Genomic DNA, 136,603 nt, shown 5'->3' on the forward strand with positions numbered 1-136,603 from the left:
ATCTCAGCTCACTGCAACCTCCACCTTCCAGGTTCAAGCAATTCTCCCACCTCAGCCTCGCCAGTAGCTGGGATTACAGGCACCAGTGCCTATATTTTATGGTTTGACTTTATACATTTAGATCTGTAATGCCACCAGAAGTTTTTTTTTTTTTTTTTTTTTTTTTAGTTTTGGTCTGTCGCCCAGGCTGGATTACAGGCGTGCACCACCATGCTCAGCTAATTTTTGTATTTTTAGGAGAGACAGGGTTTCTCCATGTTGGTCAGGCTGGTCTCAAACTGCTGACCTCAAGTGATCTGCCCTCCTCGGCCTCCAGACGTACTGGGATTACAGGCGTGAGTAACCAAGCCCGGCCCAGAATTTATTTTTGTAATTGATGTGCCAGAGGATCAAATCTTATTTTTCCTTTTGGGGATGGCCAACTGTTCCAGCCCTATTTCTGGCCATTTTTGTCCCTTCATTGACCAGCAATTCCCCTTCTCCCCCACATGTTCTTGGATCTGTTTCTAATCTCTCTATTCTGTTCTTTAGTCACTGTGTCTATTCTTGCATGTTGCCACACTGTTTTCATTCCCATATTACCAGATTGGCCAGATTGGTATCTGTAGGGCTAGTGCCCTCTTATTTTTGTTATCTTTCTTTCATTATTTATTTTAGAGACAGGATCTCACTCCAGTCGCCCAGGCTGGAGTACAGTGGTGCTATCATGGTTCACTGTAGTCTAGACTTCCCAGGCTCAGGTGATCCTCCCACCTCAGCCTCCCGAGTAGCTGGGACTACAGGTGTGTGCCACTGTGCCGCCTAATTTTCTTTTGTATTTTTAGTAGAGACAGTTTCATCATGTTGCCCAGGCTGATCTCGAACTCCTCGGCTCAAGTGAACTGCCTGCCTCGGCCTCCCAAAGTGCTGGGATTACAGGCGTGAGCCCCCACGCCTGGCCCCCCTCTTCTTTTTCTTCTTCAGCATTAACTTGGTTATTCTTGGTCTTTTTTTCCAATATAAATTTTATTTTATTCTTTTTTGGGACTCTCATATAAATTTTATAATCAGCTTCCAGAAAGACAAAAAACACAGATTGGTGGATTCTTGGTCAGAGTTGCATTGAATTTCTAGATTAATTTGGGGGAGAACTAATTTTTTTTTTTTTTTTTTGAGACAGTCTCTCTCTGCCACCCAGGCTGGAGTCTAGTGGCATGATCACTGTTCACTGCAGCCTCAATCTCCCGGGCTCAAGCCATCCTCCCACCTCAGCCTCCCAAGTAGCTGAGACTATAGGAGTGCGCCATCATGTCTGGCTAATTTTTGTATTTTTTGGTAGAGACTGGGTTTTGCCATGTTACCCAGGCTGGTCTCAAACTTCTGGGCTCAAGCAATCCAAGCTCCTTGGCCTCCTAAAGTGTTGGGATTACAGGCATGAGCCACCGTGCCTGGTCAGAACTAACATCTTTATAACAATTATAGCCAGGCACAGTGGCTCATGGTAGCCTGTTCCTGTAGTCCCAGCTACTCAGGAGATTGAGTGGAAGGATTGCTTGAACTTAGGAGGTCAAGGCTACAGTGAGCTATGATCGTGCCACTGCACTCCAGGCCTGGGAGACAGAGGAAGAACCTACCTCTTAAAAAAAAAACATTATAACGTGATACTTTACTGACAATTACCTTGCCTCATTCATTCAAATATTCGAATATTTAGGTCTTCTTTTTTGGTTTCTCCGTAAAAAATTTGTTTCTCCACTGGGGTCTTGTGTAGTTTTTTTCTTTTTTTAGACAGAGTCTCACTCCGTCGCCTAGGTTGGAGTGTAGTGGCATGATCTGGGCTCACTGCAACCTCTGCCTCCCGGGTTCAAGCAATTCTCCTGCCTCAGCCTCCCAGGTAGCTGGGACTACAGGTGCCTGCCACCACACCTGCCTAATTTTTGTATTTTTAGTAGAGATGGTGTTTCACCTTGTTGGTCAGGCTGGTCTCGAATTCCTGACCTCAGGTGATCCACCTGCCTCGGCCTCCCAAAGTGCTGGGATTGCAGGCGTGAGCCATCCTGCCTGGCCGCCAGGTCTTTATTAGATTTTTTTCCCTGGGGCTTTGTGGTTTTTGCTGCTCTCCCTCCCCACATCAGATATGCTAGGCATGTCCTTCCTTACCTTCTCCTCAAGCTTCTCTGTCCACCCTCATCCCTCTCACTGTCCAGGAAACAGCTGTCTCCTGCCCCAACAGCTGACTGTTCCCTCTGAGGCATTGCCAGAGAGGGTAGGGCCCCCACCTCCCACCCTCAGGGTCCTGTCAGCTGAGTGGGGGGTGGGGGGCAGTGGGCAACAGCTGTTGCAGTGGGGACAATGGCTGTATTCTATACAAGCTCCTTTCCTGGGCCACCTCCTCCTCCCTGGCCAGAACAACTGTTCTTGTGGATTGGGGAGCCCCATCTGTCTGTGCTGGCTACTCTTTCAGGCAACCTCCAACTCCCTGTCTCATTTTGCTCATGTCTTACAGGCATATCCAGTGTGTGTCCCACTGCCCGGTCGCCTGTGCCTGGGTCTATCATTGCCTGGAATTGGTGGGCAGAGGAATGATGGTCATGGATAAGAGACCATCTCTCCAAAGCCATCACCTCTTCTTTCAGTGGTCACATTCAGGCCCTAGCTCCTCACTCAGGTAGATGGTTTCTGGTCTGTTGTCCCAGGCAGAAAGGCACTGTGATAATGACAGGGCTGAGCTCCCAGTTCCTGGGCTAGAACTCTGCCTATTCCCCACCCACACTGCCTATACCTGGCTGGCTCTGGTTCCTGGCCCCAAGGTCTCCCCACCTGCTCCTTGGCAACGTCACCCCTTGACACTCCCTGCCCTTGATGAGGCCTCCCTGGCTCCTTGTCAGAACTCCTTGTTTAGGGGTCAGAGCTGTCCTCAACCTCCCACAAACAGGAAGGGCCCCACACCAGTGCTGATTTCCCAGAGGACAACAGGCCAGTGAAACATGACAGAGCGAGGGGCCACAGCCTCCGCAGGCCTCCCTTGATTCTTCAAGCATTAACAGAGCCCCAGCCTCTGATCTAAGTGCTGCCCATGAGCAGCAGGGTGCCTTGCATCAGGCCTCCAAGGAGCAGCAAGTTCTCCGCTGGCCTCTGACATAAGGGTGGAAGGAAGGAAACTAATATTTATGAGACACCTACCTAGTAGCCAAACTCTGAGCCTCACATTCTCCTCATCTCCTTATCTGGTCAGCTGTAGGTATTATTATAATTCCCATTTTAAGGAGAAGGACCACCCCATAGCACAGCTCCAGAAGGTGCCACTCTCCACCCCCGCTGTGCAATATACAGCCTGCCCTGGTATCCAGAGGGGCCCTGAGAGAGGGTCCCAGAGCCAGCATGTGGTTCCAGAGTGACCAACTCAGAAGCACCTCCAGCCAACTTCACAAGCTTCGGACCCAGACACATGTTTTTAATGCAAGTCATGCGGAGGCAGTGGCCTGTCGCAGCATGCTCTTGAGCGCCTGGGTGGAGACATGCAGAAAGGGGTGGGAGGAGCAGGACTCTCGGTGCCCGCGGGTCTGGCAAGACCCCATTAGCTCTGGTGCAACTCTTACTACCATTCCTGCTTTCTCCATCTGCCGTTTGTCACTCTGGTGGCTCTTGGTGTGTCTGTCCTCTTCACCACTGTCCCAGAGCCTTTCACGGGCCTTCCCACAGTCGGCACGCAATGTATGTTGTCATGTCTGGCCCGATTAACTGATGCCTGTGTATGGGCATCATCCAGAATGTTTCTGGATGGCCCTGGGCATCTGGGGAGTGGACCACAAAGGCAGACCCCAGGGGCCACTTAGTGCCAGCCCACAGTCCTCACCTTCACAGGTTAGTATCCAGATACTCTTTTTTTTTTTTTTTAATTGACCTTAAGGAAACAGGAGATTTGGTCAGTTTCCTCAAAGTTGCCTGCAGAACGTGGGAGGCAGAGGTCAGGGAAGTACAGGAAGGATCCATGACACAAGGCTAAACTGGGAACTGGAAGAAACCGCTCCCTGGCAGCTTTGTTGCTGACGAGGATGGTTATTTTTCCAGGAATGCTGAGGAAATCCACAGCAGCTTTAGTGTTCCTGCCTTGGAGAAAATGTGTGGGGCAGGCAGAGGGAGGTGGGGTGGAGCTAATGGAGGTGAGGATGGGAAGGTGGTGGAGAGGGCAGTTAATCCCAGGAAGGGCCAGGGGTTAGAGAGTAAACTAAGACTAGATCCATTCCTTGGAGCCAGCCACTGCCCCCGCCCCCCACCTCCTGCCCAAACCCCTCTGGAGTTCCCCATTGTTCCCACAGACAATAGCTAGTTTCCTTTACCTGCCTCATCATCCCAGGCCCCAGGAACCTCTCACTCTGTTTCCAAGAGGCAGCAGTGGGGTAGGAGTATCTGGGCCTCACCCCGGGGTCCAAGGATCTCACCGCTGGAAGATCCCACAGCTGTGGAAACTGAGGCTGGGAGGAGTGAGATGTGACTTAGCCAAGGTCACAGCAACCACAGATGTGGGCCAGTGCTTGGTGGGGCCTCCTCGGTTCCCCGTGGAGTACGCACTTTGGTAGTTCTCAGAGGGAGCATCAGGGCCTGCCGTTCGTCCCCTCGAGACTCTCTCCAGCTGTCTGTGCAGCCCAGGGGTTCTCACACACATCCTGGGAGTGTGTTTAGATCAGTGGAGCCCTGTAACCCAGCTGCACAGACTCTGGGGCAAGCAAACCTGGGTTTGGATCCTGCCACAGAACCTTCATTTATTTGTTCCGTAAACCAAAAAAAAGTGTGTGAGACAGATCTCCGTCAACTTAGTGGTTTATTTTGCCAAGGTTGAGTATGAGGCTGGGAAAAAGAGACAAAAGTTACAGAAGGCTCTGTGGCCTGTCCTTTCTCCAAAGAGAGTTTCAGGATTTCCATACTTAAAGGGGAAAGAACGGCAAGAGGGAAAAGAGGAACAGTCCATTACTGGTGAGATTCAACAGAACTTGGCCTTAGGGCGAGGACTTTGGAGCCCACAAGGAATTCCTCCTGAGTAATTTGTGAGAAAGGTCACCTGGGGAAATATGCGGCCTTCCATTGCTGCAGCTGTCTGTTTAGGAACCAAAATAAGGCAGTTTTTGTGTGACTCAGTTCCCAAGCTTAACTTTTCCCTTTGTGAGTTTGGGGTCTCTTTTCCTTTCACATTTCTTACAACATTTTTTACTAGTATTTATTGCCAAGCACTGGGCCACAACAAAATAATTCCTACGCTCAAGTCCCTTCTCTCACGGAACTTATGTTTTATTTCTTTATTTTTATTTATTTATTTATTTTTGAGACAGAGTCTCGCTCTGTCGCCCAGGCTGGAGTGCAGTGGCATGATCTCGGCACACTGCAACCTCTGCCTCCCAGGTTCAAGAGATTCTTCTGCCTCAGCCTCCTGAGTAGCTGGGATTACAAGCTCGCACCGCCACGCTCGGCTAATTTTTTGTATTTTTAGTAGAGACTGGGTTTCCATGTTGGCCCAGCTGGTGTCTCAAACTCCTGACCTCAGGTGATCCACCCGCCTGGGTCTCCAAAGTGCTGGGATTACAGGAGTCAGTCACTGCTCCTGGTGGAACTTACGTTTTAGTAAGGGAGGCAGATAAACAACAAGATAAGGAAGTAAAATATATAGCATGTCTGACAATGATTTAGCAGAGAGATAAAGAAAGTAGAGGAAAGGATGGCAGGGCAGCTGGAGGTGGGGTGGAAGGACTGTACATTTAAATAGGATGGTTGGTTAATATTTGAGCAAAGATTTGAAGGAGGTCACAGATGAAGCCACGTAGATTTCTGGATAAAGACCGTTTTAGTAGGTGCTTGAGCCTGAGTAGGGGCTCAGGACACACCCCTCCAAAACAGAACTGCCAGTGACTAGCCTATGCCACCCCAAAATATACCTCTTTGGGATATTGATTATTTCAAGCTGGTTATTTTGAGAAACTGCAGACATGGGAGTTGCTCCGAAAAGCTGTTCTTTTATAAAGGAAATCTACACTTAACAAGGAGATTTTCATTAGAGAGGGTGTCTATATCAGGAAGAGATTTACTCCAGACAATTTTTATCACCTGAGAGACTTGTGTCTGCCCAACAAGGCACCCTTTATTCACCACCCATTTCCTCCCCTCACCCTCCTATGTCTCCATCACCCCTAGAGGCTCCAAACCCCTATTATGTAGCTCAGGATAGTACATAAGCCTTAATTTTCGGGCTGTTTCTGGGGGTCTTATATTTTTGTGGGACTCCTGTGCATACATATGAAATTAAAAATGTTTTTCTCCTGTAAATCTGTCTATGTCAATTTAATTCATAGACCTGCCAAAGAACTTAGAAAGGTACCAAGAAGCAATATTTTTTTCTCTCCTATAGTTGTAGAACCCCAAACCTCAGTTTGAGTACCTGATGTGCAGGAAGCCAAACAGTGACACACAGTGCTTGGGAAGAGAGAATGGTTTATTTGATTTGGCCAACGTGGGAGCATGGGAGAGACAAACTTTCAAATCTGACCTGCCTTTGAACATAACTGGGGGCTTTTATGAGTAAGGTAGGTTGTGGGAGGTGATATTCCCCGGTGATCAAAGCTGCTAACAGCCCCAGGTTGATCAAACTTTCTGGATGCCTTCAAGGAGGTCTGCATGACCTAGAGATCATCGTTCTTTGAGAAAAAAAAAAAAAAAAAAAAAAAAGTTCATTAGTCTTGCGGGCAACCCCCCAGGGTCAGGGTATGAAGTTAATCAATTATTAGTGACTAATCTCTACCAAAATGACTATGTATAAGCAATTATCCATTGAAAGACGAAAAGGACAAAGAAAAAGGAAAATAGCAGTGGTTCACATCTATAATCCCAGCACTTTGGGAGGCTGAGGGTGGTGGATCGCTTGAACCTGAGTTTGAGACCAGCCCAGGCAACATGGAAAAACCCTATCTCTACCAAATAAATAAATAAATACAAAAATTAGCGGCTGGGGGCAGTGGCTCATGCCTGTAATCCCAGCACTTTGAGAGGCCGAGGTGAGTGGATCACAAGGTCAGGAGTTCAAGACCAGCCTGACCAACATGGTGAAACCCTATCTCTACTAAAAATACAGAAATTAGCCGGGCATGGTGGCGGGCGCCTGTAATCCCAGCTACTCAGGAGGCTGAGGCAGGAGAATTGCTTAAACCCAGGAGGTGGAGGTTGCAGTGAGCCAAGATCACTCCACTTCACTCCAGCCAGGGCAACAGAGCAAGACTTCTTCTCAAAAAAAGAAAAGAAAAAATTTAGCCAGGCGTACTGGTGCATGCCTGTAGTCTTAGCTACTTGGAAGGCTGAGGTGGGAGGATCACTTGAGCCTGGGAGGCAGAGGTTGCAATGAGCTAAGATCACACCACTGCACTCCAGCCTGAGAGACAAAGCCAGACCCTTTCTCAAAAAAATAAATAAATAAATAAAAGAATACCTCATTTTTGTTGTTGTTTCTTTTTTAGTAACATAGGCTCTGTTACAAAGGGACCTTACTGTCTGGGACCTCCTAGCTCCAGTACTGCCACAATGCAGGATTCCAGGTAAGATTCTTACCATATTAGGCTCCTAGATCTCTGCCTGCAGGGTATGGTCAAAGTGAGATTGGTAAATGTCTCTTTGGTTTTGTTTCTTCTCTTTATTTACTTATTTTTTATTTTATTTTATTTTTTGAGGTACAGTCTCACTCTGTCGCCCAGGCTAGAGTGCAGTGGCGCAATCTTGGCTCACTGCAACCGCCGCCTCCTGGGTTCAGGTGATTCTTGTGTCTCAGCCTCGGGTAGCTGGGATTACAGGTGCCCACCACAACGTCCAGCTAATTTTTGTATTTTTTTTAGTAGAGACGGGGTTTTGCCATGTTGGCCAGGCTGGTCTAAAACTCCTGGCCTCAAATGATCCACCTGCCTCGGCCTCCCAAAGTGTTGGGGTTTACAGGCGTGAGCCACTGTGCCTGGCCTGTTTTTCCCCTTTCTGAATTTAGATTAGCAAGATAAAACATTTGTGTGTTCTTGTGTAGCACATTAGGGTTTGGGGTTTTTTCTTTTGTTTTTTGGTCTAGTACTTGTTTCTGATCCCTTGCCTCCCGGGGATAGTCATTTTTGTTTGTTTGTTTTTTGCCTCTATCTTTTGTGTCCTTTGTCATAAGGAGGAGAATCATGGAATGAGGGTCTCCTTTTGTCTTGTTTTATGTCCTGATGGCTTGGCTTTGTGACCAGTGAGGGTATTCTCTCTGGTCTCTGCCAGCCAGGGGTGCAAGTGTTGGCCTGCATCAGGCAGCCAGTGTAACAGGCTGGGAGCCCGAGACATGAAGTGACAAGAGCATTCTCTCTGTGTGGCCTTGCCAGCTCTCGAGGTGTTTGTCTTAATAAGAGGTCCCAGTCTGTAAGGGGCCTATGACCGCTCAACCTCCATTGCTTGGTTAGTGCTGGGAAAGTCCCCTCCAATTAATGCCTGCCCAGAGAGAGGACAACTGCTGTCACAGATGAGCAGATTAGCAGGTTTATGACTACAGTCGTCCCACATTCCTTGGCAAACCAAGATTTCATTTTCACAAACACTATCCTTAACTGCCTGTGACAGGGAAGGTCTTTACTTTCTTTTTTTTTTTTTTTTTTTGAGACGGAGTCTCGCTGTCTCCCAGGCTGGAGTGCAGTGGCGCGATCTTGGCTCACTGCAAGCTCCGCCTCCCAGGTTCACACCATTCTCCCACCTCAGCCTGCCGAGTAGCTGGTACTACAGGCGCCCGCCACCACGCCCGGCTGATTTTTTTTATTTTTAGTAGAGACGGGGTTTCACCGTGTTAGCCAGGATGGTCTCGATCTCCTGACCTTGTGATCCGCCCGCCGCGGCCTCCCAAAGTGCTGGGATTACAGGTGTGAGCCACTGTGCCTGGTGGTCTTTGCTTTCTTCGGCTGTCTCTGGGAATGAACTTTTTGGATCATAGGGCTGCAACTTCTGCATCCACGTCAGTATAAAGGCTAACCTTGGGAAGTCCCTTAATGAGATCAAAAAACAAAAACGTAGAAATCAGTTAGAACAAAGTTGAAATCCAAATCCACCATAAATCCCCTTCTCCACCTTCTTATACTCCTGTTTACCCCCACCTCCCTGGCCCTGGCTCTCCAGAAGATCTCTCAGATCTCTAGACCCCCTAAACTGCCCTCCTCAAAATCTGGCCTCACTTCCTCAGCAAATTACTTAAACTCCCCAAACTCCTCCAGCTTCCCCAGAAAATCCCTTAAACACTAGATGCCTGTTTTAACTTCCCTTTCCCTGAAAGAATTACAGAGAGCACTGGTCTCCAGGCCTGGGACATATAGGTTGAAGTTACTTTGGCAGAAGCACCTAGGATGGGTGGCAAGGATCACTTTGCTGTTCCTTAAGGCTCCCATTGCCAGAACTCTGCAGTCAAGCTCTGCCCACTTTAGGGGGCTCCCCACTCACCTTTATGCTCCCCATGCTGTGTCTGCCCTTTCACAAGTTCAGAAGACACAGCACCTCTCTACACAGTGGCAGATCACCGAGGAATAGGCCCTATGAACTAATCCCTCTTCCCACTCAGTCACTAAACTTTAGGCTCTCCTGCTCTCTCTCTCTCTTTTTTTTGAGACAGGGTCTTGCTCTGTCGCCCAGGCAGGAGTGCAGTGGCATGATCTCAGCTCACTGCAACCTCCGCCTCCAGGGCTCAGGTGATCCTCATGCCTCAGCCTCCTGAGTAGCTGGGACTACAGGTGCGCACTGCCACACCCAGCTAATTTTTGTATTTTTGGTAGAGAGAGGGTTTGGTTATGTTGCCCAGGCTGGTCTTGAACTCCGAGCTCAAGCCATCTTCCTGCCTCAGCCTCCCAAAGTGCTGGGATTACAGGTGTGAGCCACCGTGCCCAGCTTCCTGCTCTTAAGGGACTCAGGGACCCCCAAAAGATTGATCCCTAATAACAGGCAAATAGTCCCCAAATTCATTCTTGGAGCCATGGATAGCTATTGATCCACAGGCCTCAGCCTCCCAAAGTGCTGAGATTACAGGCACCATGGCCGGCCAAAATCCCATGTATTTAACTTGTAGGTTTTTGCTTTCCTGATATTTGCTCAACATTCATGTGCTGTAAAACAGTTATCAGAAATAACTTGATAATGGCTAGCTTTGTCTAATGTTTCATATGATTTTCATGCATAATTGTTGCCCAAGCATAATTGTTAAGACCAAGTGACTTAAATATATGTAAGTAGGATAAAAGTTTTAAAATATACCTTTTGGCAGGCCGCGGTGGCTTATGCCTGTAATCCCAGCACTTTGGGAGGCTGAGGCGGGCGGATCACAAGGTCAAGAGATTGAGACCATCCTGGCCAATATGGTGAAACCCCGTCTCTACTAAAAATACAAAAATTAGCTGAGCGTGGTGGCAGGTGCCTGTAATCCCAGCTACTCGGGAGGCTGAGGCAGGAGAATCGCTTGAACCTGGGAGGTAGAGGTTGCAGTGAGCCGAGATCGCGCCATTGCACTCCAGCCTGGGCAACAGAGCAAGACTCCGTGTCAAAAAAAAAAGTATATATATATATTTGTATTATTATTTATTTATTTATTTATTTGAGAAGGAGTGTCGCTCTGTCGCCCACGCTGGAGTGCAGTGGCACGATCTTGGCTCACTGGAACCTCCGCCTCCTGGTTCACACCATTCTCCTGCCTCGGCCTCCCGAGTAGCTGGGACTACAGGCACCTGCCACCACGCCCAGCTAATTTTTTGTATTTTTAGTAGAGACGGGGTTTCACCATGTTAGCCAGGATGGTCTCGATCTCCTGACCTCGTGATCTGCCCGCCTTGGCCTCCCAAAGTGCTGTGATTACAGGCGTGAGCCACCGCGCCTGGCCAATATATATACCTTTTAACAGTAATCATGTTTTGTTTTGTTTTGTTTTTGTCATTTTGGAGACAGGATTTCCTCTATCACCCAGGCTGGAGTGCTGCGGCTTGATCATAGCTCACTGCAGTCTCGAACTTCCAGGCTGAAGTGATCCTCCTGTCTCAGCCTCCTGAGCAACAGATGTGCACCACCACTCCTGGCTGATGGGTTTTATTTTTATTTTTGTAGAGACAGGGTCTCCCTATGTTGCCCAGGGTGGTCTCCAAGGCCTGGGGGCCTCAAGCAATCTTCCTACCTTGGCCTCCCAAAATGCTGGAATTACAGGTGAGCCACCATGCCTGGCCAATAATTATGTTTTATAATATGTCTGTTTAAAAATAGTGTCCCAAATCTCTTTGGTAACTTACTCTCTTAAAGTTATACTAGGTTAGATTAAGTGATGGCTATTCATTGTATATCTAGATCATTTCCCAACAAGATAAAATACTGAAACATTAATTGCTGAACATAAGTTTATCTACTTTTGTCTTCTTATTATAAAGGAACTAGAGATAGTTGGGTCTGTTAGTAAATACATCCTTTGCCACTTCAAAATTGTACTATGGGGCAGGGTACAGTGGCTCACGCCTGTAATCCCAGCACTTTGGGAGGCTGAAGCAGGACAATCACTTGAGGCCAGGAGTTTGAGGCTCCAGTAAGCTATAATCATGTCACTGCATTCCAGCCTGGGCATCAGAGCAAGACCCCGTAGTAGTACTAGTTACTCATGAGGTCAAGGTGGGAGGATCACTTGGGCCCAGGAGTTTGAGGTTGCAGTGAGCTATGATGGCTCCACTGGGCAATACAGCAAGACCCTGTCTAAATAAATAAACAAACAAATAAACAAAATTATACTATGAGAAAGCACATACTTCTAGAAATTATAAAATGATGTATTTATAGATTTGTCATTCTACAGAATGCTGCTGTAACAGTTTGTAACTGCTTACTTCCTAGTTTTCACTAGAAATTAAGGTTACTACGGGTTAAGAATTTTAATTAATATGTGTAGTTAAAACTAGAAATAATAAGGGAAACAACTTTGTATGCAAAATATACAAGAAAACTAATGCATACTTTTGGTTAGGAAACTTATAAGGTATAAGAATTTTTGGGGGGTAAAGGAAAATATTAATTTTTTCTGGTTTGGAGGCTATTTAAGGTTGTTTCAGAATGAAAGAAGGAAATGGGGGGGTGCATGGGGAAAGGGAAGGCATTGCTCAATGAAAGCAAAGCTATAGCTAGATAGGAGAAATAAGTTCTGGTGTTCTACTGCACAGCAAGGTGACTATAGTTAATATAATATATTATATATTTCAACATAACTAAAATACATTATTTCTTTTCTTTTTTTTGACCTGAAGTCTCACTCTGTCGCCCAGGCTAGAGTGCAGTGGTGTGATCTCTGCTTACTGCAACTTCTGCCTCCCAGGTTCAAGCGATTTTTGTGTCTGAGCCTCCTGCGTAGCTGGGATTACAGGCACACGCCACCATGTCCAGCTAGGGGTGGTGTGTGTGTGTGTGTGTGTGTGTGTGTGTGTGTGTGTGTGTGTGTGTGTGTATGTTTAGTAGAGAAAGGGTTTCGCCATGTTGGCCAGGCTGGCCTCGAACTCCTGACCTCAAGTGATCTGCCGCCTCCTCCTCCCAAAGTACTGGGATTACCCGTGCGAGCCATCGTGCCTAGTCTAGAATTTCTTTTTAGAGACAGGATTTTGCTATGTTGGCTGGGCTAGATTTGAACACCTGGGTTTAGGCAATCCTCCTGCCTCGATTTCCCAAGTAGCTGAGACTATAGGCATGTAGCACTATGCCTGGCTAAAAGAGAGGATTTAAAATGTTGTCTACTGGGTATGGTGGGTCATGCCTGTAATTCCAGCACTTTGAGAGGCTGAGGCGGGAGGGTCACTTAAGCTCAGGAGTTCAAGACCAGCCTGGGCAACATGGCCAAACATGTCTCTACTAAAAATACAAAAATGAGCTGGGCGTGGTAGCATGTGCCTGTAGGCCCGGCTACTGGGAAGGCTGAGGTGGAAGGATCAGCTGAACCCAGGAGGCTGAGGCTGTAGTGAGCCATGATCATGCCACTGCGCTCCAGCCTGGGTGACAGAGTGAGACCCTGTCTCAAAAAATAAATAAATAAATAAATAAAAATTTTAAAAAATAAATAAAATACTGTCACCACGAAGAAATAATAAATATTTGAGGTGATATATAAGCCGATTATCCTGATCTGATTATTCCATAATGTATACATGTATTGAAATATCACTTTGTATCCCATAAATATAAACAATTTTTTATCAATTAAAATAAAATGAAACAAAAAAACCTGAATGGATAAAGAACATTGGGAGAAAGAGAATTTTGTATAGTCAAACTGACTAAAATTTAATGAATTTATTTAAAAGGTTTTACAAATTAGCCTTAATATAAAAAAATACACTTACGCAAAACTAGAATTTGGGCTTGGTGGCTCATGCCCATAATCTCATCCTTTTGGGAAGCTGAGGCAGGAGGATCACCTGAGGCCAGGAGTTCAAGACCAGCCTGGGCAACGTAGTGAGAACTTGTCTCTCCAAAAAAAAAAAAAAAAAAAGCTTGACTGGGCACACATGCACTTGTAGTTCCAGCTACTGCAGAGACTGAGGTGGGAGGATGGCTTGGGCCCAGAAGGTCGAGGCTGCAGTGAGCTGTGATTGTACTCCAGCCTAGGAGACAGGGTAAGACCCTGTTTCTAAATAAAAATAAAAATAAATGAATAAATCAATAAATGACAAGGTTTTCTAGGAGCTTTTGTCAGCTCTTGAAAAGAGATTGCTGGCTGGGCGCCGTGGCTCATACCCGTAATCCCAGCATTTTGGGAGGTGGAGGTGGGTGTATCACGATGTCAACAGATTAAGAGCATTCTGGCCAACATGATGAAACCCCCTCTACTAAAAAACAATACGAAAATTAGCCGGGCGTGGTGGCGCACACCTGTAGTCCCAGCTACTTGGGGGGCTGAGGCAGGAGAATCGCTTGAACCTGGGAAGCAGAGGTTGTAGTGAGCTGAGATCACGCCATTGCACTCCAGCATGGGCAACAAAAAAAGAAAAGAAAAGAATAGAATAAAATAAAATAAAAAGAGATTGCAAAAGGTTTTTCTTTACCTTTTTTTTTTTAGACGGAGTCTCGCTCTGTCACCCAGGCTAGAGTGCAATGGCGTGATCTCCACTCACTGCAACCTCCACCTCCCGGGCTCAAGCGATTCTCCTGTCTCAGCTTCCCGAGTAGCTGGGATTACAGGCACGTGCCACCATGCCCAGCTAATTTTTGTATTTTTATTAGAGACGGGGTTTCATCATACTGGTCAGGCTGCTCAAACTTCTGACCTCAGGTGATCTGCCCGCCTTGGCCTCCCAAAGTGCTGGGATTACAGGCGTAAGCCACTGCGCCCGGTCTCTAGTATTGTTGCATAATGACAAGTGATCCTATTTAATCAAGAGTTTTAAAGATTTTGACATTTTTTACAACTTCCCAAAATTAAATTCTAAATAAATTTTTATTTCTTTTTTGAGACAGGGTCTTACTCTGTCACCCAGGCTGCTGTGCAGTGGCATGATCACAGCTCACTGCAACCTTGAACTCCTGGGCTCAAGCGATCTTCCCACCCTAGCCTCCTGAGTATCTGGGACTACGGGTGTGCATTGCCATGCTCAGCTAATTTTTTAAATTTTTATTTTTTTGTAGAGACAGAGTCTCACTATGTTGTCCTGGCTTATCTCGAAATCCTGGGCTGAAAAGTCAGAACCTTTGGCTTTAACTCTGAGTGAGATGTGAGCTATTGGATAATTTGAGCAGGGAAAGGATCAGATTCAGTTCATGTTTTATAAGCATCATTCAGGCCACTGTGTAGAAAAGAGAAACAGGAACATCAGTTAGGTGGATACTTCAATGATTCTGGCAAGAGATGATGAATGTTCAGATGAGGGAAATCACAGTAGTATCAGTGACAAGTGGTGAGATTCTGAAGATTTTGAAAGTAGAGCCACCAGGATTGGCTAATGTGGGTAGTGATCTATAATAGGAAGAGAGGAGTCAAGAATAACTTCTAAGATTTTGGCCAGAGTAACTAGAAAGATATAAATTGCCACTTAGAGATGGGAAAGCCTAGGGAAGGAGAAAGAGCAGGTGTAGAGGAAGATCAGGCTGTTTATCCGCTGTGAGGCTTTAGGTGAGTTGCTTAACCATCCTTGATCCCCAGTTTCTTCGTTTGTACAATGGTTATAATAATTGCTCCCCTGCAGGGTGGTGGTGAGAATTTTGTTTGTTTTTTGAGATGGAATCTCACTCTGTTGCCCAGACTAGAGTGCAGTGGCATGATCTCGGCTCACGGCCACCTCTGTCTCCCGGGTTCAAGCAATTCTTCTGCCTCAGTCTCCTGAGTAGCTGGGACTATAGGCGCGTGCCAGCACCCCTGGTTAATTTTTGTATTTTTAGTAGAGATGGGGTTTCACCGTGTTGGCCAGGCTGGTCTTGAACTCCTGACCTGAAATGATCTGCTCATCTTAGCCTTCCAAAATGCTGGGATTACAGGTGTGAGCCACTATGTCTGGCTAGTGGTGAAAACTGAGCAAGATCCTGAACTCAGAAGCTTGGCATATGTGTGTACCCAATGCACCTGTCACCCACAACCCTACGATAGCACATGGTCATCATACCTCCTCAGGAAGCAACTGGAAGGAGAGGAAGACTCTGCCTATGAGTCTATACTCTCTAGCTCCTCTCTTCTGCTTCCTTTAGGTAGAAGTGGGACAGGTCTTTTTGACCTTGTAAGTTTTCTTTCTTTAGGGTCTTACATGTTGATGGAGATGATGATGCTAGTGGCAGCTGGTGGGGATGATGACAAATGCTCATATTCCCAAGGCCTTGAGGTTTACAAAACACTTCATGGACAGTATCTCATCTGATCCAGCAAGGCAGGAATTATACTTATTTTATGAAGTAGAAGAATGAAGTATTTATAAAACCAAATAAGTTGAGTGCAGTGGCTCACGCCTGTAATCCCAACACTTTGGGAGGTGAAGGTGGGAGGATCTCTTGAGCCCAGGAATTAGAGACCAGCCTGGGCAACACAGTGAGACCCCTGTCTCTACAGAATAAATTTTAAAAAGTAACCGGGTGTGGTGGCGCCTGCCTGTGGTCCCAGCAACTCAGGAGACTAAGGTGGATCACTTGATCCTGTGAGGTTGAGGCTGCAGTGAGACATGATCACGCCGTGGCACTCCAGCCTGGGTGACAGAGTGAGACCTTGCCTCAAAAAAATAATATAAATAAAATAAAATAAATAAAAATAAAAAACAGACTGGGCGTGGTGGCTCACGCCTGTAATCCCAACACTTTGGGAGGCCAAGACGGGTGGAGCACCTGAGGTCAGGAGTTTGAGAACAGCCTGGCCAACATGGTGAAACCCCGTCTCTACTAAAAATACAAAAATTAGCCGGGCATGGTGGCGGGTACCTGTAATCCCAGCTACTCAGGAGGCTGAGGCAGGAGAATTGCTTGAACCTGGGAGACAGAGGTTGCAGTGAGCCAAGATCATGCCACTGCACTCCAGCCTGGGTGACAGAGCGAGACTCCGTCTCAAATAATAATAATAATAAATAAATAAAAATAAAAAAGAACATAAAACCCAGGCTATAAACCCAAAGAGATATACCCAACTATCTCATAGAATCTCATTTAATCCGAGGGAGGAAAGCAGGTGGAGGAGAGGGTCTTGAAGTAAGCATCGAAGGGGGAATGCCACCCGGCTGTGTCCAGCTGTGCCCAGCTAGGAGATAGACTGTGCCTCTACTTTTCTTCCCCCAGGAGAGGGCCCACAGGGGCCTGCTTGGGTCCTAGTCTCCCTGTCCCAGCCACTCTGAGCATGCCTGGTGTTCAGGTGTGTGTGCGGTCTGCAGACTCACTGCTTCTGAGGTTTAGGCAAGCAGGTCTCATATATTGTCCTGTTCCAGTTACTCCTTCCAGTTACTCCCAGTTACTGAGGCTAGAGCGGAGAGGACTGGAGCCCAGAAGAGTCAACATTCTTAAGGAAACACAATTAGAAAGTGCAGTCTGGGCCGGGCACGGTGGCTCAGGCCTATAATCTCAGCACTTTGAGAGGTCGAGGCGGGTGGATCACTTGAGCTCAGGAGTTTGAGACCAGCCTGACCAACATGGTGAAACCCCATCTCTACTAAAAATACAAAAAAATTAGCCTGGCATGATGACACACTACTATAATCCCAGCTACTTGGGAGGCTGAGGTAGGAGAATCGCTTGAACCCAGGAGGCAGAGGTTGCAGTGAGCCGAGATCCTGCCATTAATTGCACTCTAGGCTGGGCAAAAAGCAAAACTCGGTCTCAAAGAAAAAAAAAAAGAAGAAGAAGAGAAAGAAAAAAGAAAGTGCAGTCTGGATTCCAACTCAGAGGGAAATCCTGCATATGTTCCCTTCCCTCTCCTCCCCCTAGACTGGGAAGTGGGGGCCAGCCCAGCTGCCCGCTCCCCTCAATACACCAGGTGTGAGAACACAGCTGTTTCTTCATTGTTCCCCCACCCAGGCGGGCTGTAATTGGTGGGGCAGAGCAGGGCGGGGCTGCCCCCATGTTGAATCCAGTGGGGCTATCTCCACTCCAGGCAAATCCAGCCAGACACTGATTCTGAGCAGCAGTTCTGCCTGGTGAGAGCTGCCGCGGATTGGTGGAGGTAGGGGACTGAGAGGTCAGGGAGTGTCAGGTCAGGGTGGATCAGGAGCCCCAAATGAAAAATTAGAATTGCCTGGAGAAGAACTCCTGCTAGACTGAGGGAGAAGGGTTAGGGAACTCCAGGGGCACGGAGGCTGTGCAAGAGGAGGGGGTGACTAGAGGAAGGGAGGGGCCAGGGAGCAGTAGGAATGCCTGGAGCTGGGAATGGCAAGCTGTAGGTCTTGGTTTACTCTTGCCTTGGTTCAATCTCCCCATCTATGCTATGGTGAGAACCTTCCTGCCTCAGCTGCCTTGCCAAGAGAAAGGGCTTCATGAAAGCAAAAATGACCTACAAATTGAGGTCAGGAGCAGGAAGGTGTAAACTGAAGGGAGGGGGAACTCCTGCCCACCTCACGTCCTTGCCAGGCGAGGCAGAAGCAGGACAGGCAAGCCTAAAGTCTGTGTTGTCTTCCCAGGCACTGACTCACTGGCCCTGCCATGCCCACGCCACTGCTCCCGCTGCTGCTTCGATTGCTGCTGTCCCGCCTGCTGCTGCCTGCTGCCCGCCTGGCCCGCCAATACCTCCTGCCCCTGCTGCGCCGATTGGCCCGCTGCCTGGGCTCCCAGGACATGCGAGAGGCTTTGCTAGGCTGTCTGCTGTTCATTCTCAGCCAGCGACACTCGCCAGACGCTGGGGAGGCCTCAAGAGTGGACCGCCTGGAGAGGAGGGAGAGGTTAGGCCCCCAAAAGTGAGGCCACAAGTCCTGGCAGCAGCTGTATCCACAAAATGCTTTCTTTTGGAGTAGGATAATCCTGGCACCAGCACTGACCGAAGCCTGCCCGGTGGACAGAAGATATAGTGAGGGTTGTGCATGAGAGGGATCTGCCACAGACATGCCTCTCCACTCCCAACAGAAATGTCTTTCTGGAAGAATGCCTTGCATCTAGCACAAAACTGATTATTGCCCCTCTGTCCTCCAGCAGTTCCTCCCGAAGACCGCTTCTAGTCACCTCTGGCCTCAGGTGGGAGAGGAACTAACACCCACCCACCCCTGCCCTCCCTGCAAATGGGAACATCAAGGTTCCCAATGCTTAACTGAGGGACAAGTGACAATTTAGCAGAGAGGCAAGATTTGAATCCAGACTGTCTTCCAGACTCAGGACCTACCTTAAAATAATATCTGAGTTGCCTATGGAGGCAGACCTGCCTGCAAAGCCCAGCACTCAGCAAGTGCTCAATAAATATTTTATTTGAATTCTTTCCGTGGCTTTGAAAGTTTAATCACTCAGACTGTTGCTCTGCAAAACAGTTTAACCTGGCCTGGCAGTTGGTGGGGGTGGGGGAGAGGAGAGACGGACAATTGTACAAGGGTTTATTTTGCTACCTATTCCACTGTGGTTTCAGTCCTCACAGCCTGGAAGTTGTTTCCCCCTGCTTAGTTTCGGTCAGTATGTCACACTGTGACCCAGAAATGGCTTGAGTCTGTCTAGGAGGAAGTTTGCCTGGCTAGCTCACAGTAGGGAGGAAAATATCCTCCAGCGAGTTTGAGGACTTCTCAGCTAGTCGTGGTGGGAAGACAGGTGATACGTTTGCTAAGAGACTGGGTGGGAGGCCACCCAGGGAGGCCGTGCAGAAATGCATCCCCTTGAGGGTCATCCCACCCTAGAAGAGACTAGGGGTGGGTGAGTGGCCTTAAGAACTGACTTTATCATTTCCTCCTCCCTAGTGGGAGGCCCCTCAGGGGTCATATAAGAGCCCCAGAAGAGTCAACATGCTTAAGGAAACACAGAAAGTACAGTCTGGGCTGGGCGCGGTGGCCCACGCCTGTAATCTCAGCACTTTGGGAGGCCGAGGCAGGCGGATCGCCTGAGGTCGGGAGTTCGCGACCAGCCTGACCAACATGGTATTTTTAGTCTCTACTAAAAATACAAAATTAGCCGGGCTTGGTGGCGTATGCCCGTAATCCCAGCTCCTCCGGAGGCTGAGGCAGGAGAATCGCTTGAATCCGGGAGGCGGAGGTTGCAGTGAGCCGAGATCGCGCCATTCCTCTCCAGCCTGGACAACAAGAGCGAAACTCCGTCTTAAAAAAAAAGAGACACATTTTGCATCCCAGCCTCCGGATAATTTGCTTATTGTTCCTAGGCAATAATCCTGTCTCTCTGGGTGAATGTTGGGCTGTGTCTAGGTTCAGAGGAGGACAGTGAGGAGTACAGGACCCAGTTGGGATTCCCGGCCCCTCCCCACACCCGTCAGAAGGCTTGGTTGGGGAAGAAGTGAGCCCCGAGCTATGCGCCCCACCCCCAGCCCTGCGGGGCTTTCTGCCAGCCGCACGCCGTCCCTCCGCACTACCCCGTCGGCTTCCTTCCCGAGTCTTCAAAGCCAATGCACGTGCTCCCAGGTCTCAGGGAGGCGACCTAGGGGGAGGGGCAGAGAGAAGGGGGTCCGAGTCCCTGGGCCCCTAACCCCGTCCCTTTCCGAAGCCTCGGGTGCCCAAAGGCGCCGGCCGCCAGTCCCGGGCCCGACGGGCCCCTCCCACTGAGTCGGCTCTGGTCTCCCCGCCCCTGAGCCGCAAGGACTGGACGCAGCCGGCTGCGGAGCTCTGGGCGGGTGCTGGGGTTGCCTGTTGCAGCCTCTCTTCCGCCCGGCGGCCCACACCGGTCAGGCCCGGCGCGGGCTGCGCTCTCCAGCCGTGGCTATGGCCCCAGCCCCGAGATGAGGAGGGAGAGAACTAGGGGCCCGCGGGCCGGGGAATTTCCGTCCCCCCGCCAAGTCCGGATGCTCACTCCAAAGTCTCAGCAGGTGCGCGGGGCGGGGCCGGGGGGCCTGGCGGGGGGGGGGGGGGGCGAGGTCTGCGCCGTTCTCACGCTGCCGGGCGGGACAGGGGGCCAGTAGGGGGACCTGCTGGGCTACAGTGTCTCAGGGGAGTCAGAATCTTTGGTTTCTGGATGCGGGGCCACTTTTCTGGGCCTTCGAAGGCCATTATTAGATGACTGCCTCCCCAAACTCCCCAGCCACTTACAGATGCCCCAGGAACATAGGGTAGGGGGAAGAGGTCTGGAAAATTAGACTAGAAGACCAGCCCAGACCTAGCTGAACAAAGAATTTAGTCTTCTCGAACCCTGAGCCAGTACCCACCCTGTGAACACACCTGTCTTTACTTAAAAAATCTTGATGTTTTATTCATCATGGAGTCTTTAAAAAAAAACAAAAACCGAGTCTCACTCTGTTGCTCAGGCTGGAGGGCAGTGGTGCGATCACAGCTTACTGCAGTCTCGACCTCATGGACTCAAGCCATCCTCCAGCCATCCTTCCACCTCAGCCTCCCAAAATGCCAGGACCACAGGCATGCGTCAACATGCTTGGCTAATTTATTTATTTATTTTTTTTAAAGAGATAGAGTCTCCCTGTGTTGCCCAGGCTGGTCTTGAACTCCTAAGCTCAAGTGATTCTTCTACCTTGGCCTCCCAAAGTGCTGGGATGACAGATGTGAGCCACTGCACTTGGCATCATGGAGTCTTGATTTGTAGACATTGCATTAAAACTTATTTTGGTAAGGGCTGGGCGCGGTGGCTCACGCCTGTCATCCCAGTACTTTGGGAGGCCAAGGCGGGCGGAACACAAGGTCAGGAGTTCGAGACCAGCCTGACCAACTTGGCGAAACCCCGTCTCTACTAAAAAAAAAAAAAATACAAAAATTAGCTGGGCGTGGTGGCACGCGCCTGTAATCCCAGCTACTCAGGAGGCTAAGGCAGGAGAATCGCTTGAACCCAGGAGGTGGAGGTCGCAGTGAGCCAAGATCACGCCACTGCACTCCAGCCTGGGTGACAGAGTGAGACTCCATCTCAAAGAAAAAAAAAACAAAACTTACTTTGATTACATTAAAATGTATCTTTTTTTTTTCTTTCAGACAAGGTCTTGCTCTGTTGCCCAGGCTGGAGTGCAATGGCAGGATGATGGCTCACTGCAGCCTCGACCTCCCGGGCTCTAGTGAACCTCCTGCCTCAGTCTCTGGAGTAGCTGGAACCACAGGCTCGAGCCACCATGCCTAGCTAATTTATTTTAATTTTTTTTGTACAGATGGGGTCTCACTATGTTGCCCAGGCTAGTCTTGAACTCCTGGGCTCAAGTGATCCTCCCACCTCGGCCTCCAAAAGTGCTGAGATTTCGGGCATGAGCCAACACTCCTGACCTAAAATTTATCTTGATTCGTAAGTTTTTTGGCTCCCCCTTACATTTTACACCCCTGGCAAGTGCCTCACTGGCCTCTCCCTAGTCCCAGCCCTGTCACAATGCCATGGAGATACAGTCACAAACACAACTGAGAACACAGACAGTCATGAGACATGTGCTGGTTACCAACCCCCAGGTCAAGCAAACACACTTCCAGCAAACACACATGACTTGTTGGTGACAGCTGAGAGGACACACGCCTGGGGAGAGAGAGGACTGTGTGTGAGGTGGTGAGGCATGCTTGGGGCCTGCCAAGTTGGGGAGGGAGTCTGGGGCAAGCCACGGTCCCATATAGAGTGGTGAATAAGGTGTAGAGTAGAGGTGCAGCAGGACCAACCCTTCCCACCCCACCCCTTCGACAGGGACCTGAGGGAGCTCAAGGTGGGAGAGAGGCCAGAAGACCAGGCAGAGACTGAAGAGAGCTGGCAAGGCCTGGCTAGAAAAACTCCAGGTAAGGCCTGTGTAAGTTGGGGCTCCCCAGGCTGTCCAGCAGGGGGCCCTGGCACCCAGCAACCTCCTCTGCTTGGGAGGTGGCTACAGAGGGGTGTGGGTGTTGGCTAGGGGCCCAGCAGGATGGATGCCAGATGGACTTCTTTCCAACAATAACAGCCCTGGCTGTTGCCATCCGCCGAGCTGGCAGGGCCCCAGTGCGGGTGGGGAGAGGAACCAGCCTTTCCCAGTCTGGCCTGAGACCCTCACCACTTCCCTCCAGTTTTCTTCCACCTCCAGCCCCCTTTGTACACAACTGCAGCCACTGGCCACCAGCCTTGCCATGCCTGGCAGATCTTCTGAACCACTAGCCCTGCCACCCCCACAGACCCAGAGACCAGGAAAGGAGGGTGGGGAGCAAGGAAGGGGGCCAAGGCAGAGGGGAGAGGAGGTCTAGGAGAGGAAGAGAGAGAGACTGGACAAACATGAGGGCAGGAATTAGGGGGTTGTGGACAGACATGAAGCCACTCTCAAGTCATGGGGCTGTGCCTAGAAAAATACCACCCAAACCCATCTTCCTGCCCTCTGGTTAGGGCTGGCGGGGATGGAGGGGATGGGGGTGGGGTGGGGGAGGGTTGGGAAGGAATATGTGTGTCATCTCTGTGGGGCATGGAAACAGAAGGCTGGGGACACCCATTCTGGAGTAGCTTGGGGAGAGCCACTGACCCTAGTTAGAAAAGCCACCTCTCTCCTTAGGGCCCTGTTTCTCTGGGGACAGGGTGGGACTACCTTATCCCTATGGTGTGAGGTACTGCCAATTGTTAATCAGTGTCTGTGGCTTCTCTAGGGGACAAGCCCTTCGGGTCAGTGGGCATGGGGTGGGCAGTGTGGGTTGGATTTTCTCCTCAGGACCTTTCCAGCCTTAGGATCATCCTCTAGCACTGAGTGCTGCTGGAAGGGCAGGGAGTGCCCCCCCACCCCACCCCATTTATTGCCCGACCAAAGAGAGGGCCTCCCTCCCCCTCCCTTGGAGGGACTTGCTGGACCACCCCTCAGCACGCCCACACCTTCCTCCTTAGCTAGTGGAGGAGGTGCTCAGCAAGGCTTCCGCCTCTCAGGACGGCTGGGACAATAGGATTCACTCAGGATGTAAGGCTGTTGCTGGCTTTTTCTCTTCCCATTCCCACCTGTGCCTCAGTTTTCCAAAGTGCTGGATTTAGAAAGGGTGAATTATGAGGGAGCTGGAGGGCTTTGCCCCTGTCCCCCTCCGCGCGCACACACAAGCACAGGCAGAGGCACATAACCCCTCCAAGTCAAAGTTGTGGGTGGTGTGGTGTTTGCGCGTCTGTGGCTGGGACTGGATGTGTCAGGGATGGGAAAACCCATCATGCTGGTCACAGAAAATGGGAGGTGGGGACAGAAGCAGTTTTGAAGGAAAAGAAGAGGAGGGGGACTGAAAGAAAGAAGGGGGCGTTGAAAGGGAAGGCGCTGGGAGGAAAAAGGTGCAGTGTGGAGGAAGCGCGGCGTGGGCAGGGCTTGGGAAGGGATAACGGAACATCTGAGGTGGAGTGGGCCGTGGGGCGTCGGGGCCGGTCTGACTAGCGGGTGTGTAAATGGAACAGTCCCGAGATGGATTTTATGGGAGTCTGCGCAGGTCCTTAATGTGTGGCTGTACCCTCCAGCCCCATGTGCCCCACACGATGGACAGCCTTGGTGTGGCAGGGCCCAAAGAGGTCCTAACTACCGAAATAACACGACCAGGCGGCCCTGGGGGCGCAGGGGCTCGGGGTTGGGGCGGCGGAGCGCGCGGAGTCGCCGCGGGGTGGCAGGGGCGGGCCGGGGGCGGGGCCGCGGGCGTCGGTCGGGGGGGGGTGGGAGCGGGCTCAGGGCAGGGCGGGGCGGGCCCAGCGGAGGGCGGGTTTGAATGTGCCCCGGCGGGAGCGGGAAGCTGCAGGGAGAGAGCGCGGATCTCAGCGCGGGAGCAGTGTTTCTGCGGCAGGTGCTGCCCGGGGCCGGGGACTGGGGACTGCCGGGGCGGAAGACGCCGCTGCCCTCCTGCCACGGAGGGCAGGGAGGCCGGGCCTGACGGCTCCACAGCCCGGAGAAGGGACGCCGGGTGGGGCCCCAGTGCGGAGCGTGCGGAGCCGCGCAGCACGTGGCGCGCACGGGCCAGGGAGCCTGAGGACACTGCGGGGACCGGGACCCGAGCTGGGCTAGGCGGCCTGGCTCCCGGGCCTAAAACAGGCTGCGGTCACGTTGACCTCCGCAAGGGGCAGGCGAGTGGACGGGTGATCCCGATCGATCTGGTCGGTATCAGGGAGGGGCCGTGCCGCTGACTGCGCTGGCGGAGGGGTATGGGGATGGGGATGGAGGCTCGCGAGCGGAGGTGCGGGGCTGTCTCTTTAACCCCGGTCTTTTACTGGCTAAACTCGTATCCCTGGCGTCTCCTTCCTGCGCACGTCCTCATTTACTGATTTACTGTGAGGGTATATGAGAGGGCGAAGACACACACTCCTCGGCTTTGCTTACCAGGAGAGAGCAGTCGTAGGTCAAGGCTGGCTCCAACCCTGCCCTCACACCTTTAGGGGTCTCTCTCCAGCCCTGTGGTAGTCCCTTTGCCTACTCTTCGCGGTGGCCTCCAGACCCTCCAACTTTCCTCCTGCTTGTGTAAGCTCCTCATGCCAGGATGTGTGTGATGGGGCGGGACTGAGGTGCCTGACACTCAAGTCAGGCTGGGATTGATCTTGGTCTCCACCTCATTTTTCCCTTTAGTTCAATCAGCGTTCCCCCCACCTCCCAGTCTACAGGGCTAGCTGAGAAGCAGCTTTTATACCTCTCTCCATTCTAAAAGGAGCTTGAACATTTAATACGGATTCTAGCTCCTGCACTCACCAGCTCTGTGACTTCAGGCAAGTGACTCAACCCCTCTGAACCTCAGCTGGCCCCATCTATTCAGTGCTAGTACTAGCTTATGGGTGGTTGTGAAGAAAAGACAAGAGATCTGCAGGTAGTGGCTGGCCCCATATGAGATCCTGGGAGTGGACAATTGCAGGAGAGGTGTTGGGAGTCTGGAGGCAGGGAGGTACTCAATTTGGTGGCTGCTTTCAGGGGCCCACCTCAGCAGGCCAAGGCATAGTTGGAGGGACACCAGATGCTCTGAGCTGGTATCAGATCCCTGTTTGGCGCTGGGCAAAGGCAGACAAGAGCAAAACACGAAGGCTGGCCAGCTGAATGTTAGGATATGGGCAGGAGGAGAGGGCTGGAGTTGAATTGTGCCCAGGACTGGTATGGGGACTCCTAAGAACAGAGAGAGCAAGGGGTGTAGCAGGGAGACAGGGAAGAAATAAATACTTCTTCTCTAAGCCTAAGCCAGTTTTACCCAGGAGAACAGGAACTATTCTCCCCACCCCAGGCCCCCATCTGCTTTGAAGCTGCACCTGCTCTTAACTGCCAGGAATCTTGCCTGTGGAGTGGAGTACAGGGTATGCGGGTGTGAAGTAAGAACCTAGAGGAAGAGTCCCTACTACCTAATAGAAAACCTGAGACCTAGGCAGGGCTCAGTGGCTCATGCCTGTAATCCCAGCACTTTGGGAAGCCAAGGTGGGTGGATCACCTGAGGTTGGGAGTTCGAAACCAGCCTGGTCAACATGGTGAAACCCCGAGTCTACTAAAAATACAGAAATCAGCTGGGCGTGGTGGCAGGAGCCTGTATTCCCAGCTATTTGGGAGGCCGAGGCAGGAGAATCACTTGAACCTGGGAGGCAGAATTTGCAGTGAGCTGAGATCATGCCATTGCACTCCAGCCTGGGCAACAGGAGCAAAAACTCCGTCTCAAAAAAAAAAGAAAAGAGAAAACCTGATACCTGAGGCTTTCCCCCACCCCCACCCCAGTAATGCCCTCTTGCCTTCCTCTCTCTAGAAAATGTAAGTATGATTATTCACCCCTCTGGTGCCTAGGACAGTGCCTGGCTAGCATGCAGAGGTCCTCAGTAAATATTTGTCGAAGGCGTGATTGGAGGAATCCTTCTGCCTCCATCTGGAGGTGTGGGGCTGAGGAGCTGAGGAGGACCTCTGAGAGCTTGGAGTTTCCCTGGGGAGGGTTGAGAGGCACTACAGGGAGGTGGGAGAGCCCATGGAAGGTCTCATGGTGCCCAGCTGCTTCTGTTTGTCTGAGTGGAGCCAGAAGCAATGCTGCACCTGCGAGAGTTCCCCTGCTGAGACTCCCTGTTCTCTTATCTCCCGAGCGACAGGGGTGGCTTTTTATCTCCTGGGTGTGCTTCTGCTTCTTTGCTTGCAAGGCTTCTCAGAATGGGGCCCCATGAAGCCTGAGGGACTCTCTCCTGATATGCCCTGTGCCACCTTTTTCATTCTGGATCCGCACCCAGGAGCCCGTGGACAAGGCCCGCTGCCTGAGCCTGAACTAGGAGCACCTCCTAGGGACTGCCCAGGCTTGCTCTGCTCTGACCCTTCTGCTGGCCAGTCTGGGCACCTGGTGAGTGCCCAGAAGGGAGGGAGGGGAAGCTGTCCTTTCACCCCAAACAGCAAGGCCTGGGCCCAGCTAGGCCTGAGTGTGGGGGATGTGTCAGTGCACATCTGCCTGGCTTCCCATGCCATTCAATGGGAAAAGCTGTTTAATCTGCCGGTGCCAGGGGGTCTCCCCCTACACAAATGGGGAGCAGGAGAGGGCGCTGAGGGAGAAGGAGAGGAGCTTTGGGATCCACCCCTCCAGTCTTCTTTTCAAGGTCACTCTTAGAAAGGGGAAGAGGACAGGAGCCTGTGACTGAGAGAGGAACTAAGGGAGGACTAGGTGACCCTGGGGTCGGGAGGGGGGAAGGGGGAGGGCTGTGCCCCCACATCCATTATGAAATATTTTCCTGGAAAACCGGCCAGCAACTAGGAAGCCCCTGGGCAGTGGCTGGAAAGAAAGGTTAAGGTGCCAACAGCAGAGAGGCTGGAATCTGGGATGCCTCCAGGAGAGGACAGCCCCACTCTAGCCATGAATCCAGGGGCTCCCCAGGGAGGGTGGAGAGACCAGACTTGCCGAGAGGGGCCTGGGGAGCCTCTGGTTTGGCCTCAGTCATCATCGCTGTTGTCGCAGCTGCTGCAGATCTGCCTGTTCTGTGTCCTTCCTCCTCCTCCCCCGACCTCTTTGCTGTGTCTCCTCCATTTGTCTCCCTCCTTCCCTTGTCATCACTGTCCCTGACCCCTCTCGTCCTCTTGCCTGTCTTCTTTGACTGTCTTTCCCTCCCTCCCATCATCTTTCCTCCTCCTTCCCTCCTGCTCTCCACCCTCCGGTTTCCCAGCTTATAAACTGCTTCGGCTGCTGGATAAAAATAGCGGTGGCAGCGGCCAGGCAGGGAGCCAGGTAGAGTCTGAGCAGGCAGGGGGGCCGCGCAGGACTGGCCTGCTGGGCCAGGGGGCTGGGTGGGGGTCAAGTTGAGTGGTCCTGAAGGGCAGGGTACAGAGGGGGTCTCACTGGACTCCTCGACTGGCCTGTTCTGTCAGCCCTGCCCCCTCTCCCCCTAAGAGCCTGAGGAGGCCTGTGGCAGGGCCAAGACGGGGCCTTACACTGTTCCTGCCCCCAGCAGGCCCCTGAGGGAGGGAGCTGTCAGCCAGGGAAAACTGAGAACACCATCGCCATGACAACCAGTCACCAGCCTCAGGACAGGTAAGGGGTAAGGGGCTGGGCTGTGGATCCAGGGAATGGGTTTTTAGGGAGCCGGAGCCGGGTGTGGTGTCCTTTGGAATTGGGGATTGCCACTGCTGACTGGCCTTCCAGCCAGGTAGCTATGAGTCAGGTCTGCATCAGGGGCGGGACCCGCTGTGCCTTGGCTGGGTGCTGGCTGGGGTGTCTGTGGGAAGGGCAGGGTACGTGGGCAGCAGTCCTTCCCTGGCCTGTCTGTGTTTCCACTGTTGCTCTCCAGCCAGTTAGCGGCTTCCGGCTCCTCCCGCCACCACTGTGGGGAGATACTTGGCTGCACCCCTCCTTCCAATGCACATCTGGCAGAACTGCCCTGGGGCCTCTGCCTTAGATGACCTGGCCCACCCTGGTTCTTGATCTGATCTTCCTCTCAATTCTCCGCCTCTGGAGCCTGTGAACTCCCAATCAAGTTAGACTTGCAGTTATGACTGTGAATATGTATTTTGGAAGAAGAGGCTGTAGCTTAATTCAGTTTCTCAAAGGGATCTGGGACCCAAGAAGGCTGAGGAAGTGATGCCTGAGATCCAAAGCTCCTTCAAAGCATCAAGCTCTGTCCTTCCCTCCAACTCAGGCCCCAGAAACCCATCATGTCTGCCCTACCCACCCCACCTCCCTCCTGTGCCAAAGGCTATGAAACTAGGCCACTTATGCCTGTGGGGGCTTTGAGCATGTAGCTTAATCTCTCTGGGACTGTTTTTCCACCTGTAAAATAGAGCTAAAAGTATCCACTTCCCAGGAAGTGGATCTAGAAGTAAGGGAATTTAAGGAGGCATGGCAGTAAGTCCAGGGTGCTTCCCTGCCTCCTGTGCTCCATTCCCAGGCTGCCTGCCCATTCTGTCCCCACCTCCGCTCTCCTGTGGGCAGTTCCCTGAAGCCCTCGCCGTCTCCATTTGCCTTATTGCACAGCTCAGTCATTTCCCAGCGCCCCCCCCCCAACCCCGATCCTCTGTCCTATGTGACTTTGGGAGTTTTTCCTTCTGCTCTGGGCCTCCGAACCAAGCCTGTAGCTTCTCCAAGGGAAGCGTGTATGTGAGAGGGTTGGGGGGCTGCAGTTGCATTAACTCAGACCTGCTCACGTGGTGCGCTCACCACGCCATCCCTGTGTGAGGCCTGCCAGCGGTCCAGGCTCCTGCACTCTGGCCAGGCCTGTCTTCTCACTGCCTTGGGCTGTATCCCTGCCATCTCTGAAGAGAGCTGGTGTTGGCTCTGGGGAGGGTGTGCAAACCCAACTGGAGATCTACATGGGCCGGGCTGGGGTTACTCAGCTTTCAGGCAAGGCCTATCTGGGAGAAGCTGGCCTGACCTGGAAGGGCCTTGAGGTATAGGGCTTGGGGCATTGCCCTGGCCAAAGGTGGGCAGCCCTTATTTATACCCTGAGGCCCAGATGACTTCCAGTGGCCCCATACCTCCTGGCCTGCCCTGGGTGGTATGAACTACAAAGTTCTGTTTGGCCAGGAAGGAAACAGCTCTAAGGCCCTCTCTTCACAGCGGCCCTGAGGCACCCTGCCCGCCTGCCCCTGTAGGTCCAGAATAGTGTGGGAGTTTCTCAACTTCAGAATCCTCTCTGGGGAGCAACACAGTCCCTGACCAGACAGCATAATTACTTCCAGCCTGCCTGGTGGGGGTGGAAGAGACTTGCTCTTTGCTTTCTCACTCATCCACCCGCCCCCCTGCCCTTCGGCAGGATTTCCAAAACCATCTCCAGATGTGCGGGTCACACTGGTTCCCAGCCTGCAGAGTCCCCCAAGCCTTCCAGGGCTGATAACCATAGTCCTGTCAGCCATGCCATTCAGTCCTATGACTCTGACCCCATCCCCACCCCGAATTCCAACGAGCCATGTACCCTTTTCTCCCCCCACTCCCATAAGAGGACACATGCAGATGGACACAAACACAGATGCCCTGTGCCCTGGGACCTAGAGACGCTGACGACGGACAGGGGCTTCCCTGGGGCTCATCGTGGAGTGGGGCAGGATGGTGCGTCACTTGGCTCCTCTTTCCTCCTCCATCGCAGATACAAAGCTGTCTGGCTTATCTTCTTCATGCTGGGTCTGGGAACGCTGCTCCCGTGGAATTTTTTCATGACGGCCACTCAGGTGAGGCTGGAGGGACTGGGCTCCACGGGGCATTGCCCACTGTGCCTGCAGGATCTGACTCTGTGCTGGTAGGCACAGGGAGAGAGATTTCAACACTCCTCTCTGCAACCCCTGCAGTATTTCACAAACCGCCTGGACATGTCCCAGAATGTGTCTTTGGTCACTGCTGAACTGAGCAAGGACACCCAGGCGTCAGCCGCCCCTGCAGCACCCTTGCCTGAGCGGAACTCTCTCAGTGCCATCTTCAACAATGTCATGACCCTATGTGCCATGCTGCCCCTGCTGTTATTCACCTACCTCAACTCCTTCCTGCATCAGAGGTGAGTGCCCACCCCCTCCCCAGCCCCCAGCCTGACGGTCACTGTGTCCTGCACCCCCTTGGCTGAGCCCCAGCTTTGCTCACTTGTCTCTGCCACCCTTGGCCTTTCCCGGCAGGATCCCCCAGTCCGTACGGATCCTGGGCAGCCTGGTGGCCATTCTGCTGGTGTTTCTGATCACTGCCATCCTGGTGAAGGTGCAGCTGGATGCTCTGCCCTTCTTTGTCGTCACCATGATCAAGATCGTGCTCATTAATTGTAAGCTGGGCCGGGAGTAGGCCTGTGGGAGGAGGCGTGCCCAACTACCCCCACTCTTTTTTCAGACCCACTGTTAGCCAGAGGGAAGCCCAGCCTCCGCCTGGAGGGAGTGGATGCTGTGAGCAGTTGGGATTCAGAGGCCTGAGTGGGCCTGGACCAGGGCTGGGAGGGGGCAGAGGGAAGGGCAGCTCAGCCTCAAGGCTCACGGAGACTAAAGTAGGAATGACAGGGACCTGTCTTCTTGGGCACCCCCAACTGCCAGCCCCAGCTCCCCTGCTCATGCCCACCCTGTTTCCCCAGCGTTTGGTGCCATCCTGCAGGGCAGCCTGTTTGGTCTGGCTGGACTTCTGCCTGCCAGCTACACAGCCCCCATCATGAGTGGCCAGGGCCTAGCAGGCTTCTTTGCCTCTGTGGCCATGGTCTGCGCTATTGCCAGTAAGTCCGGCTGTCTACCTGCCCAGTGCCCTGGTGTGGTGGGGAGAGGGAATTGGGCCTGTCTCTGATCACTGACACCACCCCAGGTGGCTCGGAGCTATCAGAAAGTGCCTTCGGCTACTTTATCACAGCCTGTGCTGTTATCATTTTGACCATCATCTGTTACCTGGGCCTGCCCCGCCTGGTGAGTAAATGGGGGGAGCTGGGGTTTGGGGTATAGGGATCTGGGGTTCCAGACCACGGGTGTTCTGAGGACAAAACCTGGAGGAGGCCGGGATTCTGGAGATTCTGCCTCTGAATCCACCTCCCCCGTCTCCCTTACTTGATAGGAATTCTACCGCTACTACCAGCAGCTCAAGCTTGAAGGACCCGGGGAGCAGGAGACCAAGTTGGACCTCATTAGCAAAGGTCCGAAGAGCCTGAGGAAGCTGGGGTGGAGGATGGTATACCAGGCGGGGGATAGCATGAGCAAAGAGAACAAAGATGAGTGCACCGTGTTAGCTAGCAGCCCTGAGCCAGAGGAGGACCGAAGGACTAGGGTGGGGAGAAGGGGACAATAGGAAATAAGGGCCGGCAATGATAAAATGGGGGCAGATCCTGGATGACCTTGAATGTCTGAGGTGTTTGGACTAAAGGCAGTGGGAAGCAATTTCAGATTCCTGAGTGAGGAATAATATGACCTGAGGCTCCTGGGAGCGGCCAGGCCCCCGGAACTTGAGCTGTAGGGATTTGGAGGCGAGGTCTGGGTTAGGGTTAGGGTTAGGGTACGGCTGGGACTGGTTAAGGAGGTGTCTACTTTCAAGTAATCCCAGCCCTTTTGGGGAATGTTTGTGTTGTCTTCTGTTGCTTTGTCCTCCCCACAACTTGGAGATTCTTCCACCCTGCAGGAGAGGAGCCAAGAGCAGGCAAAGAGGAGTCCGGAGTTTCAGTCTCCAACTCTCAGCCCACCAACGAAAGCCACTCTATCAAAGCCATCCTGAAAAATGTACATAGGGGAGGTTATTCTACCTTCTACCCCTTGTCTTCTTTCTCTCCTCCTTTTGCTCCCTCCCCCTGCCACCCATCTCCTCCCTTTCTGACCTGAGAGTGGTCACTCCTGGATTCTTTTGTGTGTGCGTGCGTGCCCATGTGTGCATGCCGGGGTGGGGATTCGTGGTTCCTTTTTTTTGTTTTGAGACAGTTTCACTCTTGTTGCCCAGGCTGGAGTGCAACAGTGCAATCTCCACTCGCTGCAACCTCCATCTCCCAGGTTCAAGTGATTCTCCTGCCTCAGCCTCCCAAGTAGCTGAGATTACAGGCATATGCCACCATGCCCGGCTAATGTTTTGTATTTAGTAGAGACAGGGTTTCGCCAGGTCAATCTAGTCTCAAACTCCTGACCTCAGGTGATCCACCCACCTCGGCCTCCCAAAGCGCTGAGATTACAGGTGTGAGCCACCACGCCTGGCCTGGATTCGTGGTTCTTTAATGCACAACCACCATGAGGACACAGGCACTTGGGTGACTCCACCCCTTCTATCTAGATCTCAGTCCTGGCTTTCTCTGTCTGCTTCATCTTCACTATCACCATTGGGATGTTTCCAGCCGTGACGGTTGAGGTCAAGTCCAGCATCGCAGGCAGCAGCACCTGGGGTGAGGATGCCACAGGTTCCCAGGATGGGAACAGACAGGATCTTGAGCTGGGCTGGAAGTGGGGAAGAGAGGGAGCCTGGGTCACCTTCTCTCCGTTTCCTGGGTCCGTTTGCCCTTCCCTGGGCTGGAAGCATCTTCTCCATTTTACTGTTGGGGAAGCTGAGGCCCAGTGAAGGTTAGGCTTGCTATACCTGCCTCTGTGCGCCTGATAACCACCCGTTCATCTCCTCTTCCAGAACGTTACTTCATTCCTGTGTCCTGTTTCTTGACTTTCAATATCTTTGACTGGTTGGGCCGGAGCCTCACAGCTGTATTCATGTGGGTAAGTGGAGGAAGAGGGCCCCAGGCCCCTGTGGGAAGTAAGAGTCCAGCCTGGACCCAGAGAGGGAACCCAAGAAAGTATGGTGGTAAGGGGACCATTTGTTTTAAAGTCGAGGCATAATTTATGTATAGTTAAGTACAAGTCTTAAGTGTACAACTTAATGAATATATATATATATACACACACACACACACCTGCCCAGATCGAGATGTAGAATATTTCCAGCACTCCAGAAGGCTCCACCATGCCCCTTTCAAGAGTAACCCCCTAAGGAGAACCAGGCTTTGAGGTTTCAGTTCAGGTCCTGAGGGGCCCCAGATGGATCCCTGGGGGCCTGGCTGTGCCCTGGGGTGGCAGCCTGGGCTGAGGCCCTGCCTGCTGCCCACAGCCTGGGAAGGACAGCCGCTGGCTGCCAAGCCTGGTGCTGGCCCGGCTGGTGTTTGTGCCGCTGCTGCTGCTGTGCAACATCAAGCCCCGCCGCTACCTGACCGTGGTCTTCGAGCACGATGCCTGGTTCATCTTCTTCATGGCCGCCTTTGCCTTCTCCAACGGCTACCTCGCTAGCCTCTGCATGTGCTTCGGGCCCAAGTGAGTAGGGCTGGCAGGGAACTTGGTGGCATCAGACAGGATCTAGAGTTCCAGTGGGGGACACTCAGTAGAGGGAGGGCAAAAGCAGAGTCCCTGCTCCCAGAGCTGAGAGGAGAGATGGCTCAGGAGGGGCCCCTAGGCTGAGGGGATAGTGACTGTAGTGGAGGGGGGTGTCCAGGCTTACTTAGGTGGAGGTGGAGACGGGCTCGCAGGAAGGAGCGAAAGACAACCCTACCATACACATTCCCTCAAGGAGGAGAAGCCAGGTTGGGGTTAGGCAGCTAGGATGGGTTGATCAGCAGAATGAGGTTCGACAGTCAAGTTGCCCCACCCCACCCCTCCTTCCACCCAGAGGCTCTGGGCTGGGGTATAGCCATTCTGAGGTAGCCTTGCCCTTCCTTCCCCACTTAGGAAAGTGAAGCCGGCTGAGGCAGAGACCGCAGGAGCCATCATGGCCTTCTTCCTGTGTCTGGGTCTGGCACTGGGGGCTATTTTCTCCTTCCTGTTCCGGGCAATTGTGTGACAAAGGATGGACAGAAGGACTGCCTGCCTCCCTCCCTGTCTGCCTCCTGCCCCTTCCTTCTGCCAGGGGTGATCCTGAGTGGTCTGGCGGTTTTTTCTTCTAACTGACTTCTGCTTTCCACGGCGTGTGCTGGGCCCGGATCTCCAGGCCCTGGGGAGGGAGCCTTTGGACGGACAGTGGGGACATTGTGGGCTTGGGGCCCAGAGTCGAGGGACAGGGTGTGGCCTCGGCATCTGCTTGAGTTTATCCACTCTTGGCTCTGACTGATCCCTGCTTGTGCAGGCCAGTGGAGGCTGTTGGGCTTGGAGAACACGTGTGTCTCTGTGTATGTGTCTGTGTCCGTGTCTGTCAGACTGTCTGCCTGTCCCGGAGTGGCTAGGAGCTGGGTCTGACCGTTGTATGGTTTGACCTGATATACCCCATTCTCCCCTGCGCCTCCTCCTCTGTGTTCTCTCCATGTCCCCCTCCCAGCTCCCCATGCCCAGTTCCTACCCATCATGCACCCTGTATAGTTGCCACGTTACTGCCTTTTTAAAAAATATATTTGACAGAAACCAGGTGCCTTCAGAGGCTCTCTGATTTAAATAAACCTTTCTTGTTTTTTTCTCCATGGCTCCCTGTGTCCTCCAGCCGTGGCTTCATGCCCTGGAGTGGGTAGAGGGCTGGCAGCCTGAGTCTGGGAGATGAGCATGACCCAGCTGGGCCCTGGCCAGGACTGGACCTGGGTCCAACGGGGAGGAGGGGGGAGTAGTCCTCTTGGCCTCAGAGGGGCTGCAATGCCCCCTGCTGGGGCCACAGGGGAGGGACAGGTCTGGAACCAGAACACCAAGACTGTTAGCCAAGACTGAGAAAGAACGGGTTTTTCTTTGCTGCTTCATTCTTTCTTTCATAGGACAGAGGATGGAGATAGCTCCCCATCTTTCCTTTGTCTTCACTGCCAGCCCCTCCACTCTGTCCCCAGCCCCAGCAATGAACTCTACAAAACTGGCCAGCTCCTGGCCGCACTCCCACACCACCAGGCAGGAAGAGGCCGAGGCCTGAGGGTTCTCCCCTACCTGGCACCCAGCCCTGACACCAAAGCTCAGCCTGCCAGACTTCCTGGGGAACAAGGGGCCTGTGTGTCTGCACAGAGAAACCAACCTTTCCCTTCTCAACACAAACTCTGGCCTAGGGAGGGGTGGGTTGATATGGAACTGTGAGTGTTTTAGTGGAGAAGGCCCTACCACTGGGACCCCCATCTCAAGAATGACCTCACTGGAAGTGAGACCAGAGCTCTGGCCACAGTGCAGCACCCCTGCAGTCTGCACTCCCTACCCTCCCACAAGTCTCAGACTCCTCCCAGAAAGCAGAAGACATTCCTGAATTCTCAGCGCAGGCTGCTCACTCAGCCCTGGCCAGCAGATGGCTACAGAGTTGGCACCTTTGTCAGCGCTTCCTTTCTCACTGGAGTTTAATTTAATTGAGAACTTCAGGCCTCATTAAGGGCTGTTAGCGCATTTTTAAGGCTCTTTGATGAGCTCTGAAGCCCTAATGGGGTAGCTAAGTATACCAGGGCACTGGGAACTGGGGACTGAAGTTCATATGCTATTAATCATTTGTCAGACCAGAGTGTTTATCTGCGGTGCTGGAAAACAAGGTATTCCTTTTGGATCAGGCTCAAAAGCTGAGGGGTTCCCTGAGTATCCTTCCCCCAGTCTGCAGTGCTGTTTGGCAGTGAGTCAAGCTGAACATACAAACCTGAGCTCTTTCTCGTCCTCAGTCCTCCCGTTGTACCCAACCCCAAAGAACCCTATTGGTTTCCTTAGCACCAGCAGTGCTCAGGATTCTGTACTTCTTCCTGAAGTTGCTTTACCACCTCCTGCCTGGCCCATTGGGACTTCCAGGTCTCTTCCAGCCCATCTCACACATGGCCACAAGAATAATCTGAAAGCGAATCTAGCAGGTGCTGATGCTCTCTGGAGCATGCACCTGTGTCCTGAACATTTTCTGATCCTCCACCACCAACAGCCAGTTTGTGCAATTTCTTTGCATCTCAGAGCTTTCATAATTTTATGACTTTTCCATCATGTTCTTATCTTACTCCAGCTACCACACTGTCATGTTTTTGAGGTTAAGGTGTACTTTTTACTCCTGTTTTGGCTTTTCAAGCTATGTCATACCTGCCTCCCAGAGGTACTTGGAAAATATTGGCTTGACAGCACGTGCGTATCTCAAGGCGGAATTCATCTCCAGTCTTCACATGCCCCGCTCCAGCCGTGTGGTAGCATGCCTTGCTTGTGACCCTGGGATAGAGATGGGGATGTTAAGTAGGTTCCTCTCAACCCCAGCACTGATTTGAGAGGAAAAACTATTAAGGATACAGTTCCTTTCTCCCTTCCTGTACTTAAATTGATGTTGAAGGAAATTACTAGAATATTTACTCCCCCAAATTTTAAAACACAAATGCTAAAAAATGTCAGTCTTTTCATTCTCCTGACCTCAGTGTTTTCACAGGTAAACCTGGAAGGGGTGAGGAGGTTAGGAAAAGCAGCTCCTAGGTCTCCTGCCCACCCAGCTGCAGGGATGGCTCCCGACCCCAAGTGGGCGCTCACAGGCCCCTGGGTCCTCCACTTTCCTGCTAGCACCTTGCTGCCTGTAAGGTAGAGAGGGCTGAGCATGAAAATCCAGGTATCCCTGGCTGCCTTCACTTGCTGCTGGTCATCACCTTCCATGTCACATTTCTGCTCAAAACAGTCGATATTCAGTTGCTGTCCCTGGAGTGGCTGCCATTGCAACACAGGAATGTCCCTCTTGTTTAATCTTTTATGATGAAATGTTGGGGCTTTAAACAGTTGAAAAGCTAAGAGCCGTAGTAAATCAGCCACCCTGGAAAATAGATATGAAGCCTCAGGTATAATCTATGAGTCAGAATGTATCTGTATATCTATTCTTCGAGATGAATATGGAAAGACCATGGTGGAGGCAATATAAAGCCAGGGCTGGGAGAACGTGCGACAGGAGAACTCCAATTAAAGTTTTGTTTTTGTTTTTGTTTTTGTTTTGGCGGTTGGAGGTGGGACGGAGTTTTGCTCTTGTTGCCCAGACTGGAGTGCAATGGCACCATCTCAGCTCACCGCAACCTCCGCCTCCTGGGTTCAAGCAATTCTGCCTCAGCCTCCCAAGTAGCTGGTATTACAGGCATGCGTCACCATGCCTGGCTAATTTTGTATTTTTAGTAGAGATGGAGTTTTACCATGTTGGTCAGGCTCGTCTCAGGTGACCTCAGGTGATCCTCCTGCCTTGGCCTCCCAAAGTGCTGGGATAACAGGCGTGAGCCATCGTGCCTGGCCAAAGTTTTTTTTTTTTTTTTTTGAGATGGAGTATTGCTCTGTCGCCCAAGCTGGAGTGCAGTGGCGTGATCTTGGCCCCACCAAGATCTACTGCAGCCTGCACCTCCTGAGTAGCTGGGATTACAGACATGCACCACCATGCCTGGCTATTTTTTGTATTTTTAGTAGAGACGGGGTTTCACCATGTTGGCCAGGCTGGTCTCGAACTCCTGACCTCATGATCCGCCCGCCTCTGCCTCCCAAAGTGCTGGGATTACAGGCATGACCGCGCCTGGCCGCCAATTAAAGTTTAACTAGAGTTAAACTATGATAGTAATTCAAAATGGATGTAAACAGAAAAATACAGTCACCTTAAGGAAATAGGCCTGTTTGTCCAGCAAGCCCTGCCTGGAAGCCAAGTCTTCACACACAGGAAGAGTGGCAGTTCCCAGGTCAGCCAGCAGATCTGACTCAGAGGCTAGGTTGGCAGTGTTCCCCCAAACCCTTGGGGACCAACTGTTTCCTGGGGCAGGTTGGCACTGAGGGTGGAAATGGGCAGAGCCCAACTCCCTCTGGCCCCAACCTCATCAATGGCCCTATGTCCGGGCTGGACCCCTCCAGCCCATCTCGGTATGACCTGGCTTCCTGTATAGATGCTGTCAGGGAGAGGACGTGCCCACTCGGAGCCCTCTGCAGCCTTGGCAGTCCTGGAGCTCGCTGGAAGTGACAAGTTGGCATTCTGGCACCAGACTGCAGGGTGACTGCTAATTGTGAGTCAGCAGGGCCCCACGAAGGCCTCTGTCCTCTCTCCTGGGCTTGCCCCGTACTAGCTGTGATCCCGGATTAGTCACTCCTCCCCTAGGCCCCGCCTCCTTGTCCTTACAAGGGGATGACACATGTGTTGACTTAAGGAAATTAAGTGCGTGAGAGCATGGATGCAGGAGGTGAGGTCCCCAGAGCAACGTGGCGCCATCAGTTACCAGGATGAGCCTCTGGATGGCCCTCCCCGCACCCCACGTTCCCCCCACCTAGCCTATTCCAGGCTCCTTCCCACCTGCGTTCATTCCCCTACACCGCATCTCCAGTCCCCGGAAGCTTCGAGACCCAAGCCTCACTTCCCCTACTCCAGATATTTCCAGCGTGAACCACCACGCGGGCCCCTAAGCTCCGCGGACAGCCGAGAACCGTGGGGCTGGGGGTGGCGAGGGGGGGCGACGGGGACCAGGCCCCTGCCCCATCCCGCCGCGAGGAGCAGAGGGGGTGACGTCACCCGGCCCGCGCGCCCCCTGGCGGGCACCCGGCCCCACTCCTCTGCGCTTCTGCGTCCTGGCGGGTGGGTGACCAGACTGCGTGTCAGACCCACGCCACTGCCCCGTGTCCGGGTGACCTTGAGCCAGGCTCGTTCCGTCGCGGCGCCACTCATCTGTAAGGCAGGGATAGTCACACTTGCCCTGACAACCGCGTGGGTCGTGAAACTTGTTATTCACTGAGATAGTGAATAACAATGCTACTTGGTCCAGCCACCCCTGTACTCACTGTCTTACATGGCCTTATCTGATTTCCCAATAATCCTGTAAAGTGATGACTATTGCTATGCTCATTTTACTCCAGAAAATTTAATCTGAAAGGTTAAAGGATGGAAAAATATTCTGTAAGCTGCAAAGCACTAGGTAAATATAATTATATTTCTCTCTCTTCTCTCTCTCTCTCCGCTCCCTATGAGAGTTCCCAGTCAGTGAAGGGAACGGAAAAATACAAGGCATCATGTGGTGTGGCACCATAATGCAAATGTGGTCCACCTTCCTCCCCTATTTTGGACACAACTCTTGTTTTCTCTTTTCACATCCTTGGGGATCCCAAGCCTCCTGGGACATTGACCTCTCATATAATCTTGCCCAGGTGAAACCAGCAAAGTCCTTCCTGATGTCTAACCTCAGCCCCTCCTGGGTGTGATCTCTTCTCCACCCAGCAGCACTATCACAGTCCTACTGTTCCATCATCTGGGTGGGGTGGCAGTGAGGCCAGTGAACGGCCCAGAAATCCAGCCCTTTGAAACCTGCATGCTGAAAAGGAATGACTTCATCCTGGGACAGGCCAGGTGGCAGGCAAAACAGTTAAGTAGCTCAGGGTTGTTTGGGGTGCCACCTGCCCCCTGCACTTTCCACTGGCTATAATCTGCTCTGGGATGAACTGATTTGGGGTTAAGTTTTACCTTCTTAGTCAAAAGGGGCCTGGAACACTGAACAATGCCCAAGAGAACAAGGGATGCCTGGTGGGCATGATGACAGAAGGAAGACAGACATTTTGGACTAGGCTGACAATGGTAGCAAGGTAGGACTTAGTCATACCCCTTAGGCCACTGATAAATCCTTAAAAAGGTGAGACATAGTCATACGTGTATTAATAGAGCAGTTTACTAAATGTCTGATTTACAATTCAGGAGTGTCTTAGACCACAATTTCTGGCCCTTTTCTCACTGCACTCTCTTAAGTGATTTTTGTCCTTGCACGTGACTTCAGCCATCAGCATGATGCGTAGACCTAAGACTGCAACCCAGGCCTCTCCTACATACCCCTCTGCCTACCAGATATCTTTCCTTGGTGCCCTGCAACATGCTTAAAGCAGATCTCCAACCCAGAGTGGTCCTCCATCCCTGCTTTCCCCCTAAGCCCCTACGTTCTAACATTCTTCCTCAGACAAGGCTTATACTCCTCCTCTTCCCCATCCCTGACTGGTCTCTCTGCCTTCAGCCTCTCTCTTCTCCAAGCTATGTCCTGTGCAGCCTTCAAGTAGGTTATATTTTTCTTGAAAAAAGGGCTGCACTCCAGCCTGGGCGACAGAGTGAGACACTGTCTCCAAAAAGGAGAGAGGAAAAAAAAGTCTCAAATACAAAAGCACGCAAGTAGTTTTTTGTGTGTTTGTTTTGAACAACACATTAACAGGTTTGATTTAATAGGTTTAACCTGGCTGGGCACAGTGGTTCATGCCTGTAATCTCAGTACTTTGGGAGGCCGAGGCGGACAGATCACCTGAGGTCAGGAGTTTGAGACCAGCCTGACCAACATGGAGAAACCCTGTCTCTACTAAAAATACAAAATTAGTCAGGCATGGTGGCGCATGCCTATAATCCCAGCTACTTGGGAGGCTGAGGTAGGAGAATCACTGGAACCCGGGAGGTGGAGGTTGCGGTGAGCCGAGATTGCGCCATTGCACTCCAGCCTGGGCAACAAGAGCGAAACTCTGTCTCGAAAAAAAAAAAAAAAATTTTAACCTAAAAACTAGGTTTTTTTCTTTTTTTCTCAAGCACATATGGAGCATTTAGAGATATTAACTACCTTTTAAAGTTACAAACGAAGTCTCAAATACAGGCCCGGCACGGTGGCTCATGCCTGTCATCACAGCACTTTGGGAGGCCGACACTGGCAGATCACTTGAGCCCAGGCATTTGAGACCAGTCTGGGTAATATGGCAAAAACCCATCTCTACAAAAAAAATATTAAAAAATCAGCCAGGCCTAGTGGCACACGCCTGTAGTTCCAGCTACTTGGGAGGCTGAGACGGGAGGATCGCTTGAGCCCAGGAGGTTGAGGCTGCAGTGAGCCATCAGCGTGCCACTGCACTCCAGCCTGGGCGACAGAGTGAGACTGTCTCAAAAAAAAAAAAAGGGGAAAAAAAAGTCTCAAATACAAAAGAGCCAGTAACATACACACCACATTGTATGTCTACGACATAATTAAAGGGTATATAAAAAATAATTGAAAATGTAAAACATTTTTAAATTGGTCAAAGAAGATACCGTAAGAAATCAGAAAATCCTTAAAATTGAATTGTAATAAAAATATTGAATACTATTTGAAATTTGTAATATATGGACATTTGTGGAATATAGTAAACATAGTACATACGGAGAAATTTGTAGCCTTAAATCTTTATATTGGAAAAACAGAAAGGCTGAAATTAATGTGTTAAGTACTAAAGTTAAGAAAATAGAACAATAACAACAGAACTAGGCAAGGCACGGTGGCTTACACTTATAATCCCAGCACTTTGGAAAGCCGAGGCAGGTGGATCACTTAAGGTCAGGAGTTCCAGACCACCCTGGCCAACATGGTGAAACCCCGTCTCTACTAAAAATACAAAAAAATTAGCCGAGTGTGGTGGCATGCACACGCACCTGTTGTCCCAGCTACTAGGGAGGCTGAGGCAGCAGACTCACTTGAACCCGGGAGGCGGAGTTTGCAGTGAGCCAAGATCGCATCACTGCATTCCAGCCTGGGTGACAGAGCTAGAGTCTGTCTCAAAAAAAAAAAAAAAAATTAAACAGAAATTAAAGAAGTCGAAAATAAATATATAAATATAAATAAGATAAGCCAACCTTTGGTGAAATCGTACAAGAAAAAAGAGATAAGACGTGAAAAACAATTTTAGAAATGAAGACATACTTTATTTTTTAATTTTATTTATTTATTTATTTATTTGAGACAGAGTCTCACTCTGTCACCCAGGCTGGAGTGCAGTGGCGTGATCTTGGCTCACTGCAACCTCCGCCTCCTGGGTTCAAGCGATTCTCCGGCCTCAGCCTCTCTAGCAGCTGGAATTACAGGTGCCTGCCACCAGGCCTGGCTAATTTTTATATTTTTAGTAGAGAAGGGGTTTCACCATTTTGGCCAGGCTGGTCTCAAACTCCTGGCCTCTGCCCACCTTGGCCTCCCAAAGTGCTGAGATTACAGGTGTGAGCCTGGCAGAAGACGTACTTTAGATAGAAGAGAAATTGAAAAGATAGTAAGAGTCTGGGCATGGTGCCTCACACCTATAATTCCAGCACTTTGGGAACCCAAGGCAGAAGGACTGCTTGAGCCCAGGAGTTTGAGTTCAGCCTGGGCAATAGCACAAGACTCTGTCTCTACAGATAATTTTAAAAATTAGCTGGACATGGTGGTGTTTTTTTTTTTTTAAATTTATAGCAAGTTAGGAATAGAAAGAGTAAATATGTTCAGCTGGGTGCGGGTGGCTCATGCCTGTAATCCCAGCACTTTGGGAGGCCAAGGTGGGAGGATCTCTTGAGCCCAGGAGTTTGAGACCAGCCTGGGCAACATAGGGACCCCATCTCTACAAAATAAAAAAATTAGCCAGGCATGGTGGTCCCAGTTACTTCGGGGGTTGAAGTGGGAGGATCGCCTGAGTCTGGGACGTTGAGGCTGTAGTGAGCTATGTACCACTGTACGTCAGCCCCCGCAACAGAGCAAGACCCTGGGCCCTGTCTCAAAAAAAATAAAAAATAAAAAGTTCAGTGGTGAGGTGTTAGAAGCTTTCATTTTCTGATTAGGAATCAGACAGGGATGCCCAGAATCATTATTTCCACTCATCATTGGAGGTCCTAGCTGGTGCATTAAAACAAGAAATAAGAGATACAAGAATCAGAAAAGGAGAAACCAAACTGTCATTGTTTTCAGATGATATGGTTGTACCTATAAAACACCAAAATGTTTATAGACAAATTAAGAATTAATAAGCTAGCTTACCAACTTGCTGAATCAATAAACAAAAATTCAATTGCTCAATTGCCTTTTGAACTCTGGGAAACAGAAAATGAACAAAAATGTCCATTTTCTATGGCATCAAAAAAATAATACTAATGATACAGTGAGCAAAAATTGTGCAACAGACTTCTCTTGTGTTCCAGTGGAATGTGAAAATGGAGGCAAAGAGATGGAGTCCATGCTGGCTGTGCAGACCTGCCCAATTGTCCAATGCATCTGAATGTCAGGTTCACTAGTATTGGAGGGTGTCAGTTCCGGGTATTCCCTCAGGTATTCAGAGAGCTAAGCCTCATGGAACTGGGAAGGCCCAGAAAGTAACGGGACACACCTGGCAGGCACTGAGCTTAAGAGGCTGCTTGTTCTAGGGGTTCAGGGTCCACAGCTACTCTCCATGCTCATATCTCTGATGTCCTGTTGCCCTCAGTTGTTTTCTTCGTCCACTGAGCTTTATCTAACTCCCCTCTGTGGCCTCCGTGAATCCCAGAGACTCTGTCCAGGCTGAGTCTCTGCGCTCCCTACAAGACTTTACTGAGCTTTATGTAGCTTAGGGGTCTGCAAACGTTTTCTGTAAAAGGCAACAGAGTAAATGTCTTAGGGTTTGCAAGCATTATGGTCTCTGTCACAACTATCGATTTTGACTTTATGTCACAGAAGCAGTCAAAGACAAGGGCTATGTTTCAACAAAACTTCATTAAAATTGGCCAGGCGCAGTGGCCCATGACTGTACTCTTAGCATTTTGGGAGGCTGAGGCGGGCAGATCACCTGAGGTCAGGAGTTCGAAACCAGCCTGGCCGACATGGTGAAACCTGGTCTCTACTAAAAATACAAAAATTAGCCGGTGTGGTGGCGGGCACCTGTAATCCCAGCTACTTGGGATGCTCAGGCAGGAGAATCGCTTGAACCCGGGAAGTGGAGGTCGCAGTATGCTGAGATTCTGCCACTGCACCCCAGCCTGGGTGACAAGAGTGAGACTCCATCTCAAAAAACAAACAAACAAAAAAACCCAAAACTTCATGAAAACAGAAATTCAAATTTCATATAATTTTCCCATGTCAAAATAATATCTTTCTTTTGATTTTTTTTTTTTCAACCATTATAAAGCGTAAAAACCCTTCTTGGCTCACAGGCCATTCAAAAAACAAGCAGCAGGCCCACCAGCTGCAGACCTTGGGTTGTTAATCCCTGCTTTAGCTGGCCACCCTCCAACAGCAGAAGGTTGGGCTGGGCCTAGGAGGTTTAATAGAGGAATAAAAGGGATCTTGGGAACTTCAATGGTTCCAAGGCTGGGAATAAGGCTTCGGAAGATGTAGTTTTTTGTTGTTGTTGTTTTGTTTTTTGAGATGGAGTCTTGCTCTTATTGCCCAGGCTGGAGTGCAATGGCGTGATCATGGCCCACCGCAACCTCCACCTCCTGGATTCGAGTGATTCTCCTGCCTCAGTCTCCTGAGTAGCTGGAATTACAGGCATGTGCCACCACACCCGGCTAATTTTGTATTTTTAGTAGAGACGGGGTTTCTCCATGTTGGTCAGGCTGGTCTCAAAACTCCCGACCTCGGGTGATCTGCCTGCCTTGGCCTCCCAAAGGTCTGGGATTACAGGCGTGAGCCAGCCATGCCCAGTCTGGAAGACGTAGTTTTAAGCCTGTCTTTAATAACCTTCACTTCTCTCACTCTTAAGGTCAGGCCTTCTTACCAGTGGCATTTGCAGCCCTCTGCGACCTAACCCCCATCTTCAGGGCTACTTTCAACTCCTTGTGCTTCCCTTTGGGGTTCCTGAGCTATGGTTCCTCTAATGGGGCTCTGTTCCTTTCCATGCTTTCCATGTCATGGCCTGGCTAGGCATGGTCCTAAGACTGCTCCCTTTCCCAAGCTGAGCTGAGGGCCTCTGCGGCTTCTCCCATCCTCCTATGGTTCACACTTGGCCTGCTGCAGCCTCCAGTGGGTTGAGGGCTCCCAGTCCTGTGTATGCATCTCTGCACCACCAGGATCTCCACCCAGTGGAGGCTTAGTGAGTGTCAATGAGTGGAAAAGGATGCAGCTTGTGGACACTGGTAGGCGTTCTCCTGAAAGGCTTCCTGGAAGAGAAAGTGGAATTTCTTTTCTTTTTTTTTTCCTTTTTTGAGATGGAGTCTCACTGTGTCGCCCAGACTGGAGTGCAGTGGCGTGATCTCGGCTCACTGCAACCTCTGCCGCCCGGGTTCAAGTGATTCTCCTGCCTCAGCCTCCCAAGTAGCTGGGACTACAGGTGCGTGCTACCACGCCCGGCTAATTTTTGTATTTTTAGTAGAGACAAAGTTTCACCATAGTGGCCAGGCTGCTCTTGAACTCCTGACCTCGTGATCCGCTGGATTCGGCCTCCCAAAGTGCTGGAATTACAGGCATGAGCCACCGCGCCCAGCCCTTTCTTTTTTTTGAGACGGAGTTTCTCTTTTGTTGCCCAGGCTGGAGTGCAATGGCGTGGTCTCGGCTCACTGCAGCCTCTGCCTCCAGAGTTCAGGAGATTTTCCTGCCTCAGCCTCCCAAGTAGCTGGGATTACAGGCATGCGCCACCACGCCCAGTTAATTTTTAGTAGAGACGAGGTTTTTCACCATGTTGGCCAGGCTGGTTGCGAACTACTGACCTCGGGTGATCCACCCACCTCGGCCTCCCAAAGTGCTGGGATTACAGGTATGAGCCACTGTGCCCGGCAGAGAAAGTGGAATTTCTATGCTGGTGTAAGATTTGAGATTTTCCCATTTAGAAAGTCTTCAGGAAGCCGCTGAGTCTTGACACTGAAAGGATCCAGCTCAGGGGAAGCCCATCCACAGGAGTGATTCCTGCTTTGGATTTAGGTCCTAGGGGTGAGATCACATCCCTGCTCCATTTCTGGAGCAGAAAGGGAGCTAGTGCAGCAAGGACTCTGAGTAGAGGGACCTTGGGAGTCACTGAAGCCACTTCCCTGTTGACAGAATGTGCACACTGACTTTCATCCGCTCACAGGACAGTGAGAGTTTGTGAATGCTCTCTGTGAACTGGGGAGCAGATTTTTAATGAGCTCTGCTTAGAAGGAGAGGGCATGTTAAAGGATCACGCTCCCTCTGGTTTGCGGTTTTGGTCAGGAATAGAGCACCCAACGCCCCTTCTTATAGACTTCTCCCAGCCATAGGCTTTTTGCAGACCATAATGAAAGGGAGAAAGGATATAAAATCGGGATGGTGATGGCAGGCATGGCGAAGTGGACAGGGACAAGGAAGAGGAAAGCAAGGGACCTCCTTTTTTCTTTGGTATTCAACACATGAACAAAACTTGTTAACGAATCGTAGACTGGGTAACAACAGGGCTGGTGAGGGAGGACGATGTGGGTGGCTGTGGGGAAACTCTTCCCAAGCATCCCAGGGGTGGGCCAGGAAGGGGAGTAGATGGACATCTACAGGGCACAGAGCAGGGAGTGGCTGTTCTCTCCTGGAGGGGCTGTGGGTCCAGCAGGCTTTCGGATGAGGCCTTGGAAGGCAAGGACAGCTTGCCAACTAGAGGGCAGGCAAAACGGCTGAGCCAGGCCAGACACGGCGGCCGCAGCTCACTGGCCAGGGGCATGGCCTAGGGGCTCCGGTGCCAAGGCTGAAGCTGAACAACTTGGCCAGGCCCTCTCTGGCCGGCGTCGTCACGCGGCCTCCAAGAGCTCCGGCTGCCCTGCACTGGTTCCCAGAGACTCCCTCCTTCCCAGGTCCAAATGGCTGCAGGAGGCAAGTGGGCGGAAAAAAGGCGAACCAGCTTGAGAAAGGGCTTGACGTGCCTGCGTAGGGAGGGCGCATGTCCCCGTGCTCCGTGTACGTGGCGGCAGCAGGGGCTGGAGGGGGTCCCTCCCGTAGCGACTCCAGTCTTAGTCTGCAAAAGTGTACGCCCGCAAAGCCGCCCCAGGTGCCTGGGTGTTGTGTGATTGACGCGGGGAAGGAGGGGTCAGCCGATCCCTCCCCAACGCTACATCCCATCCGTGAGGATTGGGCTACTACCCGCGTCTCTCGGACAGGTCAGAGCCGGTCGCCGGGTGGGGTCGCTGCAAAAACCCTGCCCCGGCCGCAGCCGGAGAGGCGGAGCCTCGCGGGGAGGGGGCGGGACCGCCGAGACAGGCCTGGAAACTGCTGGAAATGCCGCAGTGCCGCCGCCGCGCCTTCCGCCGCATGCCGGCAAAGAGTCCCCGCCAGCCCCGGCCGGCGCCCTCCCCCCACGCTGAGCTACCCCTCACCGGGAACCCTCCGCCCTTTCTCTGCTCCTGCGAGAGTCGGAATCTGGGGTTACCCAAGGTTGGGTCCCGAATGCCAGTCCCTCTGTCGGGATGCGAGATGTGCAGGGCAGATGCTAGAAAGAAGATTGGGTCTGGGAGCGGCGGTCGGGGTGGTTAGCTGACTTCGCTCTTTTTAGGTGTCCCCCCCAGCCTCGCCCTTGGGTGTGGGGACGTCTGCCCCACATTTTTAGGGAGGTCAATGGGTTCCTCGCCCGTAGAAACACCGTTTATGCCAAATGAGCACTTTTCATCCCCGCTCTTGATGGAGTCATGTCCTAGACGTGAAGATATGGGGCTGTGATCACAAGCAAACGTGTGGGCGGATCCGTTGCTCGGGTTCTTCCCCACCCCCTCCTTTTTTCGGACCATGACGTCAAGGTGGACTGGTGGCGGCAGGTGTGGGGTTGACAATCATACTCCTTTAAGGCGGAGGGATCCACGGGAGGGCTGCTGTACTGTGTTTCGCCCTATATAGGGCGACTTGGGGCAGGCAATAGCTCTCTCGAGTCATTCCGGCGCAGCGTTTGTGCTGCTTGGGTATCAGAAAGCCAGCCCGCGTTGCTCACCATTACGTGTAAGCCTTTTCTTTTCAAGGTAAGGCTGAAATCTCCGCTAGGCTTCTTTCCCTTTAGTGCTTTGTTCGTGGTGTTCTTGGTTTACTGTCCTTTAGGGAGCCTTAGCCTAGATGTCGGGGTGGCTTGTGGATAACGCCCTGGGTTTTTACAGGGTGAGGGTAGTGGTAGGTGAGGGCCCTTGAGTTTTCCTCGGTTTTCTCTAGTGTGTTTGGGCGGTGGGGCTTTCTCTCGGCGCCTACTAACCGTAGCGAGGTGGGCTGTGGGGCTGGGGCAGTGGGCGGCGGGCAGCTGCACGTGGTGGCCGCGCGGCCCGGGACGCTGCCATTTTTGCCCCTCCACTTCCGGACCTGGCTACGGGGCGTCGGAGGGGGACCGCAGGGTGGCGGGGGTGCCCGCTCGGGTGACTCAGCACGGCCTTGTGGGACTGGCTTTGTCACCTCTCTAATCGGGCGCGTTGTTAAAGCCTCCTTGGGTGCTTTGTTTCTGTGAGGGTTCGTGGTGTGGGAAGAGCGCTTTCGGTCTCCAGCACCTCATACTCCCTCCTTCCAGATCTTTCTTGCAGTCCCGGTGGAGGAGGGGCGGGGAGGGGGGCAGGTTCTGGAAGATTCATGGGCTCACTCCTCCGCCCCTTCTCGAGAGCTGAGATTGTTCTGGAAGCTTCTGGATTCTGGCGCCCCGCCCCGGTGCCCGGATGCTGGGGCGAGGGAGGGTGCACTGCGGCGCCCCCTCCTCGCGTGGTCCTGGTCGACGCATGTCCGGCAGTGACGAGTGTCGGCCTGGTGGCCACGGCCACCATCTTTCTTGTGTTGGGTTTGGTCCTGTTCTGTAATTTTGTGTTGTGAAGGGGTCGTGGTGGAGCTTTTGGCTTATCGATTCTTTGTCCGGATTTAATTGCCCCTCGGGCGGGTATCGTATGGATCCCAGGTTATTCCTCCCTGCCGTGTGGGGCAGGAGTGTCCCGCCCTTGGACTGGTCTCAGGAAGACACCTCTGGGGGAGCAGTTTAAAGTTAGTGCCATTTTTATCTTAAACTAGTCACTTTGACCTCCCCCCAATAAAGAACTGTAGGTAGTGATTTTCACATTTAAATTTGTGTAAGGATTATCTGGGATCTCTAGATACCTGGGTTGGACCAACATTATGATTTTTCTGCCACACTACCAGATGATGCTGAGGCTGCTGGTCACCATTCTTTTAAGTAGCTGGGTTCTGTGACTTGGTTGAAGACCATTTAGCTTACTTTCTTTTTCCTTCTGAATTTTCAGGCTCTCACTTAGTGTGTAGCCTGAGATCTTTAAGAGAATGCTTTTTTAGTCTCTTGGGAAGGGATAGTACTCAGGTCAAACCAGTCTGAACTCACTCTCTAAGGTCCTAACAAATGAGATGACCTTTAGGATTTTTAAATGTGGGCCTTGGTGTTCTTTTGTAATTAATGATGATTTTTATTTTAGATGCCTGAGGAAGTGCACCATGGAGAGGAGGAGGTGGAGACTTTTGCCTTTCAGGCAGAAATTGCCCAACTCATGTCCCTCATCATCAATACCTTCTATTCCAACAAGGAGATTTTCCTTCGGGAGTTGATCTCTAATGCTTCTGATGTAGGTGCTCTGGTTTCCACATTTGGCGTATTTTTTTTTTTTTGGTGATGCTCTAGAAGAGGGGAAAGGAGTGGTTTGGCCTTTGTTGGGGACTACTGTTGAAGGGGGTAAACTTGCAACTATTCCAGAAAGATTTGTCTTACTCTGGCCATCTTGAACTTGAAAAGGAAGGGACTATGTCCAGAATAAGTGGGCTCATGTAACTAACTGGTTCTAAAGCCTCAAGGGGCAATCAGATTTGAGGCTGAGAGAGGTAAACCAAGATTTTCTTTGAAGATGCGGGCTTTAAGAAAGCAAAAGTGGCTGAGCGTCTTGGCTCACCTGTAATGCCAAGGCAGGAGGATCACTTGAGCCTAGGATTTTGAGGGCAGCCTGGGCAACCGTGAGACCTTGTCTCTGCAAAAAATTAAATATTAGTTGGGCACAGTGGCATGTGCCTGTAGTCCCAGCTACTGGGGAAGCTGGGGTGGGAGGATGGCTCGAACCTGGGAGGTCAAGGCTGCGGTGAGCTGTCATCCTTGCCACTGCACTGTAGCTTGGGTAACAGAGCAAGAGTCTGTCTCGGAGAGAGCAAAAGTAAGTTGCTGTTTGTGTTTTCAGGCCTTGGACAAGATTCGCTATGAGAGCCTGACAGACCCTTCGAAGCTGGACAGTGGTAAAGAGCTGAAAATTGACATCATCCCCAATCCTCAGGAACGCACCCTGACCTTGGTAGACACAGGCATTGGCATGACCAAAGCTGATCTCATAAATAATTTGGGAACCATTGCCAAGTCTGGTACTAAAGCCTTCATGGAGGCTCTTCAGGTACTGCAGTTCTGCAGGCACACACCATTCATACTTATCTGTGTTATTCGGTTTTTTGCTTCTTTAAAACCTGTGACTGACTTTAAACCTGTTGGCAGGCTGGTGCAGACATCTCCATGATTGGGCAGTTTGGTGTTGGCTTTTATTCTGCCTACCTGGTGGCAGAGAAAGTGGTTGTGATCACAAAGCACAACGATGATGAACAGTATGCTTGGGAGTCTTCTGCTGGAGGTTCCTTCACTGTGCGTGCTGACCATGGTAAGTTAGCTTTTCTGTTACAAGGTAGTTGGGTTAGGATTTTCTGGGCTCACACCAGTAGCAGAAATTTTGAGCATCCTGTCTGTAAAGCAGTTCTTTACAGCAGTTCTGCTGATACTTTTATTAATTTGCTGAAGTCTCAACTGCATATACTTTTTACCCTGTTAAATGCTTGTGATTGACTCTTCTAGGTGAGCCCATTGGCAGGGGTACCAAAGTGATCCTCCATCTTAAAGAAGATCAGACAGAGTACTTAGAAGAGAGGCGGGTCAAAGAAGTAGTGAAGAAGCATTCTCAGTTCATAGGCTATCCCATCACCCTTTATGTGAGTATGGACTTTTAAACCTTTTACACTTAATGTGCAGGATGTTTCCTGTTCTGGAGAATCTCATGGTCCTTGGCTTTTGCTTTCCCTGGTAGTGTTTTGTACTCCAAGGCTAACTTCTGTTTTTGTTACTTAGTTGGAGAAGGAACGAGAGAAGGAAATTAGTGATGATGAGGCAGAGGAAGAGAAAGGTGAGAAAGAGGAGGAAGATAAAGATGATGAAGAAAAGCCCAAGATCGAAGATGTGGGTTCAGATGAGGAGGATGACAGTGGTAAGGATAAGAAGAAGAAAACTAAGAAGATCAAAGAGAAATACATTGATCAGGAAGAACTAAACAAGACCAAGCCCATTTGGACCAGAAACCCTGATGACATCACCCAAGAGGAGTATGGAGAATTCTACAAGAGCCTCACCAATGACTGGGAAGACCACTTGGCAGTCAAGGTGAGAAGCCTTTGCATGTTGCCTCAACATGCATATATGGAGGGGAATGAGTAGGTGGTGGAAGAGTGTTGGCAGGTAATAGACAAATGGAACTTGTCCAACTGATAACAAATGTGAGAGCCATGTGATTTTACTTACTGATTACCCTGTCATAGTGAAGTGCCATCATTTCTAATGACCTCACTTTCTCTTCTTACGGAAATCTGGGTAATGTCTATTGGCAGCCTTACACATCCAGGGTTCTGATCAGAGGGGACTGTTTTCTACGTACAGCTAGTACCCGTCTAGATCGTTGAGGGCATTAAGGCTCAGTTTTCTCGGGAGCTGCCTGTTGTGTGTGCTCTATCCCTTAGGCTTAGGGAGGATCATTGTTCCACTTTTAGGTAATTTGGTGTTGGGGCTAAAAGGCCCTCTTTTGAAATGTACCACTTGTTTTTGGTTTCTTTCAGCACTTTTCTGTAGAAGGTCAGTTGGAATTCAGGGCATTGCTATTCATTCCTCGTCGGGCTCCCTTTGACCTTTTTGAGAACAAGAAGAAAAAGAACAACATCAAACTCTATGTCCGCCGTGTGTTCATCATGGACAGCTGTGATGAGTTGATACCAGAGTATCTCAGTGAGTATCTCCTTGGCCTAATTTAGTTGGGTGAAGTCTTGGGAGGTTTTAGGCATTCTGCTAGGATATCCTAAGTTAACAGTTTTCTGCAATACATAAGTAAGTAAGTGTAAGGGTTCGGGAGGCTAAATTAGAGCCTTCTGTTTGAATCTGGGTACCAGGTCTGGTCTATCTGTTTTTTACTGAGCTTTCTCACCCTGGTTGATGGCAGATTTTATCCGTGGTGTGGTTGACTCTGAGGATCTGCCCCTGAACATCTCCCGAGAAATGCTCCAGCAGAGCAAAATCTTGAAAGTCATTCGCAAAAACATTGTTAAGAAGTGCCTTGAGCTCTTCTCTGAGCTGGCAGAAGACAAGGAGAATTACAAGAAATTCTATGAGGCATTCTCTAAAAATCTCAAGGTAAAAAGGCAAAATGCTTATTGCCTTTACCTCCTTTTTAGTAATAACAATAAATTCTTCCATTCATATTGAAAGTGAGGTTATTGTAGTTAAGTTGGATTGTTTTTTTCTCTTCCCACCCTTCAAGCTTGGAATCCACGAAGACTCCACTAACCGCCGCCGCCTGTCCGAGCTGCTGCGCTATCATACCTCCCAGTCTGGAGATGAGATGACATCTCTGTCAGAGTACGTTTCTCGCATGAAGGAGACACAGAAGTCCATCTATTACATCACTGGTGCGTTGGTTCTGATTGAAGCCTTTTTGGAGGAGTGGGGAGCACAATCAGGGCTTCCTAGGAACTGGCAGTATGAGGCATTTTAGTCACTGAGTTCATTTAATTACCCTACAGGTGAGAGCAAAGAGCAGGTGGCCAACTCAGCTTTTGTGGAGCGAGTGCGGAAACGGGGCTTCGAGGTGGTATATATGACCGAGCCCATTGATGAGTACTGTGTGCAGCAGCTCAAGGAATTTGATGGGAAGAGCCTGGTCTCAGTTACCAAGGAGGGTCTGGAGCTGCCTGAGGATGAGGAGGAGAAGAAGAAGATGGAAGAGAGCAAGGCAAAGTTTGAGAATCTCTGCAAGCTCATGAAAGAAATCTTAGATAAGAAGGTTGAGAAGGTAAGCCATTCTGGGGCTAGGATATATTTTGTAACATACCTTTGAGGTGGGCCTCCTCACGACCATGTTTCTACACAATTAGTGGTTTGAGGCAGCCTATTTACTGTTGGGAGCCTTCTTGCCTCTTGTTCTCTTCCCTAGTCAGGTTTAAGGCTATTTTAATAAAATTTGGCACAGATTAGGCATTGCTTCAGTCTTTTTTTTTTTTTTTTTTTTTTTGAGATGGGGTCTTGCTCTGTCACCTAGGCGAGAGTGCAGTGGCACGATCTCAGCTCATTGCAAGCTCCGCCTCCCAGGTTCACGCCATTCTCCTGCCTTAGCCTCCCAAGTAGCTGCCACTACAGGTGCCTGTCACCACACCCAGCTAATTTTTTGTATTTTTAGTAGAGACGGGTTTCATCGTGTTAGCCAGGATGGTCTCCATCTCCTGACCTCGTGATTTCGCCCACCTCGGCCTCCCAAAGTGCTGGGATTAACAGGCGCGAGCCACCGCGCCTGGCCGATTTTTTTTTTTTTTTTTTTTGCACTGGACCTCAGCTCACTGCAAACTCAAGTCTCCTGAGTGGCTGGGATTACAGATGTGTGCTACCACACCCGGTTAATTTTTTTGTATTTTTTATAGAGACAGGGTTTTGCCATGTTGGCCAGGCTGGTCTCAAACTCAAGTGATCTGTCCACCTCCTCCCCCTGCTGGAATTAGGCTTGACAGTGCCTGTTTTCTCTTTCAAAGTGGTAATTGGTCTAATGTCAATCTAAGGCTTTTGTGATTGTCCACAGGTGACAATCTCCAATAGACTTGTGTCTTCACCCTGCTGCATTGTGACCAGCACCTATGGCTGGACAGCCAATATGGAGCGGATCATGAAAGCCCAGGCACTTCGGGACAACTCCACCATGGGCTATATGATGGCCAAAAAGCACCTGGAGATCAACCCTGACCACCCCATTGTGGAGACGCTGCGGCAGAAGGCTGAGGCCGACAAGAATGATAAGGCAGTTAAGGACCTGGTGGTGCTGCTGTTTGAAACCGCCCTGCTATCTTCTGGCTTTTCCCTTGAGGATCCCCAGACCCACTCCAACCGCATCTACCGCATGATCAAGCTAGGTCTAGGTAAGTAGCTTTGGTACTTGGTGTGGCAAGTAGTTTGTGCAACTAGTCTCCTATATGGATTTGACTTAATGCTATTTGGTCAAGTCTCACATGGCTTAATTTTACTTTAGGTATTGATGAAGATGAAGTGGCAGCAGAGGAACCCAGTGCTGCAGTTCCTGATGAGATCCCCCCTCTGGAGGGCGATGAGGATGCGTCTCGCATGGAAGAAGTCGATTAGGTTAGGAGTTCATAGTTGGAAAACTTCTGTGCCCTTGTATAGTGTCCCCATGGCTCCCACTGCAGCCTCGAGTGCCCCTGTCCCACCTGGCTCCCCCTGCTGGTGTCTAGTGTTGTTTTCCCTCTCCTGTCCTTGTGTTGAAGGCAGGAAACCAAGGGTGTCAAGCCCCATTCCCTCTCTACTCTTGACAGCAGGATTGGATGTTGTGTATTGTGGTTTATTTTATTTTCTTCATTTTGTTCTGAAATTAAAGTATGCAAAATAAAGAATATGCCGTTTTTATACAGTTCTGCTCTCCCTTGTGAAGTGCATGTTATCCTTCCCTAGCTTCTCTATCCCCCCAGCTCGTGCTGTTTTCATGAGCATAGCAAGTTGAGCTGGTTTTGTAGTTAAGATACAGAATACCAGTGAGTCTTCAAAGAGTTCACACACTGAAGCTGAAGGCAGTTTGGAAAAACTACCATATAATAATGCCCTTTCAGTCAACCAAAACACAGGACCAAGTCCACTGCAGTAATTTAATTTAATAAAATAAAATTATAAGAGCAAAAAGTTACATTTCTAAAGTACCAAAACCTGCAACGGGCTCATGGAACAGAGCCTAGGGATCCAGGACATAGGAGGTGGTGGTGCTGGACAGGGCTCTGCGTCCCCTTTCCTCAGCACAGCACCATCTTCACTTCACCCTCCTGGGAAAGCAGCATTGGAGCCTACACCGCTTGTGCTTTTCTCACCAGGGTAAGAAATGCAGGTATTACGGAGTCTGGAAGGTGGCAGAGCACAGCTAGGGCAAGACTTAAGGGAACTTGTGGGAGGGGGAACTGTGGAACCTACCTATGCCCTCTTGACCCCCAAACCCCTCACTGAGGACTGTCTACCCTGGGGCTCGGGATAAACTGCTTACTGGAGAAGATGGATGACTTAAGGCAAAAGGGAAGGCTGCCTCCTGGGCTACCCCACCCCCTGCTGCAGAGCTGGTCTGTGATACTGAGAAAACACCTGCATTTTGCCCTTTGAGCCAGCTCCTTCAGAGTTTACAGTAGAAGGGGATGCTGAGAGGGTCCTATTTCACTTCACCCCTCAGGCCCTCTCCACCCTCAAACCTTCTGCACAGGAGACTCAACAGGCACAGCCTTCTTTCCCCGTTGCTTTAGACGGCCCCGTGCGTAGACTCTGAGCAGGAGGGCAGCAAAGACCACAGCCACCCCCAGCCCTCCCACCACAGTGACAGTGTGGCCGTAGAGAAGGCAGGAAAGAAGGATGGCAAAGGCCTGGCGGAGGGTCATGATGATGGTGAAGACAGCAGCCCCAAACTGCCCAATGGTGTAAAAGATGAAGAGCTGGCCACATGCGGAGCAGATGGAGAGTAGCAGGGCATGGGCAGCAAACTCACTGTGTCGCCCCATGAAGCGGGTTCCCTCCAGGAGGGCCCCCTGTTCTAGCAGTGAGCCTACTGTGAAGAGGCAGGAGAAGAAATTGACCCCAAACATCATCTGCACCGATGACATCTTATAGGCAAACAGGGCATCCTGCCAGTTTGAGGTGAAGCTGTCAAAAGCAATATAACCTGCCAATAAGATGAGGCCTGAGAGTGTGGTGGCTGGGGAGCTGCGGGGCTCTGGTCCGCTGGATAGCAGAAACATGCTGACCCCAATGGAGATGAGGGTGGCTGTCAGGTACTCCCAGTGTTCGTAGCTGCGCCGAGACACAAGCTTTCCCATCAGCATGACAGGGATCACCTTAGAGGCCTTGGCCAGCACCTGGGTGGGGAAGCTGACGAACTTAAGAGCTTCGTATTGGCACCAGCTGCTAAGCACATTGGACAGGCTCGCAAAGGAGTACCGGTACATGGGTGCCCCATGCCGGGGCTGCTTGCAGAGAACACAGGAGAGGCCAGCCACCATCAGTGCCAGCACTCGGTTCATTAGCACCAGGAACTGCGAGTCCGTAAAGCGCTCACCCGGTGATGTGGCTGTGGCCCCATAGCTGCGGGTCATCACTCTTTCCTGCAGCACACCCCAAGTCAGGTAAGACACCTGTTGGGAAAGGTAGAGACAAAGGAGACAATAAGATAATGAAAAGGTGGACAATTGACCTCTCCCTCTTCAGGATGATGCCTAAGTGATTCAAAGGAAAATACACACTTTTTGGTTCCTCTGTAGAAGTTTCTTCTCCCCTCCTAAGTCTGGATTCACCTTGTAGGGAATCAACTGTGTGTGAAAAACCAATTCAGGGAGGCAAGAACCCTCAGAATTGGGTATCTGTAGTTCAACATGATATTCAAGGTGGAACTAGTACCCACTGCAAAATGCCATGGGGTCAGCATCTTAGCACTCTCTCACATGCAGTACTGGGGGAAGGCTGAATGGCTCCCCCACAATTTTATCAGTGCGTTTACAGTATGTGAGACACCAGTGCAGGAAGGAAGTCTAATAACGGCACAGTAGAAATCACAGAGAATAGGGCAAGAGGAGTCCTCTCTTCTGCACTAGACATCTTGAAATAACAGCATGAACTTTCAGTACCAGTGCTGGAGAGGAGAAAAGGAGGAAAGAAAAGAGCATTTCCCCCAAACACCTCAAAGATGGAGGTGCAGTGTGCCCCTGGGAGGAGGACACGAAACACACCAACCAGCAAAACTCTGGGACTGGTAAAATGGAAACCTTCACAGAATCCCTGCCCACCGGCATCCAACCCAGGAAGAGAGGCTGAGCCCACCTACCCACCTGGAGCCCTGTGGCACAGAAGAGCAGCTTCAGGGCCTGCCACATCGGGGTGGTCTCTGCCGCCTCTGTTCGGGGCGCCAGGGGAACCTCATCAGAGGCCTTGGGCTCATTGCCAAACACACAAGCTTTCACCAGGGGAAAGCAGAGGCCCCTACCTGAAGAAAGCACACACAGTCAAGCCCCAAATCTTCTCCATAGCACTTCATCTTCCCCAGAGCAGCCAGCCTGCCCTGCTGTCCGGCCTACCGTCCTCCCGCCCTCTCCAAGTCATATCCCGTTTGGACTGCTGGCCAAATACCCTCCTTCCCGACCTAGCTCACTTCCCCGCCCTTTCTTCACACACCAGTCTCCAGGTAGTTCTTCCGCCTGAAGTACTGCACCAGGAGGTAGCCAGGTACCATAAAGCTGGCATAGCCAGCAGCATTCACCACAAATCGGAAGAACCATAGCTGGGTCCATGACTCCGGAGGGGCTTCGGGAGTCTCCCCACCTGCCCCCAGGGAGGGGAACGCAGCCAGCACCACCACTGCCCACCATCTGTAAGGAAAGCGGACATAAAGATTAGGACGCAGCTCCTCATCCCCTCCGCCCTCCAGAGGGGACCACACTGGAGTAGTGCCCGGAGTCTCCTCCCCGCCCCCTCTGCTGCAGCTCCGGCCCGGACAAAGAGCCTCTCTCTCTCTCTCGGGGAGGGGGTGCGCCGGCACTGGCCAGGCAGAGCTTCCTCCCTCCCCGGGGGCGGATCCGCCCCTTTGGCCACACAGGTCTCCTCTGTTCCCTCCAGCGCTAGCCGGCTGCTCAGGTCAGAGGCAGCGCCCCTTCCCCCACCCTCCCCTCCACGTTCCCGGGGCGTCAGGGTCCCTAGCCCCTCCGCCCGAAGCTCCCCAAGAAGCACAAAACCAAGCCGCACGCCCCATCCCCGCTGGCTCCGGGCAGCGATATGCTGGCCGACGGCCGAGCAGCCAGGACCCCACCCGGCCCCCGTGCCGAGGCGCGGCAGTCACGTGGCCCGGGGGCTCGGTCACGTGAGCTCGCCGCTGCCCTAGCCCCCACCTGGCGTCCATGGTCCAGGCCGCGTGGGGTGGAGGGGGACCGGGGAATGCGAGTCCCCGGGCCGCGCGCCCCCTGCGCTCCCGCCGCCGCCTCCAGGAGCGGCCAGCGAGCCAGCGGCCAGCGGAAGTGCCGCGCTCTTCCCGCCTCCCTCCCCGCGGCCCCCTCCGCCCCTGCCGCGACCACGCAGCGCCCCGGGCCGCCGCCGGGCCACAGCGCCCCCGCGCGGCCCGGAGGCAGACGCGGCTCGGGTTCCGGGGACCTGGGCTGCCCCTGGGCGCGGGGAGCCCCAGCCCTGAAGAGGCGCCCGCCCGGCGCGTCCCCTGTGCTTCGTCATCGCCCTTCATAAGCATCCCAGAGGTCATGGTGACCATTGCCATCTTGTGGAGAGGACATTGAGGCTCTGCATCCCAAGCCCCTCTGTGTTAGTTTCCCCGTTTTCTGACAGGATGAAGGTGTCTCCTTCCTTTGTTGGCTGGGTAGTAATTCTGTCCCACTTCCCATGATCTTCGAGGCTCTACATGGCCTCGCCCGCGTTCCTCGCCCACTCACTCGCCCGCTGTGAAGCCCCACTGGCTTGCTCTCAGTTCCTCTAATTCACAGGCTTTCCCCCAAATGCTCTGCCCGCATCCCTTTACTCATCCTTACATCCCAGTTGAGATGATAGTCCTCAGGCGGAGGTTCCCGGACCACCCAAAGCATGACCCTCTACCGACTCTATCCTTTTCCTTCCCACTATTCTTTTCCCTTCATAGCACCCACTGCAACTTGTAAGGACATCTTTATTTGGATGTTAATGCTTTTAACGGCTGTCTCTCTCACTGGATGAGACGCTCCAAGTGGTCAGCGACTGTGCTGGTTTATTGCCCCATGCTCTTCATGCCAGCATAGGGGTGACCTAGCAGGGCCCTCGGAGGTGAGGAATGGGAAAAACGTGGAGTCAGCTCCCTTGTGCCCAGCCTCCCTGGGTTTATCCCTGTCCCCAGGCTCCTCCTCCATCCTCCAGATGGCAACCCCTAGGGCAGTGGTGAGGGCTCCAGGGCGTGTGTCCTCTCATTCTTCCTCCTGTCCCTCCATCCCTCATCATTTCCACAGCAAGGACAAGGGTCTGTGCTGGACACAGAGAAAGGCCTGTAACTACTGGCCTCTGACCCCACCCAGCAAGGCTCTACCGTGCTCAGGGGACAATTTCCTTCTCTCTGCCTCCACCACAAAGTCACAGGGCAGGCCTGTCTAAAAAGCCCCAATGCACACAGACATGCATGCGCGCAAAACAGCTCTAGAAGGGAAAAACTTTTTTTAACGTCTCTGCCATTTTAGTGTCATGTTACTGAAACTTCCCTTCCCCAGTGGCTCAGTTCAGAGCCTTCTCTGTGAAGTCTTTAAACAACAGTGTTTCAGGGTCCTCAACAGCAATAAGATGGGACGCCTCTCAGGGTTCTGCTTGCTCCTATTTCAGTCTCTTCTCACTCAGGAGAGTCCGTGTTTCCTACTGGTTGGCAGTTTCAGGCTGATCCAACATGGGTAGAAACAAGAGCACCTGCCATTTTCAAGAGAGGCAAACAGGCTTCACCCAGGATACCTGGGGCTTTGGGGGTCTTCCAAGAATCCCTGTCCACCTGGAAAGCTCTTCCTTCCAGACTGGCTCTCTTCCACTTGCAGTCCCTCCTCCTCAGCTCAGGACTGTACTGGCTGGCCCCAGGCTCTGGCCACAGCAGTCCCTAGGGCACCAGAAGAGCACACAGCCTGGGCCCAAACTGCAGCAGTTAGGACTCCGGCTTCCAGATGGAAAGAGGTGGAGCCCTGAGGATCCCAGACCCTGCCTGGCTTCAGTCGGTACACAGCAGCAGTTTCCCTGAGATCTTCAGGTCATCAAAGGGCAAAAGGACAAGGGACTGAGAAGGAGAACGGAGAGAAGCAAGATCAGAGGACATAGGAAAAAGCAACTTGGGAAAGGGGACCCAGGGAAACCTGTTGGGCCACTCCCTCCCCACCAAATGACAGTTGAAGACCATCAGGGAACAAATCTTCATACGAATCCTCAAAATAGTGGCCCCTCTGGGCTTGGCAGAGCCCTGAGGACTTAGGCAAGCCTTCCTTTTCTAAGATAACGCCAGAATATCCGAGTTAGGAGAGACCTTAGAGGTGATCCAGCCCATGGACCTGGAGTTGTTTGTTGTTGTTGGGGGGTGGTGGAGGGGGTGCTGGGTACTCGCAGAACATTTAGGTTTCTTTTTTACACTGAACATTTAAAAATAGGAAAGACTGTACAGAAAATCTGAGTTTCACCTCTCAAAAAAGTCCAAGACCAGGAAAAACTGGGCCTACATTCCTGCTCTGTAAGCCTTTGCTGAAGCTGAGTACAGAGACCCTCAGGGATGGCTCTCTGGGTTCTTATAGGCCTCACCACACCATGGTCTCATACCTGGCCAACATCGCTGATTCACTTTAACTGCAGGGTCCCGGTAAGAGTCCAAATTTGGCTGCCTGGTCCTGACCAACTAAACAGGCTCAAGTTCCCACAGTTGGTCAGTGGCAGAGTCCTGGTTATACCCCAGGACTCCTGGCTCCCTGGCCCTTTCAGCTAATGACAGAACCTCTCTCTGCTGTGGGTGTGCGAGGCCCTGGAAAGCAAAGCATATGCCACTTACTTCCTCAGTCAGGTCCTGGGGCGTCTCATCCTCCACATTCCGCAGCAGGGAGTCAGCACCCGCCTTGCACAGAGTGGATGAGATGCCCATGAGACCCCGGCCGGCTGCCAGGTGCAGGGGTGTGCACCCGTTCAGCATGCGGGCATCTACCTGGGCACCAGCCTGGAGCAGGAACTGTACCAGGCCCCGCTCTTGGGTTTCCACAGCCAGGTGCAGCGCTGTCTTCCCACTGGTGCCCTCCTGGGGAGGAATAAGGATGTCAGCCAGGGTCCTCAGAGGCAGTGTGCTGGGCCTGGGCTCTGGGTAAGGAGGTGAATGCCACCTCTTCTGACTGCTGGGCAGGGGACTTGGGGCTGTGTCAGGTAGGGGCAGGCCCTGGGCTGGGCAGTGCTTTGCTGGCTGCCTCACCTGCACATCAATGTCAGCTCCATTCTGAAGCAGCAGTTCCATGAGTGGTTGGTTCTTCTGAAGGGTGGCAATGTGGAGACAAGCCAGACCTGGGATGGGGTGAGGGTGAGGGTGAGGGTGAGGGCTGCTGATCTGCATCCAGCAACTCCCTCTCTCCTGGGACCTCCCTACCACTCAGCCCCAAGGGACTCACAGCCCACTCAATGTCTCTAATCACAAGACTGTTAAAATGCAAACCCCAAAACCCCCTCAAAAGTCTAAGGGGAAAGGAACTCAAAGTTTCCACCTTTTCAGAGTCATGTTATTGAAACTTTCATGCTTCAGGGGTCAGGCTGCTGAGTGACACCCCCAAAGAACACCCTCCTTCTATACACAAACTACAACACACACACAACCTGCCTTCAAGCCCAGTCTGAAAGCCACCTTTTCTGAAAAGCCACCTCAGATCCTCATACCCCCAGCCCTTTCTCAGGGGCCACTTCCTTCTGTGCTCCTCTGGCCTTTTTGCTCTCTTTTCTGGTCTGGACACTCCCAACCCTTGCTTAGTAATAGAGATTTCGATTCAAATTTACATTCTTCACCTCCTTCAAGGCCCTATTCAGATGTCACTGGCTCCAGGAGGCCTTCCCAGATCACCCTATTTAACAATCATATCAACTCTCCTACTCCCCACATTCCTTCCTCTCACTCTGCTCTACTTTTTACTACAGCACTTACTTCCTTTTAACATATTACATAGTTCACTTCTTATATTTATTGCTCATCTCAGTCTTTCTCTGTTTTACACACAGATGCAAGTGTAGCTCCTAGGAAAATGTCTGGCACATAGAAAACCCTCAGTACATTTCTGTTGAATGAATGAATCAGGTCATCTAATCTCTATTAAACTAAGTATCTTAAGGGCAAGATTTAGTTTTCTGCTCAGCACGTAGCAGGTACTGGTTAAATTCGAAATCAAATCATCCATTCATTCATTTGGTGAAGATGTACTGAATATCTATGTGCTTACAGTGGGAGGGGCACCAATGGACAAGCTGGGACCCTCCCTTCCCCAAGAGTGGGGTCCCTATCTCTTATGCCCTCCTCATCCCACAGGCCCTTAAGACTGTCCACACCTTGCCAGTTTTGCAGCTGGAGGTCCAGAGAGTGAGATGTTCCTCTGCCTGGCTCTGGCCGCCCCTCCAGCAGGCAGCGGGCACAGGCCAGGTGCTGGCGCTGGCAGGCCACATGAAGGGCTGTGTCACCATGCCGGTCCTGTAGTGCCCGGCTGGCCCCTTTCAGCACCAGTGCCCGAACTGCACCCGGTTGGTCCAGATGTACAGCCAGATGGAGTGCTGTCTGGAGGCACAAATAGAGGGTCATGGGGCCACTGCAGCATGCTCCCACCTCTGGGAACATGCTTGGGCTCAAGAATCACCAGCTGCCAGCATCTTCTTTGAAAGCAGCTTATAAGGGCCATAGCCTGTTTTTTTCCAAGGAAATACTACCAAGCCCTTCCCCTGTCACACCCCTCCTCCAGCAAGCTCTTGGTATCCCAATTCTGGAAGCAAGGTGAAGAAAGTAGCTCCCTGCTTTTCCTGTAAGTCACCTTAGGCCCTGGAGAAAGGACATGTAGGAGATGAGTCTAGCCCCTCACTGTGGGGAGACCTCTGTTACCCCCAGGGGTTCGGCTGCAGGAGGAAAGATAGAGGCACCAGGCAGTCTCTCCCTGGCAAAACTCTCTGTTGAGGCTCCATTCAGATGGCATCTCCTCTGTAAGCCTTCCCTGGCTGCTGCACACAGACACTGGACCCTACAGCTGCTCGTATGTGTCTCTATCACAACTCTTGTCACCAGGCTGAGTCCCCCAGCCTAGGATGCAAGCACCTCAGGACAGAGGCCATGTCTTACTTGTGTCTGTCTCCTCAGTTTCTAGCTCAGTGTCTGGCATCTGGTTTCCTAAGTGAGCAGCCTTTGGACTGGTGTGGCTGCTGGGGATGGCTGCCAGGGCACAAACAGGTAGCTGGGCATAACCCTCTCTCGCCACCAACCTGGTAAAGGTTATTTTGAATGTCCAGGACCTCCTGGGGCAGCAAAGCCAGGCAACAGAGCAGCACCGCTGGGGCCTCGTGAATCACTGCCAGGTGGACCAGCCTAGGGGAGCAGAGGCAGGGCTTAGAGTTAGGGCCCAGGCCAGAGAGAGTGGGTTGCGGTCTTGGGGTTAGAAGAAACACATCAAACTTTTAACTAGCTACCCATAGGGTAGGTCCAGGAAGTGAGAGTGTGGGCCAGGAAGTGAGGGTTGGTGTGGGAAGCCAGGATCCTAGGGTTGGAGCTCCAAGTTCCCACTGCTGGCCTTCAGGAGGGCCTTGGCTGGGTGGGCATGTGGGAAGGGTGCTGACAGGACAACGGCCTTCCTGTCCAGCCTGCCCACACCCACTCCTCTTTGCCCTCAGGGCTCTGCCCAGCCAGCTGCAGCTCAAAGCCAAATTGAAAGCTGCCGAAGTAGTCCAGAGGGGGTTTCCAGGGCTGAGCACCCCATCACCCCAGCACACAGGAAAGAAGGAGACAGTTGCAGGGTTACCCCGTACCCCCAAGCAACCCAATGTTACACATTCCAAGGGAGAGACACAGAAACTCTTGGAAGAGGAGCAAGGAGACAGTGCAGCATCCCGTCCTGCTGCCCTTCCCTGGGAGTCAAGAGGCACCTCTCAGATAGCACAGACCAGGTCAGGCCTAACAGAGGCCCTCCATTCCTGTGCGGACCTCCAAGAGGAGGTCTTTGTAGTGCAGAAAATGTATTTGTTGAGGGGGCCAAGAACCTTAATCTAGGGGTAATGGGGGCAGTTGGGAGGGGAAGTTCCAGTCTTGGGGTTTCCCCGCGTCAGGTGAGGAAAACGAAAGCCAGTGCTGGAGGGTCTAGGCCGGGACAGCTGCCTTGGGGCATTAGTGAGGGGGGTAGATTGGCTAAAAGGCCCATCTGGGCTGGGAAGGGGGCTGCTTGGGCAGGAGGGTGGCAGGCTTTGGCGGCAGGCAGCAGGAGAGGCCCAGGAGAGTGACGGAGGGAGGGAGGAACTGCTCTGGAAATCCCCTAGGCCAGGGCCTGCTCTCTGGGTCACATTCTTGCAGCCACCTCCCTCTCTCCCCCAGTATCCCCTCCTCCCACTTCCTCTTCCCACTTCCATACCTCCCACAGCCCAGACACCTCCAACAGAGGGAGGAAAGTGCCCCCTCCTCTCTGGGGACTCGCTGGGGAGCCCGGACACTTCTCCCCTCCACACACACACCCAGTCTGGACACAACACCTGCTTCTAACTAGAGATGGAAGAGGCTGGGGCTGAGAGGCTAATAAAAGACGGCAATGTCAAAAGTCCCCTTTCCTTGGATCAAAGGTCATCAGAGGTATCTTGCATGCAGCCCCCAAAACCTTGGGGTTCTGGGCCTGAGGGCTGGTGATCCAGGCAGAGTACAGAAAGGACTGGGTCACTCCTCTCCCACCCACTGGGTCCACCAGCTATCTTTATCAATGGCCACCCGGGATTAGGACCCTGCATCTCCAAAAAGCAGGTTAGGACAGCCACCTCCTGCCTCCCCTACTCCTATTTATATGAGCACCCTTGACCAGGGATTCCAGCCCTCCCCAACTCTACTTCTCATCCCCAGTTCCCAACCTTTCCCTTCTCTGTCAATGTTTTCTTCTTCCTGGGGGGCTAAATCCTCAACTGGCCAACCCATCCCACACAACTGCCTTTTACTTCAACTGCCCTCTGGCCCACTCCCACCAAACTCCATCTGGGTCTGGAGGAGGAAGGGTTAAGTGAGGGAGTAAGACACGACAGTTAGTGGGACTCGGGGGGCTCTGGAGGTAAAGGATGTCAGGGACACTGACTCTAGCCCTCACTTCCCCTTTCTTAGCAGAGGAGGAAGTAAGCTGGGGCAGCCAGCCGCCTATCTGTCTGCTGGGGCAACAGTGCCCAGCCTGGCTCACCCCCTCCTCCTGAGGACCAGCCCCAAACCTACACCCTGGTGGCACCCCCCATGCTTAGCTTCCTGGCCCCGACTGGCAACCTGTAACTGGCACCTGTTGTTCCTTGAGACAGAGCATTCTGAGGTCAGGAACTGGGAATCCCAGATATTGAGCAAATAAGGATGTCCCCTTCCCCAGCAAGAAGAAACAAAAAAACTGGACTTGGTCAGGGGAATTTTCTCTTCCTAGGGGTGGATTACTGGTAGATTTCCAAGATGCTGGCTGGGTTAAGGGTCCTGCCGGCTCTGCCCACCCCGAAATGGGAGGACTGAGATGATTCCATGGCCTGGCTGGACCTCAAAAGTGGGCTGAGAGTTAAGTCTGGAGTTTGGAAGAGCGAATGGGGACTTGAAGAATCTTCACGGGGGAGTGGGGATGCCCGACCTGTTGCGGCTCTTGGGCAGGCCCAGAGTTAGCATCCCGATTCAGCCTAGCCCCCATACTCACGTGTCTCCGTCCTCGGAGATGTAAGTGAGTGCTTCCAGCTGCTGAGGGCTCAGCGCCCCCACGTGGGGGAGTGGCAGGCGTGGGGCCGGGTCCTCAGCCTCGGGGCCCCCCAGCAAGGACAGGGTCTCGGTGAGCGAGGAGGAGCCATAGGTGGAATCAGCCCGCTCCCCATCCGCGTCTTCCTTCTCCTGTGGTTCCTTGGCGGGCCCCGGAGGATGGGTGCAGGGCTGGGGGCTGCCGTCCGAAGGCCCGGAGGCTGGAGCGGAGGCGGACTCGGGTAGGGAGCGCAGAGAGCGCAGAGACTCAATGCCAGAGTCGTACTGGCTCTCGTCCGCCTCGTCCGGCCCCTTCCGCGCCTCCGACATGCCCGCGGCTCTGGCCCGCGGGGGCCCGGTCTGAGCAGGATCTGGCTCCCGGCTCCGCCGCGTCGCCTTTCCGGGTTGCGGGTCCGCTTGGCAGAGCGGGCGCCCGGCCCGCGGCGGCCTCCTTCCCGGGCTGTGGGGCTCCGAGGGGCCGGAGCGCAGCCAGGACAAGGTTCGGAGCGCCGGCCAGGTCCACCCAGCGGTTACTGTGGGCAGCCGAACCGCCCAAGCGGGTCCTCCTCCTCGCCCCGCCCCTCCGGACCAACAGGAACGCCTCACGCCGGATGGCCCCGCCCCCTCCCCGCCCCCGGCGGGCGCTTCCGGAAAGAGGCCCCGCCTCTCCGGAATCCCCCTTCCCGGGCTCTGCGTAGGCTTGGAGTCTGTGGTTCCCGGGCCTTGACTCACTCCTTCGTTGATTCATTCACTCATTCATTCATTCACTCTTTCCCTCTTCCTCCTTCATTCCATTCATTAGTTCCACGCATGTACTGTTTCCTTCTTTCACTTCTATTTCTTAATTCATTTGTTTTATTTTTATTTTTTATTTTTTTGACACGAAGTCTTGCTCCGTTGCCCAGGCTGGAGTGCAGTGGTGCGATCTCGGCTCACTGCAACCTCCGCCTCCTGGGTTCAACCGATTCTCCTGCCTCAGCCTCTCGAGTAGCGGGGACTACAAGTAGAGACGGGGGTCTCGCCACTTTGCCCACGCTGGTCTCAAACTCCTGGGTTCAAGCGATCTGCCTGCCTTGGACTCCCAAAGTGCTTGGATTACAGGCTGTGAGCCACCGGGACCGGATCATTCATTTGTTTTAAAAGAAGTATCTATTAATTGTCTGTACAAGCTGGCATCTTTGGGGGAGGGCATGTAGTCGATGGGATGGGGAAGCACTGCTTCCTATCCCCTGCCCATTTATCTCAATTTCTCTTGCTTTCTCATCTTTCCCTATTAGTGCCCAGGAGTATGGGTAGGGAAAGGGGACTCCCATTATCTTTAAAGGAGCAGTTCTCCTGGGTCTTGGAAGACAGTCTCCTGTGTCAACGACCCACATCACACGGAATTGGGCATGAAAATATTTTTTTGGAAAGAGCGTCTTCTCAGGGAAACTGTTGTCTAAAAAGCAAAGTGGTTGTGGAGTTTCTTCTTCCTCAAAGGGTGAAACCCTGGCCTTGGGTAGTTACAGTTTCTGGTCAACCCCGGCAGTCAAGGAAGTGGGGTCAGGTTGGGGAGGCCCCAGACATGCTGGGTTGCACTCTGCTCAGGTCCCCAACACAGCCCCAATCTTAGTCCCAAAACATCTTTCCTCTTTCGCTGTCCCTGGGCCTAGGAAGGCCTTGGGAGCACCCCACTACAAGTGAGCCCTAAGCCCATGCCCCATGATTTATTCCCTCATTCCTCCCCACTATTCCAAGTGCTATCAGCCTAATGCCAGCAATGCCCCTAGAGGGTCATCCCCAAGGGAACATGTAGGTTTCCCATCTCCAGCATTGGGGAAAGGAAGGTGGAGGAGTGTAGACAGCAACGTTTTGCAGGGGGGAGGCCAGCTTTCCCACGGCCCTTCCCCTGCAACCTCATTTTATTCATCCATCATTCACCTACTTGACAAACATGTATGGAAGGTCTCCTGTAATGTCTGACATTGTTCTTTCTACTGGAAGCAAAACTGACCATCACAGTAATAACCAGTAACCACCCCCCATGACCAACAAAAAAATCCCATGGTCCTAAAAAAGCTCCTTGGCAATTACAGCTCAGAGTGGTTGGGATAAGACAGAAGTGAGAACAGAGTGTTCTGGGGGCACACAGAGGGGCCAGCCACTCAGTGGGGTGAGAGGCAAGGAAGGTTCCATTTGAACTGAGAATGGGAAGGGAAGAGAGATAGGGAGAGGAGAAGGACCTAGTCTCTGGGGGGTGATTGGAGGCAGAAGAGTTGGGGGAGGGCTGAGGGGAGAAGATGGCCCACTGTTCTTCAACCCCATGTAGGACCAGAGTGGGAAGGATGTGATGAGCATGAGGCCCAGTGAGGAGCCACGAGGGGAAAGGCCTGGGAAATTGAAGCATCTCCTTCCCTTGAGTCAGCATGATTTCAGATGTTCTCAGTCTCCTCCCCTGACATGTTCCTCTCCAGTCCTCAAAGGTTGCAGCAAAAGTATAGTAATAAACTCCAGACCCAGGCCAACTGGGTTCAAAATTTGGCCGAGCGCGGTGGCTCACGCCTGTAATCACACCTATAAACTTTGGGAGGCTGAGGTGGGTGGATCATTTGAGGTCAGGAGTTCAAGACCAGCCTGGCCAACATAGCGAAACCTCATCTCTACTAAAAATACAAAAATTAGCTGGGCCTGGTGGCACATGCCTGTAATTAATCCCAGCTACTTGGGAGGCTGAGGCAGGAGAATCACTTGAGGGTGGAGGTTGCAGTGAGCCGAGATCGCGCCATTGCACTCCAGCCTGGGCAACAGAGTGAGATTCAGTCTAAAAACAAAAACAAAATAACCCACACGAAATCTGACACTATCATCCCCATTTTAATGTTGGGAAACTGAGGCCCAGAGAGGTGAGTTGACTTGCTCAAGTTAAAATAGAAAGTGCAGAGATGGCTTCTGATCTAATCCAAAACTTTTATATATTTTTTAGTGAAACTTTCTTTTCTTTATCAAGATGTAAACCACACAGGGTGGGAGTGTCTGAGCCCTCCGCAAGGACATAAGAACTCAGGAGTGTGCAAGGACCTCCTTTTTATTCATACAGAGGCTGAATTTAAGGAAAAACCCACTCAACCCAGCCAGGTGTTTGGCCCTGAGCCGTAACAGGTGTGTGGCACTCCCTTTTATGGCCACATGAGGTCATCATTGAGTCACCCACTGGCCCCACTACCAGAGCCTGCACTTGACAGGAATCCTTTCCAACGCTCCAGGAATGGGGAGATCCGACCAGGGCAGTGTTATCTGAAAGGGTGACCTGGGGACTTTGACTTAAGCCACAGCATGGTTAGGGACCTGACCTCACCTCCTCAGCTCCAGTCTTCTCTGAGGCTGGGCCCCTCGTCTTTCTCTCTGTTGTTTTCTGGTTCCCTTTGTGCCCCTACTCCCCACCTCCACCCACCCACCTCATCTTAAGGAAACAGGCCTGGTTTCCATAGTGACCAGCCGGTCATTGGCTCCTTCCACCGCCCCCTGCCTCACTCCCCTTTCCTGTAGCTTCCAGGGAAGGGTACTGTGTGTGAATGGAGAAGGCAGGAGTAGCCTTTTGTCCCTTGGGAGCTCTAGGGTTGGCCAAAAAGAGCTAAACTGTCCCTCCTCCAAAGCCCTTTGAAGTGGAGACAGGAAGGCAGTGGGGGGTGGGTGTCAAGAGGAAGATTACGGCGCCTAAATGGGGAGCACGAGAGGATCCTCTGTGGGTTTGGAAAGGCCAAGGTTAGGGGCTCTGTTCTCTGTGGGCAGTGAGGACTGAACTGCGTGGAAGGGGTTGAAACTGGAACAAGAGGGGCTGGAGTTAGCTGTGAGGCCAGCTTCCCAAAAAGCATGGGTGGGAGATGCTGGAATGAGCCACCAAGTGAGATTCTGCCTCTGCTAAGGGAGTGAACAAGACCCCCGCCTCTTCTGGATAGCCGCCTTCCTCTGGGCAGGGAGAATGGACCCATCAACCTGCAGAGGACCATGCAGGCTGGATAGCTTTAAGCAATAGGTGGACAGAGAGCCACCTTCACCTCACCTGGAAAGAGAAGAGTAGTAAAATGAAGGCAGGGCCAGGAGTGGGACTAGAGGGGTGGGAGCAGTGGCTCTCCTGTCCCCAATAAGGGGAAGGAATATCCTGGGCAGATCAGTGTGTTTGTACCCTATCCCCCAAAATCAGACATCGAGGCTTTGCCCCAAACTAACTTCCTACCCACAAATATTCCCCATAGATTTTGAGTGGGAAAGATCTGAATTCTAGGACTAGCTCTGTGAGTGCTAGCAGGTGACCTTGAGTAAGGCATTCACTCTCCCTCTGCCTTGGTTCCCTGTGAGTAATTGGGGAGAACAGTTACTATATGTCAAAGACTCTAATGACACATAGTAGGATTCCACAGTGACTGTGTATGCACAAGATTGATCATGCATGGCTTTTATTATATTCTTCATAATGGTTGTTTTTCATGTTCTTTTCTCCCCATTAGAATTTGTGCTCATGTTCTTTTCTCCCCATTAGACTTTGTGCTCCTTGCGGGAAGGAAACTGTATTTCATTTCTGTATGGGGCACACAATAGGTACCCAACACCTGTTTACTGAATGGAGACATCCAGGAATGAATGAATGAATAAATGTCAGGGTCCTTCCTGCTGTGCCAGGGGATAAAGGGAAAAGCAGTGTGGGGTGGATGGCCTGAAAGGATAGGCTGCCTGCAGAGCTCAGCCTGGCCTGCTTCCCACACCCACAAGTCAGAGCCTTAGAAATTGTCCAGTCAACTTCCTCACTCTGCACAGTTGAAGAAATTAAGGCTCAGAGAGAGGAAGGCACTTGCCCAAGGTCACGTAACTCCTTAATGACAGAGACAGAATTGAGAATTAGAACTCAGGTTTCCTGCCCTCCAGCCTAGGGCATTGCACACACTTCACTGCTTCTCTGGAGTTGTTCTTTTAGGGAAGGAAGATGGTTCAGTGAAGGCCAGTTCCAATGCCCTCCCCTCTGCCCTCTGTTAGTCCTTTCCCACATCTAGCTTCAATCTCTTCCCTTTGCCCCTATTCCATTCCTCTGGAAGTCTAGCTTCTGCCTTAACCCTTCACCACGCAACTGGGAGTAAGGATCTTCCCTAGGGTTCCAAGAATCAATTTCCTCTCCCCACTCCTGTGCCCCGGGAACTTGGGGGAACCAGAGATGTGTGTGTGTTGGGGGTGCTGTTGGTTGAACCTCGGGCACCTAGTCCACGGAGAACAGATGGAGAGGGGTTGCGGCATAGATTCTCCCAGGATGGGAGCGCGGGAGGGAGGTGCAGTGAGCAGGGCTGGGAGCAGGGAAGAGGTGTGGGGAGTCCCTGTTGCTTTACCCCTTCGGGGGGTGGTTATTAGGTAGGCTTGGGAAGGCGGAGTTTGGGGGGCTGGGGGCGGGGCTCAGCTGCGCTGGGAGGAAAGGGGGGGCGCGCTGGCTCCAGCTCGGCTCAGACAAAAGGCGGCGGCGGGAGCGGGCGGGAGGCGGAGCGGCGCCGCGAGGGCCTCAAGGTGACACCCGCCCCCGGCCCCGGCCCCCCCGGCCCGGCCCCCCAGCCTGCCTCCCACCCTCAGCCCCCAGCCCCTTACTCCCGGTGCCCTTTCCGGGCCCCCTCCCCCCCGGCGGGGGGTGGGGAGCAGCGAGGGCCCCGCCCCCTCCCGTCCTCTCCCCAGGGCCCGCGCAGGATGCCCCCAGCCCCTGGCAGCCCCCCGGGAGGTCCTGAGCTCGACGCGCCCCCTCTACGCCATGTCCCCCCCTGGCTCGGCCGCGGGAGAGAGCGCCGCCGGCGGCGGCGGTGGCGGTGGCGGCCCCGGGGTCCCGGAGGAGCTCACGGCGGCGGCGGCAGCGGCGGCGGCGGACGAGGGCCCCGCCCGAGAGGAGGTGAGAGTCTAGGGCGCCCCTTCCCCGGGCGCGGCCGCAGCCTGGCCCCCCATCCCCCATCGCACGCGGCCCCCGCTGGTTCCGCCGCAGCGCGGCCGGCGCCCCGCACCCCGAGCCGGCCGCTGCAGCCGCAGTCCGCGCCGCCGCCCCCACCCGGCGGCCGGAGCTGTCCGCGGTGCCGGGGAAGGGGCCGCGCCGGGGGCGGGGCTCAGGGGTCCCGGGCAGGGGGAGGGGCCTAGGGGCGGAGCCTCGCGGACCCTGGGCTTATGAGAGAGGGGGCTATGCTCTACCGGGGTGGGGACGGTGGCGGAGATCCTGTCTCACAGAGGGGGATGCTACCTTGAAGGCCAGGAAGGGCGACTTGTACGGGCTACAGAACGAGGAGGGTACCATGGGGAAGTGTGGTGTTACCTGATCTGGGACCCTAAGGAGGTCAGATGTGTACAGGGGGGTCCCGCCTGTGGTCATGGGAAGTGTGTGTGTGTGTGTGGGGGGGGGTGTGCACCTCTCCCTCACGAGGCTCCTGCTGCTTCCTCATCTCCCTAGTTGGGGTCCCTAGTCCTCAGTCCTCTGAACCTGAAGACAAAGAGACGGAGGAAAGTCCCAGGAGCACCCCCACTCCAGCCTCCCATGCACACTTGTGCACACGCATGCACCCTGTACTAGAGCAGAGGCACAGAAGCGGGGATGGGCCTGCAGGTAAAGCCCCTTTCAGAGGTACCCACATGGGGACAAACACACAACCAGGTAGGCACACGAAGGGGCCCATATGTTCATACCTCCTAAGGACAAGGCTCCCGGAAAGGCACAGGTACCCTAATCTCCTTGTCCACATGTACTGTGTGCTATTTCCTAGCTCGCCTAACTATCCATACTTCTAGATCCAGGGCCCGATGCCTATTACTGTACTCTTCTTTTCCACTCTTTTCCTCTCTTTCCTGGCTGGCCTCTAGGTCAGGCCTGAGGAATTGAGGGGCTAAGTCAGGATCCCAGCAGGAGGTTGTGTGTGTGTGTGTGTGTGTGTGTGTGTGTGTGTGTGTGTGTGTGTGTGTGTGTGTTTGGTGGGGGATGGGTTCCTAAAACTAGACAGCAGAGAGGAGGGGTGGGAAAACAGAGGCCACTACAAGAAATCAAACTCAACACTCAATTAGGATGTGGCTGCTGGGGGCCAGCACCACGGTAGGCACCTAGGATGCAAAGAGAATGAAGCGTGGACCCTCAGGAGTACCCAATATAGTGGGGAGCCAGACATGTAAACAACTCCTGGGCCAACCCTGGGACAGAATGTGCCAGGAGCTTTAACAGGCTCCAGGAGAGTACCAAAAATAATTTTCTCTTGACAAATTGCTGGGCTTCAAACATCGTCCTCGCTACCCCGGTCCCACATCCCCTATGCCTGTCCTCTCCTCAGCCACATGCCTCTGCCCTTCTGGATACCTCCTCCTGGACTGCCTGCCGCTCAGGGACCCCAGCCCCCTCCCTCCCATCCTAGGACAAAGGGAAGGATGTCAGGGCGCAGGAGGGAGACTCACAGGGGAACCAGGGTCCAGAACATGGGGAATGAGACAGGGCCTGGGGTTCTCTGGAGGTCCTTCTCCAAAGGAGGTGTTAGGCTAATTGTGAGGGTTAGGGAGGTGGATGGGTCAGAGGGGATTAGCTCCTCTAGAACCTAGGACTGAAAAAAATCTGGAAGTGAGGACCCCACTTGTTAAGTGGGGAGGTGATGTCAGTGGGTCCCTCCCCCTTTTCTAGAGGACCTGGAAGGGGTCTGGGCTGGGGACCTGCCTTCGCTGATGCCTGTCTGTCTGTCCTCCCCTGTCTTCCCTGTCCACATCTTCTCCTGTTTCATTGCCATCTTCGTGTGTCTTTGGATGCTCTCTGGGTACCATCCTATCCATCTGTGTTTGCTGCCTGGGCCTCCATCTCTGGCTCTGATCCTTCTCTGCCTCTTGGGGTGTCTCTCTCTGCACTTTCCGGTACTGGCAATCCGGTCCCCTTTCCTGTCCTCATGGCTTGCTCTGTGTCACTTCTGTTTCTACCTCTGGCCCCTGGCTCCCATCTTGGTCTCACCTTTTCTCTCCATACCCCTGTTTCTCTCTGCCTGTTATCTCTGGTGCTGGCCTCTGCCCCTCCATCCCTGTATCCATCTCTGTGCTGGGTCCTGCCTGCTCTCACTTCCCACTCATCTTGGCCCCTCTCCCTGCCCACCTGAGCAGCAGCGTCCCATCCAGCCCTCTTTCACCAAGTCCCTCTGCCGTGAGTCCCACTGGAAGTGCCTCCTGCTCTCGCTGCTCATGTACGGCTGCCTGGGGGCAGTGGCCTGGTGCCACGTCACCACAGTGACGCGCCTCACCTTCAGCAGCGCCTACCAGGGCAACAGCCTCATGTACCATGACAGCCCCTGCTCCAACGGCTATGTCTACATCCCCCTGGCCTTCCTGCTCATGTTGTACGCCGTCTACCTGGTGGAGTGTTGGCACTGCCAAGCCCGCCATGAGCTGCAGCACCGTGTTGATGTAAGCAGTGTGCGGGAGCGTGTGGGCCGCATGCAGCAAGCCACGCCCTGCATCTGGTGGAAGGCCATCAGCTACCACTATGTCCGCCGCACCCGCCAGGTCACCAGATACCGCAACGGAGACGCCTATACCACCACCCAGGTGAGGAGCTGGTGGGGAGTGCAGGACATTCAACATGGGAGGTGGCACTTACGTGCTGCCTCACTCCCTCTCCACCTCCCTGGGGGGAAGCTGGGAGGAGCAAAAGGCAGCAGCGAGCTCCCATGAGCATTGCAACAGCAGGGCAATAGCAACAACCATAATCATAACAGCAAAAACTGACCAGGAGCCAGGCTCTGCTCTAAGTATTTTACACACATCAAATCATTTATTTAACCCTCATAACCACCCTGTGAGGTAGGCAGGTATTCCCATTTTGCAGATGAGGAAACTGAGGCCTGGAGAGTTTAAGTAACGTGTCTAAGGTCAAATAGGCAGTATGTGGTGGAGATGAGACTTGAACTCAAGCAATCTGGCTCCAGGATCTATATACTGTTCAGTGCTTAATGGATCTATTTAGTGATTAATGGCAGAGTGTGGTGGCTCAGGCTTGTAACCTCAGCACTTTGGTGAGGCCGAAGGATCTCTTGAGCCAGGAGTTTGAGACCAGCCTGCCTGGCGGCAACATAGTAAGACCCCATCTCTACAAATAATAAAAAGAAGTAGCTGGTGTGGTGGTATGCACCTGTAGTCCCGGCTAATCAGGAAACTGAGGTGGGAGAATCGCTTGAGCCTGGGCAGTTGAGGCTGTAGTGAGCTGTGATTGCCACAGTGCGAGACCCCATCTCCAAAAAAAAAAAAAAAAAAATAGTGCTTAATGGCTGGAGATGGCTTCACATGCCCAGTATCATAGCATGCTCTTACCTGTTCAGTGAGGTGACTGCTACCGAGTTCTGTTTCACAGGTATGGACACCTAAACTCAGTGACTTGTCCAAAGTCTGCTGCTCTTAAGTGGTAGTGCTAGGCTCAATCCCAGCTTCCTGGATCTGAAGTTCAAGGGTCTAAGAGGAGGTGGGCGTAGGAAGTCTCACTGAGAGTGGGCAGGTCAATCAGCACCTATTGTGGACTTGCCAGGATGAAACATACTGGGGTCCTGGAGGAGACGTTCCCAGATGCAGGCCATCTATCTCAGTATAAGGATCAATAGACAGAAGCCTGGGGCGGATGAGAAGCAGGAAGGAGGCTGATGATAGCTACAGCGTGAACAGGGAGACTAGAGATACAGGGGTTCTTTAGGGAGTGCTTCTGGGGAACTCATTTGGAAACACAATTGTAAAAGGGAAGAAAGAAGAAGAGGAGGCTGTTTGTGGTGATGTGGGGGCACTTTGGAAAACAGAGGCAGTAGCAAATGGATCAGGCAAGCCAGAGCGGCAGTTCATGGCCGGGGCCTGACCCCTAGAGGAAGCAGGGCTTAGTTAAAATTTAAATGCCCGGCCGGGCGCGGTGGCTCACGCCTGTAATCCCAGCACTTTGGGAGGCCGAGGCGGGTGGATCACGAGGTCAAGAGATCGAGACCATTCTGGCCAACATGGTGAAACCCCGTCTCTACTAAAAATACAAAAAATTAGCCGGGCGTGGTAGCGGGCGCCTGTAGTCCCAGCTGAGGCTGAGGCAGGAGAATGGCATGAACCCGGGAGGCGGAGCTTTCAGTGAGCCGAGATGGCGCCACTGCACTCCAGCCTGGGCAACAGAGCCAGACTCCGTCTCAAAAAAAAAAAAAAGAGAAAAAGAAAAAAAAACGTAAATGCGCACAGGTAGGGCTGGTTCTAGTCCGGCCCTCACGTCTGATTACGCAGAGGGCGTCAGTTGCTCTCTAAGTCAGACGGAAAGATGCTAACCAGCTCCAGCCGGCACCTAAACCAAGATAGACTTAGGGTCCGACCAGGCAACCAGAGCACCTATGGGGCGGGAAAGGGTGAGTGGGCAGAAGCGGGCACCAATGACGGGCTCCCCGCGACCCCGCTGCCTGCCCCCCGCGCCGCAGGTCTACCACGAACGCGTCAACACGCACGTGGCGGAGGCCGAGTTCGACTACGCGCGCTGCGGCGTTCGCGACGTGTCCAAGACGCTGGTGGGGCTGGAGGGCGCGCCGGCCACGCGGCTGCGCTTCACCAAGTGCTTCAGTTTCGCCAGCGTGGAGGCCGAGAACGCGTACCTGTGCCAGCGCGCGCGCTTCTTCGCAGAGAACGAAGGCCTGGACGACTACATGGAGGCACGCGAGGGCATGCACCTCAAGAACGTGGACTTCCGTGAGTTCATGGTGGCCTTCCCGGACCCGGCCCGGCCGCCCTGGTACGCCTGCTCGTCGGCCTTCTGGGCCGCGGCGCTGCTCACGCTGTCGTGGCCGCTGCGAGTGCTGGCCGAGTACCGCACGGCCTACGCGCACTACCACGTGGAGAAGCTCTTTGGCCTGGAGGGCCCGGGCTCGGCCAGCAGCGCAGGCGGCGGCCTCAGCCCCAGCGACGAGCTGCTGCCCCCGCTCACCCACCGCCTGCCGCGGGTCAACACGGTGGACAGCACGGAGCTCGAGTGGCACATCCGCTCCAACCAGCAGCTGGTGCCCAGCTACTCTGAGGCGGTGCTCATGGACCTGGCGGGGCTCGGGACGCGCTGCGGCGGGGCGGGCGGCGGCTACGCCCCCTCGTGCCGCTACGGCGGGGTAGGCGGCCCGGGCGCGGCGGGCGTGGCTCCCTACCGGCGCAGCTGCGAGCACTGCCAGCGCGCAGTCAGCAGCTCGTCCATCTTCTCGCGCAGCGCCCTAAGCATTTGCGCCAGCCCGCGGGCCGGCCCGGGGCCCGGTGGGGGCGCGGGCTGCGGGGGCAGCCGCTTCTCGCTGGGCCGTCTCTACGGCTCCCGGCGCAGCTGCCTGTGGCGCAGCCGCAGCGGGAGCGTCAACGAGGCCAGCTGCCCCACGGAGCAGACGCGGCTGTCCAGCCAGGCCAGCATGGGGGACGACGAGGACGACGACGAGGAGGAGGCCGGGCCGCCGCCGCCCTACCACGACGCCCTCTACTTTCCGGTCCTCATCGTCCACCGGCAGGAGGGGTGTCTGGGCCACAGCCACAGGCCGCTGCACCGCCACGGCTCCTGCGTAGAGACCTCACTGTGACCTCCGGCCCCGGAGTGGCCCGCGCCGTCCTCCTCCTTGCCCCTCGCCGGACTGTGCTCCCTGCGCGACGCAGGGCGAGTCACCACGGTGACTGAGGCCGCGCAGGGGGCAGGGAAAGGGAGGTGAGGGCCTCAAGACAGACCCGGATGGGGCCGAGACCCTCGCTGTCTCTGTACATAAAGAGACCGATGGGTGGGAGGGGGTCGGCTGCTCCCCAAGATCCCCTTGGCAGAGTCATTCTTCCAGCCCCACCCCTGAGTTCCTAAAGGGACACCTCCCTCCTGTCCAGCCCTTCAACAGATCTGTTGGATGACAACCGTGCCGTGGGCCCCGCGTTGGGCCTTGTCTGAGGGGAGAGGCCCTGGCGTGTGGATGGGAGCTTTAGAGGCTGTGGAGAAGGGAACTTGGGGCTTTCCTTCCTCCGTGGCCTCACTCCCCTGGGGCCTCCCTCTATGGAGGGGGCGATGGTTTGGTGACCAGCAGGCTGGATTCCAACTAGCTAATGCATTCAGCGGGTCTGAGGCTGGGGCCAGGTGTCAGCCCCAAGCCTCCATCCAACACCGTGGAAATGTTGCTGCCCTCTTCTTGGCGCTGACCCCAAGATTGGGGTTTCCTTTCTGCCGCTCCCTCCACTGTTGTTTATCTAACTGGGCCCCCACTCCAGGTCCAGAGGGACTGTGCTCACCTCACAGATGTCACTCACCTCCCGCTCCCTGGTCCTGCAGAGCTGTTGCCAGGGTGCAGTGGGGAGGGGAGTGAAATGTGGAGGACTGTGTACCTCAGTCCTCTCTCTAAACTCCGCAGCCTCCCAACAGGGGCCTTCTCACCTGGGTTCTGAGTGTGTACCCCTTTTAGAGAGTGAGATGCCACCCAGGTGGCACTCATTAAAGCTGGCCAGCACGAGTGACTAAGGGGAGAGAGCATGACATAGACCTGGGTGACAACGGGGACCTCTGGAAGCAGGTGGGAGTAAGAGAGGAGAGGGCAGTGGAGGGTAGAGGAAAAGGACCTCCAGAGGTGGGGTGTCTGTGGGGGCGGCCTTTGCCTCCCTAAACCTGTGCGGAGGAGTGGAGTGTGCTTGTTGCTCAAACACATCTCTGGGGGACTGAGGACATTGTCACAAGCCCCAACTGGAGAAATAATTCCAATGGCAGGGTCAGAGGCAAGCATTCTCTAAATCTTGCCCAACCCTTCCATCCTTCCCTATCCTATGAGCTGAAGCCCTGCTGTGTGTCGCAGGGTCTTCAAAGGGGCATCCTGCCACCACCCCAGGGCGCTGGCCCCACGTCCTGTTCCCCTAAAGCTCTGACACCGCCTTCTCTCCCTGTGCTCCCCCCACCACCTCCACCCTGATGTGCTTCAGTGTGCATGTCTGTGAACAGCCCTCATGCCCTGCCAACTCCCCTGGCTAAAGTCTCCCCAGCAGATTTAGCACCCAGGGATTGAGCTCACATTTCAGGCTAGAGAGGATAACCCTTGGGCCACCCACATCTCTCACCCCTGATGCTTCTTACTTCGCCTGAGCCATCAGAACTCCTCCTTACCCTCCTTTAGCCCCTCTCATCTTCCTCCAGCCCAGCTAGGCCTGCACCACCAACTGTGTGGCCTCCACCTATGCAACATCGCCTCTGGCTCCCCTTCCCTTCTTCCTAGAGGGGAGTGTGAGGGGCCCAAATTGTGGGGATACCATGGCCCATGGCTTCTAAAGGGTTTAGCTTTCCTTTCAGGTAAAGGTGGCTGAGTGAGGAGGGAGAAGAGGCTAGAGAGGGGGAGGCTTGGGCGGGGGAAACAGCTGCCCACCCGGTTTTCCTGGGCAGCAGTGCCCACCTGCCTACCAGCACTGAACCTGCCTGGACCCTGAGTCTGTGCTCCTTGGGGGCCTGGCGTTTGGAGCACCCTTCTTTCCTCTGAATGGACATCTGTGAGGTACAGGTGGTGAGCTGCAGCCTCAGGCTCCATTTCGTAGCCAGCTGGCACCTGGATGTCATGCTTTGTGTGGGGACAGCCTGGCCACCTCAGGGCTCCAAGGAAGGAGGAACGTGGCTCCTCCTCCCTCAGGCCTGTTCCTGAGACAGAGCCTGGTCTCAGAAGAGGGGAAAGGGGACCTCTCTTATTATTTTGGCCTGTATTGACCATTTCTGCCTAGGTCGCCTCAGACAGCCTCATCTCCCACACATGCACAGACTTAGAGAGAAACCAATTCTTTGGTCTATTTTCTTGGTAGCTTTACTGATTGCCAGGGAAAACGAAAACCAGAAAATTAATCTCTAAAATTAAACTTTACACTGAATGTTCTTGTTTCTCTAATTAGAACCTCTGCTAGCAGCTGTGGCTATACACACACACACACCCTCACACCTACACGTTTGCACTCCAGAACTGTCAGAGGGTGTCAGGCACAGACAGACTCTAGGTTGCCTGGACAGGCACACACATGCAGTCACTCCCAAGCCCCCTTTGGTGCTCTGCTCAGCGCCTGCTTAGCGGAAGGAGTCCCTGGAGAGCAGGCACTCTTGGACTGGGGTTGTAGCCTATGACCTGCCCTTTGGGGACACAGTTCTGGAGGCTCTGGGCCAATCAATCAGCCTGAGGAGGATGGGCAATGGCGCTCAGCCTGAATCAGTCAGCTAGGTCTCTTGTGGCCCTGGGGGCTGATGTGATTCCTGTAGGTGTGGCCCCAGGGTAGACAGCTACAGAGTGATGGGGACTCGTGGAGGGCACCTGGAAGGCTCCATGTGTCCTGGGGACAAGGGCTTGTGGGGTGGGCTGGGCCTGGCTGGGGAGAAGACAGGTCTCTGTCAATTGGGTGCATCACACTGTGGCCTTTTTGTCGTGGATTTAAGCGCAAAGATTGTACAAATCAAACTGGTGGATAATAAAGTCGTGGATGACTCACTGACTTCCTGTCCCAGTGTGGCACTTCTTTCCCTCCCTCCCAGGGAAGCTCTCTGGGGTGGGTGGCAGGGATTGTGTCATCCTTCCCTGGAAGTCGTCATCTACAGCTGCCTCCCCTGAGGAGTCCACTGGGTCTAAGCCCTTGGTGTCAGCTCGTTGTCCCCTTCCCAGGTTGGGAGTTGGGGAACTAGGGGATGGCGTGGCCTGTGGAACTGTATCACTTAAAGCAGAGTCAAGCAACAGGGAAATGCATCTACAGGGATGAGGGTGGCAGAGAGAGCAAGGTATAGCTCTGCTGTAGCCAGAGGGTGTGTGTGTGTGTGTGTGTGTGTGAAGATCAAGGATCTGTTTGGTAGAGAAGAAAATGGTGGGGAGTCAGGGAGGCAGGCAGCCCCCATGGGAGAATCTGGCAGGCACAGTCCCTCAGACACCTCTCTGACTTCCCTATTCCTGGAAGAAGTTGGTCATTTGTGGGTGTCCAGTAATATCCTTTCCCTGGGCACAAGGGCTGGGTTCCTACTGCATACCCTTTCTTCCCCCATGCCAGGCTCCCTTCCTTGCCTCATGTCTCCATCCATACAACCCTTGATCACTCCAAGGTTATTCATGGTCCCCCTCCCCGCTCCCTCTGAACCAGTGTGATACTCTGCAGCAGGCATGGCAGGGGTATGAAATGAGGGATGGGGCTGGGGCCATGATCCAAGTCAGGTCATTTTATCCCATAGAGTTCTCAGGGCCATTGGCAGTGATGGTTGACATGAAGTGGCTGGGATTCAAGGCCCGCTGGCGGGCTGCTTCTCGGTTTGCATGGAGGGCCTGGCCAATGAGGTACTCACTTTCCTGGGCCACATCTGACAGGCGCAAGTCAAATTCCAGGAGGGTCTTGTTGTCTGACATGCCTTCCAGGAGCTGCTTCCCACCGTCCTGGGAGAAGGGTGCAAAGGAAGGGGTCATTTACATCACTACCCAGGATCTGACACATACTACACATTTTCAGGTAGATGTGACTAAAACAAAAGTTTCACAAAACAATACTTAACCTATTTGTGACGCATGCTGACATATTCTGTTCTTTTCCATTTGAAAAATGGTAGCCAATACCCACTAAATTGACTTCTCAACCCTACTAGTTTGAAAAACATGAATCTCTGGCAACGATGATAATTCCATTCCTTTGGTTCAGCCATGGGCATGTGGGACAAATCTAATGAGATGTGAGGGGGAAGCTGAGAAAGGGTGGCTTCTGGGAAGGTTCTCCTCACTCCAAAAAGAGAATAAAAGGCAGCAGGTGTTCTCCCAGTTTTTGCCTCTGGGCATGTCCCTGTATGAGATGTCAGAACTGTGGCAGCCATCTTGGGACTGAGAGAAGCACTAGAGAGGCCTTGGCCATGAGACTGGGGTGGGCAGAGCAGAGGGTGGCACTGAACCCAGGGGTTTACCAACCCTACAACCCTCTAATTCTGGTTGTGGGAGACACTGAATATTCCTCCTGCTTAAGCCATTTCTGATTAAGCTTTTTATTACTTGCAGTCAACAGCACCCCCTCTAGAAACTCTGTGTGTGTGTGTGTGCGTGCGTGCGCATGTGTTGGCGTGTATGTGCCTGTGTAGGTGAGCAAGGCTGTTCTCATGGGGAGGTTTAGTAGAGGGTTCAGTGACCTAATGGAGGGCCCCGCTCAATGGTCATCACAGCTCCAACCCTTGCTGGGCTGGGTGGGCTAGCCCCAATGTGAAAGAATTTCATGTTGGGAGGCAGAATGCTAACCATTCTGTGGTTGTGACCCAGGAGTGTGTTGCAAAGTCAATTTAATGGGTCACAGAAGCATTTAAAAAATACAATAGAGTGGAATGTAAAGGAAAATATCAGCATATATCACAAGTCATAAATTTCAATATTATGTTTATGTTGGTGTTCATGTAAATTGCATTTTTTTTTTTTTTTGAGACGGAGTTTCGCACTGTCACCCAGGCTGGAGTGCAGGGGCACGATCTCGGCTCACTGCAATCTTCACCTCCTGGGTTCAAGCAATTCTCCTGCCTCAGCCTCCCAAGTAGCTGGGGTTACGGGCGCATGCCACCACACTGCGCTGATTTTTGTATTTTTAGTAGAGATGGGGTTTCACCATGTTGGCCAGGCTGGTCTCGAACTCCTGGCCTCAGGTGATCCACCCACCTCAGCCTCCCAAAGTGCTGGGATTACAGGCATGAGCCACTGTGCCTGGTCGTAAATTGCATTTCTTACTCTCAGACTTGGTTAAGAAAGTTTTAGAGACACAGTCTATTAGAAAGGACTCAGGCTTTCAATCAATCTTGGGTTTGAATCATAGCCTTGCCACTGGCTACTGACTTGATGCCCTTGGGCAATTCACTATCCTCTCTGAGACTTATTTTTCCATCTAGAAAGTAGGGTTAAATATACTTAGTTATATACTTAAATATATTTAGGGTTAAATATGCTTAGGGTTAATATACAGTTACTTAGGTAACTGTAAGGATTAAAGGGAAAATAATAATCATTGGGATACACAGTATGTGTGCATACTTGATGCAGTATGTAGTATGTAAAGTCTGTGATCTTCACAATTATCCCACAAGTACCCCCGGCAGTTGGATTCCACACCCACCCTCACAAGCCCAGAATAGGTGGCTCACCAGCCCGATGTGGTTGCAGGACAGGTTGATGCTGGTGAGTGTGGTGTTGATGGCGAGCACCTGTGACAGGAGTGTGGCGGTGGGCTCAGACAGCTCATTGCCACCGAGGTGCAGCGTGGTGAGGCACTTGTTGGTCTGCAAGGCATGGGCAAGAGCCTGGCCACCCTCGTCCTTGATGCAGTTGAGACGTAGGTTGAGAGAAATGAGGTTGGCGTTGTGTGCCAGAGTGTGAGCCAGGGACTGGGCACCGGGCGCACGCACTTGGTTGTTGGCCAGGTTGAGCACACGCAGGCGGCTGTGGCTCAGCAGCTTGGCGGCACCTCGTGCACCACGGTCCCCAATGAGGTTTTGTGACAAGTCCAGCTCCTCGAGGACTGGGTGGTCCAGAAGGCTTCGAATTATGATGCGTGCCTTGTCATCATCCACCTTGCTTCGGGTCAGCTTGAAGATCTGTGGGCAGGCAGAGAGTCTATAGCACCTGCCAGCCAGGGATAATCAGCCTGCCCACCTAGATCTTTGGCAAACTTGGCTCACCTAGTGTTGGCCACCTGGCTGGGTCTTGGAGGAGGCCAGGCCTACCAGCATGGCAGAGTAGTGTAGAATTGGTGGCAAGTAGCAGGGGGGAAAGATCACTGTTTATTGAGCAATTACTACATGCTGGGTATGCTGCTTGGGTCTTCCTTTTTTTTTTTTCTTTTTTTTAGACGGAAGTTCGCTGTGTCACCCAGGCTGGAGTGCAGTGGCGCGATCTCGGCTCACTGCAAGCTTCACCTTCCAGGTTCACACCATTCTCCTGCCTCAGCCTCCCGAGTAGCTGGGACCATAGGCACCCACCACCACGCCCGGCTAATTTTTTGTATTTTTAGTAGAGACGGGGTTTTACCATGTTAGCCAGGATGGTCTCGATCTCCTGACCTCGTGATCCATCCTCCTCGGCCTCCCAAAGTGCTGGGATTACAGGCGTGAGCCACCATGCCCGGCCGCTTGGGTCTTTCATAACCATTATCTCTAACCTTCAGCATCTCGATGAAGAAGAGAAAGTTCTCTCCATTTTACAGATAGAAAATGGAGGCTTACATTATTTCCCCAGAGTAATGCAGTGATTGAAGCAGTTGAGACAGGTTTGGAATCCAAGCCTGCCTGACGCCTCAGCCCCTCACTGTATCCTCCTCTCCCAGCCAAGATCCACCAGGGCAAGGAGAGGACCTCTTTGAAGGAGGTTGCCTGGGCAAGAACCAGGGAGAAAGTGGGGAGGTGGAGAAGCAGGAAAAGGATGAGATAAAGGAATGAAGGAAAGGGGATGGGGCTGGCAGTATGAATATTGTCCATGGAAGCCTCTCCCCCTCACCTTCCCACTGGCTTGTCCCACTCCTCTCTCTCCCTTGAGACCTCTGAGTGTCTGGTCTCTCTCTCCCTACCCTTCGGTTCACTCCTTTTTATACCCCTCTTACCCAGCTGAGTCTTTTGTGTCTCTTCTCTTTTCATTGCGTCTCTCTGGCAAAGCCCTAACCCTGGATCAGCCCCACTCTCTATTTTCTGCATGCCTGTGCGCAAGCAACTGACAAAATAGAAAACATCAGCTGATGGGACTGGTTGCTATCAGTGGAACCACCAATAGGCTTGTAATGCTGCATGCCAATCTAACTATATTTCTCTGGCCAAAATACCCTCTTATAATCGACAACTATTTCAGCTTTTTGCAGCCTCCTCAGAATTCAGGGGCCTCCTTGCTGAGCCCCCTCTTTCAGCAGGTGAACTCTCCTCTTGCCTTCTCAGCCATTGAATGGGAACCTGTCATTTTCCTGATACCAAGCACTGACTTATTGGTCTATGAACCCGTGCCGCTCTTCTACATTCATCCTCTTTCTTGCAACTGGATGGAGCCTTACACTGGTTTTAAACATATGTGAGTTATTCTGAAGGAACTCAAAGCTCTCATTGGTTATGGCTGTACCTTTTCCCCTTCGCAGCCAAGTTCTTGAAAAAGCTGATCACAGCCACCCATTCCTCACTTCCCACTCTCCCCAGAAACCACTGCTATCTGGCCTCTGCTCCTGCCACTCCGCTGAAATAGCTCCCCCTCAGTGACCTCCACGTTCACTAAATCCAGTCCTTGGCTCTATTCCACCCCATTGCTCATTCTCTCTACTTGAAACATACCCCTCCCTTGCTCTGTGACACAATGCCATGTCCCCCATTTCCTCCTCCCTCTGGCTTCCTGGCAAGCTCTTCTTCTGCCACTAAGACCACATGCCAGGCCTCTTCTTGTCTTGCTTTTGGCGCTCCCCTGTGAGACTCCATCCAAATCCAGGGCTGCAACTGCCACCTTTATGAAGACAGTACACATTTCCACATTCAATTCAGACCTCTCATCTGAGCTTCGGACCCTCTACCCAACTAACGAAATGACCCCTTCTTTGAGATGCCTCAAACTGAAACTCACACTCTTCCCCCTCAAAACTGATCCTCTTCCCACATTCCCTGTTTCTGCAAATGGTCCCTCCAGCCATCCGGCCTCACAAGCTAGAGGTCTTGCACCTCACCTCCTTCTCCTTCCTTCTTCTTCAGATCCTCCCTATGCCAGTGTGGCCAGATGCATGCCAGACACATGTCTGCCTAAATATGTCTTGACTCCCTCCACTCTTTTGAGTCTCCACAGACACTACCCTCGCTGAATGACCCTCACCCTCACCTAGATTTGGCAGTGATCTCCTAGGTAATCTGCATGTCCACTGCTGCCCTGCCCAGGCCATCCTCCCTCACAGATGGAGTGACCTTTTCACATGTGAAATCCAGTCCCAGAGCTCCTAAGGATAAAGATAGCCTCCTGGAGAAAGCCTCCTTCACCCAGCAAGGCTGACCACCTCACACTCTGCGCCAGCCACACAGTCTTCTCTTTCTCTTTGAGCTGGCCATGTTCACTCTGCCCATAGAGCCTGTATGCACTGCTCCCTCTGCCTGGAACGTTCCTCCCTCTGAGACTATAACTCCTACTCCTCCGTCTAATCTCTATGTAAGTGACATTTATTCATGGAAGCCTTCCCTTGCAAGGTCAAATGCTCCTTTATAATCTCTCATAAGAGTATCTCTTCTTTATAGCATTCATCCCAATTCAGGGGTACCAGAAAAAAGTACAGGATGCCCAGTTAAAAATAAATTTCAGATAAATAAGAATGTCCCATGGAATATTCGGGACATACTTACACTAAAAATTATTTGCTGTTTATCTGAAATTCAAAATTTTTGGAGACAGGGTCTCATTTTGTAACCCAGGCTGGAGTGCAGTGGTGTGACGGCAGCTCACTGCAGGCTTGAACTCCTAGGCTCAAGGGATTCTCCCACCTCAGCCTCCTCAGTCTCTGGAAGACTACAGGCCTGAGCCACCGTGCCTGGACCTGAAATTCACATTTAACTGGATGTCCTGTATTTCTATTTGCTAAATCTGGCAACCCTATTCTAGTATCAATTTTTATGTTTATATGATTGCTGATTAGTGCCTTTATCCCGTCAGACTGTTAGCTACAGAGGGCATAAATGACACAATCTTGCTCCTCCTTGAATCTTCAGCACCTAGGACAGGGCCTGGAGTGCAGATGTTCGTTCAGTGAAACAAACTGGTGAACTGGGAGAGCAGCGCCTTGTTCATCTCTACACCCCCAGAACCGTGTATCTTGGTGCAGGATGCATTAAAAAACACTTGGTCAATGAAAGAGAAGGAAATAGGAAGAAGGTAATAATAGAGGAGGAAGAGGAGGGGAGAGAGAATCTGAGAGATGCTGAGAAGGGGTGGGGGGAAGGCTGGGAGCAGACAGTACCTTGAGGGTGTGGCATGCCTTGATGGCAGCTGCCAAGGAGTGGCAGTCGCGGTAGGTGAAGAGGAAGAGATTCCACTCAAAATTCATGCCACAGTCCTTGACATCGTACACCAGGTCCAACTCCTCCAGGTGGCTCAGGCCAGCTACCAGATCGCCCAGTTGGTAGTGGTCAACCGTGGGCTCCTCCATCTCTCCCTCGCTGCCTGAGTCGGACTGGCCGCCTGGCCGGAGCTGGGCCGGGAGCTGCACCGGCGGAAGGAACTGATCGACGTGGACCCTGCGCACGTAATTCCGGCAGAGCGGCAGCAGGTCGAGGATCACCGCAGGGTCTGTGGTGCCTGGGATAAAGTGCTTTAGCAGGTTCTCCAGGTGCCGCTCGAAGAACATGCGTTTCCAGCTGCCGCCATGGTGGGCCACGTGGCACACGGGCCAGCGATGCATGCAGCAGCGGAGCCAGTAGTTCTCATTGTCTATCAGGTTGGCGGTCACAGCCAGTGGTAGGTCAGGGGACAGGTGGTTCAGGACCTTCTGCTGGTGTTCCGGGAGCATCTGCTTCAGGATAGGGTTTTCTTTGGGAACAGAGGAAGGAACGCAGGGGGTCACAGTGTTGGGGGACACCTCAACATGATGCCTCAGGCTGGGCCTGCCTGGGAGCACCAGGCAAAGGGAAGACCCTTCCCTGCTTAGGGGATAGACAGCCTCTGCTCTCAGCGGGGCTCAAGCAGAGGGTGGGACACAGCCTTTAGCTTTGGGATGTTCCCTGCCCGAAGGTGGACATCTCAGCATCTGTTCTCAGGGAGCTCCCAGACTGAGGAAGACTCTCAGGTCCACCTCTCAGTTATCACCTGGTCTGATGGGGGATACAATCCCTGAGGTCAGAGGCTTCCAATCTTATTTGATTCATCTATTTCAAAACGAGAAATTTTCTGAGCACCTACTATGTGCCAGGCACTGGAGGTACCACTATGAGAGACTACTATGTCCCACGTGCTGGAGATATAAGAGTAAGCAAAACAGGGCTCTCCCTTTTGGAGTTTGCATTCCAGTGAGGGGAGGCTGACAATAAACAAGTAAAATGAGTGAGATTGGGTGACGATAGTTGCTGTAGATGAAATAATGGCCCTGTCCTCAGACAGCGCCCCATCTGGTAGGAGAGGCTGGCAGTCCATCTTTGGAAAGGATCAATATTACAGAGCACAAAATATGGAACAAACCAAGAGCCCTTACATGGCATGGAAGACTCCATCAGAGTGGAGGGCGGTTCACTTGGGAAGGCTTTCTGGAGGAGGAAATAGATATGGCTCAGGCTGGGTTTTGCTGGAGAGAGTGGAAAAGGCAAGGAGAGGGCAGAGGCGTGGAGGGTGCAGTGTGGGTGGGAGTCTGGTGGGACCTGCCAGTGGGAACAGAAGGAGAAACTGTCTTGGCCCTGGGTGGAAGTGAAGTGTTAAGTGGGTATGAGGATACCATACGGGAGAGCAGGGGCTGCCCCAGGACCCAGCTTCGGCAGTCTTGGCTCCAGACAGTCCCCACCCACCTAGCCCCACTCTTGGCCTTCTCCTTCCCACCTAAAGCAGGGACAGACTCACTCTGGAAGTTCCTGATAATGTGCTGAATGCAGAGCTCTGTGAGGAGGGGCACGATGGCCAGTGACCACTCAGGATCCTCAGCAATGATCCGGCGCATCCGATGGAAATTGGCCCCGGGATGTGGGTTCCTGGACTTTGCAGGGACTGGTGTGATTGAAGGCTTTGAGAGCTGTGGGCCTGTGCTTGAAATGTGTCCTCCAGTGGAGGACTTGTCCTGGATGGAGACTGAGGAGTGGCTGGGGTCCAACAATGCTGATGTTGTTACGGTATCCTGCATGCTGGAGGCTGGCAATATAGGGGCGGGTGGCCCCTGGATGGCCTTATGACAAGAAACTTCTCAGACTGGCAGGTCCCTGAAACAAGTAGGGATCTGGAGCAAAAGGAAGAGGGTAGAGGTGTTACTTTGGAGGGTCTTGGTGGGCATTTACTAAGAGAGGTGGTACAGAATACTGCTTAAGGATCAGTCCCTGGAGTGAAGCAGATCCAGGTTATCTGTGTGGCCTTGGGCAAGTTACTGAACCTCTCTGAATTTCAGATGCTGCCTCTGAGAAATGAAGGTCGCAGTTCCAGTAGGATTATTTGGAGGAGTGGATAAAATAATGCATCCAAAGGGCATAATATATTATCTAACACATGAAACTAGCAAGGAGCAGCCCAAAATTTTAGATAATAGCTCTACAGCAATTACAGTAATTGCTCTGTGCCAGACACTCTTTTTAGTTCTTTATGCCTATTAATTCATGTGTCCTCAGAAAAGCCTTTTTCAGAAAAGCCTTTTTCAGATAGGCGCTTGTATTATTCCCATTTTTCTGCTGGGAAGCTGAAGCACAGAGAGGCTAATTGACTTGCCCAATGTCAGGCAGCTTAGAAATATCACGGGGGGGTTTAAATTTAGTCTGTCAAATTCATGCTCTGAACCCTACGTTGGACTGGCCCTCTGAGGGTGAGGGGTGTATATTGCCAAAAGACAGAGGTATAATAAAGAGCCATTCAGCTTAAAACAGGACCCTGTACTAAGTATTTTATAGAACAACAACTGCCTGATCCGTAGGATGGGGTTGAGAACAGCTCTGGCCAACAGAAATATAATGCAAGCCAAAATGCACGCCACATATGCTATTTTAATTTCTTTAGTGCCCACATTTTAAAAAGTAAAGAGAAACAAGGCGGCTGGGGGTGGTGGCTCATGCCTGTAATCCCAGCACTTTGGGAGGCCAAGGTGGGTGGGTCACTTGAGGTCAGGAGTTTGAGACCAGCCTGGCCAACATGGTGAAATCCTGTCTCTACTAAAAATACACAAATTAGCTGGACATGGTGGCAGGCACCTGTAATCCCAGCTACTCGGAAGGCTGAGGCATGAGAATCACTTAAACTTGGGAAGCAGAGGTTGCAGTGAGCTGAGATTGTGCTACTGCACTCCAGCCTGGATGATAGAGCAAGACTCTGTCACAAAAAAAAAAAAAAGAAAGAAAAGAAAAACAGGTGAAATTAGTTTTTTTTTTTTTTTTTTCTTGCTCTTGTTGCCCAGGCTGGAGTGCAATGGCGCGATTTTGGCTCACTGCAACCTCTGCCTCAAGGGTTCAAGGGATTCTCCTGTCTCAGCCTCCCAATTACAGGGATTACAGGCACCTGTCACCAAGCCCAGCTAATTTTTGTATTTTTAGTAGAGACAGGGTTTCACCATGTTGGCCAGGCTGGTCTCAAACTCCTGACCTCAGGTGATCCACCCGCCTCAGCCTCCCAAAGTGCTGGGGTTACAGGCATGAGCCACTGTGCCTGACCATGAAATTAATTTTATATTTAGCCCAATATGTCTAAAATGTTATTTAAACATATAATCAATATAAAATTATTAATGCGACATTTTATATACTATGTTTTCATATGAAGTCTTCAAAATTTGATGGCTCAATGGGCATATTGAGCCTACCATTTCAATGTGGCTACCGTTTCAGAGTGCAGGTTGAGAGAGAAAGGAGAGGGGAACGAGACCCATGCCCTGCCCAGGGTGCCAGCACCCTTCTCTCCTCCTTCCCACTGAGAGCTCAAACTCCAGGTCCCTTCCCTTCCATCTCCCCATCCAGTCTTCCTCTAGCTCTCCCAGCCTCCCAGCATTCCAGACAGCAGCGGGCAAGCGTGGGAGGCGAGAAGGCAGCTAAATCTGGGGCTGAAGACAGAAGACAGAGGATGTGTCTTGGTCCGGGGACCCTCCCCCATTTGCCCATTCCTGCACCCTTGCACTCCTGCCCTGAGATCTGCAGGAGGAAATGGGGCTGCTGGCACTTAGTTCCTCCTCCAGGCAGTTTCCCATCAGATGTGCAACCTGACGACTCTGCACTGGGTAGTGGCCGGTGGGAGGGAACACTCTGAACCAGCAAAGGCGTCCTTGGCAGAGGGAGGGACCAGATGGTGCTCCCCAGCCTGCCAGGCATCTCAAGGAGGAAAAGCCTGGTTGAGAGGCGGGTGGCAGGGAGAGGGATAGTGCGGGAAAGATATCTAGGTATTGTGACATCCCTTATGCAAATCAAATGCAAATCACACACAGATTGTGTCCAGAATTGTGGAATAACCAGATCGCGCTTTTTGACTAATGGCCTCTCAGAGTGTAGGGCTGGAGGGGGTTGCTGCTTAGCGGTACCGGCTGACTTTGCATTTCTGGCTTTGCCAGTTATGTGCTTTGTGACTTGGCCAAGTTACTTAACCTATCTGAGCTTCAGTTTCCTTATCTGTGAAACTGGATAATAATATCTTCCTACACGGGCCGTAGTGGAGATCCCCCTGAGATAATGGTCGGTTAATATTGATCATTGTAAAGAATACAGGGTGTGTGGAGAATGAAGGTACTATGAGGGGCAGGGGTCTGAGGCTGCAGAGACCACATCCAGGAGACCTGCTTCTTGAGTGCTGACCTGAGATGGTATCTTTGGGTGAGTGCAAAGTTTCTGAGGCCCTTCCCTATTTCCAGGAGCGATGTGAAGGGCAAGGAGGCAGGGTGGTGTTGGGGGCTCATAGACAACACGACAGAGGCAATGGAAGAAGGTCAGAGGCAACAGGCCAGCCCAACTCCTGCTTGGTTTTGGCCTAAAACATTCTATAATTTCGCTTGGTCCCAGATATGTCCCTAGACACCCATGGGCCACATCCAGGGAGCAGGACCAGGCTTGGCAGGTGGAGCCCCAGGTTGCTGGTGTGCACTGCCCTGGAGTTGGCTCTTTAGTCATTCCTCACAGCACCATCCAGCCTCACCATCCTGGCAGGCAGTCCCTTCTCCTTCTTCTCCTGGGGAGCCACACCTGGGAAACCCCACCTGGGGCCAGGCAGGATGCCTCTGCAATCAGGTGACTCTAGTCCCACCATCTAGTGCCTCATTTTCAGGACCTGGAGTTCTTCCTACAATCTGGTCCTAATTGTTTTTGCTGTTGTTTTGTGCCTGCAGCCTGCCTCTGGGCATGACACAGCAGGACCCATCGAGGCATGTTCCAGGGCCCTGAACCAACTTCTCAGAAGGAAGGGGCAGGGTCTCGCTCCATATCACATGGCTGCCGTGTACATGGCTGGTAAAAAAATGAGCCCCTACCACTTTCAGCCTTTACAGGAACATCCATACCATAAGGCCTGATGTCATTTTAAAGCAAATGTTGAAAAAATTAACTGTATAAGATCAGAGTTGATAATTTTCAGTTAATCATCTCTTGATTTTTAAAAAATGGATATCGCAAAAATATTTTGACAGGCAAATTATTACCAGACACAGAAGATTCTTCTAGGGAGGATTTTAGTTCTAAGTGTTTAAAAAAAATCTACTTTTTAAACTAACAAAATAGAAAACAAAGTATATTAAAAAGGATAACGAGCAAAATGAACTCCTTGCTGCCCCGCTATCACTGTTATAAGGAAGATATGGAGTGTGGCTCCTCCCTTGGCAGGCCGCGTTCTGACCCCTGCCCTTGGGGGACACCCTTTGGCGTGCCACTCTCTTGGCTCTCCTCCTACTTTCCGACCATTCTTTTTCCAAAAATCTTCACCACAGACTTCTCTCCCTCTGCCCATCCCTCACATGCCAAGGTCCCTCAGAATTCCACCATGGTCGTCCACTCATTCCTGCTGATGGGTTCTAGCTTTCACCTCTTCCAGGTGGGGTTTCCCAGCTGTGACGTCCCAGGAGAAGCAGAGGGTACTGTTACCAGGATGGTGAGGCTGGGGGATGGTGGTGTAACGCCAGACTCTCCTACATCTGCATTCCAGACTCAAGTCCACTGGGATGCTGCCTAGGTCCCTCAAACTCAATCCATCCAGATGGCGGCACCAGAAGCCAGGGAGTCACCTCTCTCTCTTTCAGCCCTCCCGCCCCACCCTACCATCTAGTTACTGATTCAGTTCTGTCTCCCACCCAGGCAGCCTCTCCTTTCCTGCTGCCGCCTTAGCTCAGGGCCTCAGTGTCTGTCTGGATCACAGCTTCAGCTGTTGGGCATGTGGTCTCTCACATCATCCAGTCTGGTTCTCTCACATCCAGCCTTCACACGGCCGCTGTGGCAGGCTCCATGTAAGCCCTCTAGCGGCTCACCACTGCTCACTGGGTAAAATCCAGCCTCCTCACCTTGGTGTGTAAGGCCCTCCGTGGCTGTACATCTTGTTGGAAATAAGCTCCTCTTTGCATCTGGGACATTGCAGCCCAGTTCATGCTGCCCAGCCCTTGCTCAAGTTGTTCCCTCTGAAATGCCTTTCCCACCATCTCAGCCAGGGAAAGGGACAATCACTGGTCTTCTGAGTCTGAGCTCAAGCACCACTTCCTCTCTGAAGGCGAGGTGCTTCTTTGTCCCTGATCCCCCAAAACAACCCCTCCCGTTGTCAGACGCTATCTTTCCAGTACCTGCATCACTCCAGTAACCTGCTGCCCACCCTCTCCCCACACCCCCACTAGACTGTGAGTTTCTTGAGGTGTAGGGGCTGTCTCCTCCTCATTTTTGTCTCCAATTTCTAGCCCAGTGGTAGGTCTGCTTTAGGCGAGGTAGCTGGTGTTTGGGGCGGCTCCACTGGCTTCTGATAATAGATTCTGGCCAAAAGGAGTATCTGTTGGTCAGGGCAACTTGTTCGGGGATGGCTATCTGATATAAGCCAATCGGAGTCCTTCTTGAGATTTGTCGAAGTGGAGGTAGACAGAAGGGCATATGTCCTTGAAGGATCTGGATCTCCTGCTGCTGGAAGTCATTTCTCTCCACACGTACAAGGTCTGTTTGCGGTGGGAGGGAATCAAGCCTGGGGGAGACCAGCAGAAACGATAGACAGAGACAGCATCCTGGTATCTTCAATCCCCATGCCTAGTCCCGGAGGCTCCCAGAGCTGTCTGGCTCCTTGGCAGTGCCTTCAGCTCTGAGAGCTAACTTGGCAGCCTTCTAATAAGTCCCTTTGCCAAAGCTAAGAGGTGGGTTTCTACTCCTTTTGACCAAAAGGTCCTGCCCCATTTTGACCAAAAGGCTCACAGTTTGGTGAGTGAAAATATGGGAAAAATCCTAAATCAGTAGATGGAAGAGTTCAATGGGATAGCTGAGAAGGGCCAAAGGCCCCCAGGTTATTACTTACAGGACCTGATTCACTCCTGTGGCCTCTTCCTCTCTTGACGACATTGAGCCTCTAGTCTCACATCCCATCTCTCCGGGGCTAGGACAGTATCAGCACCTTACAACTGTCCAGCACTTAACAGTTACAAGGTCCTTTCAAGGTCCTTTCAGAACTATCCTCTCAAAAAAAAAAAAAAAAAAAAAAAAGGCTGGGTGTGGTGGCTCACGCCTGTAATCCTAGCACTTTGGGAGGCCAAGGTGGAAGGATTGCTTGAGGCCAAGAATTCAAGTCCAACCTGGCCAACATAGTGAGATGCCATCTATAAAAAATAAAAAAAAATCTTCTCATGTGACTCTTCAACCACCCTATAATGGAGCTAGGATGGGCTTCCTTATCCCCATTTTACAGATGAAGAAACAAGGAAACAGGAAATGACTGGCCCTAAAACACCTATGAGAGCTGGGGTCAGCATCTGAGGGCAGGTCTCCTACCTCTAGCCACAATACACTACCCCTCTACAGTCACTCAGTATGTCTCCCTCCCCTCACTGTTCCTGCCCTCCACTAGGAAAGAAGAAAGCATATTCTTGCTCCTTGGGAAGTGGGGAGGGCCTCCCCGGGCTGAGAGCGCTCCCAGGCCTTTGGCACTCCACTAGGGGAATTTCAGGGCCCTAATGTACAGTTTTCATCCCTGTTAGGGTAAATGCATCTTCCCCCTAAATGAAACAAAATTTAATACCAATACTTGTGTGCCTATATCCATATGTTAACCTTGAACTGTTTTTTAAAAACACATCTCATCATTTTAGGTCAAACAAAAGCATAGTAAATCATAAAATGTATACTGACACTAATGTAACAAACTTGTTTTTTTTTTTGAGACAGAGTTTCCCTCTTGTTGCCCGGGCTGGAGTGCCATGGCGCAATCTCGGCTCACTGCAACCTCCGCATCCTGGGTTCATGAGATTCTCCTGTCTCAGCCTCCCGAGTAGCTGGGATTACAGGCATGCGTCACCACGGCTTGCTAATTTTGTATTTTTAGTAGAGACGGGTTTCTCCATGTTGGTCAGGCTGGTCTTGAACTCTCGACCTCAGGTGATCTGCCTGCCTTGGCCTCCCAAAGTGCTGAGATTACAGGCGTAAGCCACGGCACCCAGCCTAATTTAGCAAACTTTTTAAAAAGTAGAAGTTGTAATATATCGTTACTGACAATTTAAGTGTGCAGAAATTACATATATAATACACATGACTATATATAAGATATCAGGATATATAAATCCCACACCTTAGTGTGAATGAGTTTCAGATACAAAAAGCAAAGTTAGAAAGGGGGCAAGGGAGGCAGGGTACGGTGGCTCATGCCTGTAACCTCAGCACTTTGGGAGGTTGAGGAGGGTGGATTACCTGAGGTCAGGAGTTCAAGACCAGCCTGGTCAACATGGTGAAACCCCATCTCTACTAAAAATGCAAAAATTAGCCAGGCATGGTGGTACATGCCTGTAATCCCAGATACTTGAGAGGCTGAAAGAGGTGGTTTATACGATAATTAGGGGAAAAAAATGAAGGTTGAACCCAGGAGGCAGAGGTTGCAGTAAGCCGAGATTGTGCCACTACATTCCAGCCTGGGCAATAAGAGCAAAACTCTGTCTTAAAAAAAAAAAAGAAAAAGAAAGGAGGCAAGGAGAATAACCACGGAGAGGAGAGGAGGTGGGGAGTGGGCACAGGAGAAGAAGAAGACAGGAGTCTGAGAGAGCTCTGCCTGTTTCACAGGTTGGTCTTAGTCTGGCCTTGCAGTCACCAGCCTGCAGCTGAGGGTGCGAGTAGGTGGCACTATCTTCCCTGGGAGCCTGCAGGGATGGGTGGATACCCAATAGCTGGGGGCCCCGGGCACATGGACAGTCCCCAAGGACCCACAGAGGGCAGTCCTGGAGGTGGCTGAAGGATCACCTTCCTCTCTGGAGCTTTCTTTCCCTGGAGAACCTGTTGGGCCAGTCAGAGAATCCCAGAGTTTGAAGACTAGAAGCACGTTCAAGACTCCAGTCTTGAACATGGGCAGGGCAGGAATCCTGACATTCCAGAGAGGTCAGGGCCACCAGGAGTGGGTACATCTTGTGCCACCACCGGGTGTCCCCATCCAAGGATGTGCTGTGCTCTCAGAGGGGGAAAGTGGGAGAATGGGGACACATGCAGTGGACTTTCACTTCTCTGGGGCCTGCCTCGCCAGCTTGTTTGGCTTCACATGGTTGTGTCTCTAACCCGGGACCACAGTCCCTAGGGAAAGGCCAATCCTCCTCCCCTGGGCCCCTACTCTGCATCCTCAGGACCAGGGTCCAGGGTCCTGAAATCACACACAGGGAACAACGTCCATACCAGGCCATTAACTCAAAGGATTGGGTGTGAAGGACTGCTCTTTCCATGCCCAAGCACAGGTAATAGAAAGTGACAAGATGCTCCAGTTTGGCAGGGTTGTCCTCATTTCTGATGGCTTGAATCTGGTGGACAGGTGTTCTGGGAACCATACCCTTGGCTATATATAGCTATGATTTATTGAGAGCTCTAGGCCTTCAATAGCATGTACATAGCAGGAGGCAGGACAGCAGCTGGCTAAGTACTCAGGAGTTGTGCTGCTGCCTCAAGTCAAATCTCCACGGTGCCTCCTACTATCTGTGCAACCTTGGACAGGTCCCCACTTGCCTCAGTTTCTTCATCTATAACGTGGGGACAGTACTTAATAGTATCTATTTCATAGGATTACCCAGAAGATTAAGGAGCTAATGTGTGTGAGACATTTCATATAGTGCTGGTCCCAGAGCCAGCACTCAAGATGTGTGTTAGATATTATAGTGAAGATGCTAGATGCCTTACTACATAATTTTATTAAATTCTCAAATTAATTATTGAGGATTATTATTTAACATATTGTCCCCATTTCACAAATGAGGAAACTGAAACTTAGAAAGCTTAAGTAACTTACTAAATGTCACTAGCTAGTAAGTGGAGAAGCTGAGGTTTTAGTTTGTGTCTGTCTAATGCTCTTCCTTCCATGAGATGCTGGGGTTGCTTATAAATTGCTCCCAACTCAGTCATTCACAGCACTTTTCCAGTCAGTCTCCCACTTTCTCCAGCTCATGAGCTCTCTTGTTCACCAATGTGGAGCCCAGGGTTATCCCCTTGGTGCTGACCTAAATAGTCCAGGCTCCCTCTTCCAATTCACTGCTGGGCATAGGAGCCTTCCGCAAGGCTGGACCACTGCCTGCATCCTTTGTAGGGCGCAAGGAGCCCAACAGAGTGCTGCAGAGTGGTGCTCTCCTGCCCCTGGCACATTCCCTCCACAGGAAGTCTCAGGTCTTCTCCATCCTTCCTCAGGTCCCTAGCTAAATCTAACCATTCTGGGCAGGAGCTCCTTCCACCTGCCCTAATGGGAACACGAGGAAGATGCTGTAGGGGTGCATTCTCACCTTCTTGTGCATCACAGTCCTGGTCCTCAACTGTCCCCTCCTCCCTTCCTCTTAGCCGAGAAGTGGAGACACCCAGCCCTCTTTGGGCAGACAGCACCTCTGTGCCTGGGACACTTCCCCAGGAGCGGGCTTTGCCCTTCTCTGCCTTCTCAGTCGCTCCCACCCCGGATCCCCTCAGGAGAGCCCTCCTCTGTTCTCAGGGCTCTGGGCTTTTGTCTACACCCACCTCCACATCCTTCATGCCCACCATGTCTTGCTTTGGGGTAAGTCACTCCCAAGTTGGGAATTCCACTTGTGGAAGGGCAAAAAACTTTCTCCAACTGAGCCTCGGCCCGCGTGCTTGGACTTGGGCTGGGTGAAACTGCCAGTTCACTTACCACAGCCCCTGGGCTGGCCTCCTCCCAACTCCTGACCACTCAGGTCTGTTGTCTCAAAAGGGACTCCAGCGGCTCTGCTCCCACCCCTCCTCCCTACCTTCAGCTCAGACACCCCAGCAGGGAAGCTCAGCTCCAAAGGCCAGGAATCCCTCCCCCATCCTACCAGGGGTGTAGACGCGCTGGCTTCTCCTTGGTAACCCAGGGAAATCGGCAGTGCAGTGGGAGGTAGGGAGATGAGGAAGCTTCCGGACCCGCGGGAGGGATTACAGCCCTCGGGTGATGGGAATCGACGGCCCTTCGGAGAAGCCTGGGGCCCCAGGGCTTGGGACCGCTCTCCTCCACGCCCTACGGATGCCCCACTTTCCCCCTCTTCTTCCCATAGTCCGTCCCCTCGCCTCACTCGGATCCCCAGCCCCGGGCCAGACGGTTTGCAGACAGTGACTGTGGTGGGGAGGAGGCGCGGGGCGTCCTCGCGTGGAGGGCATGGGGTCTCCCGTGGGTACGGACCGGCGCTTCCCGGCCACGGAAAACGGAACCCAGGCAATGGCCGCCTGTGGGCTTCGGGCAGGTGTGGGCAGAGGACGCTAGAGGGGCGCCCGGGCCCAGCCGGCCTGAGGGGGCCCCGATAAGGGAGACCGGGGCTGGGCGTCCCCACTCCCGGAGGTCGCCTCACCCGCTCCGGAAGCCCCGGCGTTCGCCTCACGCAGAGTCCCGCGCGCCGGCGCCGGTCTTTGTCGTTGGGGACGCCCCGCGTTGCTAGGAGCGGGCCGGGCGGGGAGGACGAGCGCGCCGCGGCTCGGAGGAGGGGGCGCTGCTGCTTCCTCTGCTGCCGCTGCGCGCCAGGCACGCGGCTCACTCGCGCGCAGGGTGGCCAGGCCCGGCCTCTGGACGGTTCCGTGGAAGCGGCCGCTTTGGGGTTAGTGGGACTGTGGCCTTGCGCTATGCCCTGTGCTCGGGACGTGTCTAGGAACGGGTGGGCTTCCTGCGGGAGGCGGGGGTCGGGCAGGGGGCTGCTGGTCTGGAGTGCTTGTGCTCTCTTGGTAGCTTCTGTGTGGCAATGGATAGGGAGCTGGTCCAGGAAAAGCGTCTGTGGAAGATGAGGAGGGTGGACGCACCTTCTCCAAGGCACCTGTAGAAGTCACTGGAACTCCCGTGAGGCCTCCTGTTGATCTTAGGCCCTGCGGAAGGGCACCTTCCACCTTTCCCCCCAGCTGAAAGTCTGGTACCAGACGCAGGAAGGTTCCAGGCCAACACAGCGTTCCTTCACACAGTCCATGCCCTGTGCCAAACTCCCTTCCAGCCCTGGCGCGAAAAGATGTGGTTGGGGCCCCATATCTCCTGGAGGGCGAGGGGCAGACTTCAGAGGGATGGCTAGTTAAGAAAAAGAAATTGGCCTTCAGGAAGGAGAGGCAGCCAGGGTGGTGGGGTTTCAAAGGGTAGCTTTGATTTCAGCTCTGCCGAGGACTACTAGTTGGTTACCCTGGATGAACATCTCGAAGCTCTGTTAACTCATCAATAAATCAGGGGTGCCTCAACTCATCTTGGCGCCGGCAGAGAAACTTGAACCTGGGCCCGTGGTGAGCACTGCTGAACAGAGGTTACTGCTCCAGTGGCCAGGATGCTGCTTTGCAAGCAGTGAGGGGCCAGGCACTGGGGATTGGGTCCCTTCAAGCCCTCACCAGTGCCTTATCAGCAAATCATCGGTGCCTTAATTAGAATGAGAAACCGTGCAGAAAATGATGCCAGGCAGGCCCACGCTGCTCGAATAATTTTTACTAGACAGAACTTGGTAGCCAGGGAGCCCTTGATTTGAAGATGGGTCCCCTGAGGCCCTTTCCTTCATCTAGCAACAGAGATCTAGGAACAGAGGCAGAGGTCCAAAGTCTGGCTGTCTGAGGTGGACTCATTCTGGTAGGGAAGGAGGGCTTTCCTCCATCTCTTGGCTTCCTCCTGCTTTGAGGTGCCAATTTTCAGCTTCAGCTCAGGCTTGAGGCAGGTGCTGTACAACTTGTTTTAATGTGTATTGTTTGTCTGACCCCACTCTCCAACCTCATCACCTGCCCCTGTCCCAGCTCACTGCTCAGTGGCACTGGCCACCTCATGGCCTCTGCATTGGCTGTTCCCTCAGCCTGGAATGCTTTTCCCTCCGATTTCCACACGGGTCACATCCTCACCTCCCAGCTCCCTGCTCACATGTCATCTCTTGGTGAGGGAATACCACCATCCACACCCCTGATCCCCATTCTCTATTTTCCCTCCAGACCTCATCACCATCTGACACTTTCTCCCTTCTTTAAGACAGGGTCTCACTCTGTTGCCTGGAGTGCATCATAGCTCACTGCGGCCTTGAATTCCTGGGCAGTGATTTTCCCACCTCAGCCTCCCAAGTAGCTGGGACCAAAGTGTGGGTAGTCTCAGCTACTTGGGAGGCTGAGGCAGGAAGATCACTTTTTTTTTTTTGTAGACAGGGTCTTGCTGTGTTTGCACAGGCTTGTCTTGCACTTGTGGCCTCAAGCGATCATCTAACCTCAGCATCCTAAAATGCCAGGATTATAGACATGAGCCACCAAGCCTGACCCTCTTCTTTTGCTTTATTGCCTCTTTTCTCCACAAGCAGCAGGCTCCATGAAGGAAGAACTGTCAGTTTAGTGCCCGCCACGTTCTCTATTGCTCAATTCATCAACAAACCAGCAGGGCCCAATTTAAATTAGAGGTCATTGTTAATGAAGGAAGTGATAGCAAAGAAGGTCTCCACTGCTGAAATGACTTTCACAGGATGGTTCTGTATCTTCCCAGTAGCCAGGGAGCCCTTTGTTGGCGCCCACTGTTGCCTGGCACGCAGAGCCTGTCTGAACACTCATGGCAATGAAGATGGCCCGATTTGGATCCTGGGTGGCCTTTCAGACTGGTGTTAGGGCACCTGTACCAGGTTGCTGGGAGGAGCAAAACTACTCTTTTTTTTAAAGTAATAGAACCTTCTGGAGCTTGCTATCCTCTGTGAAATTATTTACTTATTTGAGACAGAGTCTCGCTCTGTCACCCAGGCTGGAGTGCAGTGGTGCAATCTTGGCCCACTGCAACCTCCACCTCCTGGGTTCAAGCGATTCTCCTGCTTCAGCCTCCTGAGTAGCTGGGACTACAGGTGTGTGCCACCACACCTGGCTGATTTTTTATATTTTTAGTAGAGATGGGGTTTCACCGTCTTAGCCAGGATGGTTTTGCTGCCTTGGCCTCCCAAAGTGCTTGGATTACAGGTGTGAACCACCACACCCGGCCAGTGAAATAATTTCTAATGTGCAGTCACAGCCATAATTGTCCACGTCTTCTCTTTCACCAAGGGGGTGTGTGTCTTTGGGCCCACTTCTGCCTTCCCTAGCCCATGTCTCCTTGTGTCATGTAGGCCCTGGCCCAGGTGATCCTCTTTGGCTCAGCTGCTTGGCCTCCAGCCTCTAGTCCTCACTTCAGCCTGTGGGAAGGTTCTGCTGGCTCCTTCAGGGCTCCTGGCATTGCCTTTAGTCCATGTGGGTCCCTGGGCGGGCCTGGGTCAGAGCTGGCTGAGGGCATAGGCTCGGGCTGTACTGAGGGCAGCTTCCAGGTCACTAGTGCTTCCGGTGCCTTGGGCCACCACTCGCGAGCCCCAGGCCTTGCCCCCCATGTGGCTGCACACTGCCAGTGCCCAGGCCTCTGCTGTGAAGGTGGGCATGGCACCCTAGGAACAGAATCAGAAGGGGAAGTGATGCAGGGTGGCCCTCCCTGCCAGCATCCACTCAAGGTACCCTCAAGAATGGAGCTGAAGGTGATCAGCGTCCCCTTCTCAGCTGGGCATATGGTGGGGCAGTCAGGTGATGAGCCGGAGAAGGTCTGGGCTGGAAATGTGTGTGGGGAGGTGTATGAATGTGAACATCTGCTACTTCTTTACAAGGGATGTGAGGCCTGGGAGGGGTTGGTAATTAAGGAATCTCTTGGTGCTTTTTGGGGTGGGGAGGGGCTGTTTTTAGGAACAAGGAGATTCCCCTAGCCCTGTCCTGGAGTATCCTCATAGATACCTCCACCCAGCCTTGGCCCCTTTGACTGGGAGGAATTAAAAGTGTAAAATTGGAGAGCTGGACCAGGATGGGTATTAATGGGGGTGGTGGGCTGCTCTCCCACTTCCCTCACCTGGGCCACCTGACAGGCACACAGCACCTTCCCCACGGGCTGGGGGCTGAGTAGGAGCACAGACGTGCTGGGGGCCTGCTCACACAGCTGCCGTACCACCTTCACCAGCACCTGGACCACGAAAGACAGATGATGAGCCCATAGCTTCCCAGACCCCTAGCTACCTCCTGGTCAGGACTTTGCCCTCCCCAAACCCTGGGGCAGCCCCACTTGGCTAGCACTCACTGAGAGAGACTCAGCAGAGACTGTGTCCACAATCAGAGGCCCCTTTGAGTGCCGCTCCAGCAGCTCCTGAGTTTTCTTTGCAGCCTATGGGGCAGGAAGGACAAGCAGAGGGGTCAGGCTGAGAGGCAGGTTTCCAATTAGCCCCAACTTCTGAACTGAGCCCCAGCTGAGCAATCCCCTGCTTCCCTCACCCACCCCAAAGGTCATCAGCTCTAGGCAGAGGTGGCAGGGACTCTGCCTAGGGTGGCCTCCTTTTTGGGTCCCACATGTGACCTTCCTCACCTCCCTCGCCACTTCCCTTTCATCATAGCTTCAGGCCCCTACAAATAGGTCGCTGAAGGTGAAAGGAAGGTCAGAGCACAGATGGACCAGGAGTGGGCGGGAGAAAGGGGGATCCACAGTGGAGGTGCAATCAGGGCTGAATGGCACTAATCAAGTCAGCAGGCTTCCGGGGGGGTCTGAGCCAGACTTGGGAGTTGGGGGAGAAACATAGTTTGAAAGAGACAGAAGTGGGGGAATGGCCTGGGTGATGGTTCTCAGCTGGCAGGAGAAGGAAGAAGCTGCCACCACCCCGTCCTTGCAAAGCCTCTGACTCACCCCCATGCCCCGGCCCTTGAGACTTCTCAGTGTGTGTGCTGGAGTGTCCCTGGGCACATGGGTGCAGCCAAACCTCCTCTCACCTGTCCCATTTGCAGCTTACGGATGGCAGTGTTGGCACGCCGCTGCAGCATCTTCACTGTGGCCAGCAGCTCCCGCCGCTGCCACTGGGGTATCACAGCAGTTTCCACAGCCTATGGCCAGAAGCAGTGCATCACCCCTGCCCTTCCCTGAGCCATAGTCTCTGAGGTAGGGACCAGCAGGGCCAGGGAAGACACCCATCCTGTAGACAAACATCTGGGCCAGCTGGAGCCCAACCCGATTGGAGTGCTAGGGAGAGTCTGGAGGGGTCCAGGGAGGAATAGGGGAGGCAATAGGGCTAGGAGAGGGTGGGGAACAGCTCCACGGTAGGCGTGGCCCTCACTTCAATGAGTCGTCCTATGTCCTTGGACAGCCTCAGTGCCTCCGCCACATCCCGGCTCCCCTGACTCAGCCGCTCAGTGGCTGCTTTCACTTCCTGGGCCAGGCTCTGGCCTAGCTCTCGGGCCTGCAGGGAGGGGACAGGAGGGTCGGGGTCACCAGGCTTACATTCGTCTCCCCAGGACAAGGCCTTTCAACCCATTACTGGTCAGGGACAAATAAGATTTAACAATCAGGACCAATCAAGGCACCAGCACCAAATAATCAAAACACATGCCAGCTGCCAACAGCTGATATGGCCAATTGGTGTGCAAGTATGAACACTGGCTCTGCTGCTGGGCACCCCTGGGCCTGAGCATGTCACCTGCGTGTGTCCCATACACCCACTCAACCCAGAAGTCCCAGGCCTACTGGCATGCTGACCTGCTGGGCCTGCTCCCCAGTGATGGCCAGCAGGCGGGTAGTGCCCTTGGAAAGCTGGCGGTCCCCAATGATAACCAGGTCCCCTACAGCCCCTGTACGTAACAGGTGCCTGTGGGAGGAAGGAGTAAACAGAAAGTCAGGGGGTATGACAGCAGAGAAGGAAGAAGTCAGAGTGCATCTCCCATTAAGGGCTGATGGCTCCAAAGACCAAGGGAAGGGCAAGGATCCAGGGCCCCTGGGCCAGGCAGCACAAAGGAGTGACTCACGTCCCACAGCATAGCTCCACAGAGGTCTGCAGTGCGGCTTGGGAGGCTGGGTCCAATGCATGGGCCACGGGCACCCCCACTGACACCACCCGCACAGGGTCTGGGTAAACCTGAGGTCAAGAGGGGACAGGCCTGTTAACTGCCAAAGGAGAAGGATGAAGCCTCTGGGTATGCCTGAAGGAGGCCCCCGATCTCCACCAAAAGGGCTCCCCCAACTCACCTCATCTAGAGAGCGCAGGCCAGGGACCTGGGCAGTGAGCGCCAGGGGCACCTCCTCCATGTACACAGCCTTATCCTGCCCCACGGCCTCCTGCACAGTGTTCTCCACCGCCTGGAGCTGCTCTGGGGTCAATGGGGTCTGGAGGGGTGGGGAGGAAATGGAAAGACCAACATGCAGTCAGCCCCACACCTGTAACTGATGCATTGAAACACGGTCAATGTTCACTGAGCCATCCCCAGGTTCTAGAATAGTGGCTAGCACATAATAGGTGCTCAATAAACACTACTTGAGCAGACAATTCTTTTCCTTAGAGAGCTATCTGGGGCCGGGCGTGGTGGCTCACGCTTGTAATTCCAGCACTTTGGGAGGCCCAGGTGGGCGGATCACGAGGTCAGGAGATGGAGACCATGGTGAAACCCCGTCTCTACTAAAAATACAAAAAAAATTAGCCGGGATGGTGGCGGGCGCCTGTAGTCCCAGCTACTCGGAGAGGCTGAGGCAGGAGAATGGCGTGAACCCGGGAGGCAGAGCTTGCAGTGAGCCGAGATTGCGCCACTGCACTCCAGCCTGGGCGACAGAGCGAGACTCCGTCTCAAAAAAAAAAAAAAAAAAAAAAAAGAAAGCTATCTGGGAGTTGGGCCTATTGGAAGCTCCAGGCCTTTCTCTAGGCACCAAAAGTTGAAGAAACAGAAAAAGGAGGCTGTATCCACATGGAGCTTATAAGGGGTAGCCCAATGGAAGAGAGAACTACAGGATGGGGGGATGCAGGGGCAGGGAATAAGCAGGTGGGATGGGGATTAGCCAGCAAGTACTTCCTGGAGAAAGGATTTAAGCCAGATGTGTAAGAAGGGCAGGGAGACAGGGTGGCAGCAGAGGGAGAGGGCAGCCCAGTTTGAGCAAGAATGGCTTGGGTGACAGTAGAAACAAGGAGGGGGAGCGGCTGGAGCCGAAGGGAAGGCCCCTGCCAGAGGGCCTTCAGAATCCCACAACATCAGAGCTGGGCGAGGCCCCAGACACTCTGTAGCCTTACTCCTCACTGCTGCACAAGGAGCCCAACGGGAAAGGACTTGCCCAGGGTCCCATAGTGATTGGGTGGCCGTGCTGGGCCTAGAGCCCAGGCCTCTAAGGGCAACCTGCTCACAGCAGGCTGTCTCTCTTTTAAGCCTGTCACCTCACATGAAGCCTGTCTTTCTGTGCCGGGCTCACCTGGGTGGTCACATCCAAGCGCAGCTGCTCAGGATTGAGATGGGAGCCCTGCTGCTCTGTGCCAGGGCCCAGGGTCTGCCTCAGTGCCCAGTTCAGCAGGTGGGTGGCCGTGTGCTTCGCCATGCAGCCTAGACGCCAGGCCTGAAATACTTTTGTCACCCAGCATCCTGGGTGAGGGCAGGGGGGTGGGAGAGTGAAGGGGCTGCAGGGTATTGGGAACAGTTAGGGATGGTCCTTACCTTATCCACATGTAGCTGCACCTGGTCCCCTATCTGCAGGCACTCAGGGGCTACTGCCTCATGCAGGATGAAACCCCCACAGACCTGGGCCCGGGCTACTGGGAACAGCACGTCCTGAGGGAGGGTAGGGGTCAAGGTGCCTGTAGCCTTTCCCTCCCCTTGGCTCCCACTCAGGCTTGGGTCTGCCACCCACAGAAATCAGCCCGGGTTGTGGTGGAGACTCACCTCTTGCCCTGCCCGCACCAGGTAGCCACGGTCTGAAGCCTGGCCCCCCTGTTCTGCGTAGAAGTTGGTCCTGTCCAAGAGGAGGCCACAGCGCTGGCCTTTCCCCACGGAGGCCACTGCTGTCCCGTCCTCTGTATACAGCTGCAACACCTGGGCCTCACAGGTGCCGAACTCTGCCAGGGCACAGAATGGTTATTAGTGGCGGGCAGGTGCTGGGGACATGAAGGTGGGTCTGTGCCTTGAGGCCAACAGGCACCCCCGCTGGCAGGGGCACTTCCAGCTGGGGGCCACAGAGACCCCTGGTGGCCATCCTGGGGAATACATAGGGGCTAGCAGCAACCATCTTGCACATTCTTCTTAGTCATGGTCAGGCAAGCTTGTGGCGGCAGGCCTCGGTCCAGGCTCTCACCGTAACTTCCGCTGGGTCGCAGGGAGTAGTTGTACTTGGGGCTGTCATCAGTTGGGGGCACTCCTTGGCGCTGCAGCTCCCCCAGCGCGTGGACATCAAGCCACAATCCCTGCTTCTGAACTGGCTCAGCCTGCCGTGCCCGGTGCTGCAGGATGGGCATGGGCATGGAAGAAGTGCATGGAGAATGAAAGTGGGACTTCAGCCTCACAGGGCCCTGTCCCTGCCACACAGCTGTGGACTCTGCAGCCCTTCTGGAATAAGAACTCAGGGCTTGGCTGGCTGCTAGAGCCCCTGGGCTGGTTGGTGAACCACCCATCATGTCGGCTCCTTGGGATTAGGCCTTCCTGCCCACTGCTGCCCCTGGAGGGCCCCTCTCCAGGAAGCTGTGCTCGCTTCTGCTTCTGTGTTTAGCCCATTGGCTAGTGTTGCTTTCTACAGGTTGTGGCCTGAGGTTTTAGAAACCTCCCAGGTGAGGGGACAGATCCTATCTCAGCCTCTTGATTCCTCTCAATATCCACAGCTCCTCCCCAGAAGCTCAGGGCTGGGGAAGGGGTGTCCCAACAGAACCCAGCATGGGGGTGCCACACCTTGTACCTGGGCCTCCTCCTGGGCCAACCGCTCCAGTCCAGCGGAGTCCAGCTGGATCCCTTTCTCCTCCAGCATCAGCTCTACCATGTCCAAGGGGAGCCCCAGGTCTCCACACAGTGATAAGGACCAGGCCACTTCAGCTTTGAGAAAGAAAGACAAAGAATGTTGAGGAGGGGAGGGATTAGACAAAGAAGGGGAGAAAAATAAGGTCCAGGGCCCTTCTAACCACGCAGAAGCCACCAGATGCCAAACACAAATACCCCCTCCATACTGGGTAGCCTCAGGAGAGGGGTCACATTCAGGCTTCATGCCTCAAGGCCGGAGCTGGGGGTAGTCCAGGGTACTCCCTGGGCACACGTCATTTCAAGGGAGGAGGGAAGCTCAGTCTATGCATGAAACCAACCTAGGAAAGCAGGAGGCAGGGCTAGCTGGGCAGTGTGGACATGGGGAGAGGCAGGGTGGTATTCCTGCTGCAGAGGGGTCTGGGTATGGAAGGAGAGTCCAGGGAGAGAAGAACATTGGGAGGAGGTCAGGGGTGGACATGAGGCATGGGGCTGGCCCACAGCTCCCTCTTCTGCCCACCCTGGTGAGTCTCAGCGAGCCCCTTGTGCATGGGCTAGGTATCCCGCTTACCAGGGAACATATCTGAAGGCCCCAGGGTCCTCAGAGTCCGATCAATGATCCGCCGACCCCGCTCCAGGGAGGCCAGGAAGGCTGCCTCGTCCTCTGACACCAGATTGGCGATCTGAACCAGGCAGAGCAGAAGTGGAGCTGGGTCTCCTTGGAAGGAGGGTCTCTTTCCACAGCTCTCCCATCAACCCCTTTCTCTCCCACTGGAATCCAGTACCTGGGCTGAGTTCCTTTGCAGTTCTGGATAAGCATCTCCCTGTGGAAGGTGGAGAGGGCTGAGGAGGTGTGAAAGGCAACCAACCCACCCCCACCTCCCCACCCTGGGCCTCCCTGAGGACACCTGCCCTGGAGGCTCAGACCCATTGAGGGGCTGGGAGAGGGACTCAAATGGGGAACTGGTTTCCCTGTAGGGTGGCAGAAGGGGGTCCTGAGGTCAAAGGCTCAGCAGTTTGGGCAAGGAGCCTCCTCAAGTTTTCCTGCTTCTTGTAAGCAAGGACAGCTTTCTTAGTTTGCTGATAGGATGCTGGGCTCGATATTTAGGGTGGGGACCTCTGGGCACCCAGGCTGGGGGCACTGTCTAGGCTCAGTGGTAGGCTCCCCAAAGTGCCCAGGGAGGCCCACAGTGGAGAAGAAGCTCTGTCCTTACCAATGTCTCCACCACTACAGGTACCAGGCTGCCTAGGAAGCCAGGTGGTGCCTTTAAGATCTCCATGGAGAAACGCACAGCTCGACGGAGGATCCGACGAAGAACCAGCCTAAAGGGGTTCAGAGCCCAGACATGAACCCCCCAGCAGCTCATGGTCAGCAATATGGGGAGTGGGAAGGACAAGGTCCACAGTGTGTGCTCCTATCTCAAAGCTTTCCCTCTCCCTATTCCTCCTACTGGCTCACTCACACCCACCTCTCCTCTTCCTTCCCTCCTCCACCTGAGACCCCCAGCAGCCCCTGTCCTCTCTATAGCCCTTCCAGACTCACGGGGGACCTGACATCCCAGGGAAGACGCCATCAGAGATGCAGACACTGAGTGTGCGGATGTGGTCAGCCACCACGCGGTACGCTGTGTCTGTGTGCCCCTCGTCTGCCACCCCTACTCGGCCCAAGTAAGGGGGTGCCCTGCAGCCCTGGGAAGCAGAAGAGAAAGAGTCAGCCAGTGGCCCTGCCTGACCTGGCCCAGGTGGGTGCTCTTTATCGCCTCTAGAGCATCTGCCCTCAGCCCTAAAGCCAACCACATCCAGAATGGCCTTGCCAGTCCAGTCGTGCGCTGAGAAGCCTCACGGATGAGCAGGAGCCAGGCCCTGCCCTCACAGGGCTCATATTTGGTGCTACAAGTGAACATATCTGTGACCATTTACTGAATTTCTACTATCAGAACTGGGTGAGTACTTGAACAACATGACCTCGAATCCCCAAAATAGCCCATTCCAGGAGGTGTTAGTATCCTTGCTTTAAAGAAGAAGCTGAGGCTCAGAGGAACTCAGTGACACAAGGCTACCCAGCTCTCGAGGAGCAGATCTGAGATCTCAGCCAGGTTTGTTGGACTCCAGGTGCTCTCCACTACCTGTTCTTGCCTCTCCCATCTTTTGTAGGGGTGGGCAGGGAGGGAGTGTGTAAGCTACCTACATGGAAATGCTCCAAAGCAGGGAGCTTGATTCACTTACCTCCAAACCTCTCTCTTCCCCAGGCTTCTTCATCTAACAGTCCTGCCATTCACTGTGTTGCTCAAGTCCATAGCCTGGGAGCCATCTTTGAATTCTCTTTCCCCTACTCATCGTGATCCATCAGTGGGTCCTTTCACTCCTACCTCCATGAGATCTCTCAAATCAATCTACTTGTCTCTACTTCCACTGCTATTAGCCGAAGCATGCCCTGTGGTCCTTGCCTGGACCGATAATAGCCTCCCAACTGATTCCTAAGTTTCTGCTCTCATCTTCCTCCAGCTCATCTTCCACACAGCAACAGGAGTAGCCTTTTAAAAGTGTACATCAGGCTGGGCGCGGTGGCTCACACCTGTAATCTCAACACTTCGGGAGGCTGAGGCGGGTGGATCACCCGAGGTCAAGAGTTTGAGACCAGCCTGGCCAACTTGGTGAAACCCCATCTGTACTAAAAATACAAAAATTAGTCAGGTGTGGTGGTGGGTGCCTGTAATCCCAGCTACTCTGGAAGCTGAGGCATGAGAATCGCTTGAGCCCCGGAGGCAGAGGTTGCAGTGAGCCGAGATCATGCCACTGCACTCCAGCCTGCATGACAGAGCAAGACTCTGTCTCAAAAAGAAAAAAAAAAAAGAAGGGTTCTCAGTGGGGAGTGTGGCATGATCTGATGTACACTTTTATTTATTTATTTTTTTTGAGATGAAGTCTCGCTCTGTTGCCCAGGTTGGAGTGCAGTAGCATGATCTCAGCTCAGCTTACTGCAACCTCCACCTCCTGGGTTCAAGAGATTCTTCTGCCTCAGCCTCCCAAGTGGCTGGGACTACAGGTGTGTGCCACCATGCCTGGCTGATTTTTCTATTTTTTTAGTAGAGACAGGGTTTTGCCATGTTGGCCAGGCTGGTCTCCAACTCCTGACCTCAAGTGATCCGCCTCCCTCTGCCTCTCCAAGTGCTGGGATTACAGGAGTGAGCCACCGTGCCCAGCCCTGAGAACCCCTCTCACCACTCGGAGCACCAAGGCCCCACTTTGGACTTTAAGGCCCACAAGACTGGATTCTGCCTTCTTCTCTGTGGTAGACTGTTCGCAAAAATGGCCCTTTCCTAGGCATATGCCACTTTAAAATGGGACTTTACAGCTGTTTCCCATCAAGGGACAGAATCTATTTCTCCATCCCCTGAATCTGTGCTGGCTTTGTGACTTGCTTTGGCCCATAGAATACAGTGGAAACAACACTGTTCTGAGCCTGTGTGTCTGCTCTCTGTCTTGGAACCTTGCTGAGCTGTGATGTGGACAAGCCCAGACTAGCCAGCTAGGTGATGACAGACACATGGCCCAGTCACCCCTACTGCCCCCAAACTGACAGCCAGCCAAGCCCCAGAAGAGCTGCTGCCTCTCAGCTGACCATAGATGGATGAGTGAGCTCACACAAGACCAAAGAATGAGCCAGCTAAGCCCAGCCTAAACGCTAGCTCAGAGTCAGGGGGCAGATACTTGGTTGTTGGTTAAGCCACAGAGCATGAGGGTGGTTTGTTATACAGCAAAAGCTAACTGACACATGTTCCTACTATATCCCATGGGATTCTCCTTTAGCTGGCTGGCCACCTTTTAGTTTTTGGCACATGTCAAGCCCTTCCTGGGGGGCAAGGAGGGAGGGTATAAGCTACACACACAGAAATGCTCCAAAGCAGGGAGATTGATTCACCTAGCTCCAAACCTCTCTCTTCCCCAAGCTTCTTCATCTCAGTAAATAGTCATGCCATTCACTGTGTTGCTCAAGCCAATAGCCTGGGAACCATCTTTGATTTCTCTTTCCCTTCCCCATCTAATCCATCAGTACCAAGGCCCTTGGTACCTGCTGTCCCCTCTGCCTGGAAAGAGCTTCCTGTAGCTGACTCCTCCTCCTCTGGGGCTCAGCTCAAGGGTCATCTTCTCGGTGAGCCTTCCCCAAGCACCTTATCTAAGATTCCTCTGTACCCCTCCTTCTTCCTAGTTACTTCACCCATGTTTACTGCCTGTTCACAATCTGTAAGCTATTGTCTTGTTTTTTAACACATTTATTGATTGTCTATCTCTCATGCTAGCATATAATCTCCATGATCTCTTTCCCGCTTACTGCTGTGTCTTCTGTACCAAACACAAAGGACTTAACATAAAGTAAGCACTCAACACGTATTTTCTGAATAAATGAAAGAGGTAAGGAGTTAGGAGGAACATCAGGTAATAAGTAATGAATCCCAGTGTCTTGCTTGACGTCTTGGAATTCTTGGTTGGTTATTGTCCTCAGATGCTGAGAACACTCTGTGTTCTCAACAAAGATGGAATGCAGTGGGGCTGAGGGCTGTGAAGAGCAGGTTAGAGGGCTTCTGGAAGGGAAGAGGCACTCACCTGCTGTATGGCGTTGAGCAGCGGGGAAAAGAGGTCAGTGTCATAGGTGGAGTGTTTGCCTTGCAGCACAGCCACCAGCCTTTCCAGGCCCATTCCTGTGTCCACATGCCGCTGGGGCAGGGGCTGCAGGCTTCCATCTGCCTCTCTGGCCAGGGAAGGTTTGCAAGGTGAGGCCCCACCCAGGATTACAGGTGTGAGACAGATGCCCAAGTGGAGTAGAGAAATGGGGGGAGGGGGGCCAAGGGAGCTGACAGTGGGAGGAACCAGACAATCAGTGTCTTCCCCTGCCACCCTGCAATAGCAGATGATGATGGCCTTGGGATCCTGTCCTTCCTCATATAGGGCTATCTCCACTCTCACCCCTGCTTAGGCCCTTGCCTGGGCACCAGACATCCCATCTTGGGACAGAATTCTTTGCCCCTAGAAAGACATGTCAAGGCTAGAAGAAAATCTGAGATCATCAAGTTCAACTCATTGATCATCAAGTTCAACAGAGAATAGCAGTGACTTGTTCAAGCTGTCACAGGTAAAGACTACAATTAAATCAGTTATTATCTATAAGGTGTTGAGAATTGTGCCTGACACATGGTAAGCACCATTTACGTGTTTGTTTTTATATGAAACAGATCAAAGTCTTCTAATTGCCACCTTTTCCACTTCTAGCCAGGGATTCTCATCCTGCTTCAGCACCCCATTACCTGTTGTGTTGCATGAAGACCAGGTTCCAAAGCTCTACCAGCTGGGGGGCTCCCACCCCACCAGCAAGGTCGTAGTGGATCTCAGTACAGGGCCCACAAGGGCCAGTATCCCCCATCTCCCAGAAGTTCTCTTGTGGTCCAAAGGAAAGCACACGGCTAGTCGGCACCCTGGGGAGAAAGGCAGGTGAGTGGTGGGAGACAGACAGACCCAGAAGCTGAGACTCTCTCTGCCATGAGAGCCCCTCCCTCAAGGCACAGCTCAGCAAGAGGAGGCACAGGGCTGACCCCACAGTATCCTGGAATGAAATGCTGAGACTCTGAGGATTGGTGCTGGTAGTCTCCATTTTCCAGGCCTCCTGACCTCCAGGAATGAACATAAGGAGGGGGCTGACTCACCCTAAGCTCAGCCAGATGTCCCTGGTCTCCAGGTCTGGGTCCAGTCCTGCCTTGGGGTCACCATCAAAGTAGGAGACCCAGAGCCTTTCCTCAGGGACCCCATAGACCTGAGTCAGCAGTTCCCAGGCCATGTTACAAGCCTCCTCCTGCAGCAGAGACCAGCATGGGGTGGGGGGAGGAAGATGGGTGAGAGGCAGACCCCACTGAAGTAATCAAGCCACATGAGTTTAGCCCCCGACTTAAGACAAAAGCATTTCTGCTGCCATGTTGTTCCCAGAATAAGCCATGAACCATTACTGCCTCTGAGTGTTTTCCTGCCCAGAAAGCTTCCCCCTTCTTCTAAATTCTATCTTCTTTCAAGTCCCAGGACAAGTCCCACTTTCACATGAAATTCTCTGCCTACTCTAGCCTGGAGTGATCTTTAACTCCAGTAAGCACCTTAGCATTGCTGTTTGACCATTTATTCAAACAACAATTTTTGAGTAATCATTAGGCAGGAAGTACAGTCTCTGCCCTTCAGGGACTTACAATCCAATCAGGGGAGTGAGGTAATTCCTGTTATACCTGCTCAACTAGCACTTTGCCTCCACATCTGGTATGAGGCCCTGCCTAAGCAGACAGTACAATGGAAACAGGACAAATTGACTCCCTTCTTGGCTGATCACTGATCCCCAGAGACTCACCTTAAAATATTCACCCCCAAAGGCCCAATTGCCAAGCATTTCAAAGAAGGTATGATGGGAAAGGTCTCGACCCACATCTTCCAGGTCGTTATGGTGTCCTCCAGCTCTCACACATTTCTGGCTGTTGGCCACACGTCGGAAGCCTGCCATCTCACTTCGTGGATCCACGGTGCCCAGAAAGATTGGCTTGAACTGGAAGCACATAGAGTGGGGAGGGGGAGAAGGGTATCCAATTTCTCAGTAGAAGGGAAATGTGGGGAGTGGGGATAGGGATGGCTGTTCAGACCGAAGGCTGCCTGTGCCCCTGAGAGTGCAGTGTAATCTTGGTCTAGGAGGACAACCTGGGAGCCTGGGGACAGCCATCTCTGGTGTCTGGGAAGCAGAGAAGAGGTAAATAAATCATGAACCAGAGACCCTCTGCTAGTAAAATAGGCAAGGTAAAAGGAGGAGGAATGTGTTGGGAGCTGAAAACGGGGCGCTGAAAGGTGGCATCCTCCGTCTCAGCTTCTTCAACCACACCCAATAACTTCAGGGTACAAAACTGAGACTCATTTGGTAGGGAGCCCAGACAGCCTCTAAGGTTAACTTATGCCGCCCCTATTTTACAGATGAGGACAAGGAAGTCTGGAAAAGGTGAGTGGTTGATAAAAATCAAAAGCTTAGAAATAGTACTCAGCACACAATAGGTGATCAATAAACATTTAATGAAAGCGTTATCTTTATTTAAATAACGAATAAATGAAATCAGACTTCTCCCTCGGGATTCCACTCCAGCCATTTCTGGACCTAATACTCAATCCCAATCCAGAAGTTCCCAGCTCAAGCCCTCCCCAAGCCCTCCCTATACTCTGAGCGCCGTACCCCCATCACTTTAACCCAACCAAGCACCGCCCTCTTTCCCCAAAAGCTACGAACTCCGCCTCTCGCTTCTTTTGCCAAATCCTGCAGCGTCTTTCTCACCGGAAAACTCACGAACTCCGCTCTCTATCAATATGGTTCGGCCCTCACCTGGTTCATGCCAGCATTGACAAAAAGCAAACTGGGGTCGCCGCGGGGCCGCACGGAAGCGGAGCGCACCAGCCGGTGGCCATGGCGGTCCCGAAAGAAGTTCAGAAAGGCGGCCCTCACGGCCGAGGCCTTGGCTGCAGGGGGCTCCGATGAGAGCGGCCGATGGCTGGGGCCCCGCCATGCGGGCGACCTTCGAATGGCCCGCCGCAGCCGCCGGGCTGCAGCTGCCACTGACGCTGCCATTGTAGCTCCAGGCAGTGACTTTACGGGGTCAAAGAGTGAAGAGGGAAGGAAGCCAGGCGTTTCCTACAGCGGCCCCTGGCGGTAGGAGGACTCAGGGGGCGGCCTCTGCCGCCGGGATGGAAGTGATCGATTGGGTCGCTGGCAGAAGTCTGTCTAGCACAGCGCCTGGCACATAGTAGGCTCTTAATTCATTCGGCATTAAACAAATATTCATTGAGAGCCTACTATGTGCTAGGCATTCTTTTGGGTGTTTAGGGTACAAAATTAACAAAATGCCCTGCCCACTGAAATCCGTATTCTAGCAGTAATTGCTGGTGCTTATTAGTTTTGCAAAGTTACAAATGGGGTTGCAATAAACAGGTGTGGATTCCACTTCGTGTGTCTGTGTGTGTTTCGTGTGTGTTTTTCCAGGCTGAGGGAAGAAGGCGGAGAGTGACAGGGGAGTATCAGCATTCATTCGAGAGGTGTTCAACAAATATTTATTGAAGACCTAGTATGTGCTAGGCACTGTTCTAGGCATTTGCCAGTTCCCTTGGACCTTGGCATCAGACACGGCCATTTTGCCCTTGAAGCAGGAGTCTATAGGAGAACACAGAACCCAAACAGCATCTGCTATATTATTAATTGCCTAACATTTGGTCTTCTCATTTGCCTGAGGATCAGAGAGAATCCAGGTCGTCAAGGCAGGAGGAAGCTGTTGGCTAATAGCTGCAGAGATTTCACTCTCTAAGCCTTCTAATGCCCTAAGGTTTTGTGTGTTTTCGTTTAGGGTAAGAGATATACCGGTTCTACCTCTCCCTTCTGTCTTTCCATAGTAACAGCTGTGACCCTGAAGCCAACAGGCCCTTGTGGATGCAATCAGGGTGCTCATGGGGCTTCTCATGATGCCCTTGGCTTGGGAAATTAAACAGATTGGGAAGAGAGAAGAGAATCTGCCAAAGCTAAAACTCAATAGAGGTTCCAGAGCTGAGGTCAGTGTAATAACTGAGAAGGCCTTAGCCATCCGGGTGGTCTCTTTTAGCCACGATTCTGTGTGTGTTAAGTTATTTGGAGTCTTTGTATACATAGTTTCTCTGGGGAATCTACATTGGACTTGAATTTCTATAGTGATAGTAAATTCTCAACTTTGTATTCTGACAGCACCTATAACTCCTATTCCATGATCCCCTTTTTCTCCGTTTGCCCACATAGATTACAGGTGTTGTTTTGAAAGTGTGTTTGGCCTGTTTTGGTTTTTCCATTGTTTCTGGAACAGGAAGCTAAAGCCAGCTGGGGATTTCTGTGCGATTGATGACTTTTTTTTTTTTTTTTTTGAGATGGAATTTCGCTCTTGTTGCCCAGGCTGGAGTGCAATAGCGTAATCTCGGCCCATTGCAACCTTTGTCTCCCGGGTTCAAGCAATTATCCTGCCTTAGCCTCCTGAGTAGATGGGATTACAGGCATGCACCACCACGCCCGGCCAATTTTGTATTTTTAGTAGAGATGGGGTTTCTCCATGTTGGTCAGGCTGGTCTTGAACTCCTGACCTCAGGTGATCTGCCTACCCGGCCTTCCGAAGTGCTGGGATTATAGGCATGCACCACTGCGCCCAGCTGAGATTGATGATCTTTAGACAAGACTGTGAAATTATTTCCCAAACTGAGATGGGAGTGTTTTGCCATACAAACCTGGCAGGGCCTCTACTCAGTAGTAACATCAACTTTTTTTTTTTCACATTTTGCCCAGAAAGTCATTGTGTTATATTAGAAACTCCAAACATGGATCTAGTGTGGAGCCATATAATTTTTTTTTAAAACAGCTTTATTGAAATATGATTTACATACTATACAATTCACCCATTTAAATAAAGTGTACAGTTCAATGCCTTTTAGTATATTTACATAGAGTTGCCCATCCATCACCACAATCGCTTTTGGAACATTTTCATTACTTCCCAATAAAACCCCAAATCCTTTAGCCATTAACTCCCAATCGTCTCATCCTTCCTCATCCCTGGCAACCACTAATCTACCTTCTGTCTCTACAGACTTGTATATTCTGGACATTTCATGTAAATGGAATCATATAATATGTGGTTCTTTGTAACTGGCTTCTTTCACGTAAAATAATGTTTTCAAGGTACATCCGTGTTGTAGCATGTACTATGGATTTTTAGAAAAATGTTTTTAGTTGTTTTCTGTTTGAAGTAGGTTTTTCTCTCATCTTATTTTGTCTTTGACACTAAAAATGATAATTTTCTTTTCTTTAAATGTGGTGCTCTTTGGTGAATCATTAGGTTCTTTTTAATATTTCCCAGTGAAGCAAAGTGGTTCATCTAGGATTGGGATGTGTCTGTTCTGGTTTGCAACTGTCATCTGATGAGGAAGTTAAATTGAAGGCCTGCAGCTTCCCAAGATAGATGGAGGTGGAGAAAACTCATCAGACAGGGAAGTTACCAATCCTGGGAACTTCTTTGAAGGGTGCTGATCCACTGTCTTAGCATTTGTGGGAATTTCATTTTGAGGTTTAACATGCAAATGGGGTCTGCTTTTGTGAGTTACTCAGCTGGGTTTTGTGAGCAACATTTGGGGTGCTCCTTTCATTGTTTAAGACAGTGGTGCTTTATCTTCCCTGAAGTTGGGATTTTCCCTTATGTTGCTATTTGACCTACTTATCTTGGTAGGTTCAAGGCATACAGCCATTCTTTGTGCTCTCCCTTTCACCTTGTTTAAAAGATGTAACACTCTTATTCTAGGAGTAGAAAGTGTCCTTTCTGATTTCCCCACTGGCTTTGAGAGCAGGACCCCAAGATCAGTGAGACATTCTGTCCTGGACTGATGGTCAGAGAAGACAAAAGGGAATTTTTACTCTTACTGAGCATGGGGAACTCAACTTTGGGAATTTCCTCTTATAAAAACAGTCTTTTAGCATCTAGGTTAAAAAGTCAACCTACAAGAGATGTTTCTGATTTGGTGTGTTTATTTATGACATTGGCTTATCTGGATTGTGAAAGCAAACAACACTTGTCAAACATTAATATGCATATGGATCTCCTGCGATCTTGTTAAATATGCAGACTATGATCCAGTAGGTCTGGAGTAGGTGAAATTCTGCATTTCTAGCAGGATCCCGGTGATGCTGCTGCTGCTGCTAGTCTACTAGACCATACCTTGAGTGACAAGGGTGTAGTAAAGGACTCGTGAGGGGAGTCTGGACACAGGCTTTAGGAAACGTTCTTTTGCCTGGTCCTGGGGCCTAAGACTCAGGTGCCCTTAGTTTCTCCCTTTCTCCTGGGAGGGGTGCTCACCCAGAGTAGGTGGGTGTAGCTGGGAGCTCATCGTGCGAAAGAACGCTCGCCCCCTTCCTTCCCCCAGCTTCTTAGGGAAGTGAGGGTGGTGATTGCGTCCGCCTGTGGCTTAGAGACGTGGAGGTTAATGTGGACCAGGGTGGAAGGGGCGCAGTTACCATGGGAATCTGGCAAAGTCATCAGGGCACACCGATGGCTGGGGGAGCCCCCGGATCAGGAATTCAAGTATTGGTGGACCCCTGAGGGTCTCAATTCTAGAGGTTTATCCTTATGCATTAAAAAAATACTGTAGTTACATTTTATTTATTTTTATTTTATTTTACTTTTATTATTTTTGAAAGAGATTGGGTTTCGCTATGTTGCCCAGGCTAGTTTTGAACTCCTGGTGTCAAGCATTCCTCATGCCTCGGTCTCCAAGGTAAACATTTTAACTGGTTATAGAAATACCTACATAACAACTTTGATTTTGCCTCTTGGCCTGGAAAGCCTAAAATATTTAATATGTGGCCCTTTAAAAAAAAAGTTTGCCGAACACTGCAATAGAGATTTTTTTAAAAATCACACTATAAAACGTAGATGCAGAAAATCAACCAAAACAAATGTTGACTTGTTTCAATGTTGTTGATTTAAAGGCAGACATCTTTGTATCCACCACCCAGGTCTTGAAATAGAACTTTGCAGCCACCCCAGGGCCCCTCCATGGATTCTGCCCTGGCCCCAACCATCTTCCTTCTCCCAAAGGTGACCATTACCCTGACTTTCATAGTAATCACTGCATTTTTTTTTTTTTTTTTTTTTGAAACGGAGTTTCAGTCTTGTTGCCCAGGCTGGAGTGCAATGGTGCAGTCTCGGCTCACTGCAACCTCCGCCTCCCAGGTTCAAGCAATTCTCCTGCATCAGCCTCCTGAGTAGCTGAGATTACAGGCACCCACCACCACACTTGGCTAATTTTTGTATTTTTAGTAGAGATAGGGTTTCACCATGTTGACCAGGCTGGTCTGAAACTCCTGACCTCAGGTGATCCACCCACCTCGGCCTCCCAAAGTGCTGGGATTACAGGCGTGAGCCACCGAGTTGGCCTGCATTGCATTTCTTTACAGTTTATCACCCAAATGTATATCCTTAGACGTTATAGTCTTGCACATTTTTTAAAAAAGCATATCGACTTGATATTTTAAGTCTTTTTATCAATAGGTTCCATTTCCATCCTTTTCCTTACAGTGTATCTACTGCATAGCTACGGAGATTTGATCTGTGGTTTCCCACAGTCTAAGTTTTTGCTGACTGCATATTTGACATTCAACTCACATTCAACATGTTCCTCTGTCTTCTCTATTTCATGCAAATTAGCACCTGGATGTAGAGATTTGATTAGACACAATTTTGAATCTCTTTGGCAAGACCATAGATGCTCCTTCACCAGAGGGTACATCAATGTTTGGTTGTCTGTATTTCTGTGATCTTAGCAGCCCCTGATAACATAATGCCTATATCTATTAACTCACTGGAAGGTGCAACATGGTGATATTGTTAATTCTATCATCTCTTTTTCATTTATTAATTGAAGTCTTTTTATGAAGAGATGCGTCCCCTAATCAATTATTTGTTAATCAGTGGTATAGTTAATGTAGAAAAGGCTACATGCTTGATTTTGCCCCCTTCAGTTATCAGTGTTCAAGATATGAATTTGTTCCTATCACTCTCCAAAAGTGAGCTATTATTATATTTTCGGCATCATTGTGAACTCATGGATTTCAGCCTATTTGATGGTTCCAATCCATTGCAATTACAGTGCTGTGTCCATTAAAGCTCAAAGTGTCCCATCTTTTGTTAGTGGGAACCTTTTTGATTTGGCTTCTGAGTGCCTTTGACATGACTCTAGTAATCTTTGATAGATTCCTTGCTTTCTGTTATGTCAAGATATTTCTGGCTCATTTTGTCCATTTTTTGCCCCAGTCCTGGAATCAGCCATTTACAAAAGTCCCAGCTACTTTTAATGGGAGAAGGTAATTCAACACTACAATCTAGGTGCTAGGGATACTTATTGCTACTGAGTCAGTCATCGTTTCCAGATTTTTATAGAAGACAGAGACAGGAGGAATATATATTTACAGATAAAATGGTTTGGTAGAGGATTTTAAGCAGGGGAGTGACATGATCTGATTTATGCTTTTGAAAGATCCTTCCACCGAGGGAGAGTTGACTGTGGGGGTCATTGTGGAAGCAACAATGCCTATTGGGTCATTGTGGAAGCAGCAATGCCTATTAGGCATTGTTGCTGACATTGTCTAGGAGAGAGATGATGGACAGGATTGCAGCTGTGAAGATGAGAAATGGTTAGATTCAGGCTGCATGTGAGGGTAAGGCTATATTTGCCAATGGATGGGATGCAGAGAAAGGGAGAGAAGACTCATTTCTAAGTTTATGACCTGAATAACAGGGTGTGTGGTGGTGCCATTCACTGAGATGGGAAAGCCTGGAGAAGGAGCAGGTCTGTGGAAGGGAAATAAAAAGTCTGCTTTGGTCATGTTAAGTTTGAAATTAGACATCTACATGGAGAGATCATTCCGTGTTCGATATGAAAGTCCAGAGTGCAGAGGCAAGATCTAGCTGCAGCTATAGATTTGGGGGGTTACTAGCGCATTGGTGGTCCTGGATGAGATAAGATCATCTAGTGGAAGATCAGGATGGAGGAAAAGAGAGGAAGGTCAGATCTTGGGTGCTTCCTGGGGAGCTGGAATAGGAGATGCCTGTAGGAGAGGCTGAGAGGGCAGTCAGGATCAGGAGGAAAACTGGAAAGAGTGTGGTTGCATCAAAGCCTCCAGATGACCGTATTCAAGGAGAAGGGAGTGGCCAGTGTGCCAGGTGCTGTGGGGGGTTAAGCAGAAAAAGAGTGGAGATCTAACCAATGGATCAGGCAAGATGGGAGCAGTTTCAGTGGGACGATGGGAAGGAAAGCCCAACTGGAGTGGGCAAGGAGGGGAGACAAGAAGGTGGAGACAGGAAGTATAGGCAATTCTGGAGGAATGTTTCAGGAAAGAGAAGTAGAAAAAAAACAAAACAGTAGAGGCTGGACAGGACTGTAGGCTCTAGGAAGTATGTTTATTTATTTGTATAAGTCTGCTTTGGCCATGTTAAGTTTGAAATTAGACATCTACACGGAGAGGTCATTCAGTGTTCGATATGAAAGTCCGGGCTGGAGTGCAATGGCGCGATCTCGGCTCACTGCAATGTCCGCCTCCCAGGTTCAAGTGATTCTCCTGCCTCAGCCTCCCGAGTAGCTGGGATTACAGGCACCCACCATCACGCCCAGCTAATTTTTGTGTTTTTAGTAGAGACAGGGTTTCAACATGTTGGCTAGGCTGGTCTCGAACTCCTGACCTCAAGTGATCCACCTGCCTCGGCCTCCCAAAGTGCTGGGATTACAGGCATGAGCCACTGTGCATGTCTTGTTTATTTATTTTTAAGAACAGCAACATTTGGCTTGTTCGTATGCAGATAGAAGTGATTTGGTACAGAGAAGAAGCTGATAAAGCAAGAAAATGAAAGGATTATTGCAGGAACGAGGTTTTAAAGTATTTGAAAAGATAAAATTCAGTACAAAATAGAAGGATAGGCCATTGCCATGTGCAGGAACACTTGTTCCATTATAATAAGAGAAGGACGTAATTCCAGCACTTTGGGAGGCTGAGGCAGGTGGATCACCTGAGGTCAGGAGTTTGAAACCAGCTTGACCAATATGGCAAAGCCCCGTGTCTACTAAAAATACAAAAATTAGCCGGGCACGGTGGTGGGCACTTGTAATCCCAGCTACTTGGGAGGGTGAGGCAGAAGAATTGCTTGAACCTGGGAGGCGGAGGTTGCAGTGAACTGAGATCGCACCATTGCACTCTAGCGTGGGCAACAGAGCGAGACTCCGTCTGGAAAAAAAAAAAAAGAGGAGATGGAGGATACTAATTCTAGTAGGTCAGTGGCTGTAGGGCTGAGGAGCAAGCAAGGGAGTACTCATTCTCATGCACCTATTTCCTTAGTGAATATGCATTTAGGTGTAGAGATGAAACTGCTGCCTTGAAAGAGAGAAGTTGATTTGCTAGGGATTAGCTGATACTGTTGGCTGCTCATTTAAGATTTGAGGTCCTCGATTTAAACTGAGACTGATTAGCACAGTGGGATTTTCTCCATCCATGCCCAGCTACTGTTTGCAGATTCAGAGCAGGCAGATAGTTGGGCATAATCATGCTTTGGTCCTGCCATCTGAGTGTGGTGGGGGTCAGGTAGGCATGAAGAAGGGTGCTTGCAGGGAAATGGTTAAAGTTCTGAAGCTTGTTCAGTATTTGAGTTGTAAACGCTACCCATCTTGGGGCTCATTTCATCTAATAACCTTAGTATCCTGTTTCAAACCTTAAAACACAACTTTAAAAACAATGATGTATATGATATGTGACTTCTCCCTCCTGCCTTTGGAAGCTATTTTTTTTTTTTTTGGATGGAGAAAAGAGACAACAGACTGTTAGTGTGTAACATCTAAGTATTATGTTAAAGAGGTAGTCACTAGTTTTAGCAAGAGAAAATTTTATCTTTAAGCTGACTTTACATCGGAAACAGGAGTCCAAAAGACAGTGGTAAGGCCTTTTTAAAGCACTGAAAGAAAAAACCTGTAAACACAAAATTCTATGTCCAGCAAAAATATCATTAAAGAAGACAGAATAAAATTTTCAGGTAAAAACTAAGAGAGTTTATCACCAGCACATTGCACCATAAGAGAGTTCTCCAGGCTAAAGGGCAACACTACTAGGTAGGAATTTGAACCTTTAGGAAGGAATAAAGAGTGCTCGAAATGTTAAGTTGTATGTAGATAAATACAAAAGACTATTTTTTTCCTCAATTAAACAATATGTATTTAACTGTTTAAAGCAAAAGAATTTGGCTGGGTGTGGTTGTTCATGCCTGTAATCCCAGCACCTTGGGAAGCTGAGGTGGGTGGATCTCCTGAGCCTGGGAGTTTGAGACCAGGCTGGCGACATGGCAAAACCCCATCTCTACAAAAAACACAAAAATTAGCCGGGCATGGTGGCATGTGCCTGTAGCCCCAGCTACTCAGGAGGCTGAGGCGGGGAGGATTGCTTGTGCCTGGGAGGTTGAGTCTGCAGTGAGCTAAGATCGCATCACTGCACTGCAGCCTGGGCAACAGAGGGAGACTTCTGTCTTTAAAAAAAATTGCAATTGTTAGTTCTATTTATTGCCCCTGTCCTTCAGGACATGTAATATGACTACTGTATACAAAATGGGAGTGGTAAGTTGAACCATACAGTTGCAAAGTAATTACATTTTACATGAAGTGGTGTAATATTAACTCTAGGTAGACTCTGAAAAGTGAAAGATATATTTTGTAATCCTCAGAGCAGTGGTTTTCAGAGGGTGGTACAAGAACCTTGGGGGTCCCCAAACCCATTTAGGAAGTCTTCGAGGTCTTCCCATTTTCAGCTATGTGTCTGTGTGAGGCTGGATTTTCTTCATATAAGTCAACCAAAACAACATATCTACAACAGATTACAGAAGCAGATATTAGAATTCATCTTTCATGGCCGGGTGTGGTGGCTCGTGCCTGTAATCCCAGCACTTTGGGAGACTGAGGCAGGTGGATCACTTGAGGTCAGGAGTTGGAGACCAGCCTGGCCAACATGGCGAAACCCCGACTCTACTAAAAATACAAAAATTAGCCGGGGATGGTGGTTCATGCCTGTAATCCCAGCTACTCGGGAGGCTGAGGAAGGAGAATCACTTGAACCCGGGAGGTGGAGGTTGCAGGGAGCCAAGAGCACCACTGCACTCCAGCCTGCACGACAGGAGCGAGACTCCATCTCAAAAAAAAAAAAAAAAAAAAAGAATTCATCTTTCATGAAGCCAGAAATTGAAGACATTTACAAAAATGTAAAACAGTGCCACTCTCCTCACTATTTTGGGGAGAAAGTATATTATTTTTAATAAAACATGTTATTTATGTTAACATGTAATGGGTTTATTATTTTAATTAAATATGAATACTTTTTAAATTCCCAGTTTAATTTTAAAATTTTTTCTTTTTTTTCTTTCTTTTTTTTGAGACAGAGTGTTGCTCTGTCACCCAGGCTGGAATGCAGTGGTGCAATCTCGGCTCACTGCAACCTCTGCCTCCCGGGTTCAATCGATTCTCATGCCTCAGCCTCCTGAATAGCTGGGATTACAGGCGCACGCCACCATGCCCGGCTAATTTTTGCATTTTTAGTAGAGACGAGATTTCGCCATTGGTTAGGCTGGTCTTAAACTCCTGACCTCAAGTGATCCGCCTTCCTCAGCCTCCCAAAGTGCTGGGATTACAGGCATGAGCCACCGCGCCTGGTCTCACTGTTCAATTTCTAATAGATATTACCCACATAGAAGCTCTTTGGGGGTTTTCAATACTTTTTAGGAGTGCAACCTGAAACTAAACATCTGAAAATTTCTGCTTTACAGCAACCACTAAAAAAATCATGCAATGAGCAGCACTATTCATTGTGGGGGAAACAACCCAAATGCCCATCAGTGGATGAACGGATAAATGAAAAGTGGTATGTGCATACAATGGAATACTAGTCAATCATAGAAAGAAATGAAATCCTGATATGTGCTACAATGGGGATGGACCTCGAAAACATTACTCTAAATGAAAGAAGCCAGACATAAAAGGGCACATGTTGTATGATTTCACTTATATGAAATGTCCAGGATAGGTAAATTCACAGAGACAGCAGATTGGTGGTTTCCAGGTGCTGAGGAAGAAGAGAATGGGAAGTGTGGCTTAATGGATACAGAGTCTTATTTCAGGATGATGAAAATGTTTTAGCTCTAGATAGAGGTGATGGTTGCAGAACATTGTGAATGTACTAGATGCCTCTGAATTGTACACTTTAAAATGATTATTTTAGTGTTATGTAAATTTTACCTCAATTTAAAAAAGTACAACAAAATATCATTACAAATTTAATTTTTAATTTTATTTATTTATTTTTGAGACAAGGTCTTGCTCTGTTACCCATCTGGAGTACAGTGGTACACTCACAGCTCACTGCAGCCTTGACCTCCCAGGCTCAAGCAATCCTTGCACTTCAGCCTCCCTAGTAGCTGGGACTACAGGTGCATGTCACCATGCCCAGGTAATTTTTGTGTTTTTTGTAAAGACAGGATTTCACCATGTTGCCTAGGCTGGTCTTGAACTCCTGGGCTCAAGCAATCTGTCTGCCTCAGCTTCCCAAAGTGCTGGGATTACAGGTGTGAGCCACTGTCCCTGGCCAAAATATCATTAAAGATTAATAGAGAAGGTGGCTCAACAGAGTGGTGGCTCAAGCCTGTAATCCTAGCACTTTGTGAGGCAGAGATGGGTGGATCACTTGAGGTCAGGAGTTCAAAACCAGCTTGGCCATCATGGTGAAATCCCGTTTCTACTAAAAATACAAAAAATTAGCTGGGCATGGTGGTGTGCGCCTGTAATCCCTGCTACTCGGGAGGCTGAGGCAGGAGAATTGCTTGAACCTGGGAGGCAGAGGTTGCTGTGAGCCAAGATTGTGCCACTGCACTCCAGCTTGGATGACAGAGTGAGACTCCATCTCAAAAAAAAAAAAAAAAAATAGAGAAGTTAAAACTGAATTACAAAAATTATGTAGTTAACTAAAAAAAAAGTTAGAAATGGAGGAACAGAGTAACAAAAAACATATAGAACAAACAGAAAATGAATAGCAAAATGGTGGCACTAAACCTAACCATATCAAGACTAATATTACCCATGACCTAGCAATTCCTCTTCTAAGTATTTCACCAAAAGAAATGAAAGCAACTGTCTTCAAAAAGACTTGTATGTGGACGTTCGTAGCAACTTTACTTGTAATAACCAAGAACTTGAAACGGTCCAGGTGTCCATCAACAGAGGAATGGATAAACGAACTGTGATATATTCATACAATGAACTACAGCTCAGCAATATAAGAACAAACCAGTGATATACACACAATATACATGAATCTAAAAAGATGCTCCGTGAAAGAAGCCTTACACAAAAGAGTACGTACTTAATGATTTCATTTTTGTGAAGTTCTAGAAGTTATAGAACAGGCAAACATCTTTTTTTTTTTTTTTTTTTCTGAGACAGTGTCTTGCTCTGTTGCCCAGGCTGGAGTGCAGTGGTGTGATCTCAGCTCACTGCAACTTCTAGCTCCTGGGTTCATGCGATCGTCCCACCTCCGTCTCCCAAGTAGCTGGGACTACAGGTGCGCACCACCAATGCCCAATTAGTTTTTGTATTTTTTGTAGAGATGGGGTTTTGTCATGTTGTCCAGGCTGGTCTCAAACTCCTGGGCTAAAGCAATTCACTCACCTTGGCCTCTCAAAGTGCTGGGATTACAGGTGTGAGCCACTGAGACTGGCCCAAACATTTATTTTTAAAAATCTAATTATTATTATTATTGTTATTTTAGAGATGGGCTCTCTCTTGGTCTCCCAGGCAAGAGGGCAGTGGCACTATTGTGGCTCACTGCAGCCTCGAACTCTGGGCTCAAGCAGTCCTCCCACCCCAGCTTCTGGAGTAGCTGAGATTACAGGTGAGCACCAGGACATCAGTCTAATTTTTAAATTTTCTTTGGAGGCAGAGTCTCGCTATGTTGCCTAGGTAGGTCTCCAACTCCTGGACTCAAGCAATCTTGCTGCCTTGGCCTCCCAAAGTATTGGGACTATAGGCATAAGCCACCTTGTCTGGTCAAGAGTGTGTACTTAATGATTCAATTTTTATGAAATTATAGGACAGGTAAACATCTATTTTTTATTTTTAATTTTTTAATTTTATTAATTTTATTTTATTTTACTGTGAGATGGAGTCCCGCTCTGTTGCCCAGACTGGAGTGCAGTGGCTCGATCTCGGCTCACTGCAGCCTCCACCTCCTGGGTTCCAGCGATTCTCTTGCCTCGGCCTCCTGAATAGCTGGGATTGCAGGTACGTGCCACCATGCCCAGCTAATTTTTTGTATTTTTAGTACAGATGGGGTTTCACCCTGTTGGCCAGGCTGGTTTCGAACTCTTGATCTCAGGTGATCCACCCAACTGGGCCTCTCAAAGTGCTAGGATTACAGGTGTGAGTCACCACATCCAGCCTTAATTTTATTTTATTTTTGAAACAGAGTTTCACTCCCATCACCCAGGCTAAAGAGCAGTAGGGTGATCTAGGCTCACTGCAACCTCCGCCACCTGGACTCAAGCGATCCTCCTGCCTCACCCTCCCGAGTAGCTGGGATTACTGGTGCGAGCCACCATGCCCGGCTAATTTTTGTATTTTTTGTAGAGACGGGTTTTGTCATGCTGCCCAGGCTGGTCTTGAATTTCTGACCTCACGTGATCTGCCCGTCTCAGCCTTCCACAGAGTTGAGATTACAGGCATCAGCCACCATGCCTGGCTAAGCAGCTTTTTTTAAGTGTAGTTGTGAATGCTGGGTGTGTGTTGTTTAGAAGACCGCCTTCCAATCATGGACCTGAGATGCTTTGGTACTATGAAGGGGAAGGAAGAAGGAAAGAGGGGTTGAGATGCACAAAGAACACATCTGTAATTCCAGCCCTATTAGCTAAGCAGTGCGTTTGACTAGCTAGTAAAGCTCATGTGGCGAAGTGTCTGGGTAGCTTTCCTGGAGGCCTCGCAATTAAGAATCAATTTTTTCATCAGAATTAACGAAGGCCAGGGGTCTTGTGTAGTGTTTTTTCCTTCCTTGAGAAAATCTGGAATAAAGAAGGTCTGTATGTAATGCAAAGATCTCCAAGCCTGAAAAGAAAAACATGCAGAATGGTGTGATTGTATGCTACTATTGCATATAAAGGAATGAAAAAAAACAAACAAAACAAAACATGTACTCATATTTGCTTACGTAGCTCTGGAAGGGACACATAGAAATAATGGTGGTTGCCGGGCACAGTGGCTCACACCTGTAATCCCAGCACTTTGGGAGGCTGAGGCAGGGGGATCACCTGAGGTCAGGAGTTCAAAACCAGCTTGGCCAACATGGCAAACCCGTCTCTACTAAAAATACAAAAATTAGCCGGGTGTGGTGGTGCATAACTGTAATCTCAGCTACTCAGGAAACTGAGGCAGGAGAGTCGCTGGAACCCGGGAGGTGGAGGTTGCCGTGAGCCGAGATTGCGCCACTGCACTCCAGCCTGGGTGACAAGAGTGAAACTCCATCTCAAAAAAAAAAAAAAAAAAGAAAAGAAATAACAGTGGTTTCAACTGAGATGGGGGTGGAGGCGGGGCCTGGCCAGGGGTGTGGGGTAGCAGAGAGGCTTTCCCTGTATGCCTTTTTTTGGTTTTTGATTTTGCAAGCTATATAAATGAATTTCCCATTCAAAATTAAATAAATGAAATATAAAAAGAGAGACATAGAATAACATGAAACAATGTTCTCCATGTCCTTGGAAGAAATAAGAGGGAAATTTTAGGCTGTGGCTTTGCCTGATTAAACATAATTTCAGTTACAAAGACGAGCACCACACTGTGAGACAGAGACTTCGCATCTTAGTAAATGTGCATGAGGCTCTGCTGTCAAGGTACATTATTTTGATATTATTTTCATTTCTCTTTGCTTTTTTTTTTATTTTGCTTGTTTGTTTATTCTACAGGTAAGTTTATCACCAAATCCTTTCCTTTCATAAAGATATTAAAGATATTTAGACAGACCCCTTGCTAAATGCGGGACTTCTGTTTGCAGAATAACATTATCTTTCAGAAGACATGCTACAAAGTCAGGTGTTATATGATGTCTGTGGCTCCTGGGAGTCAAATTGGCTCACTTACCAGAGTATCTGACTTCCATCTTTCATTTGAGCTGTTAGGGAAGGAGATAGTTGTTCTGTCTTTGGTGATAGGAAGCCTTTCCATGAAAAGTGTTTAATAAATTAGAACACAGAATTCCATTATCCTTTCTTGAAATGGGCCCTCTGTCTGTTTGTAAGGATGTCTGGAGAATGGAAATGTAAACACAGAATTAAGAATCCTAACTTTAATGCAATTTTCATTTGCTATCAATTTACTCCATTGTCTTTGAGATGCTATTAAAAATGCATGCAGGATGTGAGTGAGATGAAACATCAAATTCAAGTTGAATCCAATTTACAATGGCACTCCATTTCTTTGGCCCACCAGCTTTCAGTGGCTTTAAGCCATCTGGGACACAGCCCAGAGCATGGGAGTGAGCAGAAAGGGCCTCTGAGCAGCAAGAAGTGCTGCCATAAAGTCTGAGAAGCTCAATTCAAAGGAGGGTCTTTGCCACACTCACTCAGGGCGTTTGGAATCAGTAACTTCCTTTGTATTATTAATAGTAGCTACCCTTTATTGGGCACTTACTATGTACCAGGTAACGTGCTTTATATGTAATACTTATTTAATCCTCACAACAATCCAATGAGCTAAGTTATGATTCCCATTTTATAGATGAAGAAAGTGAGAGAAGTGAAGTGACTTGCTGGACATCATATAGACAGTAAATAGTAGAGCAGGAACCTGAACTCAGGCAGCCTGGGGCCAGAGCCTGTGTGCTATTAACCACCATGCTCAATTTTCCCTTCTCTCTTTTAGTTACAGAACAGCTTTTGCACAGACCACAGATGCTGAATCTGTCTTGCTGCTGGATGTGGCCATGTGGATACATTTTTGGCCCCTGGACTAGGAGCAGAAGTGAGATGTGCCAGGTCATACAAGCTCTGCCCTTCTGCCTCTCCTTCTTTACGAGTTGGGATGTGGTCTTAGGGGTCAGAGTGCTAAGAAAGGTAACACCCAGGGGTGGCAGAGCAAGAGGTTGGAAAGAGTTTGGGTTCCGACCCCATGGAGTTACCACGGATGCTTTGGACTATCTATTCCTGCATTATTACATGTGAGAGAAATAAACTCTTCTGTTGAAGATGCTTTAAATCTCTATGATAGCAGCCAAACTCACAAGCCAATGAATTTATCCCAGGGCATGAAAGAAAGGCTACTTTATATTAACAAGTCAAGGAATTATTTAAAGCATTTAGAAATCCAATAACAAACAAGCTTTGAGTCCTAATAGGGGCAACTTTAATTATTTGGAAATATCTCTGGAAAATTCCTTAATGATGACAGAAAAAAGAGGTATACTTTATTTAATGGGTGCAATAAAGGGAGCATGTACATTCAATTCAGTTTCACAAATGTTTATGGAATGGCTACTATGCGCCAGGCAAGGCTGATAGAGCCCTTGCCCTCAGGAAGCTTTCAGTCATTGGGGTGTGGGGGACACTGACAGATGAGCATGCAGATGATCAGGGATGGTGGAGCACAGAATCCAGCCCCAGCTTAGGGCATCAGGGAGGGCTCTTTGGAGAGATGGCCAGAGTCCTAAGGCTGAAGACAACTTGAGTTTTCCTTAAAGAAAGGAGTACGTGTGTTTTATGGAAGTTGGAATTGAAAAGCCCATCCAGATCCAGAGACTTCTCTCTTCCTTGAGAAACATGACCCATGAAACTAACTAACATCTTGAGTTACCCCCTTTCCTTCTTGTTCCAAGCTCCTTGCACCCATGGGACAGGTTCTGGTGAACTTTTGGGTGGCCAGTGTGCTCTCTTGCACTGTAGGTAAGCAGACATTACCTAGGATATATCATCCAGGATTATGAGGGGTCCTTAGCTGATAGCATCTCTTCCTTCATGTTTAAGCAGCGATAAAAGCTGAAGGAGCAGCCAGGGGCCTCGGGGAGTTAAAACAGTGCTCACAGAAGCAGGAGCTCACTCACTGTCATCCTCAATGACAGGCAGATAGAGGATGGACAAATTATTTCACTCTGATTGTCAGGTCTGAGGACGACGATGTTACTCTTGCCCAGGCAGGGAAATGTGGGGAATGATCAATCGAAGGTATTAGATGGCACTTGCCAGACGGTGAAAGAAAGTCAGTAATTAATTACCTTGGAGCAGTCTCACAGAAATATTGATGTCTGAAAGATACTTGACATTCTCTTTTCCTTAGAGAGTATTCACTCAGAAAGAGAATCCAGATTCTGGTAGTCGGGGTAGAAGATGGCAGAATGCAGAGGAGAAGCAAGGAAAGGTAAAGGTAGAGAAGGGTCAGTCATGAGAATTTTCTTTCCCTGAAATGTGGTTTGAGGCTGGCATCCTTGGTGTCTAACCCCAAACTTTTTCCTTACCTCTCTAGTCTCCAGAGTTAAGACCTGGGTCTGATTCTGACTCAGCCATAAGTCAAAGCCAAAATCCAGCAGTATATGGTCATGGGCTTTTAGGAAAATTGCCTAAAATTATATTTTAAGGAAAATTGCATTCTTTCACATAAAGAGTGTGTGTATACACACATATGTATGTATATTATGTATATACCCATATATGTGATATGGTTTGGCTACGTCCCCACCCAAATTTCACCTTGAATTGTAGTTCCCATAATTCCCACATGTTGTGGGAGGGAACTGGTGGAAGATAATTAAATCATGGAGGTGGTTTTCCCCATACTGTTCTCGTGGTAGTGAATAAGTCTTATGAGATCTGATGGTTTTATAAGGGGAGACCCCTTTTGCTTGGCTCTCATTCTCTCTTCTCTGCCACCATGTAAGTTGTGCCTTCTGCCTTCTGACATGATTGTGAGGTCTCCCAGCCATATGGAACTATGAGTCCATTTTTTTGAGACGGAGTCTCGTTCTGTCACTTAGGCTGGAGTGCAGTGGCATGATCTTGGCTCACTGCAACCTCTGCCTCCCAGGTTCAAGCGATTCTCCTGCCTCAGCCTCCCAAGTAGCTGGGACTACAGGCGCGTGCCATCATGCCCAGTTATTATTTTTTTTTGTGTGTGTATTTTTAGTAGAGACAGGGTTTGACTGTGTTAGCCAGGATGGTCTCAATCTCCTGACCTGGTGATCTGCCCGCCTCGGCCTCCCAAAGTGCTGGGGTTATAGGCATGAGCCACCACACCTGGCCTTCAGGTGTGTCTTTATCAGCAGTGTAAAAACGGACTAATACATATGTGCATGCATATATACATATATACAGATGCTTTCACTTGGCTTTCAACAAAGATGTATTTATCACATTTGCTTTTCATGCAAAATGTTGCGACCAGATGAAAAAAGATAATAAAATAGAAAAAATAAAATCCTGAAAGGAAAAGCTCTTGAATTTTGCTGAAATGAAAATTTAATGATAAATGAGAAAGCCTCTATTTAACATAAATGTAACCCTGAATGTGTTAACATTGTCCTGTTTGACATAATAGATAAATATATTGAGCTGTAACTACTATACACACCATACTAAGTGTTTGAATTTTAATCTAATCTCTGCCTACAAAAAAAAAAGAGAGAGTATAAAATTGCTTCCTGGTGTTCTTAGAAGAGAGAATTAAATTCATAACACAGCCTTCTGAGCACTGTGCCCTGAGTCCTGCCTTCCCTTCCTTTATTCTCCATGCCCTTACACTATTTCATTTTCTTCGTAGCACTTCTTTCTTTTCTTTCGTTTTTGTTTTTGTTTTTTTTTTTTTTTTTGAGACGGAGTCTTGCTCTGTCGCCCAGGCTGGAGTGCAGTGGCGCGATCTCGGCTCACTGCAAGCTCCGCCTCCTGGGCTCAAGTGATTCTTGTACCTCAGCCTCCCAAGCAGCCGGGATTACAGGCGCCTGCCACCGTGCCTGGCTAATTTTTGTATTTTTAGTAGAGATGGGGTTTTGCCATGTTGGCCAGCCTGGTCTTGAACTCCAGGCCTCAAGTGATACGCCTGCCTCGGCCTCCCAAAGTGTTGGGATTACAGGCATGAGCCATTGCGCCCGGCCTCATAGCACTTATTTCTAGCTCTCGTTTTTACATTTATTTCTCTACCATATTAAAACTTGTCATTGAAATATAACATACATGCAGAAAAATGCACAGGTGAACTGCTGGATGCATTTTCTGGGGGTCATGGACTTTCAAAAATGTTATTTATTTATGTAGTTATAAAATATACATAACACAGTATTTGCCATTTTAACGATTTTTTGTTGTTGTTGTTTTTGTTTTTGATACAGTCTCGCTCTGTCGCCCAGGCTGGAGTGCAGTGGCACGATTTTAGCTCACTGCGACCTCCGCCTCCTGGGTTCAAGCACTTCTCCCTGCCTAAGCCTCCTGAGTAGCTGGGATTACAGGTGTGAGCCACCACTCTTGGCCCCATTTTAACAATTTTATGTGTACAATTCAGCGGCATTGAGTACACTCACATTGTTGTGTAGTCATCACTGCTATCCATCTCCAGAACTTTTTCGTCACCTCGACTGAAGCTCTGTGCTCATTAAACACGAAGTCCCCATTCCCCTCCCCACGGCCCCTGGCGCCCACCATTCTACTTTCTGCCTCCATCAATCTGACTATTCCAGATACGTTATATGTGGTCATGAGTCACTGGCTGTGACCCTGAGCACCTGACATCATGTGCCTCCTGTTTCTCTTTATTTGGCATAAGTGTATTCGTGTTAAGCCATGTGATGACGGTCCCCAGCCAGCTACGGTGCCTTGAAGACTGTGCACAGGGATTTTTCTCTCATTTCCTGTCATTACCGTGAGAAACTGCGATGCAGCTGATGTTTCCATGTCAGACCGCAGTCTCCAGTGTGAGCAGGAGGAGCCGCCAGCTTCACAGTTAACTCCTCTTGCCCGTCACAGTAATAAGTGGATTCCTTCCACTTAAGTGGATTCGGTTAAGAGCCCAGTGGTGCTGTGAACACCATCTCTCAGAACAAATGGAAGCTATGTTTGAAGGATGCTGCTTCTACCAGTGATGATTTCTGAATTTTTCCTCTTCATCTTCTCTGAAAGATTTCTTCCTAAATAGGTAGGTTTTGTATTCAAAACAGCCTCTGTTTGGAAAAAAAAAAAAAAGTGTTAATTATGCAGTTCTGCTTCTTGCCTGCCATTACCCCTTCTCCTAAATCTGTTTTAGCTGAATAATCTCCTAAATCCTGTTTAGCTGAATAAGGAACATCTGGGGCTTTTAAAGGCCTTTTTCATGTGAGAGAAAGGCACATCTATTTTAGAGTATTTCTGGAAAATGAAAGAGCAGAATGGAAATTTGACAAGATTGAAGTGTGCTGGGAGAACACATCCACTTCTCACTCCAGAGCCTGGAAATCACGATGACATTTGGTTTGGAGGAAACGGCCAGTCCTGCAGCTGGGCCTGTCTCCCTCCAAAGCCCACAACGAACCAGCGAGCAGTCCAGTCGTCATAAATGTGGACCACAAGTTCCTCTCTGGAGCTGCAGAATACTGAAGAGGAAGGCGTTTTCCCTCCATTTGCAAAGTAGCAGGAACCAACGGCCTCCTGACCTCATGGTTGTCTTGGAGGAACATTGAGGATGGATGAAATTCGCAGGACTCAATAATCGTTCTCCACTCATCACAGCCTCCCTGTGTTAGAACAATACAGCCACTCTCTGCGCCACGTGACTTTGCATCATCTCCCACGTGTGCAGATGGAGTTTATGTGTTCACCTCACTGATTTTGGGTTTTCCCATGTGACCTGCTTTGGCCAACAGAGTATGAGTGAAAGTGACAGTGCAACAATTTCAGACACAGGCCTCAAGGGACATGATGTGTTTTCACTCACCCCTTGTGTGCTATGCCAATTGACATGAGAAGAACATTCCTTGGGGAGCTGCTGCTGATCCCTAGGGAATGAGATAAATCCCAGGGAGCGAACCTGGATCTGAGCTGCAGTCTGAAGCCAGGCTCAGCTGACCAGGTCTAGCCTGAAGTAGATTGATGCTAGCTGACCTCCAGACTCGTGAGTGAGCAAAATAGGTGATCGTTGTCGTAGGCCACTGAGTTTGAGGTAGTTTGTTACACAACATTATTTTTGCAATAGCTGAGTAATACAAAGGCCAAAATACAGAAGCCAAGAGTAAAAGGGCAAGTGAAGTAGGTGGCTGATGTGAGTCAATACGGAAGTGATGGTGGGATCTGAGCAGACAGCATGTGGGGAAGGGCCTGCAGGAACAAGGTGGAGAGGATGGAGGAAAGGAATACTGCACTGCAGCCCAACAGAGGCTGGATGGAGGGGCAGTCCCCCGCCCCACACACCCCTCCTCTGTGCCTCTGCAGAGTCCTGGGCCTTTCTGGTGTCTTTGTTCAGACTGTTGCCAATATCCAGGAGGCTTCCAGAGAGTAGAAGTTTGACTCCTAACAGGGTCAAGATTTCCAGTTATGGGATCAACCTGGGCTCATAGTCATGCTATGTCAATGGAACAATAATGGAAAGGTGGGGCCCATGAGATCTAAGGAGAACACTGCTGAATGGGTATTGGCATCACTAGCTGGGAGCTCCCTCACTCTACACGGTCATTAGTACAGAGAACCAGCCCTCCAAAGCAGAACTTCCCGGCCATGTTGGTGTGAGCAGGGCTCTGTAAGGTCCTGTGACCTTGAGGAAGCTACTCAATCTCTCCAAACTCAGGCTAGGGGGTAATGGGGATAATATCAGTACCTATCCCCACAGGACTGTCACAAAGAGTCAATGTGGGGAGCCTCTGACACAATGCCTGGCACAGAGTGAAGCCCACCATTAATTAGCCTCAATAGCCATGTCACCATTTCTTTTCTTTTTTCTTTTTTTGTTTGAGTTGGGGTCTTGCTATGTTGCCCAAGCTGGCCTTGAACTCTTGGGCTCAAGTGATCTTCCTGCCTCAGCCTCCTGAGTAGCTGAGCCTACAGGTATGTGCTACCATGCACAACTTATGCTGCCATTTTATAATGAGACTGATACCTGGTGTTCAGTAAGAAATGGATATGTCTTGTTTTTCTGAGCCTAGATATTTCTTAAAAGTAGAAGGCCGAGTGCAGTGGCTCACACCTGTAATCCCAGCACTTTGGGAGGCTGAGGTGGGAGGATCACCTGAGGTCAGGAGATCAAGACCATCCTGGCCAACATGGTGAAACCCCGTCTCTACTAAAAATACAAAAAATTTGCTGGATGTGGTGGTGCATGCCTGTAATCCCAGCTACTCGGGAGGCTGAGGCACGAGAATCGCTTGAACCCAGGTAGCAGAGGTTGCAGTGAGCCGAGATTGCACCACTGCACTCCAGCCCGGCGACAGAGTGAGGCTCCGTCTAAAAAAAAAAAAAAAAAAGTCGAAGTTCCAGCATTCCAGCAAATAGACTGTCGCACTCAGCCTCCTGAGTAGCTGGGATTACAGGCAGGCACCACCACATCCAGCTAATTTTTTGTATTTTTAGTAGAGATGGGGTTTCATGATGTTGGCCAGGATGGTCTTGATCTCCTGACCTCAGGTGACCTGCCCGCCTCGGCCTCCCAAAGTGCTGGGATTACAGGTGTGAGCCACTGCACTCGGCATTCTACTTTTAAGAAATATCTAGGCTCGGAAAAACAAGACATATCCATTTCTTACAGAACTCTCCTTAGCAATACCCTGAGCAGAAATCTGACTTCTACCATTTGTTCCTCAGCCCACATCAGCCAACCTGCTGGCTTTTGTTTTCTTTCCCCTTTCTCTGTTTCTCGGGAAATCTGTCTATTCTTATGCTTGTGGGGGGAAAGAAAGGTGGAGGTGGACCTGAAAGAGCAGATGGCAGAGCTCAGCAGGATGCTGCCTCTTGCCACCAGCTTGGGCTGTGGAAATGCTATTTTATAGTTGGCACTTCCACCATGAGCTAGGTGACCCCTCTGCTGCACCTGTGGTTTGTGAAATGGATCATATGACCTTCATCAAAACAACAGCTGGGACTTTTTAACCCAGGAAGATCCTGTCATGCTAACTTGCATTTCTTTTCCTAACCTACCATAGAATCTTGCCGTAGTTCTGCCTTGCACTGTTTTTCAGGGGAGAATTTCCAAGGCCAATGAGCTCCCTACCTAGCCATTTTTGCATTTTTCTTAGAGTTTGTGTGGAGAAGCCTGTCTCTCTCAGGGGGCAGTCTTCCCCATTGTCTTCTAAAAGCTGGCCCTTCTGGAGGGTTTTAGTCTGTCCCTGGTCCTGGTTCAAACCTGAGTGAAGATGCAGGAGGATGTAGCCACCCTCCTCTCAGAGTTCATGATGAGCAGGGTAAGGAGATGATCTCACTTCTTCCCCAAGGACCTTTAGCTCTTTAACAACTTGCAAGAATGA

At 51.3% G+C, this 136,603-nt stretch overlaps 8 protein-coding genes across 24 annotated transcripts; 4 read left to right on the plus strand and 4 right to left on the minus strand.

The window, feature by feature from the left end:
• Positions 1-17,566: 17,566 nt before the first annotated feature.
• MYMX (myomixer, myoblast fusion factor) lies at positions 17,567-18,876 on the plus strand. 2 transcript variants are annotated; one of them, XM_030796851.1, is made up of 2 exons: positions 17,567-17,635; positions 18,090-18,876. In XM_030796851.1, the coding sequence occupies exon 2, from the start codon at positions 18,112-18,114 to the stop codon at positions 18,364-18,366; it is 255 nt and encodes an 84-aa protein (XP_030652711.1). In that variant the 5' UTR covers positions 17,567-17,635; positions 18,090-18,111; the 3' UTR covers positions 18,367-18,876. The 2 variants fall into 2 exon arrangements, with proteins under 2 accessions (XP_030652711.1, XP_030652712.1); XM_030796852.1 differs by having other exon boundaries at positions 17,567-17,609.
• A 1,356-nt stretch (positions 18,877-20,232) lies between these two features.
• SLC29A1 (solute carrier family 29 member 1 (Augustine blood group)) lies at positions 20,233-34,759 on the plus strand. Of its 7 annotated transcripts, XM_030797477.1 has the most exons (14): positions 20,233-20,413; positions 22,207-22,295; positions 27,862-27,941; positions 29,989-30,070; positions 30,188-30,390; positions 30,506-30,645; positions 30,946-31,080; positions 31,167-31,264; positions 31,410-31,488; positions 31,968-32,065; positions 32,604-32,712; positions 32,949-33,034; positions 33,423-33,622; positions 34,034-34,751. In XM_030797477.1, the coding sequence occupies exons 3-14, from the start codon at positions 27,913-27,915 to the stop codon at positions 34,143-34,145; spliced, it is 1,371 nt and encodes a 456-aa protein (XP_030653337.1). In that variant the 5' UTR covers positions 20,233-20,413; positions 22,207-22,295; positions 27,862-27,912; the 3' UTR covers positions 34,146-34,751. The 7 variants fall into 7 exon arrangements, with proteins under 7 accessions (XP_030653337.1, XP_003266263.2, XP_030653335.1 ...); XM_003266215.4 differs by lacking the exons at positions 20,233-20,413; positions 22,207-22,295 and adding an exon at positions 24,124-24,272; XM_030797475.1 differs by lacking the exons at positions 20,233-20,413; positions 22,207-22,295 and adding an exon at positions 24,194-24,272 and having other exon boundaries at positions 27,859-27,941.
• A 12,852-nt stretch (positions 34,760-47,611) lies between these two features.
• On the plus strand, positions 47,612-54,554 carry HSP90AB1 (heat shock protein 90 alpha family class B member 1). The gene is made up of 12 exons (XM_030797479.1): positions 47,612-47,849; positions 49,281-49,427; positions 50,028-50,234; positions 50,333-50,492; positions 50,684-50,817; positions 50,954-51,262; positions 51,712-51,877; positions 52,089-52,279; positions 52,407-52,554; positions 52,669-52,937; positions 53,715-54,048; positions 54,159-54,554. The coding sequence occupies exons 2-12, from the start codon at positions 49,281-49,283 to the stop codon at positions 54,266-54,268; spliced, it is 2,175 nt and encodes a 724-aa protein (XP_030653339.1). The 5' UTR covers positions 47,612-47,849; the 3' UTR covers positions 54,269-54,554.
• Positions 54,555-54,772: 218 nt separating this feature from the next.
• On the minus strand, positions 54,773-58,218 carry SLC35B2 (solute carrier family 35 member B2). 5 transcript variants are annotated; one of them, XM_003266220.4, is made up of 4 exons: positions 58,048-58,212; positions 57,338-57,531; positions 56,995-57,149; positions 54,773-56,304 (listed from the first exon to the last, which is right to left on the minus strand). In XM_003266220.4, exons 1-4 carry the CDS (start codon positions 58,056-58,058, stop codon positions 55,366-55,368), a joined length of 1,299 nt encoding a protein of 432 aa, XP_003266268.1. In that variant the 5' UTR covers positions 58,059-58,212; the 3' UTR covers positions 54,773-55,365. The 5 variants fall into 5 exon arrangements, with proteins under 5 accessions (XP_003266268.1, XP_030653340.1, XP_012351765.1 ...); XM_030797480.1 differs by lacking the exon at positions 58,048-58,212 and adding an exon at positions 57,905-58,006; XM_012496313.2 differs by having other exon boundaries at positions 54,778-56,304; positions 56,991-57,149; positions 58,048-58,179.
• A 598-nt stretch (positions 58,219-58,816) lies between these two features.
• NFKBIE (NFKB inhibitor epsilon) lies at positions 58,817-66,339 on the minus strand. The gene is given in 7 exon segments (XM_003266221.4): positions 58,817-59,939; positions 60,696-60,935; positions 61,104-61,192; positions 62,219-62,441; positions 63,134-63,236; positions 65,557-66,197; positions 66,199-66,339. Coding segments are annotated over 7 exon segments (1,503 nt in total). The 3' UTR covers positions 58,817-59,873.
• A 4,551-nt stretch (positions 66,340-70,890) lies between these two features.
• Positions 70,891-80,048, plus strand: TMEM151B (transmembrane protein 151B). Of its 3 annotated transcripts, XM_030797487.1 has the most exons (4): positions 71,396-71,484; positions 72,031-72,183; positions 73,701-74,141; positions 76,025-80,048. In XM_030797487.1, exons 2-4 carry the CDS (start codon positions 72,172-72,174, stop codon positions 77,147-77,149), a joined length of 1,578 nt encoding a protein of 525 aa, XP_030653347.1. In that variant the 5' UTR covers positions 71,396-71,484; positions 72,031-72,171; the 3' UTR covers positions 77,150-80,048. The 3 variants fall into 3 exon arrangements, with proteins under 3 accessions (XP_030653346.1, XP_030653347.1, XP_030653345.1); XM_030797486.1 differs by lacking the exon at positions 72,031-72,183 and having other exon boundaries at positions 70,891-71,484; XM_030797485.1 differs by having other exon boundaries at positions 72,031-74,141.
• Positions 79,455-98,851, minus strand: TCTE1 (t-complex-associated-testis-expressed 1). 2 transcript variants are annotated; one of them, XM_030797488.1, is made up of 5 exons: positions 98,163-98,851; positions 88,097-88,466; positions 86,511-87,079; positions 82,696-83,145; positions 79,455-80,968 (listed from the first exon to the last, which is right to left on the minus strand). In XM_030797488.1, exons 2-5 carry the CDS (start codon positions 88,371-88,373, stop codon positions 80,759-80,761), a joined length of 1,506 nt encoding a protein of 501 aa, XP_030653348.1. In that variant the 5' UTR covers positions 88,374-88,466; positions 98,163-98,851; the 3' UTR covers positions 79,455-80,758. The 2 variants fall into 2 exon arrangements, with proteins under 2 accessions (XP_030653348.1, XP_030653349.1); XM_030797489.1 differs by lacking the exon at positions 98,163-98,851 and adding an exon at positions 87,738-87,789 and having other exon boundaries at positions 88,097-88,183.
• A 391-nt stretch (positions 98,852-99,242) lies between these two features.
• AARS2 (alanyl-tRNA synthetase 2, mitochondrial) lies at positions 99,243-114,347 on the minus strand. 3 transcript variants are annotated; one of them, XR_004026542.1, is made up of 23 exons: positions 113,918-114,347; positions 112,910-113,101; positions 112,227-112,372; positions 111,831-111,998; positions 111,133-111,277; positions 108,071-108,216; positions 107,742-107,850; positions 107,313-107,351; positions 107,099-107,210; positions 106,472-106,605; positions 105,878-106,022; positions 105,469-105,641; positions 105,244-105,357; positions 105,005-105,145; positions 103,799-103,936; positions 103,579-103,688; positions 103,313-103,421; positions 102,894-103,016; positions 102,553-102,663; positions 101,873-101,956; positions 101,648-101,758; positions 100,017-101,198; positions 99,243-99,863 (listed from the first exon to the last, which is right to left on the minus strand). XR_004026542.1 is itself a non-coding variant. In XM_030797483.1 (22 exons), exons 1-22 carry the CDS (start codon positions 114,158-114,160, stop codon positions 101,034-101,036), a joined length of 2,958 nt encoding a protein of 985 aa, XP_030653343.1. In that variant the 5' UTR covers positions 114,161-114,347; the 3' UTR covers positions 99,243-101,033. The 3 variants fall into 3 exon arrangements, 2 of the variants coding, with proteins under 2 accessions (XP_030653343.1, XP_030653344.1); XM_030797483.1 differs by having other exon boundaries at positions 99,243-101,198; XM_030797484.1 differs by lacking the exons at positions 99,243-99,863; positions 105,244-105,357 and having other exon boundaries at positions 99,954-101,198.
• Between the last annotated feature and the right edge of the window lie 22,256 nt (positions 114,348-136,603).

Source organism: Nomascus leucogenys, chromosome 17 (genome assembly GCF_006542625.1).
Source record: "Nomascus leucogenys isolate Asia chromosome 17, Asia_NLE_v1, whole genome shotgun sequence".
NCBI lineage: Eukaryota > Metazoa > Chordata > Mammalia > Primates > Hylobatidae > Nomascus > Nomascus leucogenys.

What these genes read in the sequence shown, in the direction of transcription:
- AARS2 (XM_030797483.1), bottom strand. Translation starts at nt 114,160, where the DNA reads ATGGCAGCGTCAGTGGCAGCTGCAGCCCGGCGGCTGCGGCGGGCCATT. An exon ending in TCAATGCTGGCATGAACCAG is followed by an intron (nt 113,102 to 113,917) that starts GTGAGGGCCGAA and finishes ATGTGCTTCCAG; the next exon opens with TTCAAGCCAATCTTTCTGGG. An exon ending in TGCAAAGGAACTCAGCCCAG is followed by an intron (nt 107,211 to 107,312) that starts GTACTGGATTCC and finishes TGCCTGGTTCAG; the next exon opens with ATCGCCAATCTGGTGTCAGA.
- MYMX (XM_030796851.1), top strand. Translation starts at nt 18,112, where the DNA reads ATGCCCACGCCACTGCTCCCGCTGCTGCTTCGATTGCTGCTGTCCCGC.
- SLC29A1 (XM_030797473.1), top strand. Translation starts at nt 26,406, where the DNA reads ATGGAAGGTCTCATGGTGCCCAGCTGCTTCTGTTTGTCTGAGTGGAGC. An exon ending in CAAGATCGTGCTCATTAATT is followed by an intron (nt 30,646 to 30,945) that starts GTAAGCTGGGCC and finishes CTGTTTCCCCAG; the next exon opens with CGTTTGGTGCCATCCTGCAG. An exon ending in TCAAAGCCATCCTGAAAAAT is followed by an intron (nt 32,066 to 32,603) that starts GTACATAGGGGA and finishes CCTTCTATCTAG; the next exon opens with ATCTCAGTCCTGGCTTTCTC.
- HSP90AB1 (XM_030797479.1), top strand. Translation starts at nt 49,281, where the DNA reads ATGCCTGAGGAAGTGCACCATGGAGAGGAGGAGGTGGAGACTTTTGCC. An exon ending in CATTCTCTAAAAATCTCAAG is followed by an intron (nt 52,280 to 52,406) that starts GTAAAAAGGCAA and finishes CCACCCTTCAAG; the next exon opens with CTTGGAATCCACGAAGACTC. An exon ending in TAGATAAGAAGGTTGAGAAG is followed by an intron (nt 52,938 to 53,714) that starts GTAAGCCATTCT and finishes GATTGTCCACAG; the next exon opens with GTGACAATCTCCAATAGACT.
- TCTE1 (XM_030797488.1), bottom strand. Translation starts at nt 88,373, where the DNA reads ATGCAGGATACCGTAACAACATCAGCATTGTTGGACCCCAGCCACTCC. An exon ending in CATTATCAGGAACTTCCAGA is followed by an intron (nt 87,080 to 88,096) that starts GTGAGTCTGTCC and finishes CTGTTCCCAAAG; the next exon opens with AAAACCCTATCCTGAAGCAG. An exon ending in CCTGCAACCACATCGGGCTG is followed by an intron (nt 80,969 to 82,695) that starts GTGAGCCACCTA and finishes CCCTTCTCCCAG; the next exon opens with GACGGTGGGAAGCAGCTCCT.
- SLC35B2 (XM_003266220.4), bottom strand. An exon ending in GAAGAACTACCTGGAGACTG is followed by an intron (nt 57,150 to 57,337) that starts GTGTGTGAAGAA and finishes TGCTTTCTTCAG; the next exon opens with GTAGGGGCCTCTGCTTTCCC. An exon ending in TCTGTGCCACAGGGCTCCAG is followed by an intron (nt 56,305 to 56,994) that starts GTGGGTAGGTGG and finishes CTTTCCCAACAG; the next exon opens with GTGTCTTACCTGACTTGGGG.
- TMEM151B (XM_030797485.1), top strand. Translation starts at nt 73,278, where the DNA reads ATGCCTGTCTGTCTGTCCTCCCCTGTCTTCCCTGTCCACATCTTCTCC. An exon ending in ACGCCTATACCACCACCCAG is followed by an intron (nt 74,142 to 76,024) that starts GTGAGGAGCTGG and finishes CCCGCGCCGCAG; the next exon opens with GTCTACCACGAACGCGTCAA.